Source organism: Otolemur garnettii, unplaced genomic scaffold (assembly GCF_000181295.1).
Source record: "Otolemur garnettii isolate 467f Iridium unplaced genomic scaffold, OtoGar3 scaffold00017, whole genome shotgun sequence".
In the NCBI taxonomy this organism is placed as follows: Eukaryota; Metazoa; Chordata; class Mammalia; order Primates; family Galagidae; genus Otolemur; species Otolemur garnettii.
Genome location: NW_003852412.1, coordinates 812,124 through 940,729, shown reverse-complemented (window position 1 = coordinate 940,729; position 128,606 = coordinate 812,124). Strand labels below are relative to the sequence as shown.

Genomic DNA, 128,606 nt, shown 5'->3' with positions numbered 1-128,606 from the left:
TTAACACGCCCTGAGTAGAGTCAGATCCATGTTCCTTAACACACCCTGAGTAGAGTCAAATCCACGCTCCTTAACACACCCTGGGTAGTCTCATGTTTTTAACCATTTCTACCAGTCTTTCTTCACCCTGCTTCAACCACATCAATTTATGTCTAGTCTCCCAAAGGCCAAGCTTATTTCTGCCTCTGAGTCATTCCTCCTGTTTGTTCCTCTGCCCAGAAGTTTATTGTAAAACTCTTTGCTTGTCTGACTTTCTGACCTTGTCCTGGACTCTGTCTCAATGTCATCTCTTCTTAAGGAAGCATCCCCTAGTCACCCATCAGAGGGTAGAGGGAAGAGGATTTATTTATTTTGTTCACTGCTCTATTCTCTAAGACCTGGAGCAAAAGCAGTGCTCAGTGAGTTGTTGAATAAATGTTTTGTGCTGTCTTTAGCATGAGAGCCTTAGTGTCAACTGTGAGATGTAAAACACAAGGTGACTGGGCATCCACAGGAAACAGATGGGTGATTTAAACAGACTTTGGTAAAAGGACTCAACACGTGTGGACCGAGTATAGGGAAACCAGAGATAGCGAGGCACCCCAGGGCTAGTAACAGTGGGATGCCTTTACATAACTAAAGTGAGATGCTTTTCCATAAACTAGAGAGAGCTGCATGGAGATGCCATCTGTCAGGAGTTGTGACACTCAATCACAGGGTGTAGCTGACCCACTGTGACCCTGCAGCAGGTGAGTTGGGGTGATACTTTCCCTGACTTCTTTTTCTTCTCCTACCTCTGTCCCCACTCCTGCCAGGATCCCCTTTACAGACACGTTTGGAAGCAAAAGGGTGAGGGAGCCCACTGATGGAATTCACACGGTTCATTCTCCTGGAGTACAGGGCAGGTTGGAGAAGAATGGAGATAGGTCTGGTGGGTCAAAAGGAGGATAGCTAACACTTATTCCTGGGGTGGGTGGTAGCTTCTTCTCCCCAGCGGAAAGGGTGACTGATCACTTCCATGGCTGCTTATTGTTAAAAGCACACTATTCTTTTCAGGGTTTGTCTGCTCTTGCATGGTGAGCTGCTTGAAAAGCAGGCCCCCCTCAGTCACAGATGATATGAGAAAAGTGCAGTCGGCCCCTCTTCTGTACCCACAGGTTTCACATCCATAGATTCAACCAACTATGGCTCAACAGTAGGGGGCAATAAATAAAAATATAACCATAAAAAATGATACCAATGAAAGCCAATGTAGTATAACAATGATTAAAATAGCATTTACGTTGTATTAGGTACTATAAGTGATGTAGATGTGATTTGAAGTGTACAGAAGGATATGAATAGGTTTTTTTGCAAATACTCACTCTGCCATTTTATATAAGGAATCGAGCATCCAGAGATTTGGTGTCTGCATGAGAGGGGAAGGGCCTACCTGGAGCCAATTCCTGGTGGATAGCACGGGGGACTATAGCAAAGTTATCAAAATATCCTTTAGAAGGTAATGGTTTTCCCAAGTGTTTGATGAATTTCTCCTATCAATGGTCCATTAAATTTGTATGAAATTTTACTATTTATAAAATTTTCATGGTACTTCTGGAGATTAGCAGGACAAACATTATTGTCTCTACAAGACTAATAAAGAAATTATGGACAGAGATCATGTGACTCGGTGCTACAAAACAGGTGAATGTGGTGTGAAAACCCAGAGTTTGAGACTTACAGCCCAAGGCTCTCATGCTGCCTCCCTTGTGTGTGTGTGGGGGTCACTTCTGGGGGTTGTTTTCTTCCCTGAAATATCTCTCATTTGAAGGTAATAACCTGCTCTATAACAAGTCACAATCTGCTCAGCTCAGGGACAGACTCACCACAGCAATTGGTAGCAAAAGCAAAACTCCATCTTGATCAAAATTTCACAAATGTGACATTATACCAGTGCTGTACTCATGAGTGTGTAGAAATCCCTCTCAAGTCTGTAAGAAAATAAAATGTGGGAGAAGTGATTTCTGAATTGGGGGTGGGAAAAAGTCACGGGTTTAAGAACAGTGGGCCACTAAAAGGGATAAGGGGCAAGCCTGGATCAGGTGCCACAGTGGAGTTTCTGAATATTTGAACCATTCATGTTGTGCCACACTTGACCCCTCTAACGTAGGGTGAAGTTATTGCACTCATTTGGAGGATGAGTTCTGATACAGACAAGGGACAAGTGAAATCCTCAGAGATACACAATGTACTGGGTTGAGAGATGGAACTTTAGTAGGCGAGTTAAGGGATGTTTAAAACATGGAATTGAACAGAAATAAATTCTTCACAGGGAAACTTTTTTGCGTGATGTATTTGTTTCTTTTTTCTTTCTTTGCTTTCAGTTATCTGGTGCAGTAAATGGGCTTGTGTCAGCTTTTCTTCTTCTTGAGACAGACTCACTCTGTCACCCTGGTTAGAGTGCCATGGTGGTGTCATAGCTCACAGTAACCTCAAACTTTTGGGCTCAAGTGATCCTCATACCTCAGCTTTCTGAGTAGCTGAGACTATGGGTGCCCAACACAATGCCCAGGTAGTTTTTCTATTTTGGTAGAAATGGGGTCTCACTCTTGCTCAGGCTCGTCTGGAGCTCCTGGGCTCAGACAGTCCACCTGCCTTGGCCTCCCAGAGTGCTAGGATTACAGGCATGAGCTACTGTGCCCAGCCTGTGTCATCTTTTCCTTAGTCATTGTATTCCACCTTACAGATGAGGTGACTGCAGCATAATGGCCCAGGTTGTCCTACAAAGTCAAATTCAGAGCACATATTACAGTTTCTCACATTGATTAAATTAATGGGGATTCTCACCATGTAGAAGTTTGCAGAAGAATTTCTTGAGAAGACAGTTTCTTTTGTAGAGTCAAAGGGCAACAGCTGAGGCCCAAGCACTATGAAAGTATAACCTCATAGTAGTATTTTGGCATCTATATTAATTAATTACTTTTATTTATTTATTTTTTGAGACGGAGCCTCAAGCTATCCCCCTGGGTAGAGTGCCATGGCATCACGCTCACAGCAACCTCCAACTCCTGGGCTCAAGCGAGTCTCCTGCCTCAGCCTCCCAAGTAGCTGGGACTACAGGCGCCCCCCACAATGCCTGGCCATTTTTTGGTTGCAGCCACCATTGTTGTTTGGCGGGCCTGGACTGGGGATTCGAACTTGCCACCTTAGGTGTATGTGGCTGGCGCCTTAGCTGCTTGAGCCATAGGCGCCAAGCCAATTCATTACTTTTAGATTGTTTTCTGCTAATAAATACAGATGAAGACAGAACTTAAAATAACTTCGAAGAATGCACAAACCCCTTAAGCAGTCTCAACCTCATAGTTGATAGAAAAATGGTAACTGCCAATTTGAGAGTAAAATATTTTGATGAAAACCCAGAGTAGAGATATGATTGTTCTGTTGATTCGAAAAAAGCTCTGTGGGTTGGGCATGTCAGATAATTACTCTTCCATGACACAAGATTTGACACTTTTGTATGTGACTTGAAAGATGGTTTTAATATGCTGCTGATGTGGCATTTGGAATCTTGAAAAAATGATGGACCACAATAAATAAAGCTGAGATGCCAGAACTTGAGGAAAGGATTAAAAGGCTTAGAGAAGTGAGCATGCTGGAATAGTTCTACTATGACAGTGGAAGATCCACCAGCTGACTCTGTTCCTTGGGAGGACACAGAGGACACTTTATTATCTAAAACAATGAGAAATGTACTGGTGAGGGTGCAACTGCATCAGTGAGGAGCTCAGTGGTGTCCATCCTCTGCAGGATGGGCTGATTACAGCAGGGACTGTTCCTGAAGTGGGCTTCTACTAGCAATGGAGATCCTGGATTAGCAAAGGCAGGGGTGGTGCCTCACGACAAGAAGCAAGGTGGCCTAAGTACTGTAGTGGGCAGCAAGATCAGAATGGCAGCTTGAGAGGGGAACCTGCAGGGATCTTTGGAAATGGAGAATAATGGTGATCGTGATATTCCTATGGGTAAGGTAAATAGGCAGGGTATTGCTTAAAATATAATTTTGAAAAGATCAAAATGACATCATAATCTTTTACCCAGTTTTCAAACCTGAGTCAGTTATCTGCTCTTGTTTACTGAATGAGAAGTGATGTAGATGTTAATATAGTCCCTACAAGACTTCAAAAGTTAAGATGGGGCGGCACCCGTGGCTCAAGGAGTAGAGCGCTGGCCCCATATGCTGGAGGTAGTGGGTTCAAACCTGACCCCGCCCCCCCAAATAAGTTAATATGGTAATGATTCCACTAGTCCTTCCCTGAAAGGTCCTATGGCCACTTACTCAGGTAACTAAACAAAGGGAAAAGGGGACTACCTATGCCTTAGAAGGGCTTTGGGCACAGAGTCTGAGCTGACAAAGATATCCATCTGTTAGGAAAAGAACAAATGGAGCCCTGGCCCAGATCTGCCTCATAATGGGTCAGTTGCATCCTTGAACTCACCTGGTAGTTTGGAATGAATATACTCAGACGTGGCAGTACCACCATATTGACTCCTTGATCTGTAGAGGAAGAGCTATTGCAGTAGGGAAGACCTAGTAGAAGGTCCTTAAACCTTCCAGCCTCACGAAGACAGTTAATCAAAAACATTATTAGATATCAAGGGTAATGGAACAGACTCATGGGTGGTGGATCTTCCCACATCTCCAGTTAATTAACTAGTTTGGCTTCTTCACAACTGGACCAATGAAGGCAGATACAGTGAGTAGCCCTCCACAAGGTTATCCAAGAGGCCCCAGTAGTAGCTGCTGTACTGAATGTGGCATCTTTACTAGAACTGATTAACAGTCTCAGATGCGTGTGTCATGACAGTTAACACAATTCCAAAAATCTCTACTAATTGTGATTGTAAGAAAAATTATTACAGAAAAAGACACAAGAACTTTGAAGAGGATCAGGACTGTAGAGCTGCTCTGGGCTCCCAACATGAGTAGCTACTTTAATCTTCCCTGCAACAAATGAACTATCCTGAAGTGTCTGCAGCAGCAGTTTTTCTGGGAGCAAGTGGAGAAGGAACCCTATAAGCCCAGGGATGAGCTTTATCTGCGAGCAAGTGCATGTGCTCCATCACAAATTATGCCATATTGTCATGGGCTTTTATCTAACGATGAGAACAGCACTCTGTGTTCCCACTGTGTAATATTATTACCCAGCAGCTGTGTACCTGGGGTATAGCCGGCTCTATGTCCTCAAATGACTCTTTGGAATTGTGCTTTTCTACTTCCAGGAGGCCTTACATATTCACAGTACTCTATGTTCTCATTGTATACTATTTTTTAAAACAAATCACCGATTGTTTGGGATACCTGAGATATAGCATAATTCTATATGCTCAGATGACCTTTTGGAATCTGGTTTTTTTACCTCTAGAAAACCTCAGAACCTCAGCATGCCTCGCAATGGCATGGTCTGAGCCCATCGGGGTGCTCTTTCTAGAAAACATCAAATTTGTCTGATGTTGGTGGCATCATATTTACTAGACTAGGTGAGCTTGAAGTACTCTGAATGTAAGAAACAGAAACTCCAGAGGATGGGAGGCAAGCCTTGCAGAGAGTAAGGGGGCTCCTACATTAGTGATGTTTTTAAGGTGCCCAGTGGACTGGGGGATGCCGAGATAACCCCTCCAATGTAAAAGCAAATTATTGTCCCTTGCTTCTCCTATCTTTAAGAAAGAAACAGGAAGCTTGGTCAGCCTCTTCAGGTTTTGGATGTAGCATATTTCACGCTTGGGAATAAAACTATTTATCAGGCAAAGGTGATAGTACTAGCGGGGGTCCTCAAACTTTTTAAACAGGGGGCCAGTTCACTGTCCCTCAGACCGTTGGAGGGCTGGACTGTGAAGCAGGACAGGCAGCAGCGGCACCCGGCGGGCTGGATGTGGCCCGCAGGCCATCGTTTGAGGACGCCTGGTACTAGTCTCCAGTGGGCTCAAGAGCAAGGAGGGGCTCTGTAGCAAGTACAGACTGCAGCATAAGCAGCCCTGTTACTTGGCCCTAATGCCTTAAACAAGATAGAATTTTATTTCCTCTTGTAGGCAATAGGTGGTCCAGGGCTGCTAGGTGTGAAAATAAAGAAGATTTACAAGCTTTTGGAATCCACAAAAAACACTTTCAGCCTGAGAGAGATGTGACTGTGATCTGACTCATATATAGTTACAACGTCTGTTCTCAGATTATAGATTAACTTGCTTTCTTATTTTTCTTGTTCTGTACGACCAGAGAGAATCACAGGGACAAAACGTTCTGTCTTCTTAATCAATGACCCTTGTTATAGATTAACTTCCCCTTTGTTGTTCTGTTTTGCTTAAACCAGATGACAGAAAACCCATGATTATTATATCCTCTGCCAAAAAAAAAAAAAAAAAAAAGTTCAACGTACCCTTCCCAAAAAGGAACACTGCTTAGAACCAATTAAATTGCTGTAACTATGTCAACCATGCATGAGAAATGTAATCCACAGACTGTGTTCTCAACACTGTGTCACCTATAGAAGATGATATGGGAACAGCGATAGTGGTCATGTAAAAATTGTTTTCCAAAAAAGCTGCTTAAATGTCTGCCGAAATGTTCGAGTTTACCCAAAGAACATACTGGAACATACTGGGCACCACTGGAACATAATTAATGAGAGATCATGATATAGCTGTCCTTTCAGATTTCTTTTTAATAATGTGTGATCTTTCACCTTTGATCCCCTGACCTGCATTAGTTTGGTGACCATTTCATTTTTTAATTTCATTTCACTCTTTAATTTTGGTGTACAAGCTGTAACATTTCATTTCTCCAAGTGTAACATGCTTATTTCCTCAAATAGAGCTACCCCTTTGAGCAATACATTTGCAAAAGGCTGTCTTCATTTTCTCTATTAAAATTCATTTCCATTTGTAAAATAAAAATGTAATCTTGCTGAAAATGCTTCTGTGTTTGCCCATTTTCACAAAATCTTAACTGTCCTAGTTCAGACCCCCAAGTTGAGGGGGTATGGTATGTTTCTGGGTGGTCCATCTTCACACTTTGTGCTAAAAAAAAACAAAACAAAACACCAACTCTTTATATTTAAACTCTGTATATTAGATGCTGACCTTTTCAGATTATTTTAGGTTGACATGGGGAACTTCTCTCATCCTCAGGTGGTGTCCATTTCTGGATTCAAGACAGTTACTTCAGCTGCCATTCCACATTCTCATTGCAGCCCAGAGGGAAGAAAAGGAGAGCGTGGGGATGCCTGGCTCTTATTTAAGGGTGTTACCTGCACATCACACACTCCTGCTGATAGCCCATTGGCCGAAATTCAGTTACATAGCCTCACTCACATCTAAGGGAAACTGGTAAATGGACACTACATGACTAGTGTCTTGATGCAATTTGGGGTCTATTACTAAAGGAAAAAAGAAGAAAATGGGCATAGGAACTGCTAACCACAGCCAGGGTCAAAGCACGTCTGAGGTTCAAAGGTCTGTGAACTCCAAGCTGCACTGCCTGGCCCTTCATACCCAGCTGGACTGCAAAAGTTTGTGTTTTGAACAACTTCTTGGGATACATTTTTGTCAGAATTTAATTCCTAGATGTCTCTCCAAATGTGTGTGTGTGCATGTGTGCACGGATGCGTGCACATCCTTCTATTAAATAATTTTACTTTCTAACTCAATGTCTTTTTCTTGCTGGTTCTATCAGAAAACCTGAGCTAAATTTAAAGACATTGCTATTGTTAGTGAAAAAATTTCTGAAGCCTGTTTTAATCCCTCCTTCACTGACGTCCCTGAACGGTTTCTTTCTTGTTCTCTTCTTCTGTTTCCTTCTATCCCGCCTCCCTTCTTTCCTCTTTCTTTCCACCTCAGCGTTCTTAGTCTGTGTCTCTCTCACTTCTATCTTCAAAGCTGTGGTGCCCTGCTGAGCTGTTTCCTCCTCATCTCCTCCTGCCCTCATTTTCACCAAGCATACACCAAAGGGGGGATGCGGGGAGGGAGGAGGATGAGTGGTGCGTCAAAATATTTCTCTCGCATTTTCATTTTTTAAAACTTTTATTATTAGTTTTTATTACACAAGTAATACAGGTTCATTGTAGAAAAATTAGAAAACACAGAAAAGCAAAAAGAAAAAATAATCATCCATAGTCCCACTACCCATAGATAACTGCTATTATTAACATTTTAGTGTATGTCCTTCTAGCTTTCTTATGCATATATATACATACGTAGATATATTTATATATAATTTTATTTTTTACAAATATTGTGTCATACTATACATAATGTTTTGTAACATGTTTTTCATTTAATATATATTGTGAACAGCATTGTTTATTCCCTGAAAAAATTATACAGACACTACATGCTCATTGTGGAAAAATTAGAAATTACAGATATGCAAAATGAAAATATACTTGCTCCAAATCTCACCTCCCAGAGATAAATACTGTTAACACTTTGGCAAATATCCTTTCAGACTCTTGAACGCACACATGCATACATTTATTTCTAAAAAGGATTCATACTATAGATATTCTTCTGTAACATCCTTTTTTACACTTAACAGTATAGCTTGTACATTTCAATAAATACACATCGGGTGCTGATTCTTAACTGGTGCACAGTATTCCTTTGAAAGGATGTACCATGTTTGACCAGCTGTATAATGTAGTCCTATTTACATTTTTTCACTCCTCCAAATAATGTAACCATTAGCATACTTTTTCGCATATACGTTTGAATAATGAATAAATGCATCTTAGCTTATTTTCGGTGTGATCCTTTTAAAGGAGAATTCCCCTAAAGTAGAATTATTGGGGTAATATTGCCAAAATGTTTTTCATAAAGGTGGAATCAATTTATACTCTTGTTGACTCTGTAAGAGAATGTTCGTTTTCACACTTCCTTTATGTCCCTGGGAACTTTAACTCTTTTATACTCGTTGCCTTTCTGCTTTGTTAAAAGGCGTTTGCCATATTAATTTGCATTTTCATGACGAGTATATTCCAACACTTTCATATGTATTATTAGTGGATTATTTTAGTTTATGGTATATTACCAGTTTGGGTCCTAAGCTCAATTTTTTATTGGGAAGTTTGATTCTTCTTCAGTCATCAAATGGCATTTATTCATTATTCATTCACTCGATGTGTATGTTCTCAGTATTCGCTTTGCATCTAGCACTGCGTTAGGTGTTGTGGATACAACAGTAGGCAAAATAGTCACAGTTGCTGCCTTCTTGTTCTTCCAGTTCAGTGGAGATAAACAGACAGTTAAACAAGCAATCATGAAAAAGTTCAATGGGGAAAGAAGGAAATAGAAACACTTGGCTGGAAAGGGTGTTGTAGATTATGGAAACTTCATAATCTAACACAAAAGTGGTGTTTAAACTCTTGATGTATACTGAAGATCTATACTCTTTGCTGTATATATTACAAATATTGTTTTCTCTTAATTTGGTTTGTCATGTTTTACCGTATAGGAGTTTTGCATTAATCAGTCAAATCCATCCATCTTTTCTTTCTGGTTGCTTCCTTTGGTGTCACTGTTAAAAAGACTTTTTAACACTAAAATTACATAAATATTCATCCATATTGTCTGTTAGTTCTTTTGTCTGTTTATGTGTTTTAGCATTTCAATCGTTACATCATGCACAATTTATTTTGGTGAAAATTATGAGATATAGATCTAATATTTCTCCCCCCCAAATGGCTAACCAGTTATCCCAATATAACTTACTTAATATTCAACCTTTTCTCACAGTTCTGAAATATCATCTTGATAATGTACTCAACTCTTTTATGTTCTTGGGTCTGTGTATTTAATTTTAATGATTTATGCTGAAACCAACAACATCACTGCTTTTTCTAATCCTACCTTATTGTTACCTGAAATTGAGCATTTTGCATTTGAGGACTTTCTAGAACACAAAAGAATGGGTCTGAGTGTGCAGGGTGGGAAGTTAGGGTCGGTGATAGGCTTACTCCCTTCAGGGTTGAGATTTTCAGAATCTGAAATTCTAGATGGGATCATTGCTAACCTGGCCCATTGGTATGCTATCTAAAACCAACAAGATGCTTTTATACTCAGTGTCTCCTGTTCTCCCCTCACCCTGACGCTCAGTTTTCAGTAGGTGGCAGTATTGCCAAACACTGCATAGCCCTTCTGCTTTTATAGGAGCATAAAGAAATAAAACGGTCGGGCATGATTTTAGAATTTCCTCCAAGAGCTTTAATTCATTAGAGGCGGCATCAGGGCTGTGCCACTTTGAAAGCTTTCTGTGTCCCCCTGAATAATGGCACTACCAAAAGTTTGCAGTGAGTCTGTTCCTAGATATGTAAAACATCAGTGGATAGATTTTTTTTCAGTTGACAGCTTTGGCCTTGTGGGCATTTCTTCACCTATCTTATCCAAACGTGCCTTTAGACCCAACCCTGACTGATTTAAAGCTCAGAAATGAAGTTTTAAACAGTGTGACTTTGGTGGATTTTAGGTGATTTTTGTTTTTTTTTCTAGTTAGTGGTATTTTTCAGATTTCCCACAAAGAACATGTATTGTCTTTGTAATCTGAAAAAAAAAAAAAAAAAGAAAAACACAGGATATTAAAAATGTGGGATACGGAGTTTACATACTTCTCTGTTTCAAGCATGTGGGGACCCATAGGCCCACAAACTTGATTTATTGAACCCATTTATTGCACATGTGGGTAACAAAATGGGTTCAATGTTCTCGTTTTACCCTTAGAGATCAGCTCAGTGTTATTGCTAATCTGAAAGTGAATTGCCAGCAGGAAGCCAAGATAGTAGAACTTCATCTCATGGAACCACACCTGAGAAAGTCCTTTGGTAAGTGAGAGGAGAGTGGGGCAGCTCCTAAAGGATGCAGTGGCAGGACTAACGGGAGATGGTGAATTGCCTGTTGCAATCATGAGCCAGTATAGGTTATCAGGACTTTTAGCACTAAATTCAATTTTGGGACATGCCACTAAAAGAAGACCTATAAATCTTGGAGTATGTCCACGAGAACTACAAAGCTGATCGAAGGCTGGAAAACAGGCACTATGAATAAAAGATAAGGTGGCTGAATATATTACCTTAGATACGGAAAGTCTGGCTAAACAAATTCCCATCTCCATGAATAGCTACTACAGCCTTCCCAGACATGGAGGTGAGACTTGAATTTATTAACAGTCTTCAGTTGTACAAAGGACAATTGCACAGAAGGTTAAGTGTTACTTTCACACTAAGGCGAGAGTGAGCACAAATTAACCGAGCAGAAGTGATTTAGGTCAGGCATCAGAAGAACATGCTTGAACACCAAGGTTGGGCTTATCAGTTAATAACTTTGCATGAATTAGTAAGAACTAGATTGGAGCTACAGTTCAACATAGTTGGAGGGTGGGACAAGGCAGAGACGGGAAGCTGAAAGCTGCCAAATTGGGCTACTTCATAATTTCAAAAACAATGAACATTAAATGAAATCTCAGGGGATGAAAATGAACTGGACTCAGGAAAGAATATCAAGCTTTAGTCAAACTTGATGTATGAAAATCATGGTTTGCAGACCAGGTGAGTCTGGGAGTGGCTGTTGGTTCTGTAAGGATGTATTTACTCTAGGAGTCTTTAAATAACATATTCCCATCACTGTTTTTTACAAGTATCTGATTTAGCAAATGGTGATTTTTTTCTTAAATAACCTTTCAAGGGTTCTTTTTGTGAAGCCAGACATACCTACAACCATGTATTAATTGCTGGTTTATTGGAACACAACTCTGGACTCCAAGAATAAGGCCAACAACCAGCTGGTATGATCTAAGTAGAGACCTAAGCAGCCTTTTGAGACCTCTTCCACCCTTTAATTCTGTCTCTTTCAATCAAAAGGGCTAGAAGATAATTCCAAGTATGATTTCCACAACATATTAGGTTGAGCTATATGAAACTGCTATTTTGTAGGTTAAGACAGTCAAATATCAGCAATTTAAAATAATTCCACCTAATGTAACAATTATTCCAGTAGTTCATCTGTACCTCTCTTCATCTTCACTAAAGTTTAGGCTTCAATACATTTAGTTTTTAGGTCAAATTATCAGTATATCTATAAATGCCTGTGCACGGAAGTATTGAGAAAGTGCAGGGTCGGAATTAAGAATGTGTCTGGGATAAACCACTTATAGGCATCTGGCTCATCTTTCTATTGGATGAGACACTGGTGCCTCCTGTCTGACTTAAAGATTTTTCAGACTATGGAAAACAAGGAAAAAAGTGCAAAGACTTGATCTCTCAGCCCATGGGAAATTCTGTCTGGGAAATGGGCCAAAGGAAGAACGGGGGAAATATAACAAGATTTGTACCATGTTACAAGTTTAGTGGAGGAAGATAACAAAGCTGTGAGCAGAAAAACAAAGCATGTGGCTTCCTCCTTTCTAAAATATAGTATTGCTGAATGTGTCCTGCTTTCAAGATTCTAAGCATAAGACAAGACACTAAGTACACATTGGAAAAGTCATATCTGCATAGTCCTCTAAATGAGACGAGCTTAGCTTAACTAAAAAAAATTTATTAACAATGTAAAATGTTAAATATTTTTACGATCTGAGCTAATTCCAGCATGCCCTATAAGATTTAACACTATGCTGATGTGCAGACACCATGCTTCAGATTTCAGTTAGAACAAAATGTGATAATATTCAATTTTACATCTGAGGGTAATTGTATATGTTACTACACCATTTCCTAACGGGATTACTTCATTCTCCAAGAAGCTGAAAAAGACACCATTGGATCAAAAGATAATTAGTTGCCCATATGCATTGTACGAAGGTATTAGGATTACCGTATATTTACAGAATTTAAGTACTTTTCAGATGTGGCGTTTGTTGCATTATAAATTAAGGTTTTTTTTTTTTTATGTCGAAGCACTTAGATTCTGACAGAATGGAAGACTAGATGTAAATGAGTGCAGAGAAAGCAATAGGTAAGATGGTTTATGTTTGCCTATAATATTATGTCTAATGATATTGATAGATTGGAGTTTTGAACACAGTTTCATAGTTTTAAATAGATTTCTATGTTTAAAGACTTCTTTCATATAGGATAAATTGTTAGCATGAGATCAGCAAGAGCTATCGATATACTATTATATGTGAAAGAATTTGTCTCTGTATAATACATCTAAAAAAACCTTTAATTTAAAAATCATAATTCTTGCATCTGTCACGGCATGGTTTGGAGCAGACATGCGCAATGTCAGCTTTAAAAATCCCTTGTAAAAACAGCCTGCTTTTTAATCTTTTTTTTTCTTTTTCTTTTTTTTCTTGACGGCAGCTGCTTTCAAGTGTAAAATCATTTAAAAGGGCAGGAGGAAGCAGATAAAATAAGGAAGCATAGAAAACAGAGTCAAAACCAATAAGTGTGTGGTTCAGCTGTCTGGAGGTCCTCAGGTTTTGTAATTTTTGTTTCTGGTGTTCCCCGTGGGTTTCCGGGAGGAGTCGCCTAGCTGGAGACGAGACAACAGAGCCCAAAGAACCTTCTCTTCCGTCTTCTAACCAAGGGGTAGGGCGTTAGATTCAGAAGGCTGCTGTCATCTGTGACGGGACAGAAGATACACATGAGCAAATAAAAGAGACGACCTGCTTTTTACAAAATAGCTTTAGAAATCCACCATCCTCGGAATCAAGGTTTTTCAACCTCAACACTGATGACGTATTGGACCAGGCAATTCTTTGTTGTTGGGACTGTTCTGAAACTGGCAGGGTGTTTAGCGGTATTCTCATTCTCCCGAGATGCCAGTTTTTACTCCCCCAGCAGTTGCAACAACCAAGATTGTCCCCACAGACTGCCGATGTGCCCTGGGGGAGGAACAATATACCTTAAGGCTGAGAACCACTTCTTAGAATTAAATTGAAACTGCCTAGAGGTAATCTTTCATGTGGAAGAAGACATGCCGAGTTTATTAGAAAGAGCCCATGCTCGGAGAAAAGTTGGCTTCTTTTCTAAACTTGCTTCTAGTTTAGTTCACTAGTTTAATGGCTTTGAACATGTAACTTAGTTTGCTAAGCTTCAGTTTCCCTGTCTGTAAAATAAGGTTTAATAGTGCTGACTTTAGGTGAGGATTAAAGGATCTAAGAAAAATATTTAGCTTGGGTGAGAAGCTGTGTGCCCAGCTCAGTTCATATGGACATTATTGACTATTTCCTTTACTCGGGACCATTATCTTGGCTCCATGGGTCTACTTCACGCCTCAGGAAGAAGTTTCAGTGATTCCATTGTCTTTTCCCAGAACTTTCTATAGATATCTGTGTATTAGAACATTTAAAGATGATTGCCAACTATTGAAATCATAAGTTTTGAGTTGAACTTTTTAGAATGACAACAAGTAGAGGGAAGAAATAACCTACTAAAGCAAATCTCGGTTCATGAGTTGAGGTTTTAAAGAAAAAGTCCAAAAGAGATGCTTGGTAGAAATAGAACCGGCTAGTGCAGCCCTGGAGACAAAGAATGACAAGGGAGTAACCTAGAAATTGCCACTGGGGCAGTGCGAGGAAATGGCCAGACTGGAGTCAGCAGGGACAAAATGGCTGGCCGCCACTGGCAACTGTGATATTCCTGAGCAATTCCAGGACTTGGTGTCTTATCCATCGGGGGGGTGGAAACTTGGTAAAGGGCGCAGAATCAGAAGTTAGATGAAGAGAGCTACAGTGAAGAATGGGTCCCACCTCCATAGAACTGGTTTGTAGATGAGGGTTTGTTTTCTTGATTACTTAGCCTAGACACTTAGGAGACTGTTAAGAACAGAAATAAAACCCTCCCTTTGGGGCCCTCTTACACAAAGAATCATCTGAGTACAGGATTTTCCTTCCCAAAGGCTCTAATATGTATTTGTAAATTAATGTCACCTGCCAAAGTTGACAGTGTTCTACACTTTCACTATGTTACATATTTAGATAGAACTTGCTACTTGAGTAGCAAGTATAAACCAGAGAAAAGAACCGGCATCCCAACTGGGCACATCAAGTGAATCAAACACCGCGAACTCTCCCCGCCTCCACAGATTAAAATCCTCTCCTAAAACTCACGTTTTGTTCACGAGGAGAAAAACATGACTACTATTGTCTCTTTCCTAGTGAAAAATAATTTACTACAATCTGGAGGCTAATATTTTGAGAGTTATAAATAGAACATTCTTTTATAGTTAAGACACTAAGAGCGATGTCAGATACTAAGCATGAGCTTCGTTTTCCAAGAGATTCTCTCAGGGAAGGATCATGATATACATGTATTTGGAGCAGAAAGAAACGATAACTCACTTTCTCATCAGGTTTAGGACTCTGACTTCTTTAACCATGAAATGATCAATGAACTTAGCCTAACGGGATGTGGCAAAGATAGAGCAGATCCTGAAGATGAAAGAATTTGACCTTTCATTATGTCTTTGGCTACTGACCATACTTACTGAAACTCAGGTTCCCCTGGAATTTAATGCATCCCTGAAACAGTCACTGAAACTATAAAGATATTGATGGAGAAGAAAAGACCTTCATAGTTTTAATTCTTTAAGACTTGAAAGATCTATTTCCTAAATTCCTATATCTCCTTCCCTTTCCCCAGATACTTAACAGATTTGGGAAGGAACTTGTCTTTATATTTTAGGCAATCCTGATGTGTATCCCTATGACATGAGGAAAGGTCTACCACGATGTTGTATTTATAAAGGAAAATGTGTGTGGGTATACGGTGGTTGTATGTTTAGTACCACTCTTTTGTTTTTGTCTATATTAAAGACAAACAGGTACTACACACACAGATTGAGATTTGTATGAAGACTGACCCATTATAGACTGACTGATTTATATGAAGACTGATTCATTATAGTGAATCAAAAGAATCTTTCAATTGCGTGGCCTTTTATGCTATTGCAATTCTCTTCATTCAGTCTTATATATATACATACAGCACATACGTACCCGCACACACGTACATATCTCTATATATCATTCACAAGTGAGTAGAAGTGATTGAGGAGAAAATGCTCAGATCCTAAGCCTGGGGCAGGCTGCCTATTAAGGACAAGTGCTGGTTTGGGCATCTTTTTTGCACATTGGTAACACATTTGTCTTGCCCAGAGCCTGTCTGACCATCACATTAGGGCTGCGGTGACACAAAAGCTCAAAAATTCTTGGCAGAAATTCAGAACAGCTTTCTGCACAACAGGAGGCAGACCTCTACACAGTAAATGCTGAAATTCACCAAGCAGTTAAGTATGCCTGGAAAGGTTTGAAATGAACTCAAGTCCGGGGAAAGATATCTTTCCACATTGATTGGAATCCTACCTCTGAAGGGTTCCAATCAATGCTCAATTGGAAGAACGTGAGTGAGCAAAGCGAGATGTTTTCACACTTGTTCTAAATTTTGTGAGATAGCCACTTGCTGGGAAATCTTTGATTTTTATTGCAAATTTTGGATGTGGCTTATTAATTAAGACCATTATAGCATCTTTTCTGCAAAGTGCACAATCTCACTTGACTATAACTGAGGACGGATTTAAATGCAAAAAGGAAAAGTGAGAAAGGGAAAAAGAGGAAGGAAAGCATAGGAGAAAGTGGGGGGAAAAGTGGGGAGAGCTGGGCGCGGTGGCTCACTCCTGTAATCCTAGCACTCTGGGAGGCCGAGGCAGGTAGATTGCTTGAACTCAGGAGTTCGAGACCAGCCTCAGCGAGAGTGAGATCCCATTTAAAAAATAGCCAGGTGTTGTGGCGGGTGCCTATTTGGGAGGCTGAGGCAAGAGAATTACTTGAGCCCAAGAGTTTGAGGTTGCTGTGAGCCATGATGCCACAGTGCTCTACCCAGGGTGACAAGGTCTCAAAAAAAAAAAAAAGGTGGGGGGAAAGTAGGAAATTTAGCCACAAGTAAGTTCAAACCTCATGTTTGTTTGTTCGTTTATTTATTTTTTGAGATAATCTCACTGTATTGCCTTACATAGAGTACTATGATGTCACAGCTCACAGCAACCTCAGACTCTTGGGCTTAAGCGATTCTCTTGCCTCAGCCTCCCAAATAGGCTGGAACTACAAGCGCCTACCACAATGCTTGGCTATTTTTTTGTTGCAGTTGTCATTGTTGTTTGTCAGGCCTGAGCCTGGTTCAAGCCCACCAGCCCCTGTGTATGTGGCCAGTGCCCTAACCACTGAGCTATAGGTGCTGAGCCCAAATCTTATGTTTAATTCTTAGATGCTACTAAAGCTATAGCTGCTGGAATCCCCTACAACATAATGATAGCACTTTTGTAGTGCTCAAATTTCTTTTGCTAGTAAAAAATTTCTCATATGGGTGGTGCCTATGGCTCAGTGAGCAGGGTGCTGGCCCCATATCCCGAGGGTGGTGGGTTTAAACCTGGCCCTGGCCCTGGCCCTGGCCAAACTGCAACAAAATAAATAGCCGGGTGTTGTGGCAGGTGCCTATAGTCCCACCTACTTGGGAGGCTGAGGCCAGAGAATCAACGAAGCCCAAGAGCCGGAGGTTGCTGTGAGCCGTGATGTCATAGCACTCTACCAAGTGTGATAAAGTGAGACTCTGTCAAAAAAAAAAAAAAAAGATTTCTTATAGAGATGACATGTTGAGAAAAGAGGCACATGAAAATGAGGAAATTTCAAATAATAAACTGAGTTTAAAACTGTGTCTGAGATATAGTGAAGAGAAGTGCTTATAATGGGACTGCAGTTGCAAATTTCTATTGCAGAAAAGAGAGACCTTCAGCTAATCTAGTGGTTCTTGAACCTCTGTTGCACCAGCATCATCCGAGGCATTGTTAAAGCACAGGCCCTCACTCCAGAGTTTCTGAATCAGTAGGTCTGGGTGGGATCAGAGAATCAGCCTTGCTTACAAATTCCCAGGCATGCTGATGCTGCTGGTCCTGAGGCCACACTTTGAGAACCACTGTATTAATTGAAGGCCTACTATGTGCAAGGATCTATGCTGGGTAGTGAGAATAATACCAAGATGGGTTCTAATGAAAAGATGGTCCCTGGCCTCAAGGATCTTTCCTTGAATAACTTTGAGACTTCATGAGAAATGCCATACCAGAGATCTAAATACAGTTCTATGAGAATTCCAGGGGTGGAGGGAGATTACTGTCATTTGGAGAAGGAGAAGATGTTTTCAGAAGACTCATGGAGGTTGAGGTGTTCATGCTGGGCTGCGAGGAAGAAGGAGAATGTGGACATTTGGTGAAGGGAGTGGGCGTTCTAATGGAGTAGTATGAACAAAGACAGGTGATCAAAGGCAGCCTGAATTTGGGTCCAAGTAAACAGTCAAGTCCGGCTACAATGAAGGGTTTATGAAGGAGGGGATAGTACAAGACAGAATTGCTTAGAATTCCCTTACCATGTTCATGCTTCCTCTTGCCCTCTGCTTTCGCACATGGCCCCATTTTTAGAAAAGTCCTCTTTTTCTAGACAAATGGTAATCCCTCCTTCAAAGATTAGCTTAAACATTTATTTCCTGCAGTCTTTACTGACTCTATTGACTCCATGCTTCTTCATTCTTTCTTGTTCCCATCCCTTCTACAGACAACTGCTACAGCCCTTGCTACAGCACATCATTGGCATCCCATTGCGTCTTCCCACCACCTCTAACCAACTCTTTATTAAAGTCTTAATGGATTTATTTATGCTGCCTGGCTCTATATCTTCTACTCCCTCACCACCCTCTTTAGCCAGACTTCCACGCCCAATATTCCCAGGAAGATGCATTTGCCAACACCAGTGATTACCTCTCAGTTCTCACCTAGCATAACTATCCTGTGCTATCCGCCATTCCTTCTTGGATGTATTTAGTAATGCTCTTCTACTTCTCTCCTCAGTGCCCTTCATGAATGGCTCTTCCTTCCCCTCTAACCTTCCATTTTGGTTTCCAGGACTCTCCTCTAGGCTCACCCTACTTGGATGGTCTCAGCTATTTTTAGGGCTTTGATTTCCACTGTGCTGATGATGTTGAGATCTGTGTGCCAGTCCTACCAGGTCACGCCTTGCATGATTAACCACTGAGGATTGCTCTGGAAGATTCCTCTATGTCCAAAAGTTCAGTCTTCTCTACTTCTCCTGCTCTTCCTCTTCCTCTATAACTTAGTGACTGACACCATTATTTAATCCATTTTCCGAGTCTGAACCTGGGCATCATCCTTGATTTGGCTTCTCGTATGCATCACATTTGACTGGCTATATCCTCCCTCTGATCGCCTGGCTTAGGTGAGATGTTAAGTATTCCCAGCCTAGATTTACTGCACCTGCCTCCTAACTGAATTTTTCCAGTGGCTCCTGGATGTCCAAACATGACTTACAGGGGCCTTAATGATGTAGCCTACTTACCTCTCTTGTCTCTCTATTAAGCTTCTTGTCTAACATCTTTCCCAACTACTGAAGCACATGTAGCTTTTCAAAATGCCCTGCTCTTTCATCTCCCCATATGCCTTTAAATATCAAAAATCTTATGCCGAGACTATTTTCCATCTTGTTCTTTGCTAACTCCTACTCATCCCCCAAATCTCAGCAGATACTTTTCAAAAAGCAATCCCTAATAACCCCCCCCTTTCAACTCAAGTGTAGTCTAGGTGAGAATCCAATATGCCATTGTAGCGTCCTATATCTGTTACGGCACTGTCATATCATAAGAACTAATTTCTATGTCTTTTGAATAGTGTCCGTGTGTGTGTGTGTGTATTTTCATGTGTGATAGTTGATTTCAGAATTCACATGCCCTACCCTGAAGGCTCCACCATAGTCTCTACTAGGGGAAGCATGTATCACATGGAAAAACTTCCCAGGTGATTTCCACCCAATTTTGCCCTGTTGAGAGGACAGCCTTTAATGGGGAGAGATATCCCTAGTGCCTAGCATAGAAACTGGCACATCATAGGAGACCATTACATGTTGGATGATGATGATGATGGGGACAGTGAATACTGGAGTGAGAAGTCTGCTCTGCCTTCACTAGATAATGAGTAGACATTCACATTTGTGAGTAGGGCTCCACATGATAGAGTAATGCATCAAGAAATGAGATCAGAGGAGAGAGAGGGATTATATAAGTCACAGTGAATCCTGGACAAAAGGTTGCAGAGATTACAAAGGATATGAGGCCATTAGTAAAACTGTGCAGAAAAACCTTCAGACAGTAGTTGGAAGCCCAGAAAGTCTTTATGAGGCCCTTGGGGAAGAAGCTAAAAGGTCACCTCTAGGCTGAAGTGTGGCATAATTGCTCAGTGTTCTGCAGCCAGACATCTGAGCACTCTGCTGCCTGGCTCTCCTGCCAGGTTGGTTCTGGATATGGGGGTCCAGATCAGAGGATCAGGGGCACGAGTCTGGGAGAACTGTTTCTAGGTCCAATTTAGTCTGCAGCAGTACTGTTCAGAGGAGGGGACTCATTGTAGCACAGATTCAACTCCTAACTTACTTCCAGACTGATTCTAATGATTGAATGAATGAATGAATGAATGAATACTGTGGGGTGTGTTGGTCTATTCACTCCATTCGGTATTTGATACCAAATTCTATGCGGGAGGAATAGACCAACACACCCCACAGCATTCATTCAAGTCAGAATTCTGGAAAAGGTGAAGCTGTCTTTCATGCTTAACTTCTTTCTGCCAGATTTGTTTTGTTTGACAACACTGTGTGTTCAGAAGATGCTTGTCCTTCACTTTCCAGTCTCCTTTTAGCCTTTGTCAGTAACCTTGTGGGTTCTCCACAGGTGGTTCCATTTGTAATCCATTTGACACAGCAAGACTATGATAATTAATGAAGCTCCCTACAGCACTGCCAGTGACCCAGAATGTAGGACAGGAGGGGCACTGAAGCAGTGGGAGCGGCAGCGGGCTGGGAGCCAGGAGTCCTGGCCATGGTCTGCAGCCAGCCGGGGACTCGGCAGCACGAGGGTGACTCTTCTTTTGTGCAAGTCTCTTTGTTGCCAGTCTCTAAATGGGAGGGCGGGAAGAAAGCGCCCTGTGGCAAATGAGGGCACAATCACTAACCCTAACAATTCTTGCCTGTGGCCACCTTTCTTTCTTCTCCACTGGAAATTGACTTAAAAAACTGTTTGGGGGCAAGTTTTCACTGGGGTAGGAAGTGGAGGAGATAGGGTTAAATCTGTACAGGTTGAAATAGACCCGGAGCATTTTCCAAGTTGAAGCCTAAGATGGAGCCTGGAGAGTGGGGAATCTGAGCTGGCAGGATTTTCACATGAGGGGCTGAGGTAGGAAAAATGCAGACCAGAAGTGGTATCTTTCCCCTTTTTCCTTTGTTTCAAATGTCCATGTAAATGGAGTAAAAAGAGAAAGCAAATAATCAGCCAGGAAGAAAACAGATGGCTTTCTATAATGGTTTTCATCCCGTTGGAGTCCGGATTGACAAGGAGGGCCTACAGAAAAGAAGTGGAAGAGTTTTCCCACATTTTACCCCAGGTCATTCCCTGCACATTTAAACCTAGACCTGTATAATAAACAAATTACCTGCATAGAGTTCCAAGAAGAACTTGGGGACGGCTTTATGGTCTATCCTGGTATATGCAGCCAGAGAGCGGAATCTGGATGATTTGGCCATTAAAATGGTGCTGTGTATACTTGTCGAATAATGTTTCCAGAGGGAATAATCCAAAAGACCTGCTCTTCTCAGGGCCTCCCTGGACACTCTGGTCCAGACTGACACCTGCCTTCTCCTCTGGTCAGCTCACAGGAACAGCAGGCTATGAGTACGTACTAACCACGTAGAGAACAGATTCATTGTCCATCACGTGCTAAGGCTTCCCACTTCTCCCTCCAATGAAGAAATCCAAATTCACCACAATACTTCTCTGCAGTTTTTTTTAATTATTAAGATCTTATTTTCCCATTTCCTTCTGAATAAGTCCTTGTATCTCCTTCCTCCCTTTTTCCTTTTCATTCTTCAGATGGATCCTGGGTTCAAGTCCCAGGTATCACTTATTTGGATGACTATTTCCTTTCATTCATATTTTCACTCACAGTATCAACTACTAATTCTTATATTTAAAAAATGTAGTCACAATTTTATTTTCCTCTTTTTATAAAAGTAATACAAAGTTACATAAAATATCTATATTGTACTTTCTATGATTGTAAAAATGACCTCAGTAAATCAAATGAAATTTCTGTCTCTCCATTAATGCACAGTTCAAAAACTATTGGATGAATTATCACTACATGTAAAGGGAATGTTTAGGATGGTTTGATTTAACATATAGCTTACATGGCATCCATGAAATTCAGACTGGAGACCTTGGACAGCCACTCTCCTGGGCCCATGTGCTACTGATAAGGGAGAATTGTCAAAACTACTAAGACACTGAGGGCTCCTTTAGTCATGAGCTCCAAATCTAATGGCCCAGAGGCCAGTGTTCTGAACTTCAGGCTCAAGATTAACCTCACCTGCACCCTGCACATGGTCTGTTGCAGAGTGAGTAGGAGCAAGGATTCTTCTATTTGCTGTTGATCTAAGGCTTTCCTAAGTGGGCCAGTAAATAATAATCACAGTAACAATGACACTAATAAAACATGTGTCAATTTGTTTTCTGTAAGGTTACCAGGAGGCATACGGTGCAGTGTTTCATTTAATCCTCACAACAATCTTTTGAAATAGGTGATACTATTATCAATTGTCCCCCTTTTCAGGGATGTGGACATCGAAATTTCCAGAAGTTCAACAATTTCTTCCAGGGCACAAAGCTGGCAAGTGGCAGATCTGGCCTTTGAACCGCAGGCTCGCCTTAATCCAAAGCCCCTGGTCTTAAACACCATGCTCACTTGTAGCAGCAATGCTCCACGTTGTAGTCAGAGCAATCTCTCCTCACTACAACACATTGTCCACGTTCTGAAAACACCACATGACACTCCACTCACTGCTCAAGCCAGCTGGTCTTGGGGACCAGGCCCTTTGGGGGTGTTCTGAGTTACCTGATGTGTTGCAGTCCCTGCCTCTGACCCCTGCCGGAGTTCACACACATCCCTCAGGCCGCACTGCTTCTCAGTCTGTCAGGCATTGTCACCTCCACCTCTCCACCTCCAGTTAGCTGCTTCTAGAGCCAAGAGGCATTCCAGATCTGCTGCCAGATTCTCCTCCTCCTCCTCCTCACTCGGAGGCAAGCAGCACCCTTCCCTCCTGCCTGGCTCTGCTCCGTGGAAATGAGGAGTTTCTTGCCTCTGAAAACTCTTTCCCCACCTCTGAAGCTGATACTTCACTATGGCTGCTCCAGCCACATATGCTAAGTGCTTTTTAATTTAGTCCTAGGTACATATTGTCAGTCTGTGGTGCTGCAAAGGGGGCTGTAGATTGGACAAACATTGTTTGTGCCAGGTGTTATTCTACTGCGTGCCAGGCCCTAGATACTGGGAACGATAGTTAATGAAAACATACAGAAACCTTTCCCTCATCCCCTCTCCCTCGTCTTCCATTTCTGTGTTAGGGTGGATTCTCCTGTAGGATCACTCCCCTGTGAACTCAGGCAGGGGTCAGAGGCAGGGACTGTAACATATCAGGTAACTCAGAGCACCTCCAAAGGGCCTGGTCCCCAAGACCAGCTGGCTTGAGCAGTGAGTGGAGTGTCTTGTGGTGTTTTCAGAACGTGGACAATGTGTTGTAGTGAGGAGAGAGGAGAGATTGCTCTGACTACAACGTGGAGATGGACTGCCTGAGTTCACGTCCCAGTTTTTCTACCTACCCAGTACTGCACACATACCTATGGTCTGTGTGCCCTTGGCTAAGTTAGTCACCCTCTCTGTGCCTCAGTTTCCTATAAACTGGAAGACACTAGTCACATTTCTCTAGAAGTTGTCATTAGAATAAGTAAGTACAGTTAATACATGTAAGGTATTTAGGATGGTGGCACACCATCTCAATATATGTTAATTATTGCTATTTGGGTTCATTAAACATGTAGTGGGCAGGGACCTTCCTTTGGAAGCGTTCTTCAGCCTCCAGTACTCCAGGCTGGACACGTCTTGAAGGAAGGAGCTGTGTGGCCTAGTGTTCAGTCCCTTTGTGCCATGCCTGGTACAGCACATTCCCCAGTATGTGACACAGTCTGCCTTGACGTCAGAGTATATCTTGGCCACCTTCCCCCCATGTCCCCATCCCCCAGGTTCACCTGAGAAACTTCAGTTTTATGTATGCTAAACGCCTTCTGTTGTTTGTACAAAATGCTTTAATTTGTCAAGAAACAAGTCCCAAGGTTATCCCATTCAAAACATCCTCTGCCTCAAAGAGAAATGACAAGACTCACCTTGATTTTTCAATGGTAAAGGCATAGTTTCCCTGAGTTTGCTTAGAAGGTTTTTCATTTCTCGCATGTCTCTGTAAAATTGATAAAAAGAATAATCAACTCTAAATTTTCAAAATGAAAGACAGTCTGTTCTGGAGACAATTGAAGGATGAGAGTCTGTGCCTAATTGTACCAGCTCAAGTTTCCAGTAGGCAAATATTGAATTTATTTTGCTTTTATAAGAAGAAAATCTGGGGTGGTTGGCCCTGAGAAATGCTCTGCCAAACATTTCCACAGGGCATTCTCCTGCGGGAGCCCTCATCTCTCCTGCAGTGAGACCTGGCTGAGATCAGAAGAGCTTTTGGTAATGAGGACAGTACTGCAGATTTACAAGGAGAGGCCAAAGACACACAATTGGAACAGCAGGGCTCCCCTGGGTAAAGCTGGGGTTGGGTGGTGGGGCTGCCAGGGCTTTGTGGTCAGATGGCGGTGGTGGCTATGGTGGCTGTGTAGGTTCACATAGCAATCCTCAGTGACCGGAATTGAGCATAACTCAGGTGTTAAGCATTCACAAGAGCTGACACTTACCAAATTGATTTAGAGTAATAGTAGAGTAACAAGTGAGAGGGAAAACCACCTGAGGACAGCTGGGCTTTCCTCCAACCACTGGCCTATCCTTCTGAGCCTCCTGGCTGGCCAGTCCACAGCATGCAATGCCTCCACACACATGCAATAACCTTATCTCAAAGTGCATCTGATCATAAAACTCCAGAAGTGGAGAACAGGAAGCCATCTGAGAGATGGCATCTAGCGTAGGGTAAGGGAAAAGCTGACCTTTCAAATGCCCAGGACAGTGGTTCCCACATAAATCCAGGTGGTTGTGCACTAGAAACAGTGCTCTTGAAACCCCAGGACTAGTGATAGATTTCATTTAAAACAGAAAACAATATAATTTGGTGCAAAAATCAGATACATCTTTCAATTAACCTAGATTAGCAGGCACCATGGGTTTGAAAACGGCCATACTGAAGTTGAAAATTTTCTAACTACTAACTTATTTTTGTGTTGGCATTTGAGAAGAGAGATTCTCCATTTAATTTTAGGAAAGAACTCCAAAGAGCCAAACCAAACCACCATGGTTCTGTTGAGCACTATTGGAGGATTACTGTCTTAGGGGAGGCCAGAAACCCATGGGGATTTTTTCCCAGCTACTGACCAGTAAGTGAAAAGAAACTCAAGTCTTAAGAATACCTGATTGGAAAAGGAAGGGAAGGAAGCCTTGCAGTCTTCCGTAGAAATATACCTGTAAAAATATCCTGAGCACTTTCCCCCAGGTGTGAGGGTGTGTCTGTGGGCACTACAAGCTGGTAAGAGTGGGGAGCAGGAGAAAGGAGGCAGGGCCCCACTCCAGAAGTGCAAGGTTGCAGTCTGTTTTCACATAAGTCTCAAGGGCAGAGGGGATGGGTAGGAAAGGGCTAGGAATGCAACATGTGGGATTGAGGCAAGGGCTCCCTTGGTAAAAAGCACCAGTTCTCAACTTTGGCTGCTGCCCAGGAGGATCACCCTATCCCCAGGTCCCACCCCAAGAGAGTCTGATTCAGATGGCTTCAGGTGTGGTTCAGACATCCATGTTTTTTAGAAAGCCCTCTTGGAGATTTACCTGTGCAACCCAGTTTGAGATCATGGTCTCTTAGGTCAGAGAGGCAGGGAGAACTGAGGCAGCTACGCCCTGGACCAGGCCTACTGTGCCTGCTGCCCTCAGTGTTTCCCATCTCCTCTGACCACAGTCCGTGCTTCAGGCTGAACTATCCTGTTCTTACTGCTCTCTATAGCTTGCTTTCTTATAAGCTTACAAGGCCCAGATAGAGCTGCTGAGCAAGGTGTCTGAAAAGGGAAATGGCTTTGCTGATGGTTTATGCCCTGATCATGGCACTTCAGCAGATAATTTTTTTTCCTGGGAGCAGAGCAAAGAATTTCCATTTTATAAATTAAGATAAATCACTCCCTCATCATTTGTCTTTAGTTCTAACAAACTGTGCCAAACAGCTTTATTGTTTGAATTGTTGGATTTCCAAGCTTATACAAAATCCAAGTTTTATTAATAGCACATAATTACCACATGCTCCAATTTTCTATAAACATAGAAATTTGGTAATTAGCTTTAGAATTATATTACAATCTGAAAGTAGAACTACAATGGCTAGAAATGCCATTGTGTGTTATATTTCTAAAAATAAAAAAATAAAATGTTCATTATCTTGTCAATGACTCAACCTCACACACACAGAATACTCAGTGGAATTGCCCGGTAGTCATTCAGACACTTTGTGCCAACTCTGGGGACATTAGTAGCAAAGGGCACAGATAAGTGTGAAGGCCAGTAAACAAGGGCCTCGTCTTTCTGCCTGACAGAATGCCGTGTATATGGGATGTGTCATTTATTATAATATTATTACTCCCTTTTCCCAAATAAAATAGAATCCTTATAAAATCTCTTTCTTTTTCCCAGGAAACTCCCTCTGCAGGAAAGGAGCTATTGAAATTGTTAAGACATTGCATTAACTTGCTTTGACCACTAAGGGGACTCTGTGGAAAGCCCTGTGTGAGCCGCACAGAAAGCTCAGCCCCTGAAGGCCATTCCAAGCCTGAAATCTGAGAATTCCACCACAGGCATCTTTGTGTGGCTTTAGCTTCTTCTCGCTTAAACAAATGGAAACCTTGGGAACCAGCCTGATGAGTGAATCAGGATGATAAGTAATCCAACTTTCTTCCACTGTCCATGGAGACCTACTGTGTTGGAGAGGGATGCGCAGAGGCCGGGGAGCCTGCCCCTGCCGCTGCCCTGTAGGATCTGGACTGCTGACCCTCTTGCCTCAGTTTTCTTCCCTGAGGCGTTCTTCAAGGTCCCTGCCAGAGCTGTGCATCTCTGGCAGAGCAAAGGGAGCTCTGTTTCTGAACCTGAAATAGAAAACCTCGACTTTCTGTGGCCCGGGGAGCACTACCTGGAGGCGGGCTGGCAGTCTATTCAGGGTAACTTCCCACTTACCTTTCAGTGTTCTCTATGTCTGTGGAAACCTGCCAGGAATGTTGCTGATTATCTACGGGGGAAGACGAGGAGTCTTCTAGGGCAGGTGTTTCGGCATTCTCCTCAATTTTGCAATCCAAACTCTTGGTGCCCCCACCAGGTTCCTTTCCTAAGGGAGAGGGGATGTTGTTAAAGAGAAGGGGAAAAAGAAATCATAAATGCAAGTTTTAGACCCAGGATGTCAGCGTCACTAGGAAGGCTGGCTATGCTTTGAGTCAAATGCTCCAGGAACCCGAATAGCTTTCTGAACAATAAGAAAATTATATAAATAAAGTATACCATATATAGGTATATATTCATGTAGATGTGTGTGTGTGTGTGTGTGTAGCATGTTTTCTTCACAACCCTCTGGGAGAGATAGCTTGAGGCCAGTGCTACCTAAGGATCAAAATAAAATTAAAGCCCCTGTCTCTGATGCTTTGTAACCTATTCTTGGTGAGCTAGATCAAGTTAGCTTGGGATTTAGCCAGTGAAATCCTGCTGTTGTTTGGTCTTTGGATGCGAACAGGTGAGAAGGGCCAGGAGCAGGTGACACCCAGCAGGCAGCATGGGAGCTCCTGCTGTTCTCTCTGATCCTAGACCCTGGCTCTCGCAGCTGCAGCACTGAGCGTGCAGCTGCCTTCTGATTCTTGGCTCTCACGCCTCCTTTAGCGCATCCTCCTGTGAAAAGAGAGTATGACCTTACGATCCAGACTTCCTTTGCCGAGACTATAAAGTGCCATCAACTCAAGTGTGGTGTGAAGGCCTTATACCGGGCAGCCATCCACGACAATGTCCTGCCAACCCACTGAGCCTCGTATTTACCATGACTGATTTCAAGTGAATAAATAAGTATCTTCTGGAAAGAAATCTCTAAATAGTTTCAGGCATAAATTTAAATTTAAATGAAATTAATTGGGAGGTTTTGGTCCATGACCTAGGTTTATTCTGTCAATGTCTTTTATTCTGTGCTGAAAATCTGTGCACACTAGTATAACAGGAATGGCCAGCGAGGCCTGAGAACTGGGTGTGGGGCTTTGTTATATGTTCATTCACTTTCTCATTCATTCGCTCCCTTACAAATCTTTCTTGAATGCCAGCTAAATGCCAAGCACTGGGCTTGATGATAGAGACAGAGAGATAAAAGAAAGACACAAACTCTTGTCTCATGTAGCTTAAAGTACTGGAGACAGACAATAAAGAAAAATTACACAAATAATTACAAAGCTGTGGCCTAGCATTAGGTAGTCTGGGAAAAAGATAACTATATTGTGTCTTTTACCCTTTTATCTAATTTCATGTTTTTCATGTAGATATAGCTGTAGGCTAGTTGTTATAAAATTGTTATAGCCCATATTGTTATTGAATATTCATGAGATAGCGGCCACACCACTTACCTCTTTAGCATAGTTTCTCTAATCCCGGTGTGATCGTTTTGAATTAATAAGAAAACAAACAAACAATGAAATGTACAAACTTGTGAAGAAGATGGCTGTTCATGGTAAAAATCTAACAAAAATTGTTGTGCTCGGCTTCATGATCTGCAGGGAACTAGCAAACTTCTCTGCCCTACCGTTTCTAACCTAGACGGTAGTAACTAACACAAAAAGAAAGCAAAAAAATGAGGTGGTCATTGTACACCTTTTATTCACCTAGAGTAGAAACGAATCTCACTACATATTCAGCCAAAGCACAAACACAAGTTTATTGATGAGAAATTTTGATCCTTCTCTGTGTTCTTTATGCACATTGATCCGGGGTGATGGAACTTGCCCCGAGGAATTGCTTTTTCAATTTTATGGCATGCTGTTGGGTGCAAATTAATTAAGCACATAATTTAGCACATTACTAGTTCACAGTTGGAGGGCACTGACCTCTTAAAAGCATTTGCATTTAGCCTTGGGGACAGTGTAGCAAAAGTAGTCCATGTGCCACCCACCTCTGGACAGGGTCAGCCTTAGGGTGTAGGTCTGAGATCTGAGAGGGGGACAAAAGGGGCATTCCCAAAAAATAGTCCTCTGATTTCTAAAACTGTGAAGGATAGGGCCACCCAAAAGCATAGGTGGCTCCTGTTACATTCCCCTGGGGTTGGAAATGCCTTGGTAGATGGAGTGTGTTTGGGCAGCAAAGAAGAGAGGAGGAAGATTCACACACGGACTGAATTTTCCAGTTTATGGGCTTTGTCTGGCTTTAGGGCACACTGTCCCCTATCCTGTGGTCAGGACTACAGAGCCTGAGGCTGTTCCTTTTTAGAGTCCTTTCTGTATCTCCCCCACAATACACCTTTTCCATGCAAAGGCATAAATAGAATCCAGTGGACAACACCTTTGGTTACACTTAGTGCCTGTAATTATCCTACTACTTATATAAGATCCATAGCATTCAAAGTAAAATCTCTTTTCAAAGATATTCCTGAAACACCCCTATGGGCTTGTAATGGCAGTTAATAGCCTCCTTTTCATTATCATCGGAGACTTCTAGATCTAACTCTGCTAATGTGGCTGCACCAGAATGAATATCCAGAATGTTAGGCCTCAGTTTAGGGATTTCTGTCAATGCACAAATTCTCTGCAAAAATTTGCTTTTTTTCCTTTTCACTGTCCTAGGCATTTTATTGTTCATAATTTATTATTATTAATAATTTATATGGTCATAATTTATTATATTTTTAACACGAGGTTACAAATTGATTAGATTACGTGGTTTGCATTTGTTAGGTGAAGTCCTTGTTGTAGTTGTGCCCCTCACCCAGGAGGTGTGCCATGCACCCCTGTATTGTACCTATTAGGTGAGAGCACATGGATCCTTCTCCCACTTCTTCCCTTCCTGCAATTTGAATTTAATTGAGTTTTTCTCCTGTGTGGGCACGTATATTTGTTCATCTACTGGTTTCATGTTAGTTTTGAGGACACTGGACACTTGCTTTTCCATTTTTGTGATACTTTACTAAGAAGAATGTTCTCCAGTTCCATCCAGGTTAATACCAAAGATGTAAAGTCTACCTCTTTTTATGGCTGAATAGTAGTCCATGGTTACATATACCATAGTTTATAAATTCATTCATGAGGCTCGGCGCCTATAGCTCAACCAGCTAAGGCGCCAGCCACGTACACCTAAGGTGGCGGGTTCGAGTCCCCAGCCCGGACCCGCCCAAAACAACAATGATGGCTGCAACCAAAAAATGGCCGGGCGTTGTGGTGGGCGCCTGTGGTCCCAGCTACTTGGGAGGCGGACGCAGGAGACTCGCTTGAGCCCAGGAGTTGGAGGTTGCTGTGAGCTGTAATGCCATGGCACTCTACCCAGGGGGACAGCTTGAGGCTCTGTCTCAAAAAAAAAAAAATAAATTCATTCATGGGTTAATTGGCGCTTGGGTTGATTCCTTATCTTGGCAATTGTAAATGGAGCTGCAATAAACAATCTAGTGCAAATGTCCGTATGATAAAATGATTTTTTTCCTCCAGAGTAGATACCTAGTAATGGGATTGCAGGATCAAAAGAAGGTCTATTTTGAGTTCTTTGGGGGGATTCTCCACACTTCTTTCCAAGAAGGCTGTATTAGTTTGCAATCACACCAACAATATAAATGTTCCCTTCTCTCCACATCTATACCAGCATCTGCAGCTTTGAAACTTTGTGATGTGGGCCATTCTTACTGGTGTTAGGTGATATCTTAAGGTGGTTTTGATTTGCATTTTTCTGATAATTAGGGACATGTGTTTGCTGGCTGTTCATCTTTCTTCTTTGGGGAAGGCTCTGTTCCTGTCTCTTGCCCAGTGATAGATGGGATTGTTTGCTCTTTTTTTGTTGATTAATTTGAGTTCTCTGTAGATTCTAGTTACCAACCTTTTGTCAGATTTGTAACATGAAAATATCTTTTCTCATTCTGAAGGGTGTCTGTTTGCTTTAATTGTTGTGTCCTTAGCTGTGCAGAAACTCTAGCTTAATTAAATCCCAATCTGCAAAAATTTGACGTTGTCTATTCTCTGGTTGAAATGTTTTAAAATACAGAAAAGATCAATATGAATTTTAGGGCAAATTTCAAGGGTTTTCAATTTCAGAACATATATGGTGCCAAGTTTACTGCGCAAGTGAATCCCATTTGCTTTCGTTTTCTGCAGCATTGATTTTATGCTAGGCTTCCCTTCCCTTCATGTTTATCGCTTTCACAGAACTGTTCATTATCAGAAATGATCTTGCTCATATATTTGCTTGTGAGTTTACTATTTGTACCACCCTGATCTCTCATCTCAAAACTATGTATGTAAACCCTGTAAGGTCAGGAACTTCATCTGTTTTCTTCAGTTCTAAAAACCTAGCACCAAGGACTGATCCTTACATACAGTAAGACCTCCATACATACAGAGTATTAATAAAAAGGAGATCATACTATGTATGTTTTTATACAACTTGCTGTGCTACTTTAGCATGGCTTGGAGATATTTTCATGTTAGTGCATTTTGATTTATGGAGTGCTTTCTACACATAATGGATGGATAGTATTCCATAGTAAGGAATTCAGAATGTAATTGTTCTCTTTCTTTTCAATATGCCAATATTTGCATAAGGCAGATCATTTGAGACAGAACACTGGGACAAAGTATATGTGTGTGTGTGTGTGTGTGTGTGTGTGTGTATACCACATTTTATATTTTAATCTATGTTGCCAAGTTAGTCTCTGAAAAGCTATGCTAATTTACACTCTACTTCCTGGAATAGTAAACTAGAGGACCCATTTCCCCATCCATTTGCCAACACTTCATATTATTAACATTTAATTTTTGCCAATCTAATGGGGGCAAGAAGAATCTCACTGCAGGCTTATTTTTCATTTTCTTTATTGCTACTGAGATAAACTTGTTTTTATATATTTCTTCTTTACATTTCCTATTCACATTATTTCCTCATTTAAACAATGAGTTATCTTTCTTTTTCATTTGAAGGGGTTCTTTCTATATAATGGATACAGATCATTTGTCTGTTATTCCTACTCCTTATATCTCTTTGACTATTGTATGTGTTTTAATTTTGTTTATAATGATTTTGTCACAAGTTGAAGTTTATATAGTCAAAGCTGTTCATATTTTCCTGTATGTCTCTTGGCTTTATGTCTTGCCTATGTTTTCTTGTAATGCACAGTTTTGAAATGTTCAGCTCTATAGTTCATCTGTAATTTAACTTTGCATATGGCATGATACAAGAATCTAAATTTTTAGCTCAGATGAAGAGCCAATTGCCCCAACACCACTTGTTGATTTTTCTGTTGACTTCATTGCTCTTTCTAATGTATTAAGTTCACATATAAATGTGGGTCTATTTCTAGATACTAGTTTATGTCCATTTATTTGTTTATCTTGTGGTAATTCCATATTTTAATTATTATGATTTTAGTATTTGGTAGGGAACATTTTCCTTCATCATTTTTTTCTCAGAAATTTTTGAATCCACTGCAAATGAAACTATAAATACTACCATCTGGGACTTGGACCTTTAATAAGGATGAATCGTTGATGACTTTTCAGTATTGTCTGGGTTTAATGGTTTATGTAAAATATTTGCTCTTTTTGAGTTAATTTTGACAATTAATTTGTCCTACAAAGCAATACACTAAATGCATTTTTTAAACAAGCAACTTAAACTAGTGGAAACACTAAAAACATTTTTAAAAGTATAAAGCTAAATATGGTTTTCTTTGGTAACTGTTTCATATCCCTAATGCTATTTATTTACAGCTCCAGATTTCTTTGCATATCACTGTTTCTTGGATTTCACATGCATCTTTCTCATGCTTGGATTCAGTTTTCATTTTGGGAGCATATCTTCAACTAATTATTTCAGAGATCTGTGGAATGCAAACGTTCTTAGTCTTTGCATGACTGAAAGTACATTTTCTCCTCTCTCTGTCTCTCTCTTCATACTGACACTTAGACTCCAATTGGTGGGTATAGAAATCTACGTTCAGACAGGGCATGGTGGCTTATGCCTGTGATCCTAGCACTCTATTAAAGGCCATGGCAGTGGATTGCTTGAGCTCAGAAGTTCCAGACCAGCCTAAGAGTAAGATCCCATCTCTACTAAAAATAGACAAACTAGCTAGACATGGTGGCTAGCACTTATATAACCAACTACAGGGAAGCTGAGGCAAGAGGACTTCTTGAACCTAGGAGATTGAGGTTGCTATGAGCTATGATGTTGTGGTTTTCTAGCCTAGAGCAACAGAGTGAGAATCCATCTAAAAAAGAAAAGAAAAGAAAGAAAGAAATCTACATTCAAACTAAGAATGCTTTCGATGTAGCCTGTTTATAGCCCTCTGAAAAATTTTTAGGATGTTATCTTTAAACTTTCAAGTTCGGAAATGACTCCTATATGTCTAGGTTTGGAGTTTTTTTATATTAATTTTTCTAGGCGTTTGATTGGCATTTACAATTTATTTTCTCCCATTTTTTATTTTGAAAAAGATATAGATTATATAATACATGTTTTATGCATAAAATTATATATAAATTACATATATCATTTTTGGATGAACCATTTAGAGTAAGTTTCAGACATTACTGACACTTTATCCTAAATGCTTTAGTGTATATCTCCTAATAAATATTTTCCTATGTAACCTTAAAACAATTATCATGTTATCATTCCAAAAATTCTTTTAACTTTGCTTAAATATGATTCAATACAATTTGATACAGTACTATTATTTAATATGTAGTCTACATTCAAATTTCTCTATTTGTTTCAATAACTTTTTTTACAGGAGGGCTCCAATTAAGGACAATGCATTCCATTTATTTATGATGTTTCTTTATTCTCCTTTAATCTAGAATAGCATCCTTGCCTATTTTTGTCTTTCATGTGATGGATATTTTTGAATGAAGAGTCCAGGCCAGTTGTTTTATATAATGTCTTTCCATTTGGATTTGTCTGATTGTTCCCACATGCCCAGATTCAGAGTAAACGTTTTTGGCAAGAATGTTATAGAAGTAATAATTGTGTTTTTCTTAGCGCTTCACATCAGAAAGCATGAGTCAGTTTGTCCCATTATTAATGATGCTAAGTATTATTGATTGCTTGGATAATGTGGTTTCTGCCAACTTTAACCATTGTAGATGAACCCTTTCTTCCTTATAATTAAGAAATCTATGGAGTGATTGAGAGAATGGGATCTTTTTAATTTAAATATTTCTTTGTTTAGGATTGGGGGAAAGATTTTTTGTTTTTCTTGATTATCTATTTCTCACAATTCTTTCTGTTCTTTCAGAATTTCTATTTCATACTGAAGTCACTGGATCTATCTTTTACATTTCTTAACTATTCTCCAAACTCCATATTTATCTTTTGGGGTGAATTCTGGGAGAATACCTTGACATGATATTTCAGTTTGCTATTTTAGGCCCTCAGTATTTCCACCATGATAATTATTAAGAACTGTGAAGGATTTGACATTTGAAGCCTACTTGCAAATTAGCCTGTTATAGTTTCATGGATACATGAGGTTCCTGGGTCAGAGATAAAGATAGTTTATTACTCACAGACTAGAAGTAGCCAGAGCATCAGCATTTGTGCTGTGTTTTTTGTTTGTTTATTTTTTGAGTCCTAATTCTCACAGGGAGATACAAGGATGTCAAATGATACTTGCACAGAGAGTGGGCTGTGTAACAGGAGAGGAAATCTGAGCCTTTTGTAAGCATGTTGGTCCTTTGCTCCAGAGGAAAATAGTTTCATTATTTTGAATAGTAAGCATGTCTTGCTCTGGAGGAAGACACTGTCTCTAGATCCCAAGGCATTTGCTAAATAAACATCTTTGAAAAGATAGTTTAAAACAAAGAGGAGTCAGTGCCTCACTTTGCAGGATGTGCAGAATGCAAGAGACCGAAAGAATTGTCTCCAACATGAAATTACCCATCTACTGAGTTTGTATGTGATTGATAACATTTTTATTTCCAACAAATTTGGCTGCTTCCTTTCCATTATATACAATTATTGTTTTCAATCTCTTTGCATTTATTGATTATATATGTTTGAAATGTTTTCATCACTTTAAAATTTGTTCCCCAAGTATTAGTTGTTTGTTGCACTTAGTATCTCCCTTCTATAATGTGGGCTTTTCTTAAAAATATGGGCATTCCTGGATGTCTATTCAGATTTGTCTCTGAGGATCCTGTTGGCCTATCATTCTAATAACAGTGCCTTCCTTCTGGTGACAGTGGGGAAGGGTAGGGTATATGGTTGGATAATGAGTATCTAAAACACATCTTCTGGGTGTGAGATTGATAAGTTACCTCATCGAAAAGGTGCCTGTTTGGGGGCCTCATGTCTGCTCTGAGTTTCCTGTTTAGAACTCCTTCTCCAGTGGGATATATTGAGCAAGTTAGCCTGGGAAAGAACACTGTAGTCATGTGCTCACTTTCTTTTTCTTCTGTGAATGTCCTTGTGGCAGCTCAGACTGACTTCACACTCTTTTCTCTGCCTTGCTGCCCAGTCCTGATGCTTACCCCGACATCCTCCTGGGGCAAGCACTTATGGTCTGTCTTGCTCAGTATGGGGCCAGCTCAGCCTTCCTGTATAAAATTCCAAACATTAATTTCTCTGACAACAGTTCCAGAAATCTTTCATGTGATTTGTATTTGTTTACTCTGAGCTTGAAGTATCCCTGGAATTAATTTTATTTTTGTAGACATTTTCTCGTTTCTTCTCAAGTTCCTTATCGGCTATGGTTTACTCTGTTCATTTATTTATACCAATCCAATCCCAATTGCTTTCTAGCTTTGAGAAATTCTTTAACATTTCTGGTTTGTTAAAGTCATCCTTCCTTGTTTTTTGGGGTCGTGGGAGACTGTGCTATGTTTGCCACTCTGTATTTTCTTTTCTTCCTATAATAGAAGGGTCCATGTGACAGAGTTATGGTCAATGGACTCTGAGCAGTGATGTAAGCCTCTTCCAGACTGATCCTTAAAAATCCTCCTTTAGGATACCCTGTGTTTTTCTTTCCTTCCCCCTGACCACTGAATGGTTACAGAGAATGAAAAGAACAACTGCCCACTCCACTCCAGCACTAGTATCAGACATGCCATTGGAATAATTAATTCTTATATATTTGTTGTTGTTGTTTGTTGGTTGGTTTAGCAGACCCAGGCCAGGTTCGAACCCACCAGCCCTGATGTACATGGTTGGCACCCCAACAACTGAGCTATGGATAAGAATAATGCGTTCTTATCATTCATCAGGATTTGGTGTTGTTTCAGATAGCAGTTACCCTACCTTGACAAATATTAAGAATTAATATGGATTTATTCCTTTCATTATTTTCTGTTATTTCAATGGACTTTCAATAGGAAAGGAAATATATGCATGAGTGAGTTCAGTCCAACATCTCTGGATAAGCTTTCTCTCTAATTATACTCCCCTTTTTTGGAAAACAGATGCAAGATGAAAGCAATTTATTAACTTACTCAGCAATCATTAATTGAAGCCTCACTCTGCTCCAGGCCCCATGCTAGATGCTGGGGATACAATAGTGAACACCTTCATGGTGATCAAAATCTAGAGTGGACAACAGAAAAGAAACCAGGCAACTATTCTTCAAGATAGCAAGTTCCATTATCAGTGCCATGGAGATACTTAAGGGACACACCAAGTGGGCATTAGCCCAGCCTTGGAGAATCAGGAAAAGCTTCCTGTAAGAAGTTAAATCTAAGTTAAGACCCTCCCCCTCAAAAGTATGGGGTATTCATAAAGTCTGTGTGCAATTTTAAATTACCCTGTATAGGCATAGGCCAGGTGAAAGGGGTAGGATGAGTCATATGTCCCAGGCAGAGGGAAAAGCGGGAAGGAACTTATAAGTTGAAGTTCCTCAAAGTAATTCAAGATGCCTTGTGTAACCTTCCAGGGCAGGTAATGAAGGGTAGATGAGGAAGGGTTGCTGGTGATAGGAAGCTGGAGAGGTTAGCAAGGTCAGTTCATGGATGTTCTTCTGAGCCACTTGAAGGAGTCATCAGAAGAGCCATCCCTGGACAGCAGCCAATTTCAGTTCTTCTTCCTCAGCTTCCACACTTTGATTGGTTGAACCATAAGTGATGGTTCACTTATTCTCTAACATCAGGTGGGCTTCCTGCCCTGTTCTTAACAAAGGTGTCAACATGTGCTTTCAAGCCAATGCTTTGCTTGTCCGAGAGAGCAAATGTACATTTAAAATTATTTCTTATTATGAAATGAACTTTCTGTCCCTTGAAAAATCAATTTCAGGCCTCAGTGAACAAATATTTGCTCAGGAGGAGATGGGGAAGGGGAGGAAGAAAACTCTCAGAGCACCTCAAAACCATACCAAGCTGGTTGCATCACTGTTTAGAACCAGGACATCAAAAACTTGGCCACTTTCCTTGGAGGCTTGAGAAGTTTTGCCTTCAGCTCCTTGGGGATTTCCATGTATTTTTAGCTTGTTTATGGATAATATACTAGGCATGCTTGAGGGAAAGTTAAAGGAAACCACCCATGAAGCACATAACAGATCGGAAGGCTGGTTATTCTTATATTCGTGAGAAATGGTCATTTGTTCAGGAGGAACAAACCCACATCTGATTGTGGGCAGTATCAAGAGTACAACAGAGCGCCCTGGCCTCAGGAGTCAGGCACTGATGATACTGGAGGATTGGGCTGGTGGTCCTTTATCATACCCACTCTAGACACCTTTTCCTTCTCATGTCTTCTTTCCGTCATTCTCCTTCTATGTTCAAGTTTTCCTCTATTCCTTCTCCTGCCACTTCCGTTCCTTCTTTCTTCCTGCCTGTCTTCAGCTTGCTGGTGATAAAGGAGACACTGCCATAGATGATATCTCTTTAGAGGTCCTTGGTTTGGCCTCTAGGGTCCAGCAAAGTCAATGTCATCCATTTGAGTAAATTTCTCCAGGAACCAAAACAAAATAAACCAATGTTCTCCGAGCTAATGCTCATCTCTGCCCTCTCACTTCCTTGATGGCAGAGACAAATATCCTATGTCTTTTGTGCTCCTGACACATCACCTGCTGTGATACTATGCACAGAGCAAGCTTTCAGGACAGTCTTCTCGCTGAGTGAATGTGAACAACAAAATAATCATGGCTTACATCAGATGTATGAGTGCTTGTCCAAATAGTTACACTCGCTCTCATGCATTTTCATAACTGGTAGGTGCTTTTTAACTCCAAGCACTGCGAAAAGGGCTAGGGAAATGTAGGCCATTTGTTAAGTAATCCACTTTTACTCTCTTATGTTTCTAAAAAGTATGTAATTTAAATAGAAATAAGTTATATTAATTCAGTTAGTTGTTTGCTCATATTAAAAAATAGTTTCAAAGGCTTTTCTACACTATGGTAAAAGATATTCTTAGTGCCATAGGACACACGGGCAGAAAATAGCTGTGCCATACATTTTGCCCGTGCACTGGGAAATAAACATTTTCCAACTCAGAAGAGATATAGAACTGTCCTCCCCCACTGTTCTGCGTCCTCCTCTGGTCTCCTTATGGCTTCCCATTACTGTCTCCAGAGTAGCAGACTTTGTGGTAGCACCACGTGAGAAAACAGAAGCATGGGATGGCCCTCCGCAAACAGAAGTGCAGACAATGGAGGACACACTGGAAGGACGTCCTCCTGGGGCTGTGAACGCTCCATTTCCAGCCCCTAAAGCACAGCAGAACAATGCACAAGATGTGTTTACTGATAATTAATTAATTCCAACTTTTCCGTAATGGGTGTCATGGCTAAATCATGCCCTTTTTGCACACGTGAATGCTTCATTTTATTTTTACTATATAAGATGATTTTTTTTGGTCAGAATTACACTTCTTCACCCAGTGTAAAACATTCTGTAAGTCATTAAACAGTCTGTAGAGTTGATGTTCCCTCTAGTCTTAAAAGCAACTCTCTGAACTTAGTGTTATTTTGTAAGAAAGTAAACACACAGAGGATTTTATCTGTTAAGCATGGTTTTGAAGTGCGCTTACTAATAATTAATGAAGGCAAATCTATGGATAAAATTCAGCCAACCTTGCTACTATCCTTCATTTATCCATTGGGTATGTTCTCCTGCCCTTCTCCAATATAGCTTAGTGGGAATGGTCCAGTGTAGTGGAACTATCACAAACTTTGCAGTGGGTCATGGGCTTTGTGACCTTACACAACTTACCTCATTGAGCCTCAGGTTTTTTATCTGTAAATGGGGAAAATATACTTGGGGGTAAAATGAGGTAACATGTATAAAGCACCTGGCAAGTGGAAGCTATTATCATTGCTATTATTTTATTCCTCAGCTGACATTACTTTGACTATAAGATTACAAATACAGTGTGATACTACCAGTGTTTAAAGTCATGGAGCTAGAGTAATAAAAGGTTTGAGATTATCCTTGGATTATAGAAGTGGTTATGTTTATATTCTTCAAACACTATAAGCCTGTTCTGGTCTTGGGCATTAAACACCAAACAAAGTTCATGAGGTTATTTTCCTCTTGTCATTCAAGTCCCAGATTAAATGTTATCTCCTCAGAAAATTTTTTTTTATTAAATCATAGCTATGTACATTAGTGCAATCATGGGGTACAATGTGCTGGTTTTATATACAATTTGAAATATTTTCATCAAACTTGTTAACGTAGCCTCACGGCATTCCTCAGAGGATTTTGACCGCCCCATCTAAAGTAGCTACCCAGTCACTTTCTATTCTCTTTCTATTCTGTCATCTATTCGATTTCACTTACCTGCATTGTACTTTTTAGCACTTGGGATTTTTAGAAAATTTGTGTATTCCTGCTCTTTCTCCCTTTTTCTCTCTCTCCTTCCCTCACTTCTGTGCTCTCTCTCTCTCTGTCTCTCTCTCCTCTAGAACATATGCTTCATACAATCAGGAACTCAATCACAGCAGTTTCCCAGCACCTAAAACAGCGCCTTACATATGACAGGTGCTCAGTAAATATTTGTTCAAAGAATAAATGCATGCTTCCACTCAGAATTTGAATCATAAGCTATTTTAAGATTTATTCTGCTTCATTCCTTCTAACCCACTGTTCTATTTTAGTATCGATTGCCTCATTACTTAGAAAGTAAGGTCTTGTGGCTATATCCTATCTCTGCCTTTATGTTACTTGTCTATTTTGCTGGGTGTGGAATATTTCCTTTACATTTCTAAATATAATGCTGAATACACTGGAGCCTTGACTGCTCATATTCTATTCTTTGTCTTGAGCCCATCCTGTATTTTGCTGGATGGTGGTTTATTAGTTTCTCATTCCTGTATCTTGAGCTCTCTGCTCCCAGCAGGTTGTGAATTAAGATTTTTCAACTTTTAACATTTCACTATCCTTTCCCTTTTGTGATTACATCTCTTCTGCATATTTTTATCTCTGTATAAATCATGGTGGCATATTTTAGGGGAAGAACTCAGCTTAGGGGGAGGAAGGGAGGATGGCATACCTCTAAAGGACATGGGGATGGGTTTTATTGTAAGTTATGGCAGAAAGGCAAGCAGCCTCAGTCAGAGGAGGCCACTGACAGAGCAGGGTCAGACGAGAGCAGACAGAAGAACAAGTTCACGGGTGCAGGGGAGCTGGACTGGAGTGTTCTGTCATTTCGGCTACTTTCAGAATAAGAATGTTGTCTTAACTGACTGAATGGGGAAAGAAATTGCAAGAAAGGAAAGCCATGGTCAAAATAGCAAGATCATCCAATTCCCTTAGAAATCTGGCTCCACTTTCTCCCAGCAACGTGAATGAAACCTTCAATCTCATTTCATTTTGTGGCAGAAAACAGGCATTAATGGTCAATGTGATACATGGACTCAGTAATGGGAAAAGATTTCTTACCTAACTAACTGTGAAGAAGTGAGAACAGCAATTTTTCGCTATAAACATAGAAATCAGAGTCTGTCAAGTAATGCTTTCAATCTATAACTTAAAGTGTTAGAATATGGAACTACAGAATGACTAAAATTATTCCCATCTGTCATCTTCTTAAAACAAACATAGTTTTTCAGAACCACTCTCTACCTGATATAACCCAATAGCCTTTATTCATGTAGATTTTACTTCACCTGACTGTAATTTACTTTAATTTTGTTAGCCACGGAAAACAAAAATTATTTTAGCAATGTTTTTCTTCATTTCTTTGGCAATAGCATGATCTTGGACCATATAAAAGATTTCCGAGTAGTTTGGACCGATCGGATCATGAGACAGTAAATTCAGATCCCTTGTGCATGAAACAAGCAAGAAGATCCATCGGAGCTATTGTTAAGAACTAAAAATACCTGTTATTTCCTTAATTGGGAGTGAAGGACAACCTTCATTACTAAATTCAAGCTCTCTGTGAGAACTTTGAAATTATTAGAGGCTTATTTTTCCCAGAAAGAAAATATACTCTTCATCCCTCTAATGACCTTGTGTGCCCTTTCTCTCTAAAGCGTAAACTGATGTCATGACTGCCCAACACAATAATGAAACTAAGTGGATAATACCATCTGGACTTCTGATGGCAGCCAGGGAGGTAGATACACAACTGGTGAGATAACTTGGTTTCAGTATCTAATCCAGTGAAAAACTGACCAGAGATTCTCAAATAGAGCCAAATAGTGACTCTATTGCGACCCCTTTCCTTTCCTCAATAGAAAAGAAATGCTAAAGAGGAGAATGGCAAACCTTTAGCACTCACATGGAGAGAAAAGAAATTAGTTTACCTAAAGATTATCAAAATACAGTATAGCCTCTATAGTTGACTACCTCCCTACACTGACCACCTCCTTAAGTTGATCTAATTTTCAAAGACTGAACATGCACATGTACACGTCAGTACAGTAGGCCTAGTTCCTTATGTTGACCACTTCCATATGTTAACCAATTTGTTATAGTTCCTTGGGTGGTCAACTTACAGAGGTTCTACTGTACTAATTTTTGTTATAGTGCTGAAAGCAACAAACCAGACAGAGATTCTAAACAGAAAAAGATTTTGAGTGTTCCAAATTAGAATGGGAATCACTATTCCCCTAAGACTCTGGGAACCATTTGATTTCTCCAGGGAAGGATATAGTGAGGTCATCGAGATAGGCTCATTCCCTATCTTACACCAGTAGTACCATTGTTTGAATAAAAAGTACTAGTTTTACCCTGTCTACCAAGATTTACTATGCCACACTAGTGTAATAAAAAGACAAACTTCTTAGTAGACAAACTCTACTAGTGTGGCATAGTAAATCTTGGTAGACAAACTTCTTAGTAGACAAACTTTACCAGTGTGGCATAGTAAATCTTGGTAGACAAACTTCTTTCTAGTGGATAAATGGTCCTTTTTTGCTAACATATGATATATATAAATCATATAAATATTTGTATCTCATATATGTATATATATATCTCAATCCTGGGGAAAGGAAACTGATTTCTTGATCTAAGCATTCTCCTTCCACCTCTACTACTTTGCCTTCAATTTGGAATTACCTATACCTCAGTTCCCACTCACTGTTCATTTAGAGTTTATACATATTTTTCCTTATCATACATGTTGACTCAATGCCTTGAGTCACATTAACAGACTCCCTGATCCTTCCCCATTCCTTGTTTTAATGAAGATAATGCATTGCCTTTCATTCCAATGTGGTGAGGTTTCCCCAGCTTGCTGACTCTTCTCTGTTTACTTTTGTGAGCAGAGACTCCAAGCTTTAAGGGCAAGGCATATAATTAACTCTTAAAGTTTAATATTCTTGTGCTGTGGTCTGTGGACCTATTTCTTCCCTAACTCATTTCTGGCAGCTCATGGTCCTTGGAGCCAAGTACCCTTATTTTTTGAAAAATAAGCTGGGGGTTCTGGGCACAAACAGGTTCCTTAGCAGCTTCTGATGATACCAAAGAAAGAACAAAACCAACAGCTGACATTTTCTATGTCATCTTGATGGTGGAAATATGAAGTGTCCCACAGTATAAACATCCAGGAGTCCAGAATAGCATTGAGTTAATCCCTTAGAAGAAATCACTGGTGGGAAGAAAGAAATAGGCATATCATACAAATGTGGGACTGGAAAATTAAAATCTGATTTCCTTAATGGAACTATCTTCCACCCAAGAGCTTATATTTTATTTGACATTCTGGAAATTTCCAGAAAATTTGTCTAGTATATATTTTCATATATATATTTTCTAGCACTTTATTTTCTCTGGTTTTATGACATCTTCCTTTGCGCTTACTGCTAGCAACTTATCTCCATCTTCAGTATAGTTTTTTAATCCTACATCCTTGTATTCCTGTTTTCTTTACTTTTAGATTAACTGAGAACTTCTCACCAATAAAGAAGTCTTCTTCTCATTGTCTTAACTCCACTAGTACCAGGACAAAGTTAACAATCCACAGGACAGCTGGCTCTTAGACATGCATTCTGGAAACACAAGCTTGCAAGCACTGTATAAGATGTATATGCTTTCAAAATTAGTAAAGAATGATGGTTTGCTGATTACAGATGGTAACAATCTATATTCAGTTGAAGAAACGCACCACTCAATTTGTCTTTTAATTTTTTAGAGAAGTTTCTTATTCAGTAGATCTGGGTGGGGTCTGAGAATTTGCATTTCTAACAAATGTTTCAGATGCTAATGCTGCTAGTTTAGGGGCTACACTTTGAGAACACTGCCTATTTCAGTAGTCATGTCAAGAGTTCAAGGAGCAAATATGCTATAGGAGCCAGAATACAGCCCACATTCATCAGAGGCACCTACCAGTTTTGTATTTATGTTTCATCAGTGAGGGGGGAGGGAGGGGAGAAGAAAGCCTAAATCCATGTTGAAAGCCTGTACTGAGGGGAGTAGAGAGTAGCAAGGGAGAACAGAACGGTAAGGGATCGGAAGTATTTTGTTTATTCATCTGTGGGGTGTGATTTAATGTTTTGCTTCAAAACACAGAGCAGCAGTTCTCAAGTCTCAGAATCACCGGGAGTGCCCACAGAAATTCAGATTCAGTAGGTGCTTGGATAGGATCCCAAAGTCTGCATGTTTACCCAGCATCCTGGATAATTTGAAGTAGATTTTCCAAGGATTACACTTTAATAATGATAGGCACTGGAATGGGGGAGGGGACTAAGGGCAGGGGCTTATTTAGATGTTTTTTAAAAAAATCAGGGAAGGAGGCAGAGCAGACAGGAGGCAGCAAAGACCCAAGGAGCTGATGGGTAAGGGGTGATATGTTTTTCATTTGCATGAAAAGACCAAATACAACAGGGCAGCAATCTGGATGAGAAAATGCCTTTTAATTTTAAGCAGAGAGTGGCGAGAAGAATCTTCCTTTCAAAAGTCAGTTGTGAAAAGACAAAAAGTAGGAGTGGATGGCAGAAGGAGACCAGGTAGCTTACTGAAGAGGAGTTAGAGCAGGAGTGGGAGTGAAGGTCACTGGGCAGTAAGGACATGCTGTCAGCAAGGAAGATTCCAGCAGCAACAAGACGTGAAATACCTCAGGCAGAGCCAAAGCAGATCTGGGGAATGAAAAACACCTGTACCCAGTCTGTGTGATCATTGAAAAGAATGAAAATACTACTCTATATGTATTTATGTGTGAGTGTGTGTGTGATAGAGAGAGAGAGAGATGGATAAAGACGTTGGCTAATGACACCTGTTTGAATGTCATGAGTACGTCTGACTATTCAATTTTCTGACTAGGCATTTGTTAGGAGTGTCAAGGTGCAATCTCTCTTGTATTAATAACACAAGTAAAAATGGAAATCCTTCAAAGACCAGCCTTTAGAAGTCAAAAGGAGCAAGGCATGACATTCAAATTTTGAGTAAGATATTCTCTTGTCTCTGGAGCAACATAGCATAATCTTATTTTTATAAGAATGAATGTGTACTTACATATATGTGTATACAAGATTTGATTTTTACAAGGACTTTATCATGTCCTTTAGTCTCCCTCAAATTGCAATGCTCATTTGGTTTTAAGTCTTTACTTGAACCACTTCTTCATCTGAATTATCTCTCTGTTTCCTGCCCTAACAGAACCTTAGCTTGAGAACCCCAAGATTTTCCCTGAGTATTCCTGACTTCACTGACATTTTCTTTTTTCTTTCTTTCTTTCTTTTTCTTTTTTTTTTTTTTTTTGCAGTTTTGGCTGGTGCTGGGTTTGAACCCACCACCTCCAGCATATGGGGCCGGCGCCCTACTCCTTTGAGCCACAGGCATTGCCCTCACTGACATTTTCTATCTCTGAATTAAAATCATAAGCAAAGAACACTTTCTGTGCACCCTCCCTACTCTCCTGCACTTAAGCATAAGAAATTTATGTTTGAGAGCTTCCCCACAAACTATTATTTAACGAATTCATAAAGAAAATATGGGTTGAATCCTCTAGTAGTAGAAACTTTTGGCTTCTTCTGTAGTGTCCATCCCATTCCACCCTCTCCCATCATGTAATAGCCAGGGATTTGGAAGGGTAGACCCCAGAATGGGCTTTGATTGCCTAAACCAGTCAGTGGAATTCCACACCTCCATCTACAGTGATTGGTTCAGGCATAGATCTGGTTCAATGAGAATGAAGCTCAGGACCTGTGCTCTATACCTGAGAGTTCTCTTTCTTAATAGATTGTGTGGTGTGCACATGTGGTGACTGGAACTATTTGCTAATGTGGGAGAAGATAGTTTGAGGGTAAAGTCAACAACCAGAATGCAGGGCATCATTTTGTGAATCATAAATCTGATCAAACACGGCTGAAACTCTGGCTACCTCTGGCGGGTACAGTCGTTTGAGCCAATATATTCCCTTTATGGTTTAAGACAGGGAATGAGTTTATCTATTACTAATATGCCTCCCTATTATTTGTCAAGTTCCTCCTTGTTTTCAATCTTTGGGACACAGTATGTAATTGGTCTTCTTGCAACTTAATTCATTTAGGAAAACACCTGCACTCTTGGACAGCATTTACTCCCCTGGCAAGATCATTATATATTTCTGCTGCTTATGCTGATTCTAATAAAAGTCACTTTCACAAGCAGTAAAAGAATACATTTGATTGAGAACTGTTTCAACTCAGTTTCTGTTCAAAATGATTAGTGTTCTTATGTACTTAGTACTAATATGGACTTCTTACTCATTTATAAATGAAACATTTCCTAAACACTTAAATTAATTCTAGTTGCATACAGATGGCATTTAGCTCACACAGGCACTATGTGAAAGATGGATTTTTGTTTAACATGCCCCAGTGTTTCTGATAGTGAAGTGGATACCTTTTCGATGAAACTGAAGAGACCCCAGAAGACATATGGATTTTAGCATCTCTGTTGTGTACATTTCCAAGCAGCACTGCAGCTGGATGTAAAGCCGGCAGATTTCTGGGTGGATCTCACCATCTTCTGGGCTGTAACAGAATGAAAGAGAAAAGCTGTGAACATTCTCAAGATTTCACTCATCAGCCACTTGTCTCATCTCTAAGAGGGGAAAATGCTCAATAAAGATTCCTTAAAGCCTTGATCCTAAAATATAGGACTTCCTGCTTTCAAACCAATGACCGATGTGACAGTTCTTACATAAGTGTCTCTCTGACTAACAGCTCTTAATTTTTTTCCCCTTCAGCAGCAGCCTTCTGCTGGGAGCTTAAAATCATAAATGCTTTACGTAATTGAAAATATCAGACATTTTCAATTTAGCTGTTGGAACAAATTTGCAAAATATATTTAAACCATAAGAATCTCCTAGCCTGCAAGAAGAGATTAAAAACCCTTGTTTTAACGGAAACCAACAAGAGCTATTCAATTACCATGTTGTAAGACAGCTCTTTAATATTAGGGCCCTAGCAGAATGTGATTAGAGAGCCAACTTACAAATTATTTTTATCAAAGTTTTTTGTCTGAGTCTGAAGGATATTCCTTTATCGTGTATTCTGGCTAATTTATAAATGGTCAAATGTTTTTAATGAAAATATAGAAATTTTCTGAAAAGAGAGAGAAGCAATAAAATTCTGATAATTCTGCTTAACAATCTAAACCTAAATAAACCCCGAACTTATGCTCAGTATATTCTAAAGTCTTTGACTCTTTCTCTATTAAATGTGACAAACCATGTAAATGTGAATATGATGAAACATGGAGTAATCACTTATTTTTTGATTAAGTGGAAAGAAATTAGTGGTTGAAAAAATAATACTCAATTTTATATGCAGCGACAATAGCATATGCTGAATAAAACAAACTAATAAAAGGATAAAGTGTAGAGATAAATTAGAAATGAAGGAAAAAGCCTAATGTGAACTCTGTCAAACATCCTCATGTGTCGTCTTTACTTCTGTCCCATTCCTTTAAAATGCATTGAGATCTAATTAAATAAAGTACCATTTGGATTTGATTTCTTTGTAAAGTGGGTTGGTGGCAAAATGTCAGGGGTACCATCAGATGAAAAATACTGGCTATATTTTTAAGTTCTGGACTCAAAGTAGAAAGAATTTGTATGTATCCAGCACTCTACCATGATAATTAGTTTTCATTTTCAACACTTATTTCATACAGAAGCCTATCAACTCATACAGCTTATATAACTCAGGAAAATGCAAAATTCTTTGCCTCTGTATCTGTGATGCCTGCACAGTCAGCCTGTGTCTTTCCCGTGTCCGATGGTACAAAGTGCCTCATAAGAACTCACATGCAAAATTTGGCTTTATCTGAATGTTAATGGACTACGTTACTTTTCATTTATGCCTCAAAGGGCCAGCCCTGGGCCCTTTACTGCAAGCCAGCTTATCGCTGGTGAAAGTCACAGGTTATCTTATTTTATTTTATTTGTATATATTTTTTAATGTTTCAGGTTAATCCATCTCAGGTTTTCTTTCAGAGGTTCCTCCCACAAGTGCCTTCCACCCTCACACGGTTCTCTCGCTATCTGGAGTTTCTTTCACCCTCCCCACCTACTCCGCCCAGACAGACAGACAGACAGATACACACATAAAATCTCTCATTACTAATTTCATATCATCTGAAGCCTTTCAAAATGTCACCAATTGTGTCCCATTCTCTCACAGTTCTGGGGGATTCTAAACAGATAATGGGCATTAATGGTTCATGGAATAAGTGATCCTGGTATATGATCTACTAATACATGGATTTTCACTGAAAATTTCAAAGGCAGTACAGAGGGCAGAAATGTCAAGGCAGGCAGGCCTTTTCTATGCTGCTTTGACATTCCAGTACCTGTGGTCTATTTCACCTACATATATTTAACATTGGCTCCGGTGGCTCATATACAGATTTTTCAAAGTTTTTTTTTTTTTTAACTGACACACAACAATTACAATTATCTATGGGGTATATGTGATGGTTCAATACATGTATACATCATGTAATGGTCAAATTAGGGTAATCAGGAAATCCATCACCTCAGATATTTGTCATTGCTTTGCGGTGAGAACATTCAGAATCCTCTTTTCTAGTTATTTTGAAAAATAAAATATGTTATTGTTAACTATAATCACTCTGCTGTGTAATAGGACATCAGAACTTAATCCTCCTAACTAACCCTAATTTCAAAAAACATGAAACGCTTCATGAATTTGCATGCCATCCTTGCTCAGGGGCCGTGCTAATCTTTGTATCGTTTCAAAATTCATTAGTGTATGTGCTGCCAAAGCGAATGCTCATATGCAGATTTTTTTTTTAAATCCTATAATAAATCTGTTGTATGCACTGTACATTTTATGAGTGGGACAATTAGCCAGAGTGTCATTCCAAAGCATGGAGTATTCTTATTTTCAGAAGTACAAAATATGTGCCTCGTGGCTTAGTTCCAAAACTAAGCAAACTTCATATATAGATGACATTTTATGTAATTTAAACAAATGACTCCTGCATTAACATATTTTAAGGACCACTATATTTTATTTATTGTTTTATAGCTAGAAAGAGAGAGAGAAAGTGATGTATCTAGTGATTCCAAAAAGAAGGCAAATCAAATAGACTAAAATGTCTAATTAAAAACATTTCTTTGGGTTCCATCTCCTTATTTCTTCTAAGATCCATGGAGATTCTACAAACTATGGAGCTGTTGTATCCCTCATAAATATTTGAGGAAGGAGCTGAACAGGCACCTCCAGAAATACATTCTCCTAACAAAAACTAGTTGACACTAAAGTTGCATCATAAATAGTCTGGTTAAAAATTTCATACATATGCTCATATATTATCCTTTAATATCTTGGAAAACTGAAGTGTAGAGAAAGAAAGGAACTATTTAAAGAAGAGTGGAAATGCTAAGATATCTTGTTAGAGTGTCCTAATGTCTAGACCAAGTTACATTAACCTCAGGGCTTGCACACTTTAGTTCTTCACCTTTAGAGCTCTGAGGGGTACTATTGTTATGGATTCCTGAAAGTTCATTGAAAGACAAACTGTCATATAAGTTATAATATGTTCAATGTTATAAGCAGTAGACCGAAATACATTTTTGATGGGAGAATAGAGGAAAAGTTAAGAAAACAGCAAGTTAAAAGCTTGAAACTTCCTAGGGATAAATGACAAGACCTAAGACAAGATTTACATTAAAATAAAATCAGACCTGTGAATTTCCTCCAGGAACCGGAAGTAACTTAACTTAGAGGTAGCTTTGGCACGTGTTACTTCTGCTTAGTATAAAATGATTCATGCTTATTAGTCAAAGTTTATGAGAGTCATTCCTGAGGTGACTCATTTAATTCAGTCAGAGTTAGTGACTAGGTTGTGATTACATATTTATTTTTTTCTTTTGAGTCTAAGTAGAGAGCTAAGCTAATCCTGCTGATTAATTTTAAAACCTTATGTTTCATTGAAAAAATGTTAAAAATTAATTTTAATTGATATTTCCAGCAATTTAGAAGTTGCATCCACTTAAAATAATCACTGAATTATGAATCTGCTTTCAGAAAACTCCTTAAAGGTAAGAATTACGATTTAATGAGTTAATCGTATAGCTTAAGAAACTTGAACGGCTGTAGGAGTACAGAAAAGCAGATACTGCCTAAGTTACCTCTCAACAATGGAACCTCTCTTTCTATTGTGAATATTCTTATTTTATAATTCAGAAAGTAATATGATAAAGACCTGCTAGAATGGCTAAAATTAAAAGACTGCCATGTCATTACTTGGGGAAATGTAAATCCTGAGCCATCAAGTAAATACCCACTATCTAGATTCTACAATTAACATTTTATGATGCTTTCTTACGTATCTCCCCATCTGCTCATCCCTCTGTCCAACCAGCAATCCATATTATTCTTTTGAAGTTGCAGACATTGGTAAACTTTACCCCTAATCAATTCACCGTGACTATCACTAATGGAAGTTCTGTCAAATTTTGGTGATGATGCGGAACAATGGAAGCTCTCATACATTGTTGGTAGGAGTTAAAATGTTATACAACTCCTTTGAAAAGACATTCTGGAAACTAAAAGATGTTTCTTATAAAACTAAACATACATCTATCCAATGACCTGCCAATTCCATTTCTAGGTATTTGGCCAAGAGAAATGGAACCATATTCATAAATAGATCTCTATAAGTGTGTTCATGGTATTTATTTACAATAACCGAAAAAAGAAACAGCCCAGGTGTCTGTCAAGAGGAAAATGGTGAGGAAATTAGTACATTTCTACAATACAATAATAGGCAACATTAAAACAAGCTACCTTCTTAAAATAACATAGATGAATCACAAAAATGAATCTTGAGTGAGAAAATCCTTACACAAGCTAAATACTGTATGACTCCATTCACATAAACCTCTAGAGCAAGTGAAACTGACAGTGAAAACATTAGAACCGTGGTGGGGAACCGACTGAGGAAACTTTCTGGGAAGAGGATAATATTCTATATCCAGACAGTGGTTGTATGGTTACACGTATACACACACCAGTTACATGGGTGTATATATACATTTGGCAAAACTTATTGAAGGGTACACATAAAATCTGTGCATTTGTTTATATAAAATTTTACTTTAAAAGAAGCAAATATTGAAATCTAGGTAATATTATGCATGATGAGTTCTTTAGAGGTTAAGTTTACTAATATCTATAACTTCAGGAGTATAACACAAATTGCTGATTGGACAGGGGGATGTACAGGTAGGTAGATATGTAATGAAGCAAGTATCATAAAATGCTAACTGAAGAATCTAGATGGTGGGTAGTTTTTGATGGCCAAGGATTTAAATTTCCCCAATTATTACATGGCATAATTTGAACAAAACGACCAGGAACCTTTCTGCCTGGGTCAAGGTCAGGAGTTAACACACTGGGGATGGTAGTTGTGAAACATCTCAGCCTTGCATCTGTCTGCTCTTTTGCTGACATTGCCAGACTTTGGTGGTCTGTGCAGCTGCTAATAGCTTTGTAAAAGCCAGCAAAATGTTTGTTGTTTTGGTCGTCTGCTTCTAATGTCATGATTTGTAAATTTAGTCAAAGGCAGAAACATATAATGAAAGGAAAATGAGTTGTCGAGTCAGAAAACTTAGATTTAAATATATGCTGCGTCCTGTTAGAATTGTGATCTTAGGAAAAACACTTGGACTGCTCTGAGACTCAGTTTCCTCAGTTGTGAAATAGGGATAACTCTATGAAGTACCTCAAAGCTGTGCAATGATTAGATAAGATCATGGTGGGAAAACAGGGCGAAAATGTGAAGGATTATAAGATGCTGGCTGCAATCCATCTTAGCCCATCAAAGTCATGTTTACATAGCCTTACGCAGGTAAAAAGTCTTAAGTTATACAAATTACTTGCTATTTTGTGACAGTCTTTATTCTCTTACACTTCCCAAATAGGGACTTTTGTTACATAAACATGCAATTGGGCTGAGGAAAAAAAGGTCTGACCCTACTGACAACCACTCAGCATTTTACAGAGTGTAATGGTGCCAGATAAACACTTGGAGTTTGTCAGCTACCGAGACAGAAAGCAGAACTCCTGTCACAGCAAATCTATCCAAGTTTCTCTTTTCAGAATCAATTCTGTTGTCTCTTAAGCCGAATGGCGAGGAAGGACTCAGGAAGCCAAAAAGGCGGAGGGAAGGGGATAGTATCTTTTACTTTATTTTTTGGAGTAAATAGCCAGGAAGGAAAGGGGGATTAAATGACTTAGTGGAGGACAGTGGTCTCCAGAATACCGCTTCAAACGTCCCCACTGTCTCCTCTCGGATGGATCTCACTTACAAAGATATGCCCTAATTCTGTGCCAACTTCAGTGACAGTTTCAGAGCCCAGCGTTCCCATGATTTCTGTGAGAGTTCTCAAGGTGGTCCTGTAAGTCTATATACTCAATGGATTGTTGGGGAGGGGGCAGGCAGGGACCAAGTATGTGTATATGTGTGCGAGAGAAAGACCCAGTTACCATTCTACATTTCAAGCTTTTATTTATTATTATTATTATTTTGTTGCAGTTTTGGGCCAGGGCTGGGTTTAAACCTGCCACCTCCAGCATATGGGGCCGGTGCCCTACTCCTTTGAGTCACAGGCGCTGCCTCATTTCAAACTTTTAAAGGTAATTACAGAAGATATGCAAATTCATAAACACAGAACTGATGCTAGGTATCTACTAAATGACTACGTGTCTTACATCAAAATAAGCAGCACAATAAAGAAGAGAAGCCCAGGTAATGAGGAGACTGGACACAAGACATTTTCAATACAAGTTGATTGTATCTACAAGTTGATTGTCTACAAGTCTACACATCTACAAGTTGATTGTACCTACAAGTTGATTGTTTATAAGTCTACAAGTCTACAAGTTGATTGTACCTACTGTCTCCATGTTTATCATAATCGTGCTCCAGTGAGTGTTTATGAAACCTGTGTGTTAGGGGGAAACCTCTTGTAATTTCTGCATAGAGCATCTTAGCAGGTTTGGTTCCTCCAGGAGCCTTTCAAGCATAATTGCAGCAATTCCCCTCACTTCACAGCATGTTGTTCCATGCGAACATATGGCGGGCTCTCCGACTTCCTCACCATTGAACAGGAGTTGGGATCAAAGTCTGCCCTGCAGCTATTTGGGTTCAGTTAGAAATAAAACTTGACTTTTAACAGCACAGGGAAATCTGAAACGCAACTGAATTGTTTTTCGTGGCTACGGAGGGTACCTTCATATAAATCCACGAGGCTCAGAGGGGTCAGTGCCTCTTACAATTTCAGGCAACTCTGGTAATTCATTTCCCTGTTGTTTTCGGTTTGCCCTCTGCCAGGACCTTTGCTATTCCCCGTGACCCAGTTGGGAGAGTTGATAAATAATGGGTAGCATTATTAAGCTCATTATTGTTTTTTTTTCCATTTAAAAAGTAAAAATTATATTTAAACACTTAAAAAAAATCAATAGCCTCAGTTTCCTGACATAACCATGCTCATAATGAGAGAAGACTAAAAATATATATTACTATTAAATTGTAAATCATCTTTTATTTATCGTAAATGTTACTGTTTAATGCAATAGTGGTGAGAGTTGGGAATCGGTGGTGACATTTGAGGTGATTATGAAGGCGCCTTCTGGGCATTTTGTAGGGCATTAGAGGTTGAAGGAATTAATGGGCTGCATATTATGAATTCTTGTTCTCATTATAGGAGTATCACTCCCAAAATGTATACTAACTGACCAGGAAAAATTAACATGTACAGGCAACATTTCTTTAATCTTCAAAATAAAATGTCTTTATTATTCTATCTTGGTCTCTTTTCCCCATCTCTTACCCTTCCTTTTTGGTGTAAGTCTCTTGGCCTCTCCATTTTTTCCTCTGATTCTCTTAATGTCCTCTTTTTATTTTTCTTGGGACAGGGTCTCATTCTGTGTCTGGGTCTAGAATGCAGTGGCACAATCAGAGTTTACTGCAACCTCCAACTCCTGGGCCCAAGTGATCCTCCTGCCTCAGCCACCCAAGTAGCTGGGACTATAGATATGCACCTCCACATTGGGCTAATTTTTCTATTTTTTGGAGAGATGAGGGTCTTGCTCTTGCTCAGGCTGCTCTTGAACCTCAAGCAATCTTCCTCCTTTAGCCTCCCAAAGTGCTAGGGTCACAGGTGCAAGCCACCACACATAGCCTTTTATGTCCTCTTTATGGTCTCTGCTTGAGAATCATATGGGGGTCTGCAAACAGCTCCTGGGGACCTTATCTTATTGGATCTTGCGTTTCTTAGAGCTAGCAAACACAAAGCTTGTGGCTGATGGAATTGGAATGTTGGATTCTCAAATCTCTGCTGGGATGAAACCCACACAATACCATGGATCACATGGCTAGAATAGCCCTTTCTATATTATACCTAGGATTTGTATATATACACACACATAAACAGATATAGATATGTATAAACATTTCTTTTCTTTCTTTTTTTTTTTCTTTTTGAGACAGAGCCTCACTATGTTACCCTTGGTAGAGGGCTGTTGCATCATAGCTCACAGCAACCTCCAACTCTTGGGTTTAAGCAATTCTCTTGCCTCAGCCTTCCAAGTATCTGGAACTACAAGTGCACACTACAGTGCCCAGCCATCTTTTGGTTGCAGTTGTCATTGTTGTTTTGGCAGGCCTGGGCTGGGTTCAAACCCACCAGCTCCAGTGTTATGTGGCTGGCAACTAGATGCTGAGCTACAGGCACTGAGCCTATATATACGTATACATACAAATAATATATATTGCTTTTTAATAGGATCAGTTTATTTATTTGTTTTTTGAGACAGTGTCTCACTATGTCACCCTCAGTAAAGTGCTGTGCATCATAGCTCACAGCAACCTCCAACTCTTGGGCTTAAGTGATTTTCTTGTCTGAGCCTCCCAAGTAGCTGGGACTACAGGCACCAGCCACAATGCCTGGCTATTTTTTTGTTGTAGTTGTCATTGTTGTTTAGCTGGCCCAGGCTGAGTTTGAACCCACCAGCCTCGATGTATGTAGCTGGTGCCTTACCCACTGAGCTACAGGTACTGCCAGATCAGTTTATTTAAAAAAAAATATATATATATTTTAATTATTTTAAAGAAGCATATGTATTTATCCACATTTTAATCTGCACAATATTTTTACATATAAAAATCCAGATCTTCAGTCTCTGATGTTTAGTGTTTACACCTGATAACAATGATCTTCACAGGTCAATTATCATTTAATTATCATTCCTTCTACTGGCAAGAATTCAACTTGCTAATTTTCATTATATCCAAAAGTCTGGGTCATTCATTGCAATATGCAGTTAATTCCTGTTTTTAGCCACTAGAAATTTAGGGCTCAATACATAAACTTTTAGTTTACCTGAATAGTATTTAGCTCTTCTTTCTTAATTAGGTGATGCTGTATTTCTCTTCAGTAAAGGTACAGACTTTGTTAAAATCACCAAAAACAATGACACAGCTTTAAGGCAACTTGGGGGAAACTAGGCTGACCAAACTCGACTCATTCAATTAATCCAAAGAGACTTTTGATTAAAAAAAAATAAATTATTTCATCATCCCATTTAACTGTAATAGCACAAAATACTGATTAATACTTCAATGATTATTTATGCCAGATAGGTTGTGTAGGTGTAGACCAGCCAGTTGTTTAACCCATTTTGATTCAAGAGCCAATGTCTTTCTCTTACAGGAAAGACACGGTTTATCTTGAGTAATGGCCCAAGGGGGACAAAAGACCATGAAGGCCCCCAAATATGGACTACACAGGCCTGAAATCCCATTTTTTAGAACCAAAAAAGGATCAAGCCAGAAAAGTTCTTTGGGGAGGGCTTAGGAAGAGGGTATAAAGGCGGCAGATACTTATTATATCAATAATAACAACAGCCAATAGAGAGCGCTTCTACTATGTGCCAGAGTTCCATGCCACCAGCGTAGCTGGCCATTTTGAGCTTTAGTTGATATGAACAATTCAGAGTTAGAACTCTTTTATTTATTTATTTTAGCACTTCATGGACTCTTTTTGAAGCGTCAGCCTCCTTTCCAACACTAGGGGTTCTGTAAATATTATATCTAATAGGATTCCGCGATGTCATTATGTCTTCCTATTGGCATGCAGTGATAATTTCCATTTTTTTTATATAACTGTCAAAAGATGACACTGCCTGCCAATATAGAAATGTGCATTCCTTAGACAGATGCAAGAGCTATTTTCTACAAAAAGGCAAATGCTTTATGCAAACAGAAGAGGTTAGCATCTATTATATATATACATTCCACCATGAGTTTTTTCACTAGATTGTAAACTCTTCAAGGTCAAAAAGTTGATCTTAGGTAGCTTTATAATTCCCAACACTGAACAGACTGTCTGGTGCATAGCAACGTAGTGTCTACATGGTGTGAGGAGACAGACAGAGGCTGAGGTCACAGAACCGGTTCTGCCATTGTCAGCTCCCTTTCAACGTTAGAGACTGGTTTCTTAAGAGTTTCTTTCCTTGTAGCCCTCTTTTATTTTTTTAAATTATTTTATAAAATTTTGTAAAATATCAATTTTATAAAAGTAATACATGCATATCAACAGACATTTTATACAGATAAATAAAAACAGGAAAAGACGACTTATACTGATGCCAGAAGTAACCTTTGGAAACCTTTTGGTATATTTCCTTTCAGATTAAAAAACGAGTCTACAAATATACATACAGACAAGAGAGAGGGAGAGTGCAAGGTATATCAGAAAGGTATTCTGCCAGGCAAGTGAGCAGCACATGGTATATCTATATGTTACTTTGGAATATATCTATATATTACTTTGGAATCTACGTTTTTGCCTAGTAGTATATCACCTAGTAGCTTAACCTTTCTATGTCACTTACCCTTTCTGAATCTTAGTTTTCTAATATATAAAATGAGGATAATGATGCCTATCTCGTTGTTAAAATAAATGAAATTATCCATGTAATGCTCAGTACATAAAAAGCTCTCCTGTGTGATCATGCATGGAAAATGATGAGCACGCCTAGATGTCTGCCCAAGTTTCTTCTTCTTTTTAAAAAATGTATCTTTTTTTTTTCTGTAGATCTCCTCTGTGGTTACAAGTTTCTACTTGTAACAGCTTTATGTGAAGATTGCACACTGGTGGCACATGGTCCAAAGATGCTCATAAACTTGTTTTGATGATAGTGGTTAACTTTTTGTTTTTGAAATCACATAATATCTGGATTCTCCGCATCTCTTAGAGTCAGAGAGAGCCAGGCCTGCTCTGTGGGATGGCAGCGCTCAGCTAGTGCTGAGGAGCAGCCACCTGGCAGAGAAGCAGCAGCTCTCCAGTTCTCTCCAGGGCCCCAACCAGCCCGCTTCACATATTTACTGTATTGGAGTGACCCTGGTTATATCTATATTCACTAGTGCTGGGTTAGGGCCTGGCAAATTAGGATATATAACAAATGCCCTATGAAGGGAACTCTCCAAACAGCCTCATTTTAGGAGGCAAGTTTGAAGGCAGTAAGTGTTTGCATCCATTTAAGTGGAGTAGAATTTCCCAGATAGGAGCAAGATGGTCAAATAGAAACCTCCAGGGATTGTCCCTCCACACAAACACCTAACTCAACAACTATCCACGCAAGTTAGCACCTTCAGAAAAGCCAAAAATCAGGTGAGTGATCATACTACCTGCTTTTCACATTGTATAAAAGAAGGAGGCACCGAGGAGGGCAGAAAAAGCTGTCATGTATTACCACTCCCCTCAACCCCCCAGCAGTATTGCCAGCATGCCTAGTGGAGGGAATCTGTGTGCCCAGGGAGGGAGAGTGAAGTGATCATGGGGCTTTGCATTGGAACTCAGGGCTGCCTTGGCACAGGGAAACAGAGCACAGAAAGGAATTCTGCCAGTGCTCTCAGAGGGAGCATTTGACCAGCCTGGTTAGAGGGAAATCCTCTGCCGGGAAGCCCAAATTCCAACTGGCCCCACCACCAGCAGAAAAAGAGCAGTTTGGGGCCTGGATTAAATTGGTAAGGTGCTGGGCTATAAGGTCTATAGTCCTTGAGCAATTACTATGGCTGTACTGGCATGGAGCCAGTGGACTTGGGGTGCATGTGACCCAGTGAGACACCAGCAGCTGTGGCCAAGCTTTTGTTACCCCTCTCCAATTATGGCAGCAGAGCTAAGAGTCTTCTTTAACTTGAGAAAAGGAAAGGGAAGAGCTCAGAGGACTTTGTTTTGCCACATGGGTACCAGTTTAACCATAGTAAAATAAAGAAAAGAAAAGAAAGAAAATCCCAGGAACCAATGGCCACATTGTTGAATTCTACCAAGCATTCAGAGAAATAATACCAATCTTACTTAAACTATTCCAAAAACCAAGGAGGAAGGGATACTCCCACACTCATGCTATGAAGCCTGTGTCACCCTGGCACCAAAACCAGACAAAGAAACAACAACAACAACAACAACAAAACACAAACAAACAAAAAAAGCAAAAAAAAAAAGCAAACTATAGGCCAGTGTCTCTGAAGAACATTGATGTAAAAACCCTCAAAAAATACTAGCATGCCAAATTCAACAGCACATTTAAAAGATTACTCATCATGATCAAGTGGGATTTATCACACTTGATGGTTCAACATATGCAAATCAATCAATGTGATACGTTATATCAACAGAAGGAAGGACAAAAACCATATGATCATTTCAATTGATGCCAAAAAAGAATTTGATAAAATTCAACATCCCTTCATGAAAAAACTCAAAAAACTGGGTATAGAAGAAACTTACCTCATGATAACAGCTACATATGACAGACCCACAGCCAGCTTCATATTGAATGGGAAAACCTGAATGCCTTTCTTCTAAGATCTGGACTAAGACAAGAATGCCCATTTTCACTTCTGTTACACAATATAATATTGGAAGTTCCAGCCAGAGTAATCAGACAAGAGAAAGAAATAAATGTTGTCATCCAAATTGGATGTTTGCAGATGATATGATCTTATATGTGTATCTAGAAAAACTGAAAGACCCCACTCAAAAACCTTTAGAACTGATACTGGCACTGATAAACAAATTCAGTGAAGTTGATTACAGGATGCCAAATCAGCATACAAGAATCAGTCTTATTTCCACATGGTAACAGTAAGCAATCTGAAAAAGAAACCAAGAAGTAATCCCATTTTCAACAGCTACAAATAAAATAAAATACTTAGGAATAAACCAAAGAAGTGAAAGATCTCTATAATGAAAACTGTAAAACATTGGTGAAAGAGATCGAAAAGAACACACAAAAAAGAAAAAAATTCCATGCTCATGGATTGGAAGAATCAATGTTAAAATGTCTATAAGGGCAATCTGCAGATTCAATGCAATCCTCATCAAAATGCCAATTACATTCTTCACAGAGATATAATAAATAATACTAAAATTTATATGGAACAACAAAAGACCCAGAATAGCCAAAGCCATCCTGACCAAAAATACAACAAAACTGGAGCAATCACATTACATGACTTCAAATTATGCTACAGAGCTATGTTAACCAAAACAGCATGGTACTGGCATAAAAACAGACATATGACCAATGGAACAGAATGGATAATTCTTCCACAGGGCTACCAAGAACATCCAGAGGGGAAACGATAGTCTCTTCAATAAATGGTGCTGAGAAAACTGGATCTCCATAGGCAGAAGAATGAAACTAGACCCTTATCTCTCACCATATACAAAAATCAAACCAAAATCAATTAAACACCTAAATGTGAGACTATAAACTATGAAACTACTAAAGAAAACACTGGAGAAACACTTCAGGTCATTGCTCAGGGCAAAGGCTTCTTGAGTAATATCCCCAAGTGCAGGCAACCAAAGCAAAATTGGACCAAGGAGGTCACATCAAACTAAAAAGCTTCTGCACAGTAAAGGAAATGATCAACAAAGTGAAGAGAAAACCCACAGAATGGGAGAAAATATTTGCAACTATACATCTATCAAGGGATTGATTAACTAGTGGGTCATTATAAAAGTTTTGAGATACATCAAAATCAGGAAACATAAAATCCATGCAGATGGAAAGCTCTCCCAGAGAGCAACACTGATGAGCTGAGCAAGTTGAATCAGAAAGGATGCTGCTGACGGTGTTTTTAGAAGTGAAATAAGGGGCCATAATGTAGTCTGTCTTAAAAGTTTCATAGTGACCTACATCTAAGGAGCTCTAACAACTCAATAAAAAATATCAAATAATCCAATTAAAAGTGAGAGATCTGAATTGACATTTCTCAAAAGAAGACAAACAAATGGCCAACAGGTATATGAAAAGATGCTCAAATCGTTATCAGCAACACGCAAATCAAAACTGCAATGAGATATCATCTCACCCCAGTTAAAATGGCTTTGTACCCAAAAGGCAGGCATAAGGAGTGCTGGAGAGGTTGTGGAGAAAGGGGAACCTTCATACACTGTTGGTGAAAATGTTAATTAGTGCAACCACTATGGAAAACACTATGGAGGAAGTTCAAAAAACTAAGAGTAAAACTACCATATGACCTAAACATTCTTAGTATTTTTCCAAAGGTTGGAAATTCAGCATATGGAAAAGATACCTGCGCTTCTATGTTTATTGCAGCCCTATTTACATTAGCCAGGATCTGGAATCAACCTAAGTGTCCATCAGTGAATGTATAAATAAAGAAATTGCAGTACATATACACAATGGCATACCATATAGCCACAAAAAATAATGAAATCCTGTCATTTGAAACAACATGGACAGAACATTATGTTATATCAAAGAAGCCAAGGGCAGAAAGGTAAATCTTATGTGTTCTAACTCATTTGTGGGAGCTAACTATTTAAAAGAGTTGATCTCATGAAGACAGAGAGTAGAATGATGGTTACTGGAGGCTAGGAAAGGTAGCAGGGAGGTAGGGATAAAGTGAGGATGGTTAATGGGTGCACAAATATAGTGAGATAGTTAGAATAAAGCATATTTAGTAGCACAACAAAGTGACTACAGTGAACAGTATTTAGGGTACACTTTGAAACAACAACAAAAGTGGAATTGGAATGTTCTCAACACAAAGAAATGTTAAATGCCTGAGGTGATGGATACCCCAATTACCCTGGTTTGACTAATTCCCGGTTGTCTGCCTGTATTAAAACATCATATGTATAAAATACAGTATACAATTGTTTTATACCCGTACTAATTAGACATTAACAAAACTATAAAATATATAAAGAAAAGAATTTCCCAGATAAAAAGCTTTCTTTGATATGAAACATAAAACTGGAGATTTAAGAACGGTAATTACTTAAGAGGATATAAAAAGTTCATCACAATCTGTACTCTCCTAATAAACTGTGAATCATAACTGAAAGTAATTATTAAAAAGCTTCAAAAGCTCTTAGAAATTGAGTCCGGATCATGAAGCAAGCCACATGTTTGAAAAATAACAAAATAAGCCCTCTGATCTTATTCCAAGAAGCAAATATTCAATATTTATCACTTAACCAGAAATTACAGTAAAGAAAACAAGCAAAGATCCTTGAAACCGTGTAACTGTCTTTAATAGTTCTAAAAATAGAACTTTAAAAACACTTCCATCGTGGTGGTTACTAAATTGACTGCAGTTTAATGGATAGACTGAGGTAGAACAAAACAGGTGTCAGGGTCTGATATAGGACTAAATTAAAAGTAGGTTAAGGGTTGTGGACTAGATGACTCTGTGAAGTTTTTTCTAGGGTATCACTTTAAAACAGCCATTTCAGTCTTGATTCCCTCTCCGTTTTCAAGTGGAAAGATCACAGAGTTAACTCACTTGCATAAGGCCTGATGCTAACACTAAGAGGTCTCCGAAGCTGAATTTTTCATGCCCTCTGGGTGAAGGGTGTTGATGGACTGCTCTATGAGAGGAACGTGAGAGGCAAACACAGTCACAAACAGAAAAGTGCAGAAATGTTTAGGCCATAAAGAGGCTATGAAGTCCTGTAATCAAAGTTAATTTGACCTTGAAAGATGTCAAAGAAGCACTATAGACATGTTTTTGAAATTCCAAAAATTCCTTTTAAGTTCAAAATAAACACATTCGGAAGAAAGTAAAGGCATGGTGTATTAGCTTGCAAGAGCTGTAAAAAATACCACAAATGGGGTGAGGCCTTCAACATATAAATTTCGGGGAGACATGATTCAACCTGAAACACCACTACTTGAAAAAGAAGTTGATGACTTTGAGAAACTGTACCAGATTATCCAGGCTAACATGTAAATGGGTCACAGGATTCATTCATAAATGAGAGATCTACAGCTGTGATACCCTACTAGGGGTCACTGACTTTTTGAAGAGCTTATCCCACTTTCCTTTCATCTCTTTGAAGTAATCAAGAAATTTATTGTCCGAGATTTGACATGTGTGCCAGTGCTAGACTTTCAAAGTAAATTTCCATCAGAATCCAGAGAAAGGGCCACATAAAAAAGAGAAAGAAGGAAGAAACAGCGGTAGGGGAGACAGGAAGGAAGTGCAAGAGGGGCAGCACTTTTATTAAATTAGTTACATTACAATATCCAATATTACAAGAGAAGGAAGTTTGATTCATTCTCTCTGCACTTAGCATATTGCCTGGCTCATTGAAGCCTCTCCATCCATGTTTGTGGAAACGAATCAAACTGAACTCAGGGCTGTCACTGTGGAAGACGTCCAACCCTGCTCACCTGTCAGCCCACCTGGTGTCACTGTTGGAAATGGCACGTGGCTGGATGGACAATGGACTTGAGACCATGTGCTACACACAGTGTTTTCCAAGGGGCAAGGGTAGTAACTTCAGAGTGTCCAAGTCGGTGAAGGAAAGCAACAGCAATATGACTATAGGCGGAAGGGAGTCTACTCAGTGACTGCAGAAGTTCACACTTTCTCAAAAAGAGAAACGAGTATTAACATAAAGGCTACCTTCCAGCCTCCACCATGAAGCATAAGTGATGAGGATCAAACAGCCCTTTATAATTACAAATTACATCCTACTCCACAGCATTAAGAGAAAGATTCGAGTGCAATAATGTCTGAGTACTATATGGTCATAACAAGCACGAATGAATGGGGGCGGTGTTTCACGGTGGTACTTCTGCATTTCATGCCTAGGTATTCCTATACCTTTGTTTCAAGGCTTTCTTTTTAATTATTGATTCAAATACTATTTATTGAGTTCCTGCTATTCACAGAAGGTTGAATTTGGGGAAAAACAGCGTTACCTATCCTGAAGTCCTTTCTTAAGAATTTATGAAAACTTCTATTATGATCCTTTGGGGTTTTTATTTGATAACATATTGTGAAGTCTCCCCTACGACCAACCAATTTTTCTGAACAGTGATAGAAAACTTGCCGTCCTTTATTCCTTCCTTGATGTAGGAAGGGATACTGCCAGCAAGTTTTCAACTAAATAAATGGCTCCGCTGTGGAGATCTATGTATAATTTTTTTTCTTTTTTTCTTAATGAGGAAGAATAATGCGCCATTAGGTGAACAGAATGAAAGGACTCTGCATCTCTGCCAATGGTTAGCTCAAGAACAGAAATAGCTCTTCAAGCAGACAGACATATGGGCAGGAGCAAATAGTGATTAGCACACGTGGAGGTCAGTCTCTCCAATAGAGGCATCACTTTTGATTTTCCAAGCAGCATAAATTATGTAAGATCATTAGCCCTTACCAAGAGGGAGAAAAAGGTTGGCGAGCTTCACTGACAAAGTACTTGTGGGTAGGAGCATGCTTTTATTATTTCAATTCAGCATTAGCAAAATATAATCTAATACAATACGTTTGTTCAGAGTTTACCATGTGCCAGACACCGTGCTAAGCATTTACATCTCATTTAATTCTCGTAATGAGTGTAAGAGGTAGTTATCCTTATCCTTAGTTTACAGACTGAGGGAAATGAGGCTTAAGAGAGGTTATGAAACTTGCTGAAGGTCTCACAAAGAATAAACACAGTGGGAGGACTCAAGCCCACCTTGGTGCTTTTAACTGCACCTAACATCACTAGGACAGAGTGCTCAGGAACTGAACCGTATTTATAGTTTGTTCATTTATCCCAAGCATAGTTACTGAGAGCATACTTTTTGCAAAATATTGTGCTAGAGATAAAATAATCTTTTTTTTTTTTTTACTTTTCTTTGTTGAGCTCCTAAGTTATTGTGGCTTGAAGGTTGGCCCTATTCCCAGGTCCTTCATTTTTCCATTTATAATAAGTGCACAATAATATTTTCTGCTTAGTTCAGAGGAAGGCATAACACAAAGGAGACATAAGTGTCTAGTACAGTGTCCTGTCATCCACCAGGTTAGCACAAGCTGGAGTATGTGGGGGGTGTAAGGGAACCTGCCAAAGAGAATGAGTGCTCCACCCCCATGCATCCCATTACCTAAGCTAAGCAATACGGATGGGAAAGGGTGTGGCAAGGACTGGGCATAGAACACTCTTTCTAGCTTTTCGTGCCCTTTTCTGCACAAAATTAATGCTTTGAGGGGCAAATGGAAAAGTGGTATTGATGCTATTCATGGGCCATTAATCTTCTCCTTATTCCTCAAAGAGCAACAAGAGTCCAGATGCCATGCAGAGACCCCATCCTATCACTTTACTGGGACGTGAGACCGCTCTGCCTAAGAGGAGACTAATACTGAAACTTCTGAAAAGCATTTTAGAAGTGAGAAGTAGGTAGAGATATATACTAATGCAAATGCATGACATTGTTAGTGGCTGATGGTTCAGTTGGACTTACAGCATGAGAATTTTATATTAGACAAGTGGTCTTCCAACTTTGTATCTCTTGCATTCCTATGAATAAAAAAGATTAAACATGCACTCCTAGTATACGATACGTATTTGTTGATAAATTATACATATACAATACTATTAGACATTTTTAAATGCACAAAATAGAAATTATTATAGAAAAGGAGAATATGCAATATGCGGTTGTAATATTTTCTTTCAGATCATCTTGCACACTTCACTTTGAAGCCCACAGACTCAGCTTGGAGGTTCTCAAACTTTCATGTACATCAGAATCACTTGGAGCGCTTATTAAACCACAGAGGGGGTGTATCCCTACTGTTTCCAATTCAATGGATCTGAAGTGGGGCCTGTTAATTTTGTTTCTATTAAGTTCCCAGCTGATCCAGGAACCGTATTTTAAGAACTAGTAGGTGAGCCTTTTATAACCATAACCTGGTGAACACATCAAAAATAAATTTGTTTTTAAATGCTAGATACAGAGTGTGATGAGGTTAAAGTCTGATGTTATAAGTAGGAATTCCATGGTTCGAGTTATTTGCATGAAATAGCCAGTGTGACATATTAGGGCCATATCAAATGATAAACATCTTATACAACGTGGCTTAATTTACACAGATTAGAATTCAGGTATCTCAAATAATAATACCCAAAACACAATAAATCACTTTCAGCAAATCTTCACCCATTCAATTCTTCTCGAAAATGGGTGTTTTCCTAGTCTTTTGCCCAACCTGTTTGAGGAAGGTCTTTTATTTTATTCTGGCTTGACAATTTACTTCTTTGTAAAGTCCCACCTATATGTTTGATTTTGTAAATAGCAAGTAAATGTCCATCTGTGTCAAGGGAACAGCATAATGTCAGAATAAAATTTAACCATTGGAAGCACCTGGCAAAATGACTGCATTGGTAAAATTTGTTTTGCCTCGTTCAGCTCTTCCATTAGAACTTTCTTCCTCTCCTTCCCAGTTTTCTTATGGGCCTCCTTCCCTTCACTCCCCCCACTGTTCCTGTGTCCTGCTCTGCTTTTATTGTCTGCCCCTTGATATCAGCGAAGGTATTAGGCTGAAATAAGATGTGGCAGCAAGCATATTTACATTTTAAAAAAGAATTATTGTGAGTGTGAATTACCCAGCATCCAAAGGAAAGACGCCATAACGTTGGCATGCCAGGGATAAGGTTGATATTTAAAGCAGACAACCCTAGAAAGTGCCCTCACATCGTAACACACAGTTACAGAGATAAAGTAGCTTCAGTAAACATCTGAGCACATTCCAAGCGAACACATGGAGCGAAAAATGTTTTCAGATGCCATTCAGGGTACACTTCAGAGAAATCTTAGTAAGTAGATCCAAACCCACACCTTAGCTCAAACTTAAGCAGATGGAAGACCATGGGAGGCTCCGAGACCACAGCGATATGGCATCTCCCACGACAGGCACCCCCGAGAAGCCAGGCATTGCTTGGCAGATTATTCAGGGACGCCTCCGGGAGGGTGTGCATTCAGGTTGTAAATCCCATTTGGTTTGCACTCCAGGTTTTATCGTAATTTTAAAAAATGTCTTGTTAATGAAGTCTTGCTTCATTTTGGCCTTCTTTCATTTCTTGTCCTTGAACTCACGTCACAACGGTCTTAATATGAACTGACATCATATTGCAAATCAAAGTCAAGGCAGCGGTACCCACTTTACAAATTAGTGTATGAGTTAACAAAGAGCCCTAATTGGTGAGGTGACTGGAAAGGGGCAATGTTCCAGGCAAGGGCAAGGGCAAGACAACAAACTCAGAGGCTTTTTGCCTCCCCCTCTAAATAAATCAATTATAGGGTAATTCATTTGGAAGCAACTGGGAAAAGCAGAGGATACATAAAGATATGTTCCTAGGCACACTATTAAAATTCCAAAGATCCAGAACAGATACCCAACATACCTACAGCTGATGAAAATTGCTTGAAGGATTTCAGGCTGCAGGATCAGCTGGGGCCTGCAGTCTCAGTGAAAAGGTAGAAAGCTCCTGCCTATCTTTGTTCAAGGTAAAAATCCTGGCTGTGCTGTCTGAAACTGCTGCAAAGAGCACTTGTACCAGGGGTAGGAAACATCGTTCAGAAAACAGTAGCACGGAAACTGAAAAAAATTGGTCCAGGAAGGATATGAACGAATGATAACAACAAGAAGCCTGGCTGACAATACAGCTGAAGGAAGGACCAAAGGGGGACAAATCTGCTCAGGTATGTGGGGGAACTTAATTACATTTCACCCCTGGACGTTTACAAGTGTTGGCTGCTAAGGCTCTAACGAAACATCTTATCAAATACAGCTCATTCTCTCCCAAGATTTAGTTGGGCAGTAATTAATTTCTTTTGAGTTTTTATGCTATGACTTCATTTTTTTTTTTTTAAAAAAACACTACAGTTCCACTTTTTAAGAATGTTATTTTTTTCTCCAAGTCGACTACTTGGAAGTCCAAGTACCAATGTGTACTGTAGCTACATCTCTAAAATATGAATAAGTGAAGTCTCCAAGGGATCTGCACAAATTCATTTCCCTCCACTGTGAGTTATGTAAAGCAGTCTCCTTTGCAATTTAAACATGTTGTTTAATTAGAGATACAAATCTTGAAATGTCTTTCTCTTCTCAAAACTCTATCCTTTTATATATACACACACACACACAGAGATTATTTTTTATTTTTTTAGGTCAAGCACAGTGTTCTACTAGAAAGGAATAATGTCAAATAAAAATAATAGCAGGGATAAAGAAAATAATCACTCAGTCTACAAGTAGCTGGAGCTGAGAGAAAGATTAGAAAACAAAAAATAAGAAGTTGTAGGGCAATTTTCCCAAGCCTCAAGCAAAATTATATTTGTTTTGCTCTTTGAAGATGAGAAAACAGTATGATGGCAATATTAAAATCATTTTTAGATAAAAAATAAATTATCCTAAATAGTACTATCTTAATGTATCTAACTGGACTATTAGAACAAAATTTGCAAACTTAAACCATTCTAGATATTTTCTTTTACTCAGTTAAAATCATTGTAGGCCATTTTTGTAGTTTTTGTTTTGGTTTTTTATTTTTAACTTTTCACTTTATTTTTTAACTTTTCATTTCAATTTTAAATAATTTCAACATGCAATGTGGAAAAAAAATGTGGAAACTCACCATACAGAAAAGGCTAATACATACATTAACAGTACTCAACCTCATTAGGAATCAGGAAAATGCAAATTTAGTTCTGTGAGCTATATCATTTCATACCCACTAGATTAGAAAAATAGGAATGTGTAAATACCAAGTGTCCAGAGGAGATAAAACAGTGTACCCATAGATAGGAGAGTAAATTGATAGAACCACTGGGGAACAATTTCAAGTATCAAGGAGACTAGAAGTTGTGTATAGTCAATACATCCATCCTCTAGAGTAGCATTGGTCAATAGAATTTCCTGCAACCATGGAAATAGTCTCTTGTGCTGAGCAAGACGGTAGCCAATAGCTTTATGTGACTATCAAGCACTTGAAATGGGCCATTGTGGCTGAGAAACTGAATTTTTAATTTTAATTATGTAAATTTAATTTCCAGTGCCTCAAGCAATATGTGTGTGGCACAGAATTACCAGAATGGAATCTTTTCATTTTTTGACATTTTGCTAATTTACAATGTGTAAAAGTCTATTTCTGTGCTTTACCATGTGCTTTTCCAACTATTAACAGAGTTGAACATTCTTTCTTGTGTTTGTTTATTTCAATTGTCCATATTCTTTGCCCCCTTTTAGCTACTGTCTTTGCTATAAATCCCAGGGAATCTTTTGCTTTTCTTTCTGGCAACAGTTCCCACCAACTTTCTATACTCAAATTTCTTTCTAATGTATATCCCTTAGAACTTCAGTCCATTTTTTTTCCCATTGCATTTTTTAGGAAGCGTTAAAATACGCCTGCATTTTTATTTACAGTTCCTTATTTGAAGGTTAAAACAACTTAAGGCCAACAGGTTCAACTATATAAAAACCGAATTACTACTGAAACAGAACAAAATGCTTGTGGTAAAACAGACAAACGTATTTGTCTAAATTGTGAAAACTCATTTGGTTCATAAAGAAACAATCACCTGAAAGGTGCCACAGGTGAATTGCTCTCTTACTGAGTGCCTGCTGTTTAAACGTTTTATACCTTTATCATCTGGCTTCCATTTTTGTTGTAGAGAAACTTGCTTTGGTTTAACTGTAGTTCTTCTGTAGGTTGTTTCTTTTCTCCCTTGTTGCTTTCAAGATCTTCCTTTGTCCTCGATGTTTTGCCATATCATTCCACTCTCTTTTTTCTTTTCCTAAATCTGTTATTAGAACTATGTTGTATCTTCTCATTCTAGCCATTTATTCTTAACCCTTTTTTATGTTTTCTATATCTTTATCTTTCTCTGTTGCATTCTGGGCATTTTCCTCAGATCCACCATCCAGTTCACTCTTTTTAGCTGTGTACAATATATCCATTAGGTTTTAATTTTAATTATTATATTTTCTAATTTCTAGAATTTATTTGAGTTCTTTCCTAAGTATGCTTGGTCTTTTTATATACTCTCTTTTATCTCATGTTTTCAATTCTTGTGTCTTTAATAATTTAAGACATAATCATTGTACATCTTTGTCGGGTCATAGTATTAACTAAAGATCTTGGAAGGTTAAATCCTGTTGTTTATTTTCTTTGTTCACCCTCACCTTTGCTCGATTCTTTCCTAATATATTTTATAATTTTAGCTTGTGATCTCATATTCCACAGAACTTTGTAGATTCTTGAGATGTTTTATTTTTGGACTATAGAAACAGTGCAGTTATGATTCCTTAGGAGGCCAAGTCAAGCAAACTTGGCCATGTTATCTTCTTGTGCTGGTGGAACATTTCCCCTGGACTATCTCTTCACTAAGCATATGGTCTTTTGAGAATCCTGTTTTGAGTCAGAGTCATAACAGGAAACAAAACATTTGAGAAGCAACGATTATATTTATTGATTGTAAAGGTATGGGTGGCAAATGGAAACCACAAGAAACTTGAGGTTGACTGCATGGTGCTGTCACCACCCTCGGGCCTTAAAGGATGAGAGGAGGGAGATGTTCCTGGAATCTGACCTATGGTTATAGGACATAGCCAGTTTAAAGGAACCTCAAAAGGATAGAAATAGGGGAATAAATACCCTGACATCACTCTTCTTCTTCCCTCCAATGTCTTTCTAGGGGTCTCCATTGACTAAACCCCACTGGCAGACAGAGGATAAGGGAGCTCAGTGATTCAGGGTGGAGAGGAACAAAAAGTAGATTGAAGGGCTAAAGAGTGGACATCTGGCAAATCACTTTATGTGAGTATCTCAGTTCTAATTCCTTTTTCCATATGACCCTCCAACTGTAAGCCCCTTGTTAATGGAGTCAGCAAACTTATCAGGGAAGCCATAGCCTCGGTCCATGCTGCCGTCCACCTCACTTTTTATTCCCTCTTCATTTTTGATCCTGAGGATTTCTCTTACTTTCCCATGAGTGAGCTCACTTATAAATTTAAAAGGGTATTTGTACGTTTTATACAACTATCTATCTTATATGTTTTAGGGCCATCTAATCCAGGGCTTTGCCATAAACAGAAGACACAAGTTATCTCCCTCAATCTTATACAGACACTAGGATATATGAACGGTTTCAAGAAAAAGAAACTGAGAGTGGGTTAATTCTCAGGGGTCACAGAACTCCTACATCTGGGATTAGAACTCTGATTCTAAAGCCCAGGCTCTTTCTATTACACTAACCACTGGGTGCAAATACCCTATGAATCGAGTGCCATTTTGAAAGAAAGAAAGGAAGGTAGAAAAGAGGAAAGAAAGGAAGGAATTCCTGCAGATTTTAGTAATGCTAAATCATCTGAAAGATTGACTGTAAACCTCCAAGATAAAAGATAAAATAGGTGAAAAACAAGAATTCTAAAGATTTATTAGTAAGGATTGGCATTAAAGGTTATAGATCGCTTACTGATCTGGCATTCCTTCTTCCATGAAAGACATCCTTAAGGGAAGAAACAAGTTAAATCATAATAATTGATTTTCTTTTGGACAGTATAAGACTATGAAACAAAAATACCCTGATTTCAGATTGCCTCGGCACTTAACAACTGTACTATGTCACTTTAAAATGGAACCAAAAGCCTCTAAATCAATAAAATGGCCAATGGACATTATGGAAAGAAAATAACATTTTAAAGTCTAGAAAACCACTATCTAAGTTCAGGTGATAGGAGTTGAAGACAGAGAGAAGAAATTCTCATTTCAGGTCGGACAATTGTTTCACAGACAGAGGCAATTCAAAATGAAGATACATTAGGTATATTAGGTCAACTATATTTTAAAACTTTTGTTTTGCAAGAATAATAAAAAATTCTGCTTTGTTGAGAAACTGGAACAAAGACAAAAAGACTCTCAAATGCAATAAGATACATAAAAATGTCAGAAGTAGTAGGTGTAGTCTAAACACTGAATAAAGTTTGGAATGACATTTAGAAAATATTACTGACTTTAGAAGAAATAATCAGAATTGGTAGAAGAAAAACTAGTATTCATTACTTGAAGGAAAACAAGGAATTTTCTTCATATGTATATTTTAAAGTATCATTTTAGGAAATGTTATTTAGGGGGTAAATTTTTCTAGACTGTTTGCATGAGGCCACATTATCAACATTCTGTGATCATCAAAAGGCATCCGTTATTCAGTGCTGGAGGAAATTCAGTTTCGAATGCACTTTGAAAATAGGGAAAATTAATTCTGTAGCTAAAAAAAGAAGACATGTTCTAATTTTTAAAAAATATTTGATAAAGGCACATATTCAGATTCTAATTTAAATTATAATCAAGTTTATAAGACATCAAACATGAATTTTATAAGTTAATCTGGTTCGATTTTTAGTATACTGATTAGTAAACTTGCTGTGAGGATGTCAGGTGAATAAATCTTACGTTTTTACAAAAAACTATATATGAACCAGATGACAATTGGAACAATGAAAAATTATCTTAAAATTTAAAAAGTAAAAGATTTTAATTAATTAATTAATTTTTTTGAGACAGAGCCTCAAGCTGTCCCCCTGGGTAGAGTGCTGTGACATCAAAGCTCACAGCAACCTCCAACTCCTGGGCTCAAGCGAGTCTCCTGCTTCAGCCTCCCAAGTAGCTGGGACCACAGGCACCCGCCACAACACCCAACTATGTTTTGGTTGCAGCCATCATTGTTGTTTGATGGGCCTGGGCTGGATTTGAACCTGCCACCTTAGGTATATGTGGCTGGCACCTTAGCCACTTGAGCCACAGGCACTGAGCCAAAGATTTTAATTTAACTACATAGAGTACTACTGTATAGACCAATTAAATGTTAATAACTGCTTAACATATAATGAAAAAAAGATGCAGGCCAGGCCTGGTGGCTCACACCTGTAACCGTATTACTCTGGGAGTCTGAAGTAGGAGAATCACTTGAGCTCAGGAGCTCGAGACCACCCAGAGCAAGAATGAGACCCCATCTCTACTAAAAATAGAAAAATTATCCAGATGTGGTGAGGTACACCTGTAGTTTCAGCTACTCAAGAGGCTCAGGCAAGAGGTCTGCTTTAGCCCAGAAGTTTGAGCTTGCAGTGAGCTATGATGACATCCACGGTATTCTAGCCCAGATGACAGAGTGAGACCTTACCTCAAAAAAAGATAAGAGTGAATTCCTCCCTCAAAAAAAAAAAAAAAAAAAAAAAGAAAGAAAGAAAAGATGCAATATTTCAGTGAAATACAGAAAAAAACATATTATATTTTGCTGACCTAAAAAAGATCAAAAGCTACATGGAATAATCCCTTCGGCCTTATTAGTCAAGGGCTGCTCTGAAATACTTTTTCTAAACACTTGGCGTCTAAAAACAAATTGAAGCACACTCAATAGACCTAACGCAAGCTGACTCCTATGCTCATTCCTTAGACACAGAATGCTTCTGTAGAGAATAATCTTTGTCCATTTTAATAATGTGTTGGCAGAAGGGGACACATTCTTGAACAGAGGTGACAAATAATCAGGGAGCCCAATACAGAAACTAGGGTTTCAATGCAATAAAATATCAGTTCAGTCAGCATTCAATTTGGGAAATTGCTACTGTGATTTTATTTGGGGTTAAAGGTTTTAGAAAATACTATTTTTGTAATCTAGAGCACTTCATTTTTCATATGTTTAAAAATGCATTTGTTTTACAAAGTGAGGGCTAATCTCTGTTATAAACCAAATGTTTGCAGCTTTCTCTACCAAATTCCCATCTTGAAGCCCTAGCTGCCAATGTGATGGTATTTGGAGCTAGGGCCTTCTGGGCTAGGTGAGGGTCAGCTGAGGTCACGAGAATGGGGTCCAAGTTGGAGGGGACTGGAGCCTTTACAGAAGGAGACACCAGAGAGCTTGTTCTCTCACTTTCTCTACCAAGTGAGGACACAGTGAGAAGGTCGCCATCAAGCCAGGAAGAGAGCCTCGGCTCTCAAGTATAGGGCCATCTTGATCTTGGATGTCCAACTTTCAGAACAGGGAGAAAATAAATTTCTGTTGCTGAAGCCGCTTGGTCTGTAGTATTTTGTTATGGCAGTCAGAGCAGACTGATTCAACAATATTTAAACATGTGGAACTGGCTTTGGAACTGGGTAATGGGTAGAGGCTGGAAGAGTTTTGAGGTGTGTGCCAGAAATATGGATGATATTGGGTGATTATGGTGAGGTCTCAGATTCTCAGGAACCTGTTTGGGAAACTGGAGGACAGATGATCCTTGGTATAAAGTGGCAAAGAACTTGGCTGAACTATGTTTTTGGGAAGCTAAAACTTGCAAGTGATTAAATAAGATATTTAGCTGAGGAGATCGAAGTGTTGAAGGAGTGATTTGGCTCATCTGAGTGCTTACAGTAAAATGTGAAAGGAGGGAGACGAACCAAAGAAGGAATTGTTAAGCAAAAAGGATTCACAACTTGAGGATTTGGAAAAAATTCTCCATCTACCCATATTGAAAAAAAGAAGAAGAAGAAGAAATCAAAAAACGTGAAAGCTAGTTTCAAAGAGAATCCCAAGGGAGTGGCTGGACTAGCACTTGATGGGGAGTTTAAGGGATTATAGGAACAAAACCCTCCAGTTTGCACAGACAGGGAAACGGGACAAAATGAAGAAGGCTGTCAGACTTCTCAGATTCCACAGGAGGGGATGATCGAACTGTTCGGCTGTGGGCACTGTTCTGCAAGAGGGAAAAATGACCCTGAAAGTGATTCAAAGAATATCAGGGCCACAGCCCTTTTAAACAGGCCAGATGGCCTCCGCTTGAAGCCTTTGGGGCAGGACTGCTTGGCAGAGTACTGAGGATGGGACCCCACGAGCCACGGTGGCAACTCTGCTTTCCCAGTGGGCCTGGAGGGCAGAGCATTGAACCAAAGAGGATTGTTCTTCAGCCTCAAGATCAATGGAATTTGTTCTGTTAAATTTTGGAGTCGATCAGGACTTGTCACCCGTTCTCCTTTCCTATTTCTCTCTTTTGGAATGGGAATGTCTTGCCTTGCCGTGTCCCACCATTATATTTTGGAAGCACATAACTTGTCTATTTTCATAGGTTCATAGCTAGACAGGAATTTTGCCTCAGGATACGCTATGAACTCGACCTCAAGTCTCACCCATGCCTGATTTAGATGAGACTTTGGACTTTAAAGTTTAGAGCTGACATGGAATGAGTTAAGATTTTGGAGCTATTGGGATGAAATCAACGTATTTTGTATGAGAGAAAGACATGAATTTTGGCAGGCTAGGAATGGAATATTTCTGACTAAATGCTTGTGTCTCCCCTGCAAATTCATATACTGAAACCCCAAACACTAACGTGAAAATATTTGGTGCCTTTGGGAAGTAATTAGGGACTTTTGACTTTGACTTTTTTTTTTTTTTAAAGAGAGAAGGTTGGTTGCCCAGTAAAATATATAGAATCCCAAATTTATGTTTCTATGTGGTGTTACTTACCTACTGAAATCTTAAATTATTATGTAGAGAAATGTGTCAAACATTTTCTTTTTGGTCACTGGTTCCAGTGTCATTTTTAGAAAGACCTTTTCCGCCCAGTTACATAAATGTGTATGTCTATTATTACTTCCAGTTTTACACTTACCATCTGTAAACGATCTCATTTTGATGAACTATGTGAACAGATTTCTAAATATATTTACCATGATACTTGTGAGAATTAAATAAATTATTAGGCGCTGGTGTTAGCAGTGTGGTATATAATATTAGCACGAACAAATATTTACTTTAACAATAAATCATAATAGAGAATAGATAGCATTATCAGAGCATGTCATATATTTATTTGGTTTCATCAAACAGAAACTATATTAAAGAGGGAAGACTATGAGTCAAAATACAAAATAGTCAGCATTCAATTTTATGTCCATCATTTATTCTATTTCATTGTTTTTCTCCAGAAGCTAGCAAAATAAGTCTATAATTCTGATCATAGTGAATGATGATTTCCAAAATAGTTCATTAAAATAAAAATGAGGAGAGGAAATGAACCACTACCTCTAAACTCACTGCTTACATAGAATGTAAATTGGAATAGATGTTGTATGAATGAGGAATTTCCGTCATCAGAGAAAATATTAGCTTCTTACTAATATATTGCATAGTAATATTTCCTACATATTCATAGTTAAGAGGGGGACTCTAACAGGATTTTCCTGATTACTATGTTTATAATTTAGCTAATCGTGAAGGAGAATTAAATTACTTCTTTCTTGTAAAACATCCTGAATTATGTTTACATGTTTTTAATATTAGATTTGGTTTACCGAAGGGCAGCAGCCAATGATGGGAAGTGCTTAAGGTAGAAAGCTTTGAAATTTTTATAAGTCCTAAATGAGAAGCTGTGGTTTCCAATCTCAGAAAACCTGACTTTCAAAATGTCTGCTCACCAGAAAGCTAAAATTAAAAAGACAGACAACAGCAAGCTTTGGTGAGAGGAATTTCCACACGTTGCTTTTGGGAATGCAATTGATGTTACCCCTTTAAAAAGCTGTTTTTTAACTCAAGTTAAATATATACACACTATATGATCCAGAATTTTACTCTTAAGCACTTATCCAAAGCAACTGAAAACCTATGTCTATCAAAAGATATATACCATAATCTTCATAGCAGCCTTATTCATGATAGCCCTGAACTAGAAATGCAGTCAACAGATAAATTGTAGCACATTCACACAATGAAATATTATACAGTAATTTAAAAAAAACTGCTGCTATACTTGCAACATATGGGTGAATCTCAGATGTGTTGATTTTATTCACTTGAAATTGAAGAGCTGGCATAAATAATCTGTGATAATGGACATAAGAATCGTGGTTATTTACTTCTTGGGTGTAAGGTTGATGAGGAAGAGGAATGAGGGAACCATCGGGGGTGCTGGAAATGTTCTGCCTCTTAATCTGGGCAGTGGTTACACAGTATATGCCCAGCAGGAATTAAATACACTGTACACTGAGATTAGTAACTCACCTTACCGTAGGTATATCCTGCTTATTTCACAAGAGAAAATGTCTTCTGCTGATGGTTTTAACTGGATGAAAGTTGGAATAAATATATTCATATTCCTCCTATCATTAAAAAAGAAATCCTGAACCCTGTGTCTGCCCCTTCCCAGTATCTGCCTATCTCTGTCCTTTACAGAAAAAGTTCTTTCAAAGATGTCTGTGCTCGCTTGTTTTTGTTTTTCATCTTGTCGTCTTGCTTTAACCACCGTCCTCTTCCCTCCTCTGAAATGCTCCATTCAGCGTCCCGGATACCCTAGCTGGCAAGTCTAATGGATAATTTCCAGCTATTTCATCACCCGTTTGGAGCATTTCACACTCTCGACCTCTCACTCCTCCTCATTTCTGGGATGCTGCCTTGCTGGTTTTTGCTGTTGATTTTCACTTCTGCCTTGAAGTGCTGCTTCGTAGTTCTTGGGCTAGGACATAGTCTCACGTTGTCACCCAGGTAGAGTGCTGTACTGTCATAGCTCACAGCAACCTCAAACTCTTGGGCTCAAGTAATTCTCTTGCCTCAGCCTCCTGAGTAGCTGGGACTACAGGTGCCTGTCACAATGCCTGGCTATTTTAAGATATGGAGTCTCACACTTGCTCAGGCTGGTCTCAAACCCCTGAGCTCAAGCAATCCACCTGCCTCAGCCACACAGTGCTAGGATTATATGCCTGAGCCATCACACTTAGCCTCTTAGCCACTTCTTTTTTATTATTACACTATAGCTTTATATTAAAACTACTTTCATGCAGCCAGGTGCAGTGGCTCACGCTTGTAATCCTAGCACTTTGGGAGGCCAAGAGGAGTCGCCTGAGCTCACAAGTTCGAGACTGGCCTGAGCCAGAACAACACCTTGTCTCTAAACAAATGGCCGGGTATTGTGGCGGGTGCCTATAGTCCTAGTTACTTGGGACACTGAGGCAAGAGAATCACTTGAGTCCAAGAGTTGGAGGTTGCTGTGAGCTATGATGCCGTGGCACTCTACCAAGGGCAACAAAGTGAGACTCTGTCTCAAAATATAAATAATAAAAAATAAATGAATGAATAAAACTACTTTCAGCTGTAGAATTTGCCAAGGTTTCTTGTAGCCCAAGTCCTTTGTAGATATTCTTCTGGTTGTCCCACTTTTACTCCTTTCTCTTTCCTGATTTTTATATATACTTAAAACCTCATCTTAGAGATCTACATCACTTTCTTTGGCAAATCCCCCCTAAGTTCCCTACCCTGCATTAACTATCACATCTGTGAGATCCCAGTACACCCTGTATGTATCCCTAGGATGACACGTGTCATATGAATGATCATCACTTGTTTGCTTCTTTGTCCCCATGGCAGTGTAAACTTGATGAAAATGAACTTGTGCTGTGTTCATCTTGCGCCCCGTGCCTAGTACAACACCTGACAGATTGATTATTTGTTGAATGAAAAATAAGCCAACCATTTCTAAAGTACTATATATCAAACATCATTAGTGTACTTACATGTATAACTGTGCTATTAACAGACATCAGTAAATCAGATAATATCTGAAGCATCATCTTTTGGGCATTTCTGGAAAAGGAACTCTATTCAAATGTTTTCTAAAATACTCAAAGTCTACCATACTACAGAAATACCAGGGGTAGTTTATTTCAGTCACATAAACTAGAACTCAATATTTAGAGTTAGTGATTGAAGATGATGTCTTAAAGACATCTGCCCGTTCCCATTCTTTTTTGGCCAGGGCTGGGTTTGAACCCATGACCTCCGGTATATGGGGCCAGCGCCCTACCCTTTTGAGCCACAGGCGCTGCCCTTCCCCATTCTTTTTGTTCTTTACAGGAAATATAGAGTAAACACTCTTTGCTTCTGTTCTACCCACTCTCCACATTTGTCTGGGCAGAGCATCCTCTGGGAACAGCACCATTCCGGCAGCTCCCACAAACCTGTTGTTTTCTTTTATGACTCTGCTTCCCTAGCCACAGGTGACGGGTTAAAAGTGGACTCTGGACCTAAGCTGTGTCAATCATAGTACCAGCCCCCCGCCTCCAACTGATTCATCCAGAGAAGGGAGCAAATCTATTCCTTTTCGGGAATTTTTTTTTAACTTTTCTCTGTAGGTGGAGGGAGCTGTCATGAGTGAGAGGGAATGAACTGTCACACATATGAGAAATAGAGAATCCACATGGTAGTTCAGTTCTAGATTCAGTTATCCTGAAAGTCACCCAAATCTCTTTCCTTCCCATATTTGGTTTCAACACTTTCATGAAATTCTGTGCCAATTAATTCTCTTTTTGGCCTCGGTTCAGCATTAGTTACTGCCACTTGCAACTAGAAGAATTTTGTCTAATTTGGAGTGAAATGTTCTACCACTGATTCTGTCTTCACTGACACTGCTAAACGAAAGCTCCCAACAATCAACAATCTGGCTAAGTAATCAAGACATAAAATACAGATAACACGGTCATGTTTTATGAGCAGAGGTCTTTGCTAACTTAAACCTTCTGTATGTATTCTCAGATTAATCCCTCCGCTGTTTTTCTTGTTCAGAGGGAAACGTTTTATGGAACATTTCTTGTCATTACCCTAGTTGTGGCTTTGAAATTGTGATTGTTTTCTAACCTACGTTGACTGTCCTCTGTAGTCTACTACTTTTACACTAAGGCTCCTTACATAAAGTGAATAGTACATAGAATTCTCTGCTTAATTCCGACTTCTAAAGGTTGTGAGTAAATATTTCACATTTGGGTAGACTTTCTTTGTTCAAGACATGAAGACATGCTCTATTGAAGAACTGAAGCATTTGCATGAAATATGAATTATCAATGTTTCACCATTTACATAGTAAAGATATGCCTCCAGTTATGATCCAAAAGATCACACGTATGACATTAATGAGGTTACCTCCACATAGAGGAACATTTTTGGAATGGGGTAAAGGAGTGCCTCCCAACATCAACTTCACAGAGCTGTATGAGGCCAAAAGAGATGATACATACAAGAGGGAAAATCATCACATCTTTCTTTTTTTTTTCTTGAGTCAGAGTCTCATTTTGTCACTCTGGGTAGAATGCTGTTGCATCACAGCTCACAGCAACCTCCAGCTCTTGGGCTTAGTTGATACTCTTGCCTCAGCCTCCCGAGTAGCTGGGACTACAGGTGCCCACTACAATGCCTGGCTATTTTTTTGTTGCAGTTTGGCTGGGGCTGGGTTCCAACCCACCACCCTCGGTATATGGGGCCAGTGTTTTGATAACTTTGTGTTTATTGATTCATTAAGTCTTGTAATGAAAACACAGTGCCATAAAATGCTGATGAATTCAAAACAGAGAACTCAGAATATTCAATTCCTGGTGCTGGAAGAGACATAAATTAGATGCAAAAGAAAACCATGGATGTTTCCTTTCACTGATAAATCAGGCAATGTCCACATGGAAAGCAAAGGGTTAACAGCAGCGTCAAGACCCTCTTCCCTCCACTTGGGGAAGATAAGTGACCTCAACCAGGGCTCCTTATAAATATGCTAATAGTATTTGCCAGTGGAAAGATACCTTATCTAGCTTCCTGGCAGCATAGATTTGATCTGTTAGATTGTGTTTTATAAATAAAGCAGCACTTTATGGATTTATGGGGCATGACTGGCTGAAGATTGAGAGGCAGTCACGTAAGCATTTTCTGTTTAACTAAAGAAGTACAAAACTGGGAACCCCAGTGTGCTGGCGTGGTTGCTTGTGCCTGTAGTACCAGCTACTCAGGAGTCTGAGGCAGGAGGATCACTTAAGCCAAGGCTACAGTGAGCTGTGATCAGTGTCAATACACTGCAGCCTGGGAGACAGAGTGAGAACTGGGAAGAGAAAGGAAGGAAAGAGAAGGAAAGAGGAGAGAGCCTGAGAACCCCTAAATAGCAGTTTCTTTTTTTTTTTTAGGGCAATATGTTCACATAAATTGTTCAGGACTTAGCTACTGCTCTGAAACCCAAACATATCCTAATGCAGAAAAAGGGAACAGTTTGAGGAAGCTGTGTCTGAGGGACTCAGGCTCCTCCAGAAAGGACTGCCCCACCCAGGTTGGGTTCTTGGCAGTATCCTTTGCATCATTAGTAAAGTCTGGTTTGGCCTAAGACGTGTGATACTCATGAGTCTACTCTGGACTTTCAACTCTTTGGTTAACACAGTGAATACATATAAGAAATAACTAGCTGGTAAACGTGGCACATCAGAGCAGAGAAAGAAGATAATTTTTAAAAATAGTGCTGTGGAAATTGTTTAATATTTGGAAATTAATGGCTTCCTATCTCAGATTATATACTAGAACAAGGAAAAAAAAAAGAAGGGAAATCGCTTAAAAAGCTACAACAGAAAATGTGTGAAACTATCACTGATTTTTACTTAAGGATGCTCTTTCTAGGCAAATAAATAAATATGTTAATTAAATAAAATAAATCAAAAGAAGAACCAGTAGAGAAAGGACTGGTAGACAAAGAACACCCAGGATGTCATGTGTAGCTGGTAAATGTGAGAAACGTACCTGCAATATACTTGATAGGGGTGGACTGAGTATATTAAGATTTAATAATAACTGAAAAAAAATTAATGCTACCATAGGAAAAGGGCAAAACCAATAAGCAAGTAATTGCCAAATATAGAAATATAAAATATCAGTGAACATAAGCACACTAGATTACCAATCAAGGAGAAATCAAACTCTTTTAAAATGGGACACAATTTTCTGTGTATTACATTGGCCGTGCTTAAGAGTGATAAGAACATCTGATAATAATCCCAGATCCTGGAAGGCAGTTGCTGATGGGAAGTGAAGATGGCAGCCAGAGAGGAGAGAACCTTTCGTGGCAGGTACAGGAGTGCACTGCCTATAGCTGCTGTACCCATGGGACCCACCAAAGTGTTCACGTCTATGCCAAGCTCTCCAGAGCTGCTAGCCGGTGACCAAGCATGGTGAAACCACCAGAACCAAGCCACTCTGCAATGCTGGTAGTCATTGCTCAGGGGTTGCCATTGGCCTGGCTGAGGCTTTTTCAGTGCTGCACTGTTTTTTGTGCTTGGTCCTCCACTCACCCCCCACCCAGCCCCGCTTCCGTCCCCCCCCCTTTTTTTTTCACAAATGTCAGTCTGCTGAAAGCTTCCCTATCCCATTACTGATCCTTCTCTCCTTCATCTTTCTCAAGTGTTCCCTCCAATAAATATTTTGCATTTCTTTTCCTAGAATATCCAAACTGAAGAAAATTAATTAGTATCATCTATATGGAAGTCAACATAGTAATACTCTTTGACCTGTATTACACTTTAAGAAATTTATAGTAAGGAAATAAGCAGACATATTTATAAAATCTTACGTAGGATTCTTTGACATTGTTATTTATAATTTAAAAAAGTGAAAATAAATTAGGGCTAAGAAATTGGATATATTATAATATTCTATGAAACACTAGATGGTTGTAAGTTTAAAGATATCAGAGGTTCCTTATACTATTAAGTGAACAAAGATTACAAATAATACATACAACATGAGTTCAATCTTGTTAAACTATATTAGACAAAAGAACAAAGTATCTACTCAAGGATACAATTTTAATTTTCTTCTTTATGTTCTTACCTGTAATTTCTAAATTTTCTGCAATAAACACATTATTTCTATGGTAAAATGCATATTAATTTCTACCTATAGGGGTATTAAAAAACAAGTTAGAAAAAAATATCAAAATATAATCAATGGTTATTCATTGTGTGATGATATTATGAGTTATATTTTTCCTCTTTACTCTCCTGAATTTTTCAAATTTTCTAAAATTAAAAATAATCTTTATTAAAATTAGATTTTACTGATTTTTAAAGAATCAATGTAAATCACTTTAATGGAGAAAAGGTAATCTCATCCACAAATGGTACTGAAACATTAGACATTCATATTTTTAAAAATATGAACTTAATCTACACATCATATTTTGTACAAAAAAATGGCTCAAAGTGGAACACAATCTTAAAAATAAAACATAAAATTATAAACTTTTTAAAGAAACAGAGTCTGAGTATATTGTCCAGGCTGGAGTATAGTGGCCATTTACAGGTGTTTACTGCTAATTAATACAGGAGTTTTGACCTGCTCTTTTTCTGACCTGGGCTGGTTCACCCCTTTTTAGGGAACCTGGTGGTCCCTGCTCTTGGGAGGTCACCAAATTGATACCAAACATAGGATGGGCACCTGATCATCACAGCATGCTATAGAGTTCACCACACCAACTTCTGGGCTCAACTGATCTTCCTGTCTCAGCCTCCAGAGTCACTGGGACTATAGGCAAGCCCTTAGCAAAACCATAAAACTTTTAAAAGAAAACATAGGGGAAGGTGTTGATAGCCTTGGGTTAGACAAAGAGGTCTTAAATAAGGCACCAAAAGTATAATTCATGATAGACAAATATTGATAAATGAAAGTTCATCAAAATTTAGAAAAATAAGCTCTATAAAAATCATTGTTAAAAAAATAAAAATACAAACTTTAGAGAGGGAACAACATATCTGACAAAGGACTTGGGTACAGAATATATAAAGAATTCCTGAAACTCAACAATAAGAAAACAAACATATCAATAAAAAACAAGCAGGGGCCTGTGGCTCAAAGGAGTAGGGCACTGGCCCCATATGCCGGAGATGGTCAGTTCAAACCCAGCCCTGGCCAAAAACCGCAAAAAAAAACAAAAAAAAAAAAACAAAAAAAAAACAAGCAAAAGACTGAAATGACATTTCACCCAAGAAGACATATGAATGACAAATAGGTGCCCAATTTTAAAATGGTTAAAACAAACATACGGTATCAATACTAAGTTCTGGTGAAGCTGCAGAGAAACTGTAATTCTCATAGAGTACAGTGCTGGTTGGAATGCAAAATGGCACAGTCACTTTGGAAAACAATCCAGCAGCTTTGTATAAAGTTAACGATACCCTGGCTACATGACCCAGAAATTTCACTTCTAGGTGTTTACCCCAAATAAGTGAAAACTTCTGTTCACACAAAGATCTGTACGTGAACGTTTGCAGGAGTTTTATTATAATCACCCAAACATCCTTCATTCCATGAATGATCAACAAACTGGGGCACATGTATACAACAGAACGCTACTAAGCAATAAAAAGGAAGGAGCCTTCACTAACATGGATGAATTTCAAGGAGAATCAAGTAGGATCTCAAGTGCATTAGGTTTGTGAAAGATGCCAGACGCAAAAGGCTGCACGCAACAGGATTCCACCTAAATGACGTTTTGACAAAGGCAAAACTATGAGGACAAAGGACATATCAGAATCTGCCAGGGGCCGGCCATGGAGAAAGGATTGACTCTGGAGGGGTGTCATGAGAGAATGTTTTGCAGGTGATGGAACTTTTCTTTTTTTTTTTTTTATAGTCAACAAAAATTTATTGTATATTTCAAAATAGCTAGAAGAGAAGATCTAGAATGTTCCCAACACAAAGAAATGATAAATATTTGAGGTGATGAGTATCCCAATTACCCAAATATAAACATTGTATGCTTACATAAAATATTACATGTACCTCATACATATGTGCAATTACTTTTAAAAATTTTTTTAAAAAGAGGGTAGTACATGGGAGTTAGCAAAAGTGAGCATTTTTTTTTAAACTAGCTGATATATCACATTCTTACTTCTTTTTTTTTTTTTTTCTGTGTCTTGAAGTTGGTGGTTGTTACCGTGTCTGTTAAAGACTCACAGACATCTACAACAAAAATTGAATTTGACTGTGGTGTAAGTTAAAAAAAATTTAAAATACTTAAAAAATTAAGTAGGGTGGCTTAAAGAAGAAAGTTTAGGAAATCTTGATTATTAAACCTCCCCAAATTAAGTTTTATGGGAGCATTCAAAACTTCCATAATAACATTAACTAAAATTAGCCATCTATACACAATTGAGGCTATAAAATAATGCAAATGTCTTAGGCTTATCAACTTTTAAAATTCATAAATCCATAAAAAACAAGTCAAAGTAGAGGGACACGAGCTTCATGTTTGGCTGAGGCATTAGTCATGTTTAAGGTTATGATTTCCCTCCTCTTTCTTTCTCTTCCCAGGTCCCCAGGCAGCTGCCCACAGGCATTTAACACTGATAGTTTATCCTGTTGTTCTTCATGGACCAGGCTTTGAATAGTATAATGGAAAACTTATAGAAGCATAGCAGAGCAAGCAGAGATATTCTTCATATGACAGTATCTTTCATGGATCTTCAATAAAAGTCAAGATTCTAATACTAAAATCTTATATCTGTGAAGGAATTCCCATCATAATCTAGGCCAAAATGGTCTGTGATGTAGTTTTCTGGGGTTCTGTCTTGATCCAGGAACAGAATTTAGAGAAACCCACATTCCTAAGCTATCTCTCTTGAATATCAATGATTTTAGTCAAGCTTCTAGGGAAAGCTAAAGCTTGGAGAGTCCAAAATGAACAGTTAGCTGATACAGTAGAAACTCTCTTAGCCAGGGTCACTGAGACTGATAATTGGGTGGTTAAGTCACCTATCACTATATATCTTCAACTGTTACTTTAAGCTGAAATCCATAATTGTATATTCATCTACAGTCTTCTGGTGCTAGAATAAGGTCTTTTGAGTATGGATCCATTGATTGCAGTTCTTCATCTGACAAAAACACCACTTATAATACATCATCATCTCCAATTTCCACTTTCAGTCTCTTTAAAGTATAACAAAAACTTAAAGATCCTTGGATACATACCAAGTGCAGAATTCTTCTAGAATCTTATGATTATTTTTCATGCCCTTTTACAATTACCTGTCCACACTAAATCTGATAGCAATTTTTTCTTCTTATCAGATTAATTTTTATACTCACAGCTCTCTTTTTACCCTCCTGTTTCATTAAATTACCTAATCAAAATTAAAGCATACACAGGTTTGAAAACCAACATAACTGACTCTTGATAAGTATACAACTCAATTGGTGGGGCCGAGGTCCATGGCTGGTACTAGGAGTAGTTTGCTAACCACCAACAGGGCATTAGTCATTAGGTTTTTACAGAGGCAAGAGAGAGTGTTCCTTAATTCAGTGACTCAGATGACTGCAGGTCAGTTAAACAAGTACCTGTAGTAACTGAAGTGGAGGTGTTCAGTGTTAATAGTATTCAGTGAGTCACAGTGTATCTGCTTTATGTACATTTTGTTTTGAAAAGTATGTGATATGCACACAAAGCTGAATTGCAGGAACATTTACAAACATAGGAAAGAATTCATCCTACAACGACTACTACTATTATTACTAAAGGTATTTGGGTTTTTTATTGTGAATGTGTATGACAATAAACACCAGAAGGAACATAATACAGACGGTGCCAACAAATATGTACACATTTAAGAAAGGAAGAAACTATGTTATATTTGTAATACTCAGTTCAATTTCTGTAATTATAAGATGTGCTCAGTGTGCCTTATATTCATCTTTTGTTGCTGGTATATACTGAGCATTACAGTTTTAATAGTTTTTTCCTTCCTTAAAATGTGTATACCTTTTTTTGGGCACTCTCTGTATAGTGGCCTAGTTAACACGATATATTTTTCTTCCTGCCCTCCTCCTCTGGGGTATCTGTTGTCCACTCTCTGCTCTCTCCACTTCCTCACCACAATCACCACCTTCTTGCTCCCAATCGAAGTTTGCCCACAGAAATCAGAAATATCTTCCTTTTACTGGTATGGCTATAGGCTTTTGTATTCAAAAAATCAGCCCTGTCTCAAGATCATGAGCTACTTTTTGGCTATTCCTTAATGTTTAATGAGGATATTACCTTCCCAAAGAGACTTCCAGACTCCAATTCTGAAAGCCCAGCTATGCCGGGCAAGACAAATGCATTTGACTTTGGCAGTTACAAACTATCCTTCTCTCCAAATACAGGCTTAAATTGGCACTTGTAATTTATTTCAATCACCGTATTAACCCCCCCCCGCCAGGGTTTGTCTACATGGACACCTAATAACTAAGTCTTTTTGAGACTTTTTGTTTTATCCATTTTAATTTCTAAGGTTCTCTTCCAAAAGAGTAGATTTTTGTCTTTTCCGAAATTGATACTAAGCTGTTCCTTTGACAGTAACTGGCCAAACACATTCATTCAGTTGCTTCTCCTAAAAGGTACTGGCAGGACTATTTTATCTCCATAAAAGAAGATGTATGTCTTCCTGTCTAGTCTGGAAGGAAAGGGAAAATCTAGTTCAGCCAAAAGCCATATGAATTTATTCAGGCTTTAATTGGAAATGAATAGGAATATGAGAAAGTCTTACTTTGTGCTATTTAAGATTAAAGCCTCTTCCGCTGGATAGCCTTTTCTGTCACTTAATAATAAACCCTTCTTAACTTACAGCCTTTTTAAGGTGACCATTTCTTTTGCTCTTTGATTATGATGGTTAGCTGGAGAGGTGAGGCTAGTAGGAAGCATCTTCCCAGCAGTTATTCACGCTTGGTACGAGAGCAGAGCCAGTCCCCTAAGGATTCATTCAAGATTCTTGTGGCCACTATAACAACTAGGAGGTGCACTAAATATATGATGTTCAAGCTGAGATCAAGAATCTGGTGTGTTCTCTTTGCCATGATAAGAAAACTGTGCCTGTTGTAATAGATCTGTCTATTCTGAGGTCTAAATCAGGTTGGGGAATAAGTACATGTTCCAAGAACAGCAAACCTTCCTGGTAGGTGGGCCAGTAGCCCTTGTCTCTGCTTCCCCAGGCCTTACTGTCTCTCTGGTGCTTTGATCTGCACTTCTGTCCCCAGTCTTCCTGAGGCTGCTCATGTCATGGTCTCCAAGAACCTCTTTCCTCATCTCATTGGACATCTCAGCAGCATTTGGCACAACTGTCACACATTCTCATCTCAAGATAATTCTTCTCTTGACTTCCAGAGCCCTCTAACCCTACCCCCCAGGCCCCTCCTCAGTCTCCTTGCCTGCGTCTTTCTCTTCTTCCTAAACTTTAAGAGTGCCTCCGTGCCAGAGTACCTCTTAGCTTTCTTCTATGTTATCTCCCTAAATAAGCTCATCCAGTCCCAAAGTTTGAAATGCCACCTCCATGCCAATGCCTTCCAAATTTAAATTTATTTACAGCCCTGACCTTTCCTCCGAGCTCCAGACTTGTCCTAATGGACATTAGCTTCTAATGGATATTAATGGATGCCTAAAGGAATTGCCAAGTTATTATGTTCGAGCATAGCGTTTGATTTTTGCTCTCTCATTCCCCCAAAGGGTGTCTCATCTAGACCTCCCTTTTTTGTAACATGGCACCACCCTGGGGTCAGGTGCTCAGGTCAGAATGAAGGACTTGTTTTTGACTTTTCCCTTTCCCTCATGCCCCTCACTTACGCGCCAACCCTCAATCCATCTGCAATCCTGCTGGCCTTACTTCTAAAACAATACTACCAGGCGACGGATTCCTCCCTTGCCCAGTATGGTCTTTTCTTACACATTTTAAAAACACAAATCTCATCCTTCAGTGGCTTTCCACTTTTCACTTTAGATCAGATCCCCTTCTTCCCAGTGACCTCGCAAGGCCTTGCCTGGCTGGCTGCTCACTGCCTCCTGACCTTGTCTTGTCCTGCTCTCTGGCCTCTCACCACACTCCAGTCTGTCAGGTTCTGGAACTTGCCAAGTTTGTTCCTGCCTCGGGGTCTTTGTGCTCACTCCTCCTTCTGCCTGGCATGCTCTGCCCCAGATCTTCACTAGGCTGGATCCTTTTACTGTTCAGATCTCGCCTCAAATGACTCCCTTTGGCTACCTCGGTCAGCTGCTCCTTCCCCTGCTCTAAGAGGTAGCCCACCTGCTCCCCCATTAAACTTTTATATTACTATCTTTATACACATTATACTTCTGTAATTATTTTGTTTATGTATTTGTTTCTTATTTATCATATGTCTCCTCTGATGGATATAAATTCCATGAAGAAAACTCATGTCTGCTTTATTTCCTGGAGTCCCCTGCTCCCCACCCCCTGGGCCTGGCACATAGTGCATGGTGGGTGCTCAATAAATCTTTGTTGAATGAATAAATTGTAGCTTAGAAATAGATAAAGGGGAGATTGCATTCACCTTCAAACTTCTTCTTCTTTTTTTGAATAGGGTCTCACTTGTTGCCCGTGGTAGAGTGCGGTGGTGTCATAGCTCATAGCAACCTCAAACTCTTGGGCTCAAGAGATTCTCTTGCCTAAGCTTCCCAAGTAGCTGGGTCTACAGGCACCTGCCACTATGCCCAGCTATTTTTAGATGGGGTTTTCCTCTTACTCAGGCTGGTCTCAAACTCCTGAGCTCAGGCAATCCACTCGCCTAGGACTCCTAGAGTGTGAGGATTACAGTGTGAGCCACTGAACCCAGCCACCTTCACACTTCTAAGAGTTTTACTTCAATGCACCGAAATATTAAGTGGTATAAAGCTTTGAATGTGTGTGGAATTAATCTTAAAATCCAGGTCTTTTGTAGGTACATAATTTAATTTATTAAAGAAAAAAATACCAGGTGACAATCTTTTTGCTTAATCCTCATCCTGCTGCTTTCCAAGGCAGTGGTTTTCAACATTGGTTGTTCATTGGAATCACTGGGGAGCTTGAGTCCCACCCTCAGAGATACTCCTGTAATTGGTGTGGGTTGTGGACTGAACATCAAGACTTTTAAAAACTTTTCTGGAGATTCTAATATTCAGCCAAAGTTAAGAATGCCTATATTAGGGCATATTTTTAGAACTCATGAAATACATTTTCTAAAGCCTATGGAATCTGGAAAATAGAGCCATTTATCTGAAAACCTAGTATTAGAGATTTTATAGTTTCTTGGTCATTAATAGAGACAGGGTTGAAAAGTCCTAACTCACCCTGCTGGAGTCTTAGTATCACCAACTACATCAGTCTCTCTAAAGCTGAGCAGACTTAGTACAGCCAGATAGCAACACGTCTGGTGTCGTTTCAGAAGTAAGGAGAAGAGACTGTGATGCAGATGGTGGGTGATGGTCTACTCGAGAGGAAAGAAATGAGAGGCTGCAGATGTGGTTCAATCAAGAAACTGATATGATTATCACCTGTGCCAGATCCACAGCTGGAAGAGGTCTCAGGATTTGCATCCAGAGGTCGCTTGAGCAGGAGGGAAGGTTGGCTGGTAATGATGGCCTTGTGTGAGCAGTGGCTCTGGGAAATAAAGGCACAGGAGTGGTAGTCTGAATTTCAGTCAGTGTGTGTATACTGCTGCACCTGTGAGGTAAGAAGGTCAGAGGCACAGGGCCAAGAACAGTATTGGAGGGGGCAGTGTGGGAGCATCAGGGATTCAGGCTGCAGCGTGGCCTGACTCAGCAGTAGATGTGGGCCAAGCACCCTGCTACCCAAACGCAGCATGGCCTGGCAACGGTGGTGATGGAAGGGATGGGGGACGTGAGACTTCCCAAAGAATGCAGGATGGGGGCTCAGGCCATTTCACATGGTACTAAATACAAGAGTAGCCCTGAGGAACTTAAGAATTTAAAGAAACTTTGTTTCATTATTTATAGAGAGTTATTTAAGCAGTCAATGTTTTTACTTTCTCTATGAAATAGGAGACTAGATCACTTTTCTTTTTGCTTATTGTTTTTAAATGGAAATGGTCTTTCAAATACCTAAAAAAAGCAATCATAGATGCCACTATAGTCAACTTCTAGAAACAAAAGGTTATTATTTTGACACTTGAAAAGATATTTACATAATTTCGCCTATGAATAAATGTTCTTTTAAAAGCCCATTCTGCCTCCCCATGCTTCCCAGATTAAGCCTTATTGTTCTAGGGAGCTCTTTCTGATTGGGTTTATGAAAACAGAAAGCTGATATAGCCCAGGGACAGCTCCAGGTAAAAAAGAAAGATACTACAACAAATTGTGGTGTTTGCACACTATTCAGAAAAGATGTAAGCCATGATAACATTAATTCATTGTTCAGCTCTTCCCATATATAGCTTGAGTTCAGTTTTCATCACCTAAATTAGCCCAACTTTATAAATCTGTCTTTCGTGAGCTCCTTCCTTGTCATTTTCTGAAAGACAGTAAGCATGCCAAAAGGATTTATGAAACAAAATCTCTCAGGACCTAAGATTCTCTCCAAAAACAGCACTTTCTGATAAGCAGTGAGCAATTTTTATTCTTTAGTTGTGTTTGTATGCACATGGCAACAAAGAGAGAAAGGGGGGGGGGAGAGAACTCTAGCAGGCAGAAATTAAAGGACAGAGCAGGTGAATTTTCAAGATGATTAAAAATGTTAACAGTCTAAACATATTAGTAAATGTTATGCCAATGTTATTAATAAAGGGGGTTCTGTAAATCACCTGAATCCCTACAATTAGACTATTGCTAATGCTTGCATAGAACATATACATACTCAAAATTAGGCAAGGACAAAAAAGAATTTTTTTTTAAGATCTATGAATTTTTATTTTTGTATCCCCAGGGCCAGCTACTGAATATCTCAGTACCCAGCACACAGAAAAATGCAAAATAAATGTAGGCTAAACAAGCAAATGAATGAACAAATGAACAGAGAGCATGTTTCTATGCCTAGAATGGCTGTGCATGAATTGACGGATATCTCCAATGACTTTATGTTATTAATCACCCATTTTTTAAATTAAAAGAATGAGTAAAGTATTCTTTCTATAATAGCTTGCCGTTTTCCTTGGAAGCCTCTTATGAGATTTTCTAATACTGCAGAAAAACAGAAGAAGATAGATCCATCTTTTTAAAATCAGTGTGGTTCTTCAGGAGACATTTCTTAGGCTAATATTGAACCCTTCTTCTTGTGGAGAGATTCCCTGTTATTGATTGCATTCAGGGCACACAGTGTTCACTATGGGAAGTGAAATGAGGACAGCCTGTTTCCCCCACCCTGTAGTCAGAACGCTGCACATGAGCAATTGGACATTCCTACCAGAACATTGACGCTAGCGTGTGCCTGCGATCCAAGAGAAAGGGATGGTCCCGGCTGATCTGGGGTGGCAGCATCCAGCCCTGACACTGGCTCGGATGACATCTTGGCCAGCCCATTTCTTTTATGTAGCCTAGTCAGTCGCCTTGGTTCGTGTCCACTTTCCCAAGTCCCTTCCCCATTTCCCCATTTGTTTGTATGATCCCTCCATAACCTTAAAATAAATTCTCCTATTTGCTTAAGATTTCAACAGCCAGCTTCTCAATTACTGATCAATAACAGTGCTAAGCCTATTCCTGGCAGTTATCAATAAAATGAAAGGAAAAGCAAAATGTTACAAATTATCTAATAAATATGAGCCACATTTAGACACTATTTGTGTTCTTCCAGTTGTGGCACAGTGGTAAGTCTAGGGCTTTGAATCAGGAGGCTATGAGTTCAAGCCCTGACCCTACCATTTATTGACTATGTGGCCTTGGGCAAGACACTTAATCTCTGCGAGCCTTCATTTCCTCACCTCCAACACAAGAATAAAAATATCACACAGGTATGTTCCAAGGACAATGTGAGATTATTTTTATCGTGAAAGCACTTTTAAATCTTGAAGCTATTTTTATCATTCCAGGCTAGCAAAATCTCTTCTATATAATCTCATTTTGCACACACTCCACATCCATTATACATTTCCTAGTTTCTTTTACAGATAGAGACTAGAAGATGAAATACTTCTGGCTTCAAATTCTAGTTTTAAAAAGGACCTTATGTGATTACTTCAGTGTAAGCAATAGAGCTTAAACTATGTTGAAAAGCTGAGTAGATTACATTGTTTCTCAGTTCAAAAGCAAAGTTTATGTTTGAGCCAACCATCTGTAAGTAGGAGAATGTCTCCTTACACACAGGCACATGCACAGAGAGCTGTTCAACCACAGCTCTTTTGCCTGGTGGTCCTTCAAAGCTGCCCTCCAAACACGTTGCTTCCATCTAAAGTTAATGTGATTGAAATATATTTTCCTGGTTTAAAATCAAAGTCCTGCCCATGGAGGCTCTTAAACAGCCATAATGGAACTTTTTTGGTTGTGTGACGCAGGTATACAGCTACAGGAAGGAAGGTTGTGAAAACTGAGGCAGAGATGCAGAATACGGGAGGTGGCATGTTGCTGGCACAGCAAGGAGTATGGTCCGGACTCTGGTCAGTAGCCTTGGATGAAAGAGGAAGGAAACAACCCCTCGGGGGGCCGTGCTTGTTCAAGTGCATCCCCCATCTTCGTTGTTCTTAAACTTGTCTGCACATCAGAATCACCTGGGGATGTTAAAAAAAATTCTGGAGCCCTGTCCATGTACCATACATAGCAAGTAAATCAGAATCTCAGAGGGTGAACTCCAGGCACTGGCATTTATTGAATTTCCCCAAGTGATCTCAACGGGCATCATAAGTTTGGGACCATGTGGTTGTTCTCATAACCTGTTTATTTCAACAAAACTTGTGAATGGAAACAATATCTGAGAGTTTTTTTACCCTCATTCCTCCTCCTACTTCTGGTTCTCTTGAACCTTCAGCCTGACAACAAAGTCAAGATATCTTCATTATATATCATGCCATTGTGAAAACACTTTTAAAGGCCTAATCACTTTTATAACAGGAAAATTCTTGCCTTAAACCCAAAGTCATTATCTAGTGTAATTGCCTTGATCAGTGGCTCATCATTTCTCTAAGGCATTCTTTCTGAAATGAAATATTCTATTCTTGGTGTTAAACCCCAGAGGTGCTATTTTTGAACAATCGAAATCTTTTTTTTTTTCCCAGTACTGAAAAAATTCATTTTTCTGATCAAAATATAATCTCCCAAACTATTATTTTCTTTTGCACCCCTCAATTTTTAAAGTCACCAGCTACAAGTTTGTACAATTCTCTTTTTCTGGATTATAATGAAAGATACCAATGCAAGTATTTTTGGTTAAGGAATATTGGACTATGCAGTAATCATGACAACTGGCCCATACCGAACACTTACTATACGTTTGATGTTTTGGTTAGTGTCTTACACAGTAACCCAGTGAAGCTGGTGCTATTGGTATCCTCCCTTTTTCAAAGGTGGAAACTGAGGCTTGCAGGGGATAATTCTCTGAGGTTTGTTAAGGAGCTGTTATGTCAAGTAGCTTTTAGGTGATGTGTGAGTGAACAGAACTTTATTGAGCAATTGTGTGCCTAAGTGGGTCCTAATCCCTTTCACTGATGTCTTTCATTTTATCTTCATAACTACCAACAGACTAGGCAAAAAATATGACAGGATGCTCTAGGGAAGAAAAAGAGATCAAGAGCCTTCTCTCCTGCTCCCTGGCTTCCTGACTGTCTCACTCCGGCTCCTTCTCTCATTATTCTCTCCAGTGAAATGAGGGCAGCCCCACCAGGACCCAGAATGAATACTGCAGGAGACATGCCTTCTCAATCTTCCCTAGATCTTTAGTCTTTGAATCAGGAAGAGGAAGAAGTCTAAGGTGTATGATTTATAGGAAAACTAGAGGACAGAGTAGCAGGTTTTTGCACAGAGCTGCCTGATATAATAAATAGAAAGGCTAAAACTGTCCACATAGACATATAACTGTTTTGAGATTTTTTTCCACAGTTGTATTTAAGACTTCTATTCAAGGCTTGACATGCATGAATAGATTTCCCCCCTTAATATTTAATGCAGAATATGGAGAAAAGGCAGATATGTTAACTTAAAGTCACTTATCAAGAAAGGAAAATTGGTAAAGATTTTGGTGTATATCCTTGCAGTTCTATACATTTCCATATAATTTTGTCATTTGGTTACAGAGTAAAATTGTTTTATAATCTGCTATTTCACTTAACCATATTTTAAAGGTTTGCACAATATTCCAGACTGGGGTGTGTGTTATTTGTTTATTTAATTAATTGCATATTTAGAGCATTCCTCATTTTTTTACTGTCATAAGCCACGCGGTAATGTACATACACATTTTTGCAGCCTAAAAGACACTTAGAAATGATATGAAAACTACAGCCAGAGTGATCAGGGAATTGATCAAAATTACCCAGTTGAAAAATTTGGCAGAAACTCTAAATGAAATCTTGTGATTGTCAGTCTGGCCTCTTTCCTCTCTACTAGTGGTGCTCAGTCCCCACTGCAGAGATTTAGGAAAAAAAAAAAAATATGTCCTAATCTCACCCCAGACATTCTGTTTTAATTGATCTGGTGGAGCCCAGGTATCAGTAATTTTAAAAACTCCCCTGAGGGGTTTAGTGTGCTGCAGGTTTAAGAACCACTGCTGTGCACCAGCTGGAGCTGGGACCCGGATCAGAGCTGTCCTGGGACCCTCTGGGCATTAGCATCTGCAAGTTAAAAAAAGAATGACAGGACCTCTCAAAGCATCCTACAGTTAGGGGTGGCGCCTGTGGCTCAGTGGGTAGGATGCTGGCCCCATATACTGAGGGTGGTGGGTTCGAACCCAGCCCCAGCCAAACTGCAACAAAAAATGGCCAGGCGTTGTGGTGGGCACCTGTAGTCCCAGCTACTTGGGAGGCTGAGGCAAGAGAATTGCCTAAACCCAGAAGTTGGAGGTTGTTGTGAGCTGTGACACCATAGCACTCTACCGAGGGTGATAAAGTGAGACTCTGTCTCTAATAAAAAAAATAAAAAAAAATCCTACAGTTAGTTTTTCTTGAGCTAACCACACTTGAGTTTCTTACTGTGGTAACATTCTAGTCAATTTTTGTGGGGTTTTGGCCTTGAAAGGGAGGTTTCAAGTGTGTGTTTGGAAAAATACATTGGAAGACAAGTGTGTACTCCCATAACTGCTCAGGTTTTAGAGAGCCCTGGATGTTTGCCTTAGATCTGGTACGAGGCAAGGGCTGGAGAGCAAAAGAGGAGCTGTAGCTGGAGCGAATTGGAGTGGCTCCGGCTTTTTCCATTGGTGCTCATTGCTACAAAGCCCTTTAGCATTAGCTGTGGATCTCAGTGGCTCTGAGCCCCCAGCCACTTGGCTGTAGCCAGCCTCTTCCGGCATCTCCAGGAACTGCAGGCTTGTATCTCTGTAAAATTCTGGTAGGGGTCTAAATTGTGTCATTAGTTGCTCACCGCCATTGTAAGGTGGTCTAAGCATCTGCTGCCCCAGGCCCCGACTGTCCTACCCAGGTGTCAGTGGGAGAACTCGGCCATCACTACCACCCTGCCTTTCTTGTTGCAGTGGAGCTAGAAATGGATTGTACCCTGAGGCTAGGGAAATGGAGCTCACCCACCACTTTTCCAAGGCAGAGACTGCCACTTAGAGACTGCTTGCTGTTTGGAGACATGTCTGGAGGCCAAGTTAATTGGACAGCAAAGCTCTAGGGTTTAGGGATTTAACGTTCAATCCATACCTACAGGTTCTACCCCAGGGTCCCAGCTGGGAGAAGTTCCCGGGCTATGTTATACCCAGAGCACCAGTCTCTTAGAAACCACAGCAAAGTGCTAGATGCCTTCTCTCTTATGGTGGTTTGCTCCTGGGAACCCCTTAGGGCCCCTCAGTGATCTGGATCCATCAGATCTGTACACACATCAGAACAGTACCTGGAGGTAAATGAGGGCATAAAAATGGGGGAAATGAGTGTCTGTTTACAAGAGAGAAAGGAATCCGCTTAGTCTCAGCTCTGTTTACTCAGAAATTCTTTAGACAAATAGCAGAATGATTGGAGAGGGATACCGGTGCTGTGGAGAGCGAGGATGTGGTACAAGTCAGGACACTGGCTTCTCATCCCACCTCTATTGTTCCCAGGCTGTGTGGCTGGGGAATCATCTCACCTCTGAGAGCTTCAGTTTCTTCATATGTAAAATACAGATAAGAATTCTCAGCTCAAAGAGGTGTAGAAAGGATTAAATGCATACTATTTGTGGACTCAGTTTGCATCCTATAAAGCACTAGAATATCCATATCATGGTAGATTCCATTTATTCAGTAAAGGATTATGTATGTCTCTTGGGGGCCTTTAAGATTTTAAGAAATCAGGTCTAATATGGCATCCTCTTTGCTTCGAAGCCGAAAGCCCAAACAACTCCTGCAAAAGGAAGGAGGGGAGGAGGACTTCATGAGAACCCCTGGGAATGAGTAGAGCCCCAGTAGCTGTTCTTGTTTCTGGTCTTTAACTTGGCTTGGACTGCTGAGCTAGGGTGGCAATGCTCCCAGGTCAAGGATCCCTCCCGTATCTTTCGCTCTTTCACCATCCCATTCCCACCTCCACCATCACTGGTTTTTGCATCCCTGGATATCTTGGGGGAGTCTCTTTTATCCCTGGAAGAAGGAGAAGATTGTGGTGAGTTACATGGTGACTGTTTATCACCTGGACCCTAGGACAAACTCAAACTTTGTGATGAGAAGAAGTAGAGGGAGAAGCTGCAAGAAATACATCAACAGTTTATAAGCACAGCTTTTTAAAGCCCCAACTCACCAAGTATGGCATAGTTGGCATGGAGGCCATTCTCCCAGTGCATTATGGAACCCAGCAGTACTCTGCTACTCTGGGGACAGGAGGGCTTCCAGAGCACCTCAAGACAGCAGGGTAGAAGTTGCTCTGTGATGCCTGTGCCTGTAGACAGATTGGTGGGTTCATGTGCACTATCTCTTTGGGGACTAAAAGAATAATAATACTAAATATTTTTAAAGAACCTGAAAGCTTACTACTGGGGGGGGGGTTTGCACCTCAAAAACTCCAGATGTAACTGCATTAGTAATGTAATACTGACATTTAAAATACTGATGTTGCATGTATAACTGGAAGGAGCCATTAAAAAAAGGTTAGATTATCATAGAATTCCTAGCGCTGAGAGTTTTCATGAACTGACAGGTCAGTCATTTGATCCAGCTTCCCTCCAAATGCACAGATTTCTTCTCTATGCATTTTTCCCTCTGAAGGTAACATCTATGCCATGCTAACTCTAAAACCCTTCACCTTAGTCTCCTTTCATTAGACTACTTTGTGGGAGTGGGGAGGGGAAAGCAGATGGAAGGGCAAGAGAAGAATAGATGATCTACTGGGCTACGTTAAAGCTTGAGTCTTAAAATAGGAAAAAATCAGGTATTAGAGAGTTAAACCGTGAATGTTTAAATAGGGAAAAATCAGGTATTAGAAAGGCAATGTTTGCGGTAGGACTTGCACTTACAGGAGGAAAAGATAAACCCTGGAATGAACTCTCTGCTAGGAATTCAGAAATAGCCATCTAGAAATGGCCATCATTCTCGTGTGTAGATTGACATTTGTCAGTATTTTGTGCAGAGTTCTCTTTCAGTGAAATCCCACTAGCTATTTAAATCATATAAATCGTAAGAAATCAGGTTAAGAAGTTTCTTCCCCCTTAGGATCTCATTTAGATGAGGTAAAACACGTATGGCCGATATACAATATGCATGTGGACCTTGGACTCTGTTCCGTACCTGACAGGCTATTTATCTTGATCAGAATAAGATTAATGGCTCCTGTTTGATGCAAGGTGTATTATGTGAGTTATGTGATAATTTGCATTTGTCTTCTTGGCAAAAGAGAGGGTCTTTCAAGCAATTTGACTTTAGAACAAGTGTACAAATATTGTCATTTATGTTCAATTCCAGAAATGTTTAACATGTTCCTAAGGTTGATTATATATATTTGGGCTTCACTGACTAATAATTCAAAGCCAAACATATTTCCCTTTTTTTCTATATTTGGAAGGTTATTTTTTTTATTTTTATTTTTATTTTTTGCAGTTTTTGGCCAGGGCTGGGTTTGAACCTGCCACCTCTGGCATATGGAGCCGAAGCCCTACCCCTTTGAGCCACAGGCGCTGCCCTGGAAGGTTTTTATTTTTAATCAGGGTGACAGGTATTGACAGATTTTAACACTCCCCAGGTGTCATTTGTGCCATTCTGAAATCAACAAAGAGATTAAGAAGGTGATAAAGGTCACAGGTACGAATATAAACTCAAAGTGATAAAACAGCCAGGCATCCAACAATCTGCAACTCATCTGAGTGAACAAGCAGCTGATAATTAACAGAGGTAGACAACAATGGCTAAGAGCCACTTTTAGTCTCAGACTTTTTCTGTTGGCCAACATATAAAAATCATGACATTTCAGTTCTTGGTTTTCTATTCGATTCCAAATGTCTGTGTCTCTATTTTTGTGCCAGTATCATGCTGTCTTGACCACTATGGCTTTGTAGTACAGCCTAAAATCTGGTATGGTGATGCCCCAGCTTTGTTTTCATTACTAAAAACTGCCTTAGCTATACGGGTTTTTTTTTTTTTTTTTGGTTCCATACAAAATGCAAAATCATTTTTTCCAAATCTTGAAAGTACGATGTTGGTATTTTAATAGGGATGGTATTGAATCTATAGATTGCTTTGGGAAGTATAGACATTTTAACAGTGTTGATTCTTCCCAGTCATGAGCATGGTATGGTCTTCCATTTGTTAGTATCTTGCACTAGACTGTTTATTGCAGTTCAATTTACTATGGCCAAAATGTGGAAACAACCTAAATGCCCCCCAACCCAGGAATGGATTAACAAGCTGTGGTGTATGTATACCATTGGAATACTATTCAGCCATTAAAAAACAGAGACTTTACAGCCTTTGTATTAACATAGATGGAAGTGGAACACATTACTCTTAGTAAAGCATCACAAGAATGAAGAAGCATGAATCCTATGTACTCAATTTTGATATGAGGACAATTAATGACAATTAATGACATGGTGGGGTAGGAGAAGGGGAGAGCAGAAAGAGAAAGAAGGAGGGAGGGGTGGGGAAGGGAATAGCAGAGAGAGGGAGAAGGAGGGAGGGGGATGGGGTCTTGCTGTGTGCCACACCTTTTAGGGGCAAGACACAATTGTAAGAGGGACTTACCTAACAAATGCAATCTGTGTAACCTGGTTTCTTGTACCCTCAATGAATCCCCAACAATGAATTTTTTAAAAAAATCATGACATTTCACAGACAAATGTGAATTCCTGGATTCTCTTAAGAAAAACAAACACAAAAATTGGCACGTTTGGCGTATATTTTCCCATGGGGAATCAGCAATCAGTGAAGCCTGGTGGCAGCTGCCTGCTTCAGATCCAGGGGTATATGCACCCCATCCCCAACACCCACCTGGTCCACTTCACCTTGTCAGTTTGCCTACCTGGGGCCCTGTTGGACCTGAGTTTGGAGACCTGAAATTGCATGCTGCCTCGGAACACTATCCCTGCAACCTGCGACAACCCTTTATTTTCCTTCAACTTCATCCCTTTATCTATGTCTTGCAATACCCACTCCTTAGTCAGCACAGTCTGCGAAGAACCAACGCACCCTCCTTCCCTATTTTCTTTCCTCTTTTCCAGATGAATCATTCTCTTTCCCTGCCTCTTTCCCCCTCACATCCCACAGAATTTCCTTTTCAGAAGTTGGAGAATGCCTTTATAATGGCGAAGTGTGAAGCAACTTTCCCAGAATGAACTGTGATCACATTGCTCTTGGAAAGATTACACCTAAATGGATATCTGAACTTACTTCACATTTTCACATTAGATCTACAATGGCATCTGGACAATAATCTAATACTAAAATTTAGAGAATAATTTAAACCACTCTGAGTCAACAGACTTGGAAGCTTAAAACATATTTCATCCTCAGAAAACAAAAAGATTGAATCTATGAATATAAAAACAGTTGATATGGCTTGTTTTATGGAAGGAACATTTGCTGAGTGATTCTGCATTATGGCGCATGCTGTGGACTAAAATAATCTGAGCAGTTTCCTTATTATTCAACGATGATACAGTACTCAAACAGATGCAGCCATTTGAGCTCAAACTTCAGATAGTAAGAAAATGTGGCTTATGGTGGAAAAATGTTCATGGGTGTCACCCAGCTTGGAAGATACAGCAATCTCCTTCGAATCACACTCTTCCCCCGTAGTTAGGCAAGGGTTGAATGATGTTCTGACTCCTGTGTGCTGACTGGGAGGGGCTACTTCAATTTTCCCCTCTTGCTGGGTACAAAGGCTTCTCAGATGGCCACAGGGGACCTCCCCACAGCTATCCTCTTTGAAAATGCTGCATTCTGGGGCTTTTGGCCATCTGCCATGGTCAAGGGAACTGACCCAGCTGGGAAGAGACCTCCCACTCACCCTTCTGTAGAGTGCAGTCTTCTCTCTCCCATGAAGGGGAAAGCTGTGCTTAACTCAAACTAGGCATTCCAAAATCAGTCACAGAAAGATTCTGACCATTGGTATTTGCCTCATCTAGTTCACTTGAGGATGAAGAGTCTGTGGTGATCCTCATAGGGAGGGTCTTCCCCTACTGGTCATGACCTTTCAGCAAGACTCAGATGAGGATTATCACAACACCAAAACAAATAGATCTTTGTGCAAGCGGGTAAAAGTGCTAGTAAGAACAGGAACAAGCATATTAAGGTGATTGTTTTCCAGTTACTCATTTCTTAGTCCAAGGAAAATTATTCTCCCCTCCCAACCTGCTTTTATTTTTTTTATTTCTTATAGCATAACTGTGTACATTAATGCAATCATGGGGTACAGTGTGCTGTTTTCATATATGTTTTGAAATACTCTCGTCAAACTGGTTAACATAACCTTCATGTCATTCTCTTAGTCATTAAGTTAAAACATTCATGCTCTGCTTTTAGAAAGATTCACTTGTACCCTTGTAAGATAAACCATATAGGTGACCCCACCAATCACCCTCCCTCCCCCACAACCTGCTTTTCGTTATAGCAGGATAGGGCAGTCAGGAGCAGAATAATTATTTTGTTTTTTTAACAGAAATAATGACACAAAACCCAAAGTGTCTGTGGTGTACAATTCAAGAGACATTAAGTGCTTATTATGTATGAGGGACCGTTTTAGGAATAAATTTCTTTTTCTACCTAAAAGACATCAGAAATATTTTAGTGAGCATAAAAGAAGATGATTTCTTCTTGAATCCTAAAACAAATAGAAACGTTCATGATAATGGAGAGATAGAAATATGATATTGAAGATGAAAAATTAGAAATTATCAGTTTACAGATAATGAATATCTGAGAGAGAAAACCCATCAGGTTCACATATTTCCTCAGCTCAGTGAGGCAAGAATGAAAATACGAATTCCAAGCCAAAATGAACCCTGCAAAATTAGACCCTCTGAGGGAATAAAAAGAGTCTAAACCTCACAGCCTGAAGCTCTAACAATCAGTCATTTGGGCTGAAAACGAGAAATCCCATGAGGGAGGCAATTTAGATAATTACCGTTATGATTTTAAACTCCATTTGCTGGGAGAGCAGGCGCTCTTGTGGGTTTATTGACAAGGGATTTTAGTATTTTAAGAGGTAGTGTTTTTGAGATTGGTCTGACAATCTCTTCCCAATCTCATTTGCTATGAGTTCTTCCCATCTCTTCACCCAGCCTCAGCGTTACTTTCTTATGAGTGCCCCTGTCACCCAGTGGGAAGCTGTCTCTCCTTTGAATCTCTCCGGCACTTGGTACCCTTCCCAACCTCACTCCTGTGCTCATGGTGCCCTGGAGTGGAGCTGAGTGGCCAATGTCATTATGGTGATGGAGTGTCCTGCTCCTGCTAAAATGTCCTTCTCTGGGCAAAAGTAGGTCAGTTTTTGAAACAGACACCCAGCATTCAGCCCACCTAGACCTGGGTCAAAGTCTGATTCCACAGTGTTATTTCTAAGACTTGCATAATCAACCACCAAGAAAGAAGGTGCCAAGGATGGAGGAATTTGAATAGATGTGATATAGGGGAAGAAAGTCTGAAAAATTCGGGGTCTAGGGAAAAGTGCTGAGGCCTCAAGAATGCAGAGCCAAGATCCATTTGTGATCCACTGATGGCTTCAGCAAAGCCATAATTTTGTTATTTTTTCCTTCCTGCCACTTTCCTCTTCTTGGCAGCTGAGGAAACCTTAAAAACCCTCAATTCAGCTCTGTGTTCGCTAAAGGGACCCTTGTTCTGAAGTGTGTCTGGGGGAGGAGAGAGACTAAGTAGAAATAATAGTTTGTGGCAGGAGAAGGGAAGAACAGCCACTCCTGGGACCAGGCCAAGAAAGGGAGGGTCCAGCTGAGAAAACAGCCTAGTGTGATAGCAAGAATAAAGACTCTGGTACCAGAGACCAGTGTTCAAACCCCAGTCCCGCCAGATATCTTAACCAAATACCCCAGTTTACTACAGAATGGCAACTTAAAAATTACTTAGCATTTTGGGTGCTCTAAAAAGCTCCCAAGTGAGCTTCATCTAGAATCCAAGCCCTGGAGCCTCATTTGCTCTGGATAGGACCACCATCTTGGAACTGCAGGGAAAAGTCAAGAATTATGAGGACCTCAGTCCTGCCTCCTTGAACTGGTGACATAATCTCAGCTCTCATCTGTGAGTTAGCTCTGTGAACAGGCTACTCTCTGTTACTTGCAGGTAAATGCACTTCTCAGTCAACATGACAGTTTTTAAAAACATCATCTCACTGGGTTGTAGATAAATATTTCAGATGAACTCATTCAGTCATGAAGTAATACATACAAAGGGTACAGCGCACAGTAGGTCCTTAGCCCTTACTGTTGTTTAACCCTTGGTTTAGGAGAGACAAACTGTGTCTCCTGAGGTTTACTTAGGGCAGGAGGCCCAAGGCTACACAAATAAAAGAGAAAGGTCATGGCCTCTACTCTTCAAAGCTGGGCCCTAGTGGCCTCATTCCCTTTCTGAAGTCTTTTCCCCTGGCTACACCCGTTCAACCAGGGCTCATTGCTGCTTCCCTTAAGCCCCTACTCTGTCCTCTGTCCGCTTCTGTTGCCGCGTTGATCACATTGTTCTGCAATGATTTGTTTACGTGTCCATCTCCATATAGATGCTGGGTGATAAGCTCCTCTAGGGCAAGGGCTATGTTTATGCATCTTTATACTTGTGGAGCCTAGCACAAGGTCTGGCCTGTAAAAGTGTCTGACGTTTAGGGAATAAATGAAGAAACAAATGAACTAGGAAGGAAACAGCCAGGAAAGAGAGGTAGATGCTGACAGATCGTCTTTCCCTTCTTTCTCCCACTCCAGCACCCCGTTCCTCACTTCTCATACCCAAGCTGCCTACTTTGCCTGTCTCCCCAGTCCTGCTAAAGATCTGGTCTCAGGCCTCAGAAAGCGTCACTTTGGCTTACAGATTAGGATATTTTTGTTCTCATTAGATAGCTGATAGGGAGAGAGATGCATGTAAATCAGATGTAAGATTTACAGCCGGAGAAGCCACATGACGCAATTCTGGTCAAGGAGACTCTCATGCAAGATTCAGTGTAAGGCTTCTGAGAAAGTCCTTTACAAAGGGACATACTTAACTGGCTATGTCTTTGCTCCCTGCTCTTCCTACTTGCCAAAAACACGGACACAGTTTCTGGAGCTATAGCAGCCTTCTGGAGACCTTGAGGAAAAGGCCTGGAGAATTACAGAAATCTTAGTCATGATATTCTTGAATCATAAACCAATGTTTGTCACCCCTGATGCCTGGGTGTTTAATTATGTGAGAAAAACAAACTGTTGTGTGTTTAAGTCACTGATACACATATCTGGTCCATTTTAGTGTGGCTGTAGAGAATTCCAGACTGATCATCTAGTCTTCATCCTTTTCCTTAGACATGCCAAGTTTGGTTCATTCTTCGGACCTTTACACTTGCTGCTGCCTCTGTCTGAAATGCTTTTCTCTCAAATCATCACATAGCTGGTTCCTTCTCAAAGTAAGATGCCAAATTAAAACATCACATTTTCAGAGGGGTCTTTCTGCCTGCCCTAACTGAAAGTAACTACCCACACTGTATACATCGTTCTTTATTAATGTTATCCTGTTTCATTTTCTCCACTGCAACCAACACTATCCGAAATGCCCCCTTTTTACTTGCTTCTTCTTAATCACATCCCCACCCCAATACACACTCTCTATTTTATTCAGAGCTGTTCTGTCTCCAGTATCTAGAAGAACACTATGAGTAGGTTCTGGTATTCTAGAAAGATGACTTTAGGAATTGTACATGAATACATTTCTCTCTCTCTCTCTTTCTCTCTCTTTCTTTCTTTCTTCCTTTCCTCTCTTTATCTCTTTCTTTCTTTTCTTTTTAAGACAGAATCTTACTCAGTTGCCCTGGGGTTGAGTGTGACGGCATCATAGCTCACAGTAACCTCAAACTCTTGGGTTCAAGTTATTCTCTTGTTTCAGCCTCCTGAGTAGCTGGGACTACAAGTGCCTGCAACAATGCCTGGCTATTTTTTAGAGACAGGGTCTCACTTTTGCTCAGGCTGGTCTCAAACTCCAGAGCTCAAGCAATCTGCCCACCTCAGCCTCTCAGAGTGCTGGGATTATAGGCGTGAACCACCACGCCCAGTCATGAATATATTTTGTCATAGATAATACTGTCATATATATTGAAAAGATTTATAATTTAGGGAATTATGGTTAAACACTGTTTATGACCTAACTGCTATATATAAGCTTGTTTATATGGGATAATGAGTTTCAAGTTCAATTTCCCTTAATGAGTTCATTATAATCTTGACCATAGATCATCTTGCAGTTTATCCCCATATCCAGAAAACTCTCCCTGTCTCCTGTGTTGTCCAACTGCTTCCCCACCCTTTTTTTCATGATAGCTCATCAGATTTTAACTCCCTGATGAAATTTTTTCTTTGCTTTATTTAAAGATTTAGTATTTTTTTGCCATCTAAGCACTAAGTTTATTTTTTATTATTTTTTGGAATATGAAAAATATATTTAGCATATCAGAGCGTTAGTTTTCCCATCTGCTTTTTGAAAAATTTTAGATTAATATGTGGGTACGGACAATTAGGTTACATTGTTTGCATCTGTTAGGTAGAGTCCAAGTTGTAGCTGCGCCCCCACCCAGGAGGTGTGCCGTATTCTCTTCCACTATACCTGTTGAGAGCACACCAATCTTCCCTCTTCCTCCCTTCTCCCCCCCCCACTTGAGTTTCATGTGTTTTTTTCTCGTGTGGGTATGTATTTGTGCAGTCTACTGTTTTCATATTGGTATTGAGTACAGATTTAATTTTTTAAAAAAGAGTTCCACTCGATCGCAGGTGGATTTTTAAAAAATTGATGTCTTGAGTGTCATTACTTATATTCCTTGCAGGCTCTATCCCATTTCACATCCTGTCTTGTGAAAATTATCCTTAGGCCTTTCAAAGGCACCTCTCCTAACTTCCTTCCCTCCCGAGTGGTTTCTGAACTTCATATCTTTTCCATGAGTCAGTTTAAAAGCGGTACAATCTTTTACTTAATTCTTGTGGGACCCTTCCCTTCATTCCAGTTTTCGGTGTGAGGAGCATGGAAGATTATGATGAGACTACAAGTAAGCCCTTGACGTTTAGGAGAGTAAATTATTTCTTTCACTGGCTAACGAGTATGTCTTCCTTCACATGTAGAAACCATAGAGCAGACTAACAGGACAGGGTATCCCCTAATGCACATTTAAAGAATAAAAAGTAGAGCAGTTGGAAGAAGTGGAGAGTTTAAAAGTTAAGTGGTAAAAGCTAAGTCCAGGGAGATGGGTTGGTTGGGTAGCATGACAGAGATCATTAGTTGTTTTCCAATACCCAATCTCAGCCTTTCCCTTAGTAATAAAGTGTTCGTTTTATTTAATGTGGTAATAAGAAAAAAAAAATACATTCCCCCAGGCTTGCTTGCATTTAGGTGTTACTATGCCTTGCAGTTCTGGAAGATGTTTTGTTTGGACCTGCTTAAAGAGAGCTGACCTCACTGAGCTGGGTGGCCTGTTCCCCTTCCTTCTTTTTTCCGTCCCCTAACCTGGCACCTGGAATGATGGCTGAGCTCCTGTGCTAATCTTGCATCTTTAAGTGAGGTTGAGGATGGAACTCATAACCTAAGACTGGGTGACAGCCATGGTTTCATGGAGCCACCCCACCAGTTCTGAATTGCCCATTCTAGGGCATTATTTTTCTGGGTGAGAATAAACCCTGGTGTCTATAAGCAACTGCTACTTGATTTTGTATTAACGATAGCCAAATATAATCCTTTTTTATACAGATGCTCACTGGGGAAGCTTTTAAAAAATATCTCAATACCCAGGCTATGTCCCAGACCAATTAAATCAGAAACGCTAGGGATTAAATTCAAGCATCAGCAAATGTTTAAGCTTCCCAGGTGACTGCCATCTGTAGCTCAGGTTGAGAATCAGTGTTTTAGGCCAATAGGCCCATTTGTTGCATGTTCAAGAATCTCTCAAGGGATGCAAGGTGCTTGTTAAAAATGTGGATTTCCAGGCCTCACTCCCCAAGAGGTTTTGATTCTTTAGGTCTGAGGACATCCCACTCAGGTGATTCTGATAACAGGCAGTCTATTTGAAGAAACATTGCTTTAGGCAACAGGGAATCTTTGAAAGTTTTAAAATAAAGAAGTGACAAGATCAGAGGAGTGTTTTAGGAGGATTAGTCTGAAGCTAGTGAATAAATTGAAGACCAGAGGTGAGAGATCGAGGGCAAGAAGACCGCTTGGGAGGGACTACAATAGCTGATGGCCTGAAGGGATACATTTGTGAACGAAAGGGGGAAGCACAGAAGTGAGAAAAAAAGAGGAGACACCATAGACAGGGAAAAAGATAAAACCCTGCAGGACCCATCACCACCCGATGGGATAAGGGGTGGGGGACTTCAAGATGTTCTCAGGGACTGAAAAATAGTGCACAGGAGGGATCTGGCTTCTCTTGGGTTAGCATTTTCCCCTCTTGCTCCAACTCAGACTGGTGTGGATTATTAATTTAGTATGTAGCTACAGCTGCTAATGTTAAATGGATTTTTATTAACCTGATTGTATCTAGACTCTCCCATTAGGTCAGAAACATTTATTTGCTAAATCAGTTCTATTTAAAGGCTCAAAGGCTTTATCTGAATAAGAGTCGATTCACAAATAAGTTTAGGATTTATATGTGTGTACATATGTATACATTTATGTATCTATATGTGTCTCTCTCTATATGCATGTGCATAGGCAGGCAAATGTTTCTCGTGGAGCTTTACTTTTTTTCCCTGAGCCATGTCTCATAGAGCAAAGGAAATAAATAAACAGGCAGCATAGTCATTGCTCCGGAGCTGTGCTTTATATAGATATCTTTCTGCGATGAGAAGCTTAAAGAACCTGTTCTAAAACGCTCATCTCCATGGTAAATGATTATTTAACTATTCAATATAAAGCCACCAAGCAGAGAGATGTTATGGTAATATTTTATTAAATAACCCTAATTAAACATAATTACTTTATGAGCAATTGTAAAATACACACTGCCTGCTGATCCGCTGTAATAAGGAACACCTATGCCTTCGAAACTGAGCATAGGTATGCTCTTCCTGTCCTCTGTTATTTGAAAACCCACATATTGGTTTTAGAGTTATAAAACAGAAAAAAAGCACCAGATGTAATAAAAATGTCAGAAAATATAAACTAATCTAATCTCTCAATTCTCAAGGAAGCCTGTATGAAGGCACAGTTTAAGAATAGATTTTATAATACTAAGTAAACTTTAACGAACTAAACAGACATATCAGCTCAGAGCTTGCCATGCAGGGTGTGAAGATGAATGAAACACAGCCTTGCTCTCTTGCACTTCGGAGTATAAATAGTAAAGTGACAATGAATTTTCCTAAAGTTCATTTCAGATGGAATTTTCTCTCTAATTGGAACATCTATTGAGGAGACTCTAACAAGGTGAAAGTCATTAAGTCTGTTCAAAACATAAAAAGGCTAAACTTCAATAGGCAATGGGAGAACACTTGTCTAAATTCCACATCCCATTTCATTTAGTTGCTAAGAATAGCACTCTTTTTAAATCTGGTGCCATTTAGTAACTTGTCACTTGTCCTAGAGTATGCTAATGGTCTTAAGCAACAGTCTCAGCACCACTGAGGTAACCCCACCTGCTCAATTTGCCAAGGCACATCAGGGAAACTGAACACCCCATGTGTAGATGGTCAGGTGCCTCACTTCCCACAACAATCTCTCCTGCAGTTGGATTTTCGTTCCATCTTCAGATACCAGTAATTAGACTGGTTAGAATAAATTGCTAACCATATAGGAGACTCAGTACCTTTGTAAGCAATCCCTTTTATACAGAAAACATTCTGTTTCATGGTCACAAACTCCACCCCTCTTAGAACCTAAAATCTTGCAAATGGTTAAACACTGGGTCCTGGGACATTGGTGTGTAAACGTGTAGAGAATGTTACCGTTCTTTTAGAATTTGTCTAGCAGGTTTTCTGGTTTTCATTGGAGATCTCTAGCCAAGTAAAAAGAAAAAAAGAGAAAGTGTAGAGAGGGTTTAGTTTTAGGCAAAACTCCATCTCCACTTCCTACTTCCACTTTGGGCAAAACAATCCAGAGCATACATTTTACTGCAGATGGGTCAAGAAAATTGGTTATAGTTTGAATTATGTCCCATCCAAATTCACACATGGCAGTCCTAACCCCCGTACTTCAGAATGTGATCCTTTTTAGAAATAGGGTCATTGCACATATAATTAGTTAAACTAGGGTGAGGCCACACTGGAGTAGCATGGGCCCTTAATCCATTATGACTGGTGTCCTTGTAAAAGGGAAATTGGGACATAGACATACAAACAAGGAGAGTGACACGTGAAGGTGAAGGCTAAAATGCTTTCCCATGCCAAAGAACACAAAAGATTGTCAGCAAACCACTAGAAGCTTGGGGAGAAACATGGAACAGATTCTCCCCGGGATCCCTCAGAAGGAACCAGCTCTACTAAAACCTTGACCTTAGACTTCTACCCCCAGCACTGTGAGACAATATATTTTTGTTGTTTAAGCCAGTACCAGTTTGTAATACTTTATAATGACAGCCCTAGAGAACTAATACAGAATTGTTCTTCCACTGTTCACTTTATGGAGAGTATATTCATTTGGTATGGATATAATTGCCTTTCACTATTTGACCCAGTGAAAGTTCAAAATTTTAAAGCAAAGCACCTGTAATAGGGAGGAAAACTAAAGGACCAGCAGGGTAGCCTGACATACCTGCCCACCACAGCTCTCTTGTTCTGACAGCAGAGGCTGTCACTGCTTATGTCATACCTCCTCCATCCTGTGGACCAGAGAGAACTGAACGCTGCGTCCGTGGTCTCCAAGCTCTTATATTCCACCCCCGCACAGCATCATTGCTGCTGTCTCAGCCAAAGTATTGACTAAGCTGTGTTCTCTACTCTCCCCCTCTTCACTTTTCTACCTCCCAACTTCCTAGCAAACAGAACAAGGGTACAGACAAGAAACCAACTAGAAGTGGGACTGGAAAAAACAGAGCAAAACTAATCAAATAGAAATCAAAGCCCAAAACAACACCCTCCCCCTACCCCCCCAAAAAAGGAGGAGGAAGAGACAGAAGGACCGAAGGAACACAAGCAAACGGGCCTGCTGGTCAGGAAAACCAGGGCTGGAGGGGAAACCCTGAATCTGTGGCTCTCTCGGATATTCAGCACATTGCTCCAGAACGCCATTAGGAAACTCAGATTCTTCTTGTGAACGTATTATGCTCAGAGGCCGACTTTCTTTCTGGAACCCAATCATCGAACTTCCTGAATGGTGCCTATTTTTTCATAGCTTAATTCTGTAAACTAAATCTATGTGATTCTATGTGAATTAATGTGGATTACTGAAATAATGAAGCCAGGTGACTCAGAAGTCCTTCAATTCAACCTCATTTAATGCAGGGAATTTAACAGACCTGTCTAATATCACACAGCCTATACGAGAACTAGGCCAAAAGATTTTGTACATCTTATATGATTTATGAAGAATCTAGGCTAATTTATATAAAGAAAATATTTCTTAACTACATTTGAACCATCACATTTCTGTATCATTTTTAAGGTTTTCAAGAACAGGCCTTTTGGCCAGGCATGGTGGTTCATGCCCGTAATCCTAGCACTCTGGGAGACTGAGGCAGGTGGATTGCTTGAGCTCAGGAGTTTGAGACCAGTGTGAGCAAGAGTGAGACCCCGTCTCTACTAAAACTAGAAAAACTAGGTCAGGTGTTGTGGTGGGAGACTGTAGTCCCAGCTGCTCAGGAGGCTGAGGCAGGCGGTTCACTTGAGCCCAGGAGTTTAAGGCTGCTGTGAGCTATGACACCATAGCACTCTACCCAGTGTGAGAGAGTAAGACTCTTTCTCAAAAACAAACAAACAAAAACCATAGGCCTTTTGATAGCCATCTGGGAAATTTCAACCTTCAACTTAGAATATTTCTCAGAACATAATTTTAGAAACTAAGGTAAACAATCTTGATAATCTGAATTTTTTAAACGTCTTACTAATTACACTAACCTGCACTCAACTATAGCATTTACTGTACACTAGGCAGTCTCCTAAGTACTTCATCCTCACAATATCGTATGATTCAGTTCCATTATTTCTTAACTCCATTTTACTGATTAAGAAACTGAGGCAGACAATATCTTTGCCCAATTCCATACTACTTGTGGAGCATTGCCTATCTAGTCCCAAAGTCTGTGTACTTAACCACTGTACCAGACTGCCACTTATCACATCCATATGCAATCTGGACATGTATCTGGGTATGAATATCTTAGTAGTGGTAAAGCCAGGCTTTTATTCAGGCCTACTCTGACTTAGGGTCAATGCTGTTTCCGATCACACTACTGTCTCTCATGTTATCTCATACTAAAGCCTTATTTTTAAGATCTGGAGTAAAACCTTGTACAATTTGATTCTATTCAGCAGCCATTAACTGAAGGTAGCAGTGTGAGAAAGATTTGGTTCAACCATACACCACAGAAGCAGCACAGGAGAGGGAGCACCAGCATACTAGCCGCAGCACCAACTCCCAGAATATGCTGGAGGATGTCAGCTCCTCTGAGTCATCCCTATCTTGTGTGCTGTGCTTCTCTATCTTCATTCTTAGGAGGTAGTATGGTTGATGGAATAGGTGTTAGACCCAGGACCAGGGGACCTAGGTTCCAGGCTAGAGCAGCCTCCAGCTGGCAGAGTGCCATTGGACAGGCTGGGCACAAGGTCCCTGCTTCACATACTTAGGTCACTTAATCCTCTCAACTGCCTTATGATCAGGCGTGACAAATAGTTTACAGATGAAGGATTTGTGATTCAGAGAGTTAAGTAATTTCATCAAGGTCATTGATGATGCTATTCAGTCCCAGTCTGTCTGACTCCAATATCTTCACATATACTCTACCAGGCTGCCTCCAAAGTCACTGAAATCCTCTGAATCTCAGAATCCTCAAGTCTAAAGTACTATGGGCCCTAGGGCTTCTCTGATGGTGTCTCACAAGTCATTTGAGAAAGGCAGTCCAAGGAGACAAGGCCCATACTGCTGCCTACTCCTGATATGCACACAGAAGGACACACACACACACCCCCCAAGCAGTGCAGAGCGATGCTGCTTTGACCTTGTAAATATGGCTCTCTTCATTTAGACTGAAGGCAAGATCTGCTGCAAAAAAACTTTGGGGACCACTTTGCAAGTGATCTTTAAGGCCTGTCTTAGTTTTCATTTCTAGGGAAGAATCAAAGTGGTAAAGGTGTAATAACTTCAGTAAATAAAGCCAGTCAGAGGAGACACTGGATTCACCCATCTGCATCTGACCAGGGGCAGATCTTATGCCTTTGAAGGAAAAGGCTGTGCCCAAACTCTGCCTGTCTAAACACAGTTTAGAAAGTGTCTTGATAGTGTTGGTGAAGACGGCCTTCTTACCCAGGACCAGTTGGTGAAGAGCACAGTCTGAGTTTTCTTCTCTAGTGATCACCACCCTTCCTTGAGGATTTCAATTGGTTAGGGACGAAAGAGATGTACTATTTACAGTTTGTTTGATTTAAGTCGTCGTTTTTTTCTCTTTCTCTCTATCTTGCCTCATATTCCTTTTACCCTGTCCACTTTCAACTCTGTCTTCCTTCTCTGGCCTTAAAGCCAGTTGGTAGACAAAGAAGGGTTGGTCTGAACTGATGTAAAAAATGAGCGAATTCACTTACTACAAGTTCTGTCTTTTCCCACTTGTATTTCCACACAGAGGCTTGGTGCTTAGATGATAGCTATGAGGCAGGCATCTTGATAAATTCATACGCATTTATCCCTATTGCTCGTATACCTCTTCATGAAAAGTTTCATGTGTAGAAAAGAATAAAGCCAACAAAATACCGAGTGTTAACCATAGTGATGGTGATAAAACCTTTTTAAAAAGTTTATTGAGGTATACTTTACATACCATACTATTCCCTCATTTTTAGTGTGCAATTCAATAATTTTTAGTGCATATACAGAGTCATACAACCATCACCACAGTTGATTTGGGAACAATTCCATCACCCCAAAAAGATTCCTTGAGCTCCTCTGTACTATCTGTTCCCACCTCCAGCCCCAGGCAACCACTAATCTATGTTCTGTCTCTATAGATTTGCTGGTTCTGGGCATTCCATATAAATGGAATCATATAATACGTGATATTTTGTAACTGGATTCTTTCAGTTACTGTACTCTTTGAAAAGTTCATTCATATTTTAGCATGTATCAGTACTTTGCTCCTTTTACATGACACGTTTTTGAATGGCGGTGTTATATAGAGGAAGGAGCATGAATTTCAGAAGCACAAACACAAGGCTGAATGTAATCTGTGCCACTTAGCTGCATGACTTTGAGCATGTCTCTTAATCGTTCTGAGACCTATTTGTAAAATAAAGATAATGATACCTCTCTCAGAGGATTACTCTATGAAATAGCTGGATTGTGATGACATAAAGTGGGCACTCAAGAAATTCAGTCCTTCTCTTTAAATTCCCTCAAACCTTTGCTTCTCTCACCCCTGTTCCAAAAATTAAAGTAGATCTTCCAGCACTCCTACCAGTCTTCACATCAAGCTTGAAACGAGAACCCACATAATAAGCAATATCAGAAACAGAATTCTGCCAAAGGGAATCACATCCTTCATTAATGGAGCCCAGATGGTAAGGAACTAAAGGGATTTCCTTCAATTATATTGCTGTTGGATTTTTTTTTTTTTTTTTGAGACAGACTCTCAAGCTGTTGCTCTGGGTAGAGTGCCATGGCATTATAGCTCACAGCAGCCTCCAACTCTTGGGCTTAAGCGATTCTCTTGCCTCAGCCTCCCAAGTAGCTGGGACTATAGGTCCCAGCCACAACACCCAGCTATTTTTGTTGTTGTTGTTGTAGTTGTCATCATTGTTGTTTGGTGGGCCCGGGGCTGGATTTGAACCCACCAGCTCCTCCGGTGTATGTGGCTGGCGCCCTAACTACTTGAGCTACAGGGGCCAAGCCTGCTGTTGGATTTTTATAAAGAATTTTAAATTACATCTACTTATTCTTTTAAGGGGGAAATTGTGTCAAATTCTATCCTAGAACATTCTATGGAGTTGGCCTTCCCTTTGCAAGCCTCTTGAGAATATCATATTTTCCCATTAATTCTTATAAAACTTCCTCATTAACATAAACCCTCAGGTAATATATAAGGAAGAAGCAAAGGGCTGCAAACCCCAGAGTAAATAACATCCCAAGCAAGGTATTATACATCTATAATCCCAGCTACTCACGAGGCTAATGGGGACCATTGCTTGAGCCCAGGAGTTCAAGACAAGCCTGGGCAACACAGTGAGGCAGCCATCTCAAAAAAAAAAAAAAAAGAAAGAAAAGAAAAAAAAAATCCACCTCAAATCCTCAAAACTCAACTTTTAGCCAATAATTTCAGACCTTTTCTTCCCTAACTCGTTAGAAGAACCTGAATTTCATGTGTGCAGCAACATAGACTGAATTGAACTTCTTGTTCATTTCTCTAGTCTGTCTTCTCTGATGGGAACATGTTTTCCTTCTGAGTTGCCACTTAAAAGGATCCTAAGTGTAATTCCGTACTACACTCCTGAACACAGTTCACAAAGAGGCTACCTCTTGGCCCTGAGCATAAAATTCCCTGTCCTGAACCTGCATTCCTTCGGAATCATTGTTTCTCTCCACTTTTAAATTCACCACTCTTCCCTGTCCTGCTGCTTATTGCTTTTTCTCCCCTTGTCTGGGACTTATCACAACTGCTTCCCCCCCCACCCCAAATTCCTGCAGCACTTGATTTTCTTCTACTTCCCAGATTCCCTTCCTATTAAGTAGAAAAGTTAAAACAGAAAGTAATAAGGCTTCTCAATATTTAGTCAATAAAGTAGATTTGTACCATATTTTGTTTATCTCTCTTTTCAAGGAGTCTAGAGCAGTATCTTTTTTTCATGATATAAAATGAAATGTAAGCTAGTTATTAAGAGAGTCAACAAGTTTTATATACCAGTAATAGTCATGGTATTTATTATTCACATTAAAAATGGCAAAGAGTCTTTCAAATAGGTAATATGTAATTCTCCTACATGTAATCAATCTATAGCATTATTAGGTGAGTCTAATTTCAACCATTATTTTGCTAAAGCCATATTTACATATAAGGGAGAAAGACTATATTTAGACTGAACCAAACGCTTCTTATGGGGTGGCCATAAAGTCTGTGTGCAATTTAAAATTGTATGCACAGGAACTTTAAGGCCACCCTGTATATTTGTATAAGGATTTCTGTATCTCCTTGGTCTGAGTACTTATCTTAAATATAGGAACTAACGACAAAATCCATGGCTAACTTTTTCCCCGATATTAGGAGATCAAGAAGGAGTAGATGGGGTCCCTAGAGACAAGTTTTCAGTGACCGTTTATTACCTAACAGAGGTTTTGGAGTCCACGAACATAATTTTTAAAAGGGGGACAAAAGTAGCTTAGGTTTATCAAGATTAGAGGATTTCTCCAATCTGTAAAAAATTTTTCTTATGCTTAAGCTTACCCTTTCCTATCACTATAGTGAAGAGAGTAATTTATATCCAGGACTTTATTTTAGAGGTTTTATTTTAGGCAATATCATAGGAATTTATCTCATGGTAAAAATAGTTTAGTAAATCTGGGGTTTAGCAAGGATTTTTCTCTCTACAGCACAGGCCTTTTGTTCAGCAGCAAATGATAAAATAATCTTGAGGCATGATGATTTAACTGCGGTCTGATGCCTGAACAACCCCCCACATCTTAAGCTCCAAATTCCAGTATGGGGTCATTATATTAAAATTAACTTAAAAAAAATCCCTTAAAGATCCACATCATACACAAATCATATATATGTGCCACACAACCTTCAGATTACACTGTGGCATATAGTTTGAGTCTAGCTCTCTAGAGCAAACGAACCTCAGGGTGATTGATTAAAAACTCCAATTTGGAGAAATCATCTCTGAGGCCTTGGCCACATAAAATTCTGTCAGCATCCATGCAACGTGTTTTGTGAATTAACCACATGATGCCTACCCTGAGATGGCAGCCAGTTTTTGGTGTGCCTGACGCGCCATTTCACAGCCTTTGGTTCTCGTCTTGTGCATTTCCTCCCGTAATGAGGGGCAGCTGACTGAGACGTCCCCAATAGAAATGACCAACTCTCGGTACAGGGCCACTTGTGTGTTGAACTCTTGGACAAGCTGGAAAAGAAAGGAGTTTCTTTCAGCAAACATTTATCACCATAAAGTTTCCTATTTTGTTGTAGATAAACAGAGGCCTTTGCTGATTCCTGAGCCAGCCCCCAAAATCTCCAAGTAAGGAGCCGAGGACTTGTTTAAAGCTTAAGGCACAAACATGGCAAGCCTCTGTGTCCAAGGCATGTGTTTACTTTTCATAGGCAAGCCTGGCCAGGGAAGCTCTATTTCCAGACCTACATGCCCCCGCCCATTTAGACTCAGTTTTTGAAGAGCAAGAACATATTTGGAGTGATCATGCCATTCCAGGTCAACAGAGAACGGTGCTGGGGACGACCGCATGGATGATCCCCTTTGCTACTGCTGGGATGTGGACTTGAAGTTGCAGGGGCGGGGTGGGGTGTAGACCGAAGGGTGGGGTGAAACAGGCAAACCGTTCACCTCCTGCTGGGACACGGAACATCTCGGGCTCTGGAGCCTGACTGAAGACCGGCCACAGCCTCTCCCTGGAACCTTCGTCCCTTCTGTCCCCTCCGCAGGGCCCAGGGCACTCTGTTTGGGTCTGTTTGCTACTGTCTCCCCACAAAACAGCACCGCCAGTTCCCCACAGTCCCTCCCTCCCCGTGAACCGGCCAGTTCAACGTGTCTTTCGTATCCACGGTGGCCGCTGACCCCGAGACCCTTGCTGTGGCACTTCTCTCTACCGGGCCATTACGACCCGGGTGTCACCTCGAATCTGGGGGACTGCAGATTTAAAAATAGTGTATGTGCACGTGATCCGCATGGAGGAGCTGAGGGTGGGGGAGTGGCTGGCACTCATGCAAATGATTAACATACACGACTCCCCCCACCTTCTCTCAAAATAAAAAAAGAAAAAGAGGCGCCGTTTTTACCCACCATCTTGCAGTCGTCCAGGGCTCGCTGGGTTTTGTGGGCGCTCTCGGAGCCGCTGCCCCTGCGCTCCCAATCCCCGCTCTGCAGCGGGGGCTTGCTGATCTGGAAGATCGAGGAGCGGGTGGACCGGCTGGGGCGCTTTTTGCGCCCATTCGGTGCAGAACTCATGCATACACATCCACCAAGCCGAAGCCGCTGGTGCAGTGCGCCCCGGCGCGGGCGGCCCGCTCGTTGCCCTGCGCGCCGCCGCGGAGCAGCCGGAGCCGGGACCCGAGGCGCGCTGTTCACAGGGTTAGGACTGGCTGCGCGGGTCGGTAACCTTCAGCTTGAAGGAGAGCCGGGGAAGGGCTGGCTGTGCCGTGCAGCATCGCTTCCACTAGCAGCGAGGAAGGGGCGCGATCAAGTTCTGCTCAGCAGCATTGCCGGCCCTGTCCCGGGAGCTGGGCGCTGGCGCGGGCTCGCACCGCCTTCCTCTCGGCATGGATCGCTAGGCTGGGCGAGAAGGAACGCGCCGCCCGGCGGTTCCGAGTTTCCATTCAGGTGGGGGAGCAGCTTTCAAAGCCTGCGCTGCAAGGTGGGGGGCGGAAAGGGGTGTCGCTCTTCCTTCAGTATCTTCCCGCAGCGGTGCTCAGTTGGTCTTTCCCCTCCCTCCACTGTCGCCAGGCCTGGAAGGGCTGGCCGTCCCCAAGCAGGCAATTGGCTCTAATCGGCTGCCTTGATCCCTCGTCTCTAAGGGCTTGTCTGTTTGAGGATCCCAGATGAATCTGTGGTGGGACTGGCAGACGCAAGGAATCGGCCCGGCTGACGTTGTTCGCTGGCCCGCACATTGATAGGACGGGAATACTAATGTGATCCGTCCATACAACCTTCTTCCCCATCCACAGTTTATGCACTTATCCAATCAAATTCCCGGGAACATCAATTGCAATATTACTTCATCTGCTCTATTATTAGAAAGGAAAAGTGTCATCAGAGTGGAGCACATTGCCACATGCTGGGACCTAAACATGGATTTCAATAACCCAATGTGGGCTTGAGGCCCTCCTCGTCTAAGACGGAGACTGGGGTCACAGGAGGGAGTGAGCTTTTTGCTTTAAAAAAGGAGATCTCTTAGTAAACTAAAAGGAAAGCTTTCTTTCCTTCCGTTGTTTTTGTTTTGTCTTGGTTTTAGAGGGGAAAGGGTAGTTAGGCAAAATGAACAGAAGCCCCCACTCAGATGGGCCCTCATCCCCTCATCCCCATCTCATTTCAACTAGTAAAGCTCTTGGTCTTGTAGTTCAGGGTCTTAGGACGCAGCTCTGAGAGTTTCCCAGTAGAGGTTTGAACAAGATCCAACCGGCCTTCCTGGGCACTCAAAATGTCCTTCTTTATCAGACATCAGTAACCCAGAGGCCAATGCAGGTGGCCCAGGAAAGTGGAGAGAATGCTTGCATGAAAGGGGTGGGAGTGAGGGCATCAGCCATTTAAGTTCACCCTCACCACTGACATCCTGCTAAGATCCTCCCAGAGGGAATGGTGTGAGTGTTCTACTCTAATGCTCTGAGAATGCTTGTTCTCATAAATGATTTGTTTGGAGGGGACCAATAAAGTGGTCTGCCACAGGGCAACTAGTTATGTGTGGAAAACGCTAATGAAGAACAAATCAGAGGTTCTTGGTCAATCTCTTAAGGAGATATGGAGAGCCAGAAATAGCCAGGGAGGCTAATATCCTAGGAGAGTGGCCTTAGAATTTTTTACAAGACAGGTAAACATGATGAGCTGCTACCATAAGAGAGGCAGTTGTTCTTTCTTCCCAGTTCCTGGAACAGAGCTTCTAAAACCCTCAGAAATTACCTGCATAGTAAGGGTGATAAGAGTATCTTATCAACACAAAGACCAAGCTTTGATTAGAAGTTTGGAAATTTCAACCCCACCTTCAATCCTCTGGGGAAGAGAGAGGAGCTAGTGATTGTATTAATAGTTTACTTAATCAATCATGCCTACCTAAAAATATCTGCGTAGAAACCTCTAACTAATGATGGAGTTTGGGGTAGGTTCTGGTTAGAGAAAGACATCTAGGTGTTGGAAGGGTGGCATACCCCTCCTCTGTACGTTGCCCTGTACATCTCTTCCATTTGACTGTTCCTAAGTTGAAATCTTTATGATAAACTGGTAATAGTAAGTAAAACTCTTTCCTGAGTTCTGTGAATCATTCTAGCAAATTTTCAAACCTGAGAAGGTTGTAGGGACCCCCCAAATGTGTAGTCCAGTTAGACAGAAGAGTGAATTAAGGTCAGTCTTGTGGGTCTGAGCCCTTAAACCTGTAAGTCTGAGGCTATCTCTGGATAGTGTCAGGAATGAACTGAATTATAGGACATCTAGTGGTGTCCGAGAGTTAGAGAAGTGGTGTTAGAAAAGACACCACCTTTGGTTGGGGAGGGAAAAAAAACACTAACAGGTGGATATCTGGGATATCTAGATGAATATTCAACCATATTGCCTGGGATTTGATGAGTGGTGAGGATGGTGGGGATGGTGAGAATGGTGGGGACGGTGAGGAGGAAGGTAATAGAGGCTAAGGGACTTTAAAGAAGGATGGATAAAATGGCTTACGTCCTGTGTTATAAACCTGTTTTACTACCCCTACCTTATCCTAGCACCCACTGCCCAACTTTCAAGAAATTCTGGGCTCAGCGCCTATAGCTCAGTGATTAGGGCACTGGCCGCCTAACACCGGGGCTGGCAAACCCAGCCCAGTCCAAGTAAACAACAATGACAACTACAATAAAAAAATAGCTGGGTGTTGTGGCAGGTGCCTGTAGTCTCAGCTGCTTGGGAGGCTGAGGCGAGAGAATCACTGACGCCCAAGAGTTTGAGGTTGCTGTGAGCTGTGACGCCACAGCACTCTACCAAGGGTGACATAGTGAGGCACTGTCTCAAAAAAAAAAAAAAAATTCTGCCAAAGTCCATGGTTTGTGGTGCTTTGAAGAATTAAAGGAAAAGAGGCTGCCTTCTATGTGTGTGGATGTGGATACAGGATGGAGAGAACAGGACAGTGGAGATGAGTCTGCTAGAAATCTTTTGCCATCGCTCTCTTGTTTCATCTCCTTTCCCTGCAGGGAACTAGCAACTTCCACCAGATTGGAGCGTCCCAAAGCTCCTCAGTAGTAGGTTTCTACTCTAGCTACAACCATCTGGTTTCTACCCACCCTCTTCTGCCTAGAGACAATTTCAACAAATTAAAAGAAGAAAAGCAACACAATTGCACTGCCCTGTTTCTATGCCATATTTCTTGCAGAAGCTGGTTGGGGGAGGTGGGTAGTGATGAAGAAGGAATAAATAGGTCAAATGTAATGCTACATCTGAAGGACTACAGACTTGGAAACCTGCTAGGGGATTAAGTAGAAATTGTCATTTGTAGGTGGCCCTTGGCCTTCTCTGATACACAGCCCAAGCCATTTTCCTGAGAGGGAGAAAAAGCATCAATCCCAGAGCTGTCTCTCCCAGCGACAAATGCTGTAATCAGAATAGCAGCAGGCAGGCTTAGTTCCCTCACCTTCCCCCACATTTGAAATGGCATGAATTTACATTCCTGAGACTGTCTGACTGCCAAGTAGAAGGGTAAAGTATAGTTGAAAATTTCAACAACAAGAGCACCATCTTTTGGATACTCAGACCCAATTTAGGTACATCCCAGACAGTGGGTCCTCACCTCTATAGGTGTAGGGCTGTGACAAGAGTCATACCCTAAATTCACTCCAATATTCTTCATGTTGGTTCTATAAAAAACTACAGGGGAACCCAGAGATTATCTCCTCAAACCTGGTTGGCCTTGTTGAGGGTAAAGGGTCCCAATTCCCTGAACTTAGTTGACCTGGTTCAGTTACTCAGCTGAGCTAGAAAGTTCAACAGAAGCACTGCGGCAATTGAAAGCAAAAATGAATGTAAACTGAAAATAAAACTGGAGCAGCACAGGCAATGTGAATAGGAAGTAAAAGTAACCTGCACAGAGTTTCAGTATAACAAAGAGAAATTTTATTTAGGAAGAACAAAGTGAAAGTTTAGAGCATTTCCAAAGAGAGTTGGAAGCAGGTCTCTCTTATGAAGGCAGAAGGTGAGAGAGAGGCACACAGGGGCAGTATGGAGGTATAAATACTTCTTTGAAATATGTTGTAAGTCTTTCATTGGTCTACCTGTGCCACCAGGCATTATTGCCTGTTTTTATCGGTCAATGATTATTGTTGTTTTTTACTGGTCGTTGGGTACCTAGGGTACCTCATAACCCCATTTTTTTTTTTTTTTTTTTTGGAGACAGAGTTTCACTTTGTCACCTTGGGTAAAGTGCTGTGGCCTCATAGCTCACATCAACCTCAAACTCTTGGGCTCAAGCGATTCTCTTGCCTCAGCCTCCCAAGTAGCTGGGACTACGGGAACCCGCCACAACATCCAGCTATTTTTAGAGTCATAACCATATTCTTATCTGCCCTCCAGACTTCCTTGTTTGGTAGGCCAAGCTCTTCTTCCATCTCCCATGAAGCCCGTTTCGTTGTGTTCCTTCTCAGGCCTCTCACAAAAGGTGATACTGAGTGGCATATTTCATCTGGGAATAAAGTCCAAGGAGGTGAAATATATATATAAAAGTCTTATCTGAGTGAGTCTGTGACAGAGGCAGAGAAAAATACATTAAGATGCTGAGTTCTAAAAGCTAGGGAGATCTGAAGGGCATGGTGAGTTATTTCTGTTAGTGTCACAGGGCCAAAAATCAAGGTATTGTGAAGAATTTAGTAAATGAACTAATAAATTTTTTTTTCCTGCCTGATAACAGGAAGGAGTATAATATTTTGCAAATAAGTTACTAATTTCACAAGTATTTTGGAGTGTTTTTATTAGAAGCAGATCTAGGTTTTGTTGGTCCTCAAGCTTATACACTTTGCAGGACCCTCTTTAAGAAACAGAATACCAAAACTTAAATATGAAATTAGATACATGGTCTCAGAAGGAGCCTATGCAACTGAGATTCCCTGAAGTTTAGGTTCATCCCCTAAATGGTAAACTTGGTGTCTCCTATATGAATAACAGACATCTGGTGTTTTGTTTACTCAGTTTTTGATTTTCCCTTTTTCAATGATAGCACCTTAAACTTCCTTTGAGAAATCAGTCCTCTATCACTTTTTGTCCACATGGCTCTGTGGGTGGACCTATTACCCAGGATTGGCCATGAGAGTACTGCATTCCAGTGGCCACAATGACTGGGTTATTAATATGTAAGAAATCCAAGCTGGTCCAATAAACATTAACCTTGGAACATTTTTTTTAACTATTACATTGAAATCTAGGAAATTGCCATAAATTAACCATTTTTTACTTATATAAATGGAAATTTAATGTATTTTGACATAATATTTAGGTTTTTTTCCTTTCCATTGTGTTGGTAGGTTGGTAAGATGAAAGCCTGGAGTTTCTGATGGCAACTTTTGCCTTTTATGGTCAACAGACTGCCTGAGATCTAACCTAGATGATCATAATGGACAGATGGAGAAACAATGATGGTTCTTAAAGATATTATTTGAATACATAGACCCTGATTTATTTAGATGAAACTATACCCGCAATTTTAGTTAAGTAAGCCCCAAATTTCTCCTTTAAATTAAGTCAGTTTTATTTGGATTTCATTTGCAACCAAAAGCATACTGATTGATATAATATATAAAGAATCATTGTGCAAAAGTGTAGGATACATCAAATAAATCCATCATCTAAAACTTACTGATTGTTTAGTATGAGCAAAGCACTGTGTTAGTGACAAGAAAGGATATAACAAGAGTAAAGACATTCTTATTTCTAAGATACTTATACTTAGGACATGAAATATACAAACATGAAACCATGAAGATCAATAAACTATATGTTAGTAATATTTTCTCCTGTATTTAAATACTGAAGGAATGTAGAGGTAAATGAGTTTCTGTAAGGTAAGGTTATTAAAAATGGCTATATGATAGAGATGGAACCTACCTGAGATGATAGGATATCCCTACAATCCCACTACTGGGTATCAACCCAAAGGAAAAGAAATCATTGTATCAAAAAGATATTTGCATTCATATGTTTATCACAGCACAATTCACAATCAAAAAGATAAGAAATCAACTTAAGTGCCCATCAATCAGTGAGTGGATAATGAAAATGTGACATACGAACATATGTACAAGTGGTCAAAGAACCTGACAGTGCTAGTAATAATAATCGAGGAGAAATTCAAGAAGGTTTTAGGGTCAGAACATTATCTCACAGTAGGTATGATTAGAAAATAAATCTGAACTGTCCAAGGTAAAAAGCAGCATATATATGTACCGTGTATACACATATATACATACACATAAATTTAATCTATTAAAATTAACAAAGGGGGGAAATAAAGTACATCTAGGATATGGATAGATGAAGACTGTGGGATAGCTTTTCAAGGGCTGCTGAATAGCAGGAGCAAAGGCACAAGGGTGGAGGACATGGGAGTCTGACCTGAATTGAAGATAAGGAGGAGAGGTGAATATGAAAGTATTGAGAGTGAGGTTATGAAAGCAGAATAAATGGTCTGGTTCCTTTAGTTTAGGAAAGGAAGAATTAAAAAATAAAAACTGTGTGAGCAGCAGAGAAAATCTAACAGTTTTCTTTGGATGACAATAATTTACACTATCTGAGGCCACACTGAGAAAGTAGGTACACCAGGGGACTGATCTGTTTGTCTACAATTGACCTCCTATATTTTTGCAGAAGTGAACTTTGGGGTTGAACTCCAGTGTTCTGAGGAATTGATGATGCAAATTATGGGTGGGATACAAGTTAACGGTAGCTAAGAAGGGCATGGTTCACATTGCTTATAGCTTTTAGAACACAACAGAGGAGTTTGATGACTGTGGGCAAAAGATGACCATTGCCATTTCTTGATTAAGTGAATTAATAAGAGACAAGTGATGTTTTAAGAAAATTAATTTGGCAGTGATATGTAGAGTGCATTGGAATGAAAAGATAGTGAAGCAATTTCTGAAGCTGTTGTAAATAACCCAAGTGGAGGAAGAAATTGACAGTGCTGGTAAGAGTCAGGGTGGAATGCACCCTGAGGATGCATTCCTTAGGGTCAGAGGATCATCTTAGAACAGCACTGACTAGAAAGAAAACAACCCTGAACTGTCCAAGGTAAAAAGCATCAGGTATTTCAATCTCTCATGGAAATAAAGAAATTCATTGACAATTATCCCTGAAATTTGCATGTAGTCCTGACTCTATATCCCTTTTGGCCTAATATGTACCCTTTAATACGTGTGCTGGATACATATGAATTCTCTTCCCATTTGACTAGATCACATTCCAGCCAACCACAGCTGTGGCCTAAACCTAGTCCCCCTGCAGCACCCTCAGACACTAGTCAGCCACTGCTTTGCTGTCCCTATTACCTCCTGCTGGCCTCACTGACTCTGTCTGCAGTAGCCACTCTTCCAACAAAACTTGGTTCCATTAAGGACACTTCTGGGCCTGCCAAGTATTCTGAAAAACATGTTGGAGGAACACTGCAGTGGACAGGGTGTGTCTGCAGAACCAGTTCCTTAACTGTCCTTTGACCTATCTGTGCCCTGGCTCATGTCTGGACATTCCATTTTTTACCTTTGCTTTATTCCCTGGTTCCACTTTGTGCTTGTGCTCTCTCTGTCTCTCTCCAACCATATAATTAGTGGACATATGTCTTTTCCTTATTTAAAAAAAAACCAAAAAACAAAAAACTATGTTTCAGGTAAGGAAAAAGTCCTTTGTGACCACTATCCCAGCTACAGTCCTCTTCTCTCTCCCCAGAAATAATCCTTCTTATAGGTTTGATGTGTAGATATTCTATTACACAATTGTATAGTTATATCTTCCTGAAAAAATATTCAGTGTTTTGGTGTTATTCATGTATATATTTTTATAGAAATTATAACATTATGTGTCATTCTGCAACAGGCATTTCTTTTTCTTTCTACTCAACACTGTATCTTTGCAGAGCCTTCTATATTAGTGGACACCTACCTGAACCTCTTACTTGTACAGGATATTCTAGAATAATAGATACACCATAGTTTACTAAGACATTTCTCAGTTGGAACATTTAAAACTTTGTTTCCCATGTTTTAATATTATTATCAAGACTGCAATGAAATTCTTAGGCATGCCCTCTTGCCCTCTTCTTCATGTGAGGGCATGCCCTCTTGCCCTCTTCTTCATAAATATAAATGAAGGAGAAAATTGCTGAGTCATAGATTACATGCATTTACATGTGAGAGATACTCTGAAATTTCTTTCCAACATGGTTGCATCAAATTACATTTGCATGCTGGCTATTTAGGTAAATATCCGTTTTTCCTCACATACTGGTCAGTTTGACATCTTTAAGCTTCAGAATTTGTTCCAACTTGGTTTTACTATTTCAATGCTATATTCTTTTTCTTTTTATTAAATCATAACTGTGTACATTAATGCAATCATGGGGTACAATGTGCTGGTTTTATATACAATTTGAAATGTTTTCATCAAACTGGTTAACATAGCCTTCACAGCATTTTCTTAGTTATTGTGTTAAGACATTTATATTCTACACTAGTAAATTTCACACGTACCCTTGTAAGATGCACCATAGATGTCGTCTCACCGATTATCCTCCCTCCACCCATCCTCCCCCCTCCCCTCCCTCTCCCCTTTCCCCTTCTTCTTGGGCTATAATTGGGTTATAGCTTTCATAAGAAAGCTATAAATTAGTTTCATCATAGGGCTGAGTACATTGGATACTTTTTCTTCCATTCTTGAGATACTTTGCTAAGAAGAATATGTTCCAGCTCCATCCATGTAAACATGAAGGAGGTAAAGTCTCCATCTTTCTTAATGGCTGCATAGTATTCCATGGTGTACATATACCACAATTTATTGATCCATTCATAGATCGATGGGCACTTGGGCTTCTTCCATGACTTAGCAATTATGAATTGGGCTGCAATAAACATTCTGGTACATATATCTTTGTTATAATGTGATTTTTGGTTTTCTGGATAGATACCTAGTAGAGGAATTATAGGATCGAATAGCAGTTCTATTTTTAGATCTCTAAGTGTTCTCCAAACATCTTTCCAAAAGGAACGTATTAGTTTGCATTCCCACCAGCAACGGAGAAGTGTTCCCTTTTCTCCACATCCACGCCAACATCTCTGGATTTGGGATTTTGCGATGTGGGCTAATCTTACTGGAGTTATATGATATCTCAAAGTAGTTTTGATTTGCATTTCTCTGATGATTAAGGATGATGAGCAGTTTTTCATGTGTCTATAGGCCGTGCGCCTGTCTTCTTCAGAGAAGTTTCTCTTCAAGTCCCTTGCCCATTCAATGCTATGTTCTTAACTCTCAGTCTTCCAGTTCCTTTTCCCAGCTTTCCACTTAATTATCCCGTCTGAGCAGAGAATTTCTGTGGATTGATATTTGTTAATGTTCCCATCTGTCCACACACACATCCACACACATTCATATAATTACCTTTCTACTTACCCATTCTGGTCCTAAAACTCCTGCTCACATAAGTAACGCTGAGCAGCACAGCCCATCTTCTGTATTGCTTGCAATTAGAAAATACAGAAAAGTCAGAGATGAGAAAAAATATCCTAATCTGAGAAATTATAAAAATGAATCTTTTCCTGATAGAATTAGACAATTGAAAATATTAGAGTAGGTAACAGATTGGGGCTACAGATGTAAATTTAGAAATCAGAAGCAAAAAGTGGTCAATGAAGCCTTGAGAAGGACACATTTCCAGGAAGGAGTAGTGTAGAGACCAAAAAAAAAAAAAAAAAAAAAAAAAGGCAGAGGATGAGGATGAAGTCCTGAGGCATGACAACAGATAGGAGATGAGATGAGGTGAAGAGGCAGCAGAGATATGTCGAGAGGACTGTCAGAAAGATACAGGAAGGATTCCCTGGATGCTGTATCCCCTGGATGCTGTATCCCAGAAGGAAAGGGCAAGTCACTTTGAAGGCATGAGAGCTGTATGTCCCCCCAGAGCTATCAAGGAGGAAAAGAACTTAGAAAAGTAATTTTTGACAAGAAGAGATCATTTTGGAAAGTTGTGCGTTTATAATAAGTAGAAGAAGCAAAACCCTTAGAAGTGAGCGATGAGGATAAGAAGTGGAAGATGCAGGCAGGAGTAGGAGGGCAAGGAAAGAGACAGGGTGATAGCCACAAAATGGCAGGTTCTGCTCTGTGTGTGTTTGCTTTTTTAAAAGGAAATGTTTGCAAAAGAAAGAAAGAACCAGAGGATAAGGAAAGACAGACATTGCTTTAATGAAAACACATAATTATAAGGAAAAAAAGGTGTCAGCTGAGAGAAGAATGTGGTCCAATATTCAAATGAATGGAAATATACTGATTTTTTTTGCAAATGAGAAAGTGTCTTAGACAATCTCCCCAAGAGTCCTTAATGGAAATTCAAGTATTATTGACCTCAGTTCATTTAATACTGAAAATAAAATCCAGATTTAGTGTCTAGATCTAAGTCCTTAGGATATGTTCATAAAATAATCTATTGAACAAACAAAGAACTACAAAGTAACACCATCAGCTGGCCTTGGGGATTGAGGCATTAGAAAGCTTGAATTTTCAATGTAATTATTGAAATTCTGATGCATCAGAGGGTGGTAAGGGAAATTTAATCTTCCTCCAGGGAGCCAGCTCAGAATTGGGCTTGTGTTTTTTCTCTGGGGCTGGTTCTGAAAGAAGATTCATTCTAAAATGTCTCCTGATAACCTGTTCTAGCATCTAACAGATCTTGCTGTCAGGACATTCTTCTTTAAGTACAATATATTCTAAATTTCTCCCTGGAGCAATTTAATTCTATTTCCTCAGTGAATATAGGAAATAAATAGCATCTGTTGCCAGACTTGAAGTAAGACAGAGGACTTAAAATAAAAATTGGGTTTTCAAAATGACAGTGTAGCTAAGTCTTTTACACTCTGACAGAAATGGGGACAGAACTAGGTTGGAAGAGAGTGTCTCTAACTCCAAGGAGTAGAGGATCCAGAATTTCTCCTCCCTAAGGGAACAGGGGAATAAGAGGGCCCTTCAAGGGGACTGAAAAGTGGAGGTTTTGATATTAGACCAAGAGGGATTTCCAGTCCCTTCTGCTTGGCTCATTCTGTCCTCTCTCCATTTCTGTAGAAATTGGAAGGACTTATCTGCTGTCTCTGTTCTGATAGTCTGGCAGAAGTGGAGTGTGTCTGATTTCCAGTTTGGCAGGAAATGCAGCTGCAGTCCCCGAGCCTTTTCAAAACTTCCAGTGCAGAGTCCACCACCTGCTCTACTGATCTGTAATATGACCATATGTAAAATGAGGCCACTATCTTTTCTACTGTAATGCTTGTACCCTTAAAGAGTCACAGCAAGTCACCTTCAGGTATTTTTCCTTCCAGGCAAAAGTAATTTAGTTCTTTCACTCTTCCTCAAGGATGAGCGTAATCATTTTTGTTACTTCAAAATGCTTAGAGCTAACTTCTAAAATAAGGTGTCTGGTAATAACCTGATGGACGTAGAAATGGCTTTATCGTACCTCCATGTTATGTCTCACTAGTACATGTGGCTCTACTACTTTTACAATTAAACCACTCTAATAATCTGTGTTACTTTGTGGTCTAAATGACAGACATGATTCTAACTTTATACCTTTATATGACAATA

At 39.9% G+C, this 128,606-nt stretch overlaps 1 protein-coding gene and 2 non-coding genes across 4 annotated transcripts; 1 reads left to right on the top strand and 2 right to left on the bottom strand.

Annotated features, from left to right (window-relative positions):
- Positions 1-11,292: 11,292 nt before the first annotated feature.
- RGS7BP (regulator of G protein signaling 7 binding protein) lies at positions 11,293-117,379 on the bottom strand. 2 transcript variants are annotated; one of them, XM_003785863.3, is made up of 6 exons: positions 116,889-117,379; positions 115,831-115,997; positions 46,521-46,651; positions 27,283-27,430; positions 24,258-24,328; positions 11,293-13,558 (listed from the first exon to the last, which is right to left on the bottom strand). In XM_003785863.3, the coding sequence occupies exons 1-6, from the start codon at positions 117,051-117,053 to the stop codon at positions 13,467-13,469; spliced, it is 774 nt and encodes a 257-aa protein (XP_003785911.1). In that variant the 5' UTR covers positions 117,054-117,379; the 3' UTR covers positions 11,293-13,466. The 2 variants fall into 2 exon arrangements, with proteins under 2 accessions (XP_003785911.1, XP_023366687.1); XM_023510919.1 differs by lacking the exons at positions 11,293-13,558; positions 116,889-117,379 and having other exon boundaries at positions 24,254-24,326; positions 115,831-115,877.
- LOC111723973 lies at positions 48,809-48,916 on the bottom strand. Its single transcript, XR_002772369.1, has one exon. It is a non-coding gene; the product is annotated as a U6 spliceosomal RNA (small nuclear RNA).
- On the top strand, positions 108,678-108,739 carry LOC111723980. The gene has a single exon (XR_002772375.1). It is a non-coding gene; the product is annotated as a U7 small nuclear RNA (small nuclear RNA).
- Positions 117,380-128,606: the final 11,227 nt, after the last annotated feature.

What these genes read in the sequence shown, in the direction of transcription:
- RGS7BP (XM_003785863.3), bottom strand. Translation starts at nt 117,053, where the DNA reads ATGAGTTCTGCACCGAATGGGCGCAAAAAGCGCCCCAGCCGGTCCACC. An exon ending in TCTTCAGTTTCATCGAAAAG is followed by an intron (nt 27,431 to 46,520) that starts GTATCCACTTCA and finishes CCTCTCCCTTAG; the next exon opens with GAAAGGAACCTGGTGGGGGC. An exon ending in TTTACCATTGAAAAATCAAG is followed by an intron (nt 13,559 to 24,257) that starts GTGAGTCTTGTC and finishes GTCCCGTCACAG; the next exon opens with ATGACAGCAGCCTTCTGAAT.